This window comes from Podarcis muralis, chromosome 5, assembly GCF_964188315.1.
Source record: "Podarcis muralis chromosome 5, rPodMur119.hap1.1, whole genome shotgun sequence".
Classification (NCBI taxonomy): Eukaryota; Metazoa; Chordata; class Lepidosauria; order Squamata; family Lacertidae; genus Podarcis; species Podarcis muralis.
Window position 1 is genome coordinate 86,938,578 of NC_135659.1, and position 144,179 is coordinate 87,082,756.

Consider the following 144,179-nt stretch of genomic DNA (forward strand, 5'->3'; position numbering starts at 1 on the left):
TGGTGGTCAACATTTGACAATATTAAATGTTTTATCAGTAAGTATTTGACAATACAACAATGCCCTACTACCTTTACAGCAAGAAGAGTACATCTCCATGCATGCTAGTTTCATTATATAAAACCAACAGCATAATAATAGAGCCAAGATCTAAACTCCATCTGCATGTATACTCAATGCCCAAACAAACACAGAGGCAGAATCAATTGTAAGTCATATTATAGCAATGATTTGCTTACTTTTGGTTGGATGTACAACAGCAGGGATCATTTGGTTAGTAACCTAAGGGTTAATAATTCTGTTGACAGACCGCCAATGAAGGGGTGAAGTATTAGCAACCTGTCAGAATTGCAAGAGCCTTGCTGAGGTAGCATGTGCTCTGGTCGTCTTCGTTGTCTGAAGGAGTTTTCCTCTGAATGTGTCTTCTTGCCATGTACGAGGCCTGACTACTAAGAAAGTGAAAACTTCTCTTGTTTATTTCTCCTCATATTATATGCTGCTTTTGCTCCATTTGTCAAGTGAAGTGTCATCAGGATTTCTTTCCTTTTACACTCCATTTGTTATTTAAGTGACTTTGCTAACAACTTTCACTGCATTTTTCAGTGGATGTTCAGGTTCAGTTACAAAGTACGTTTGGGAATCCTTCCTGGAATAAAGAATCAGAGTTTGAGAGACAAACTAGGTATGACGTTGGAGTTTCATGATTTGTTGTCCAAAAGTGAGCCAAAGACAACCATGATTACGACCAAACTCTTTACCCACACATCACTCCCTTGCTGCACCTCACACACTTACACTGAACCTACTGGGGGGAGCAAGAGGGCAAGGAAGAGTAGTCCACGTATTGGGCCTGTATACTCTCTCCTCCACAGCTAATAGCAATTTTCATGGGGTGGTTTTCATTGGAGAATCATTGTGATGGACAGGCCTGATTGTCAGCATACAGGAAACTTAGGCTCCCCCTGGGCTCCCCCTGTAAACAGTGCCCAAGTCCAGGAGCTGCCATTTTAATTTCCTGCAATGCTCCCAACATTGCACTACTCCAGGGCATTGTGGGAAATGTTTAAATGCCAGCTTCCTAACCCAGCTAACTTGCCAATGTTATCCACTGAATGCCACCACCATTAAACAACTAGAAGGGGCCCACTGACGTAGGAAGGAGCCCACAAGAGGACACTATGCCAAGGACTTCACTCGATCCTAGAGCCTGTCCTGGCAAAGCAAAAGAGTTAAGCTCCATTCACATCCTATAGCTCCAAACCAAATAGTGCCTCCAGCAGACATCACATGTTTCAGTCATGGAGCTCTTACGTCATATTAAATGTTCCCCAAAATTTGCTTGTTTCCATCTTCCTGATTCATATTGTGTCAGATTATATGCCATTGTTTTAAATTGTCACTACCTTGGTAAAAAGATAAGGTAAAAGGTAAAAGGACCCCTGGATGGTAAAGTCCAGTCAAAGGCGACTATGGGGTTGCGGCATTCATCTCACTTTCAGGCCGAGGGAGCCAGCGTTTGTCCACAGACAGCTTTCCAGGTCATGTGGCCAGCATGACTAAACCAATTCTGGCACAACGGGACACTGTGACGGAAACCGGAGCACACGGAAATGCCATTTACCTTCCCGCCACAGCAGTACCTATTTATCTACTTGCACTGGTGTGTTTTCAAACTTCTGGGTTGCCAGAAGCTGGGACAGAACAGCAGGAGCTCACCCCATCATGGGGATTCGAACCGCCAACCTTCTGATCGGCAAGCCCAAGAGGCTCAGTGGTTTAGACCTTGGTAAAAAGGTAAGGTAAAGGACCCCTGGGTAGCTAAGTCCAATGGAATTTGACTATGGGGTGTGGCACTCATCTCCACTATCAGGCCAAGGGAGCTGGCATTTGTCTGGAGACAGCTTTCTGGTGGCCAGCATAACTTCTGGCGCATGAGATACCATGACGAGTGCCGGAGCGCAGGAAAATGCCATTTACCTTCCCGCCACAGCGGTACCTATTTATTTACTCACGGTACCTATTTATCTACTATTTATCTACTCAACACCTTGACTGCCCTGGCAAAAATGCAACATATAAATGTACCAAAATAAAGAGTAAACCTGTATCAAGAAAGCTCCCGGGCACATCCCGGGATATGAAAGTAAAGCTAAAGTGTATTTTATTTTTATTTTTTTATTTTTATTTTTTGTATCTTGTCTGGAAACTTTAATAAATATGATTTTAAAAAAAAGAAAGAAAGAAAGCTCCCGGGCACTTCTTCCATAGGCTCAGCCTTAATGTGGCTGGAAAAAAACAACATTTCAGAATATATATATTGTTTCGAAGCAGAACATTTTCTCCTCCACATTTCTTTTAAGCCCAAGAAGTATTCCGAATATTTCCACAATACCTCGTGTCAGAGTAAACACATGGCATTTGTTTTTGAAAAGTGAGGTTAGCAACATTCCCGAGCACTTTTAATTACACTCCCGAGCCAAAAGGTCTCCGCTCACAGTGACCCAAGAGGTGTTTGTGCTTCTCTCAGAACTTTTCAGTTGATCAGCCAAGAATATAACGCCAACAAAGTTAATGTGTTACTGTTTCTATGGAGGAGCTATTCACTGGCAGGGACGGGACAACAGCGTGAAAATAAGGAGAAGGAACTGATCTAAGAGGTTGATTTGGCAGGCAGCTGTAAATAAATAAATCAAAGATGTTTCCACCTCTGCAGAACTCACTTAATTTTTCAAAATCTGAAGGCATGGCTTACAACCTCATAAACTAATTTAGATCCAAATTTGGTAAATGAATGCCAGTCTAGTAGTCACAGAGAACATCAGCTTACATGCATACTGACTTGGGCACCAAATATCTGAGAGTCTGCCTCCTTCTCTAGAGACCCTCTCGGATGTTCATATCAGTAGAGAGGGCCCTCTCGGTAGATCCACTGCCCTCAAACTTTGGGGAGGTTGGCCTGGAAGAGGGCATTCTCTGTAGCAGCCCCTAAGTTGTGGAGTTCCTTCCCAACAAATGCTGAAGACCCGCAACTGGCTTTTCAGGACCCAGCCTACTTCTGTGATTGCAATCTGCTTTAATTGTTTTTAATACTGAATTTTAAACTGTTGTAACTCAGCCTGCAACCTGCTGATGAAGGGCAGGTAATAAATTTAACAGCAACAACAAACCATGGGCTCAGCAAACCATGGTGGTGGGATAGTGATACACGCATGTTTTTTCCACATCCGAAGATTATGGGCCTCTCTCCTTTTTTGTGCATTCTGCTAGCAGTGCACTAAGATGGAGCACAATTTGTTAAGTTGTGGGCGAACATATCAGACGACACAGCGATTCTTCCAAAGCAGCTCTTTATTTGTAAGCTGGAACAGAACTGAACTGAGGAACTCAGTCAGCCTGCTTATATAGAGCTCCAGAACAACGTAACTGTTGCAACTTTCTAAAACTATCCAATCACTGAACGTCACTTTCAATCCTTCATTTGCATACAAACTATCCAATCACTGAACGTCACTTTTGATCCTTCATTTGCATAACTATCTACAGTATCCGCCTGCTGGCCCAGGGTGAGAACTTCAGTACATAACACAATTCATCTGCACTTCTTCACTTCCCCAAACCAGTGTAATGTACAAAACCACCCAGCGACATTGGGAGAATCTGGTTGTGAGCCAATGGGCTTGTTTGCCAACCTCGAAGGGGTGATGAATAAAGAACGGCATAAAAAATTATAGAACGCTTCACACACACATAAAGAATAACATCATCACAATCATTAACCAACAAAATCTGCTCTTGAAAGAGACCTGCCCAAGCTTGACTTGCAAATGCTTCAATATATGTATGTTTTAAAAGACTTAGTGGTTTGATATTGTATTTTATGTGACATTTATATTTTAAATGCACTTCATTAGGAGTTGTAATGGAACTGTACTAGTGCTAGGTTCATCACTTGGGGAATTCTAGGAAGGAAGGAAGGAAGGAAGGAAGGAAGGAAGGAAGGAAGGAAGGATTATGAAAACTTGATTTCTACAAACTCCAACTTCTTCCAAAAGTTCAGGCTAGAGAGTCTGTCTGCCTGCCTCTCCATCTTACACAGAAACACTCTCACACACACTGCAAGTTGAATCTGGTCAAGAAACAAATGGAAAAGTGCGACCTGACCACAAAAGTTTTTCCTCATAAGCAAGACCCTTTCATAGAATGTAATTAGATACACATTTTTATTCAGTTTGTGGAATGTTAAAAACTAGCAGATCCAAATTGACTGACCAGCTTTCTGTTGCTTGGGGGCTATTCAATGCATCTGTATCTGTGCGTGTGTGTGTGTCCCTCCCTCTGCCCTGAATTTGATTTAATGTATGTTTAATAGTTCCATGTCACTCACATGCACATTCCGTCAAGAACAACAACAAAAAGTATATGGTTTCTCCTACTTCAGAATCAGCCTGTACTGAGGAACAAGCACAGGCTCAGAAGTGCAAAACGACTTGAACCAGTTTGCAACTACTCTTGTGGCCAACTTGGTGGGCCTCCTCAGGGCTGGGCAAAGTCATTTTGCTGCCAAGAAGCAAAGGACAAGATGGCACGTCCTTCCATTCTTACTCCACTCCCAATAGCATCTGCTGCCTGAGGCAGCTGCCTCACTGTGCCTAACAATAGGGCTGGCCCTGGCAAGCTTGTTGCTCCCCAAGCCATGCTGAGGAGTTTGCCTGAATATGAAATGGGGCAAGGGCAGGGGCAACATACACAACCCCACCTCCACCCCAATGTCCCTGTTCTCATCCATCCCTGAGCACACTGGCCCTAGCCTTCCCATGGTGAATGGGAAAGGTCTGCAGGGGACTTTCATGCACATTCACTTGAATAACAATGTCTATAATGACTGGTGGAAGCTCTCCAGAACTTCTGGCATGGTTTCCTCCTCGCCCTACCCAGAGATGCCAGGAATTGAACCTGAGACCTTCTTTCTGCATTCAAAGCAGATGCTCTATCACTGAACTGTAGTCTTTCGCTAGAATCAGGGACCCGCTAGCTGCTATTTGCACTGGGAGAGTCTGACTCACCTCCTTTCCCAGAGGATTGCCTAGTGAAAGCATGGGACCTTGCACAGTCAGAACTCTTGACACACAGAGTGTCCTTAACGGTTCATCAAACGCACTCCACTTTCATTCGACTTGGTATCAGTTTTTCTCCTATGTTAGCTTGTACGCTGTTATGTACTGAGCTTGGATCCTAGAACAATAGGCAGGTAGGATGCTAGAAGGCAGCAACTTGATTGGTCTGCAGGAGCTGCCCAATCCGGCTCCAAGAGGAAATGAATCAGCAACCTGATTGGCCTGCAGGAGCAGCCCAATCAGGCTCCAGGAGGGGAGTTGAATCAGCCAAACATGCAGGACCCATTGTGTAAATAATGTATATATAGCCAGAGGTTTGGGGGGGAAACTCATTCACTGTTGACCATGAGCTGAAATAAAGAGCATGAAATCAACAGTCAACTCCAAGTATATTTCATACGCACAGCCCACTAAACCCCCTGCTCCACAGATAAATATACAGAAAGATTTTACTGAGAACTAAATTGTCTCACCCTTTTCTTCTTATATGTGATAATTTTATGGGACATAGCACTCTTAGTTGTCTCCTGGCTTTCCTCTCCCCTTCCATTTTTATTTGTTACACTCATCGTTCTTTCTGCATTTTGTATGTTCTCATGTCAATAACCATTCTGTGTGGGAAATGGCAATTAAAAAATAGAGTCTTAAAAAAGAAATACAGTGGTACCTTGATTGTCGAACAGCTTGGCTCCCGAACAAATCAGTTCCCGAATGCTGCAAACCTAGAATTGAGTGTCCGGGTGGCGAACGTTTTTTGGAAGCTGAATGTCCAATGCAGCTTCTGTAGCTTCTGAGTGAGTGCAGAAAGCTCCTACAGCCAATCGGAAGCCGCGCCTTGGTTTTTGAATGGTTCTGGGAGTCGAAAGGACTCCCGGAATGGATTAAGTTGGACAACCAAGGTACCACTGTAGAAGTATTTGGGGTCTCCGCTTGTGGTGGGGAACCTTGGCTCTCCAAATACTGGCAGGCTTCAATTTCCTACAACCCCCAAGTAGCATAGCCAATGGGTGGGGAGGGGGGGAGGGGTGAAGGGTTGCAGGGACTCAACATTGGCCTGAACTGTTTGAGGCTTTGTGTGTAACAAGCAGCTTCTTGGATCGTACCCAGAAGGGAACAGGCAGCCAGTGCTGAAGCTGGCTCACACACACACACACACACACACACACACACACACACACACACTGTATGTTCCTTTTAGGCAAACACTCAACAGCTTGGTAATACATAATTCCTCTATGAAGGGCTGCGACTCAGTGCTCAGGAAAGAAATAATAATTTTATTTGTTGAATAGCGTCCATTCTTGTGATGATGCATGGCCTGCAAACAGTCTCCTATCAAATGAGGTAGGTCATTTTTCATTACCCCGCAGAGGACGTGGCTCAAAGCAGTAGATTATAGGAACTCATTTCCTTTGTTTAGGGGAGGGGGGAAGAATATAACTTAACGTTCAATAAAGCCAATAGCTATGACGCAGTGTGACCCTCCAAATGTTCCAGGCGTAGCTGTTAATAGCTTCCTCTCCCAGGACGCAGCTTTACCCCCCATTCGCCTATCGACTTTGATACATTAGCGAACGAAAACCTCGGACCCTCATAATTCTCCAAAATGATACAATACATCATCGGGAAAGCAACCCCGGATCAACACATTGTTAGCCGTTTGATCTCTCAAGTCAAAACTCATGAAAGGTGTTTTGTGTGCCCGTGCGCAAGTGCACATGCACACACACACACACAACACAACACATGCATGCACACACACACACTCACACAAATGTTAAAAGCCTGAGTTAACTAAAGACATCCATACAACATCAGGGTTGAATTGCGGGTGATTTCCTGCAATGCAGCTGTTATAAGTTTATCAAGCTGCGGGTGGCTGTAAGCCGTAATCATAACCAGATTGCACAAGAGATGTAGAGAGTGGGGAGGGGGGAGCAGGGGGAGAACAGATCTTTAAATAGAAGGGGGGGAAATAACTGACTAGCTGAAAGCAAGAAAGGCAGGTCACATGTTAAGAGTTTGCAGCGGGATCAGCTATTACTCAGAAAGGGTGGAAGATGCCAGATTTTGGCATGTGTTTACAGGCATGGGATGGATCTGTAGATTTGACTGCTGATCCGTGGTGGAACTTGGTTTCACAAAGCAGTTCCGCTTCACAGCAGTTGTGTTTTCAAAAGAGCTCGGCTCCCATCAAGGTGAAAAAAGATAAGGCACAAGGCCTACTTGAGAAGCATCCAGATCCTCCTACTGTGGCCAGATTTTTCAAGGGCAGGAGGTGAGGTTGCTTGGGTTTGGGTTGTTGCTGTTGTTTTCCAGGCCCTTCCATCCTTTGGATTCTACTACAGTCAAGAAGATCAAACCTCTCCATTCTGAAGGAAATCAGCCCTGAGTGCTCACTGGAAGGAAGGATCCTGAAGCTGAGACTTTGGCCACCTCATGAGAAGAGAAGACTCCCTGGAAAAGACCCTGATGTTGGGAAAGATGGAGGGCAGAATGAGAAGGGGACGACAGAGGGCGAGATGGTTGGACAGTGTTCTCAAAGATACCAGCATGAGTTTGACTAAACTGCGGGAGGCAGTGGAAGACAGGAGTGCCTGGCACGCTCTGGTCCATGGGGTCATGAAGAGTCAGACACAACTAAACGACTAAACAACAACAACAACAACAGTCATATCTCAGGTTACAGCCACTTCAGGTTGCGTTTTTTCGGGTTGCGGACCACCGAAACCCGGAAGTACCGGAACAGGTTACTTCCGGGTTTCGGCGGCCGCGCATGCGCAGAAGTGATAAATCTTGCTTTGCGCATGTGCAGAAGCACCAGATCACAACCCGCATGTGCACAGATGCACAGACGCAGGCTCCAAATGCTGCGGGTTGCGAATGTGCATCCCGCACGGATCACGTTCGCAACCCGAGCATCCACTGTATTGTGGGACATGCAACAAAATGTTGCATTGTGGAGTGCTGCTGTTCCGGGTTCCAGTCCCTCTGTCCCTCCTCCCACTGCTTGTTTTTCTTCCTTACCCCCACAGCATTTCACACTCAGAGAGCATGAAAAGCCATCCAAGCAGTTAGCCATCACTACCTCTTGTGGGAAGAAATTCCAGAGTTTATGCACTGTGTGAAGAAGTAAAGATTCACCTGTTGACATTCTGGCCATCAAACTTCTTATTCCTTGTGTGTGAGACCCCTGATTCAGACCCTCCAGGTGTCCCTATTTTTCAGAGACAGTCCCAGAAGCTGTCCCGGTTTCTGATTTGATCTTGGAACATCCCAATTTTCCTCAGGGTGTCCCTATTTTCATTGGAGAAATGCTGGAGCGTATGCTGATTTACTTTTGGACCCTTTACAGTGCCTTGTAACAAGGACAATTGTTCCCATCACCCCTTGCTGCTGGCCATGTTGGCAGGGGCTGATGGAAGTCCAACAGCTTCTCAGGGGCCACAGCTTCTGCACCCACCTGACCTAAAGAGTCCATTCAGTTCTCCTCTGAGGGATATGGTAGAAATTCAATTCAGTTTGCATGATCCATGCTTTCCAAAACAATAATGGAACCAAAACACAACTATCCTTTGAAATTTGCTCCCCAACAAATTTTGCAATGTGGTTCTCCTGTCAAGTAAATGTGTACAAAAATGCATATACTGAGGTAAAGTGTGGATTAAATGCACATATAAGTGAAAATAACCCACAAAAATGCATTATATGATGGGAAATGGCATTACCTGCATAACTTCCAACATTTCTTTGATGAAAATAGGGACGTCCCATTCCATAATGATAATTTTACTATTTATACCCCACACATCTTACTGGGTTGCCACGGCCACTCTGAGCAGTTTCCAACATATATAGAAACATAATAAAACATTAAACATTTAAAAAAACTTCCCTATACAGGATTGCCTTCAGACGGCTCAGGGGTTGATAACTCCATACCCTCCAACATTTCTCTGATGAAAATAGGGACATCCTAAGGCAGGCATCCCCAACCTTTGGCCCTCCAGATGTTTTGGACTACAATTCCCATCATCCCTGACCACTGGTCCTGTTAGCTAGGGATCATGGGAGTTGTAGGCCAAAACATCTGGAGGGCCGCAGGTTGGAGATGCCTGTCCTAAGGGAAAGCTGGACATTCTGGAATCAAATCAGAAACCGAGATGGCTTCTCTAAATCAAGGACGTCCCTGGAAAATAGGGACACTTGGAGGCTCTGTACCTGCCCAACACCTGACATCACACCTAATGTTAGGTGCAAGGCAGGTGGGCATGGCTTGAGGGAAACAACCTCACCTGGCCAATTAGGACCCCAAATGGACTTAATTTAGCCTGGAGGCCAGCAGTTCCCCACCAATGAATTAGAACGAAAAGAACTAATCTACAGAGGTGCATTAGCATATGCAAATACATGTCCTCTTTTGCTCTCTCTTTTGGGTGATGCGGAAGAGGCCACCTGAAGTGCCAAGACATAGACACATAGGAAGATGGGTCAAACCACTGGTTCCTTTAGCTTGGTACTGCCTGGAACTACTAGCAGAAGCTCTCCAGGATTCAAAGAAGGTTATCTCCCAGTCCTACTTTCAATCCCTATCCTGTCAGGGATTGAATCTGAGACCTTCTGGGTGGAAAACAGATGTTCTACCACTGAGCTACGGTCCTTTTCAGTCATGCCTCTTCAGTCATGTAGTGGAATCGTGTCTTTAGGGAGGAGAAATGATTGAAATAGCCATCAACAAATTCTTCCAAACATCTAAACAGAAAGACTTCAGAGCAGCCCAATTGCCCCCATCACAGTCAGTCCACTAGATTTTAATGCAAGCTGAATTGCTTCCGTCCACAGTTAATCCAACCACTGGAAACATTTATTTGCTTTGCTATAACCTCTAATTTCCGCTCTCCCCCCTCCCCGAACTCTGTGTGGGCAGCAACAGCAAGCAGTAATAATCTTCCCCATCCCCAAAATGGAATTAGAAAAAACAAGTTGAGTTTTCTAGGCATTATTTTGCTTTCAGGGCCAGGTGGTGTCTGCTGTTAAACTATACTGTAGGATGACAGAGTGAGCTGCAATAATGAACTGGGGGTGGCAGTGACATGGAGTACTGTAGGTTGGAAAACCCTCAGATGTGATCCCAGGCATGGGAGACGAATGAATATTTGAAGCTGCCTTAGCAGTTAGAATATAAAAAGGTAAAGGGACCCCTGACCATTAGGTCCAGTCGTGACCGACTCTGGGGTTGCGGCGCTCATCTCACTTTATTGGCCGAGGGAGCTGGCGTACAGCTTCCGGGTCATGTAGCCAGCATGACTAAGCCACTTCTGATAAACCAGAGCAGCGCATGGAAATGCTGTTTACCTTCCCACCAGAGCGGGACCTATTTATCTACTTGCACTTTGACGTGCTTTCAAACTGCTAGGTTGGCAGAAGCAGGGACCGAGCAACGGGAGCTCACCCCGCCGTGGGGATTCGAACCGCTGACCTTCTGATTGGCAAGTCCTAGGCTCTGTGGTTTAACCCACAGCGCCACCTGTGTCCCTAGTTAGAATATAGGCCCACCTAATTTAGTGCTGTGTAGTTTGATTTGAAATAACTCTCCAAGTTCTGCCACACTTAGCCCCACCACCTTAGTTCCACTAACTGGAGATGCCAGGGATTGACTATGGGGCAAAAACTAAGAATACCTTTTTAGAGAGAGTCTCTCTGGCTAATTGCTCCCGAGAAAGTGTTTTCAGGATCAGTGCTGGAACTGCAAATATCCAGAAGCAACACTAGTTTGGCCACACAGGTGCATCTATAGGACCTATAGATCTATAGGATCTATAGAACATGCTCTATAGGAAAATATGGTGGTTGAGAGTCAAGCTACATGTTACACTCACCACATGAAAATTTGCCTGGCTTTGGCTGTTCAAAATCACATAGGGAAGGGAAGGAGATGCCATGAATTTTCCATATGTGTTATCTCTCTAGTTATCTTGCTCAACTAACCCCTGCTGCTGTACTCTTTCCGGGGGATATTCACTGAGAAAGATAGCTGAAGGAGAAAGCCCTGCCAGCTTAGAATAGATTCTTGTTTTGCAATATAGGACTTCAGGGTGAGATTCTACAAAACTTCCCTGAGAGTTAAAAGGATTCTAAATGGCCAGTTTGCATTGGGGTGATGTGAAACATCTATCTGTGATGGCCTCATTCACCCATGCAAGTCCTCACTTGATGGTTTAGTCAATGAAAGATAAACATGGCAGTATGGGTAGGCCCCTAGTCTTTTTTTGTACTTGGAACAAGAAGTGCAAATGGAATCCTTCGTCTCTGAACTGAAGCCCATTTTTCAACAAAAGCATGCATAGCGATATAGGCTGTGAGGAAAGCAGCGCTCTTATGCAACTCCTTCCTGCTATGTCGCATGCACAAATTCCATCCTAACAATGTTGTTGCACGCCACCTCAATCTCTGAGCGTGCAAGATTCCAGGAGTTCTAGGCACTTACCCAGGGTTCGTGTTTTCTTTTGAGAATGAGGCACAATGGAGACTGTGGTGTCATTGTGATATAGGGTTTATTTACACATATATACAACCTGAGCCTACAAAGGCCAACAGCATAATCACCCCAAGTGGGTCTTGTTTCTCCCATAGCCACAGCCTTCGATTCAAACAGAAATCAAGCCTTGTTCTCAAACATTGCTTTGACTCTCTCTACAGCTTGTTGCTTTACTTGTAAGCCACATCACTGAAAATCTCCACTTCAAACTCTGGCTCTGTCTGTTGAGGGAGGGGCCCCCATGCATTTGTCCTCTCGCCCAACCACCTTAATCCTTTATCACCTCACCAGGAAGCTAATTTAACTTGATTAGCTTTTAACACTTGCTGGATCCAGGGATTAGAAGGGTCTGGCATACAGCTTCACCCCCAAAACTCACAACAATATATTATTATTTGCACATTGTTATTGAAATTTCTGACCCATACCCAACCTCTAGAGCAGGGAAACTATGGGTCTCCAGATCCTCGTTGAATTCCAACTCTCATCAGCCAGCCAACATTGTGAGTAGGATGATGAGAGTTGTAGTCTAGAGAGTCATTCATCTAAATCTTCCTTCCACTTGGGGCAGAGTCCAGTGGGCGTTTCTCCAGCACAAGTGCCATTGAAATGGCAGGAGCTGAGCAATTGGATTGCTCTGTGCTCTTTGCAGGGCTCTCACACACTTGCACTGGAGAAGGTCACAAGAGATTGCGTTCTTGGATACCATGCTCTGCAACCCACAACTGGAAATGATGCTAATTATTATTACTATTGCAGTTTTGACATCTGGAAAATATTGTAGCCATCAGCAAACGAAAGAGAAATCCATTCTGCAACAAGATACAGACACAGCGGGATATCTAGTGAACAACTCATTAAGTAGCTCGGCTCCAGGATACCACTAGCATCAGGCCGCTCTTCCAGATCATCATCAAGTGCAGAACTCCAAAATGTGGAACCCAGATGTGAAAATAACAAGGACCACATCAAAGTTCCCCTAAGGGTACAAGCTGCAGATTTAGGAAAGCAGGAGGAAGTGCGTGGTAGAGAAATAGGTGAAGGCTAAAGTTGCCATCTTTTGCGGAAAGATTTGAAAGAAAGGGCTTGAGGGATAGCTGCTGTAGGCAAGTGTCCAAGTATGCTTAACTTAATGTATACATCATCCTCTCTACCCAAGTGAAGCTGAAATGAACTTACAAGTATTAGGGAATAGGGATGTAAAGAAACATCATTTTCTGTCCTGTGTTTGTCCCACACAGCGCTGTTCCTGTTTCACTGCAGTTTGCTTTCTGCAAAAAAGAAAAAGAAAGAAAAAGCAAAGCTATTTGTCTTGCTGTCTGCTGTGGTGAAATTATGTGTCTTACGTCATTAATTATGTAAATTACATCGTCATTACATTATTCCACCCCATTCATTTCAAGGCAGAGGAAACACAATACAAATTGGGGCAGGGGGTGTAGTGTCATGTGTAGCCAGTGTGGTGTAATGGTTAGAGTGTTGGACTATGACCTCGGAGAGCAGGGTTCAAATCCTCACTGGGTCACGAACCTCCCTAGCTGACCCTGGGCCAGTCACTGTCTCTCAGCCTAACCTACCTCACACAGTGGTTGTGAGGATACGCTACTTGGAGAAAAAGGTGCTATATACAGGTAATACATAAATAAATAAGGCAATCAACTTTAATAACCCCCCCATTGTAGAATTATTGTGTCTTTCTAGCATGTATTTAACCAAACATGACCTTTTAGATGTTTAAATCAGTGGAAGGCAGACAGAGTCAATGAATACCGCATATGGACTAGAATCTTCAGCGATGTCTAATGGATGGAGAGGGGAGAGTACGGACAGGTGACCCATTTGCCATGAGGTGGGATGATATTTCCATCTGTGAAGTGATGGATGGGTGCAGCACCACCTGGCACACAGCTCACAGGATGATGACACTTTGCTGCTAACATCCAAAATGAGGGCCGACGAAGGGATGGTGAAAAAGAGGTTATGTGAATCTGACCACTCTGGGGGACCAGAGTGCTGTGATCGCCCGGCTAAACCAGGGATCTGTAGGTGTTTCAGCAGGCAACTGACGTGCTCAGCTGGGCTTGCATCTGGAGCCAGGAGGGGCAAACGGTGAAAATGTAAAGCGCTGGGGAGCTCAGCAGATACTCAGCACTTCTCTAGAGCAGCTCTTCTGAGAGCTGAAGTAGATGGGAGATAAGCTCCCTTGCCGGAGGCCACCATCGTAACACACAATAGGAAGAGTTTACAATGAATAAAACATGGCCAGGACAGCTGTTCTGCCGACATTTTTATACGGGGAAAAGCAAAGAATCTTGGGTGACCTTAGAAAGACAGGTTCTTACTTGCGGCAGAATGACCTAGGTCAGGACTTCTGAAGCAGAGCCCCCCCCCCCAAGGTGCAGTTGTTACATAGCTGTGCATCCAAGGAGACCCTGGCTGAGAAGAAAACTGACCTAGGGGGTCCCCTAAGTTCACCCTGAACAGGCCAGGTGTTCACCTGGTTAGTGATACTAATAGTTTCCCACACAAAATCTTGGAAAACAGTGTCCTCGGTCTGAAACTCTGGAGACCTGCTGCCCTTCAAGTGTAGGCAATACTGAGCTTAATGGACTAAAGGTCGGTTTCAGTATAAGGCAGCTTCCTGTGCTTTAAAACAGTGTTTCCCGAACTTGGGTCTCCAGCTGTGATTGGACTACAACTCCCACCATCCCTGACCACTGGTCCTGCTAGCTAGGGATGATGGTAGTTGTGGTCCAAAAGCAGCTGAAGACCCAAGTTTGGGAAACACATGAAGCCTTTTAGAAAAGGCCTTTCGAGAAATAATATAATGTTGGGGCCAAGCAAGCTTCCATGAGGAGAACGTTCCACAGGCAGGGAGCTGCCATCGACAAGGCCTGTTCTTTCTCTGACACCCTCTGGACTTCTGCTGCATGGGGCGTGCAAAGAAGGGCCTCAGGCGGTGAGTTGAACAGTTTAGGTGGGGGTCATATGGGGGGAAAGGCACTTAAGCGACACTTAACAGGATGGAGAAGCTTGTTTATGTCCCTCTTGTGCCTTCCACCCATTAGATATCCTTTAATCCAGTTCCTTTTGCCCTGTCTTTAGATGTTGTCTTGGTGTTTACTTTGTTGGCATTCTCCTTATTCATTACTCACCAGGAGGCAGTGATTTTATTTTTTTGATTTTATTTTATTTTTAATCCTAGTGACTTCCAACCTCTCTGTTGTGGGCACTATAAAATTTACTGGAAGAATCTTCCTCTCGTCCTTTCATCTCATAGGAAGAAACCCGCAGCAGCTGCAGATGTCATGTCTGTGAGAGATAAGGCAGTGCTCGGAGGCCATCGCTAGTTGGAACATTGTGCAAGGGGGTGCATTGTAAATGCATTACAAAACGAAGCAGTGTAGAAACGCAGGGTTGGATTAAGGGGCGAGAGAGCCTTATACTTATCCTCTGGCCATGCACATTTCTGACGCATGAGACATATGCCTCTGTTAACAAACACACCCCGAAAGACACAGAGAGAAGCAACAAAGTTGGGGTTTTTTGTGGGGGTAGTTATGATGGCACTGCTCTCAGCCAACGAGGCATGCCTTGCATTCTCCTGCTCAGCTGTGCTTCATAGTTGTTGTGGAGGTTTTCTGTCCACCACCACTGGTGAAAGACAGGGATAGAAGGAAGCCTGACTGAGGAGAGACAACTGCAGAGGTTTGGTGGCTCAGGAATGGGGAGAAGAAGGGAAATTCACCACCAGGACTCTTCTTTCCAAAGCAGCAGTAACGATGTAATTTGCCAGAGCACCGAGGTAATGGATTGGCCCTCCTTGCTCCGCCAAACGAATAAGGTGATAACAAGGCTTTCGAGTTTTACCACTGCCTATGACAGAATAGCCTAGAAAGAGTCTGAGAATGGGGGAAATGAGCCAGCAGGGGCTGGGTATTTTGACAGGGTTTTGGTTTTATGCCAGCAGTTTAAGTGGTAACACTTCTTTGCAAGATTCTCTGCTGTTCTAATTTATAGCTAAGGGCGCTTTCCTCCTCTCCGCAAACAGGGAGATTTAAAATGAAGACCATTCCCAGCAACCTGACGGTCGACATCCCAGAAAAAGTTGAGGTTCGTTTGAAGGGACGGACAGTTATTGTCAAGGGCCCCTGCGAAGGGATTTCAATCATATCAGTGTAGAACTCTCTCTCTTGGGAAAGAAACGCAAGAAGCTGCATGTTGACAAATGGTGGGGTAACAGAAAGGAGCTGGCAAAAGTCCGCACAATTTGCAGTCACATGCAAAATATGATCAAGGGTGTCACATTGGGCTTTCATTACAAGATGAGGTCAGTGTACGCTCACTTCCCCATCAAGGTGGTTATCCATGAGAATGGCTCACTTGTGGAAATCCATAACTTTCTTGGGGAGAAGTATATCCGTCGGGTGCGCATGAGGCCAGGGGTCAACTGTGTAGTGTCGCAAGTCCAGAAGGATGAGCTGATCCTTGAAGGAAATGACATTGAATTGGTATCTAACTCTGCTGACTTGATTCAGCAGGCCACCATAGTCAAGAATAAAGATATCAGGAAATTTTTGGATGGTATCTACATCTCTGAGAAAGGAACAGTACAACTGGCAGATGAATAAAACTCTTTAAATAGATCCTAAATTGACAACCTGGGCACAAAGCAGCACAGCGTGCAGCAAGCCTTCAATTCTCATCAGGAGTTGGCTGTATGAACCAAACAGTTTGACATTGTTTGGATAAAAATTAAAGCAATATATTTCAATAATAATAATAATCATTTATAGCTAAGGGCTGCTTTTCAGCTGACAGGAGACCTTTTGAAAAGCTTGGATGTGTTTAACAACAATCAGAAGTTACTCCACTAACTTTAGTGGAGCTTACTCCCAGGTAGCCGTGCACAGGTTTGCAACTACACAACTCAGCAGATCAGGGGTGTGAACTCAGGTCTCCCTAGCCAGAGGAGAGCATTAAGGCCAGAGAGCTGCCCCTTTAAGGGTCTGAAACTTTCTCAGTCAGGTGGTGCCTGGAGGAGGTAGTCTGGAGACAGAGGCATAAAGGCCTCAGTCTGGTACCAATCTTTGTTGGAGCAAGAGGCTCACCTGTCCAGGAGTCCATGGTCCAGGAGTCTTGCCATTTTCCCTGTGGGTTCTGGCATCAGCTCAGAACACAACAGGGCTTCTCCCAAGGCTGTCCTCATGCGCTGTCCTCTGCGCCTTCTCCAAGTGTTGTTTTTTTTTGTGAGATTGGAATGTGTCCTTGAAATATGGTAATGTAAACCATGAAGGTCTACCAGGCTTGCATGTCGAGCACACTGCTTTATGGAAGTGAGTCATGGGCAACTTACACCTGCCTCAATGCCTCCCGCATGTGCTGCACCAGGAAGATTTTGGACATCACATGGCAGGGCAGAGACGTGCTCTCCACATTCCCAGCATGTGCACATTCCTGTCTCAGCAACGTCTTCTCTGGCTTGGTCATGTCCACAGAAGGAAAGATGGCAGGATCCCCAAAGACATGCTCCACGGGGAGCTGGCTTCAGGCACCAGGCCCATTGGCAGACCAACTCTGTGCTACAAAGATGTCTGCAAATGAGACATGAATATCAACGCTGCTGTATGAGAATCCTTTGCAGGCAACCACAGTGCCTGGAGACAGTCAGGTTGTGCATCCACAGCAGTGACCAGAGCAAAGAAATATCATGGTGCATCTGCAGCAACACAACCGGACTGGGCCTTCATCTGCCCCAGCTGCAGCAAAACATGTCTCTCCCATAATGTTTTCTACAGCCACAGCAGGCGCTGTAACTCCCCAGCAGTGTGACTTCAGCCCCAAAGGTGCACTCCTCCATTGTCTCCCGAGGCAGATGGATGCCAACAATGTAGCCTATTGTACAAAGGTAAGAGCCACATTAGGATACAACATTAGGATACAACAATGTATCCACATGTAACCACATTACAATGTACCCACATTAGGATACAACAATGTATCCTATTGTACAAAGGTAAGAGCCACATAAGGGACGCGGGTGGCGCTGTGGGTTAAACCACAGAGCCTAGTACTTGCCGATCGAATCCCCGCAACGGCGTGAGCTCCCGTTGCTCAGTCCCTGCTCCTGCCAACCTAGCAGTTCGAAAGCATGTCAAAGTGCAAGTAGATAAATAGGTACCGCTCCGGTGGGAAGGTAAACGGCGTTTCCGTACGCTGCTCTGGTTCGCCAGAAGCGGCTTAGTCATGCTGGCCACATGACCTGGAAGCTGTACGCCAGCTCCCTCGGCCAATAGAGCGGGATGAGCGCCGCAACCCCAGACTCGGGCCCCGACTGGACCTAACGGTCAGGGATCCCTTTACCTTTACCTTTAAGAGCCACATCTCTAGCCTTGCCCAGTTTTGGCTCAGTCTCCACCCATGCAACCCCTGGACCATATCAGAGTGTCGTAAGTCTCCAGATTCAGTGACTGACACTCCATTTCCAGAGTTGGTCCTTACCAGCACCATTTAAAATGTTTTTGCATGATTACAGTGCATTTGTCAGTCCCACTGCTAGAGCACACGACAGAGTGTCTTGGATGTTTCTTCTGCAGCTAGCAATTTTGGAAATGACAGTAATTCATACCATCTATCTCAGTGGCATTGTGGTTGACAGAAGTAAAGTAGTTCATTTGGTTGTTCAGCAATGCCTATATATAGCTCTGCGGCTCTTGAAATTACACTCTCATCACCATATTCTGATGCCATCCCCCCCCCCCTTTTTAACATGAAGATGCTCAAGTAACTGGATTAAGAAGATTGAAAGATAAGTTTCAGAGGAAATTGCAGGAATGTAACCTGGTATTTATTCATGGACGGGAGAGAAGCCCTGCTATTTCAGAGGCTAACAAGACAAGGCATTGGGAAATGGCTCTCTGAACTCTTTTAATCTCTTTTAAAGGCAGCCACAAGTATGTTTGCTTTAACAGAGTAAACGACAGTAGGAGGGAGCAATTTGGATCAGGAAAATGGCAGATGGATGGATTTAACCACTTCCTCCAGCACTGGGGTTCTGGTCCAGTTCAGGGCTTTCCAAATAAATTCCCACCATTGCTTTCCAAATAAATGAAAGGAGGGGAGAGATCTGATCAGAGTTGAAAGGTTTGCAGATTCTTATACTTAGTGTGTATGTGGGGGTTTTATGTCAGCATCATTTGGGTAGGTTCTCTTTCTGTTTGTTTATTATATTTCCTTGGTAGTGAGGGAGGTTGGTTGTGGGGCTCTGGGCATGGTTGGTTGTGTTTAGTTGGCTGCAGTGAGATTTGTTTGGGGGGGGGGGAATTGTTGGGTCAAGTAAGCCATATTGACTCATATGCTGTCAGTGGGTTCTTGTTGTCTTGTTGGACTGTGTATGTGATAAAGGGGAGCCATACTGGGGTGAAGGTGTCCTCTTCTCTTTGTCGCCATGTCTGTTTCAGTCTCTTGGTTAGCTTTTCTAGTAAGGCTGTTTCCTATACTATTTGATACCATTGGTCCATGCTTACTCCTGACAGCAGCTTCTGGCTGCTGAGAGTAGGTGGGTTATAAGCTCTTTATAAGGCGAGTGGGCATTATGATCTTGGAAAATGTTCAATAGGGCCAGTTCTGGGGTGAGTTCTAATACCGGTTTAATTATTTTGCATATCTCTTGTAGGACTGCTGTCCAGAAGGGTTGGATTTTGGAGCATTCCAACCACATGTGGAGGTATGTGCCTGTGGAGGTATCGCCTCTCCAACGTCTACCACTTCCCTCCCTCCCCCCTTTTTTCTTCTCCCCCAACCTTATTCTGTATACAACACTAATGTCTCACATCAGATGTAACTGATATATGGAAAAGACTTTACAACCTGAGAAAAGAGACAATGCACGTACTTTTGTAAACAAAGAGAATCTTTAATAAAAAATATTATTTAAAAAATTGTTTGCTGATTCCATCACAGTGTTTATGGTAGATCCATTACAAGAGACTAACTCGTTGCCTAGAACAGTGGTTCTCAGTCTTCACACAAACACTTAAATATTGCGGAGGGTCTTGGCAGACCATTTAATGATTTTGTCTGACAGCTGTAGCAATTACAATGTGCTGTGTTAGACGTTATATGATTTTATTTTTATTTTTACAAACATGGCATGGACCATCTGAATGAAGCTTGCAGATCACTAAGGTCTGTAGACCATGGTCTGGATGGAGTCAACTAACAAGTCCTGCTAATGGAAGCCTGTGCAAGGACTTTGAGCACAATGGGTCTTTCCTCCCCCCTCCCCCATGCTTACCCTCAAATTGGCACAGAGGGGGGTCAGGAGAACTCCCAGAACAGCATGCAGCAGGCGGAAAGAAGAGATGGTTCTACCAGGCCAGGAGAAACATCTGCACTGATGGAGTGATCTGCTTAAGTACTAAGCTTTGAATTCCTCCCTACAGTTTTGTTAAGCCTGGCTAGGACAACCTCAGATGCCAGATGTTCATCCATTCCAGATCTTGTCTTGGATTAGGAAGACCCCTGGGAACTGGCTAAAGGAGCTCATCTTCACCAGTGAAATAAGACTTCTACAAGATTCTACAGTCCATTAGAGGCCAGCTAGCTGGCTATAGGACTACAGCCATAATTTGCTAAAGCCTTTACCATTATGTTTTCCCCTCACAGCTTCGCCACTAGGTTCAATACAATTTCTCCTGCTTCCCAGAAATTGTGATTGAGAGGGCAGGAGGACATTTGTCAAGAGCATGAGTCACTGGAAAGATGTGGAGCTTCATCCAAGGTGACAGACCTTCTCCATGACACATTAGCTTCCCACAGGTAGGGAGTCTAACTTGGTGGAACCTTCCACAAGCCAGTGTGTTGTAGTGGATCACAAAGAACCAGATTCAAGGCAGAGTATGAATGTGGTCACTGAAAGATCCAAATAATTGCTCACCAAATCTTCATTCTCAAGTGGCATAGTCTACTGTTCCAAATCCCCTCATCTGAACATTCAACTTATCTCCTCTTTTCCGAAGTTTCGTGTTAGAAATGTTCTGTGTAAACATGTAATAAGATGAGACATGTTTCTGTCCCTTTTTCTTTACAAAATTGGAAGATACATATGTGTGAGTACACAAATGTGTTTTCCTAGAAAGTTGGTAGGGCTTGAAGTTTCCTAACCAGCACTTGTATCCATGTTCCTTCAGATTTTCATCCAACCTGTGCTTTGAGTCATAATTGCATTTATGTGTAGTTCCATGCTTTTGCACATCTACCTTTGAAAGTTGTAACTCCATGTGTTACAGTCCCCAGCTAAATTTGACATGCTTTGAATTTGTGGTCTAGTGGTGTTAACAGGAAATTCCATACATTTTGGCAGACTCCATTCACTCTGACTCCTAGCTTCCCAAGAGGCTACTCTTGGTGGTTTAGTGGGTTTCCCGCCCCCTAAAGAAAGCTGAAGGTTTCATTTTCCAACTTTTTGGCTAAGTGGTCAAACCACTACATTTTCAGAAAACAGCATGACATATTATAACCACACCAGTGCTTCAGGGTTGCCGCAGTGTCCGAAATGGTGGATTATTATTTATTTAATTGTGGTGGGAGAAGATGTACCAAAGCAATGAATAAGTTGATATGAACAGACTATGATTGGAAGTTGACTTTAATTTGGAAACGCACCATAAAAGCTGGGTTCATGCACAAATTCTCTGTCATCTTCCATGTTATTTCTTCCGATGAGTCAATGTCAGGGGTAACAAATGTGGTTGTTGGCGCACTCAAGAGACAATGGAGTGCACCTTCAGGGATGAAGTCAAATTGCATTGTTTTTGCTGAGTTAGCAGCACTGAAGTGACGTCTCCGGGATGCAAGTCTGGGCAGTGAATCCTGGGCTACCCAGACAACAAGACCCCTCTCAGCCTCACTGATGTAGTCCAAAGGAAAGCAGAGCAATACATTTGGCACCAGCTTGACTACAGAAGGAGATGTACAAGGACTTAGGGACTCCAATCCAAATTTGTGTAGGGTTTACTCATTATCCTTTTCCTCTCCCAAATGTGTCCCACAAGCAGGGCTTTTTTTCAGCCGGAACTCTCCGGAAAGCAGTTCCAGCACCTCTCAGACAGGCACCATTGCCATTATAAGAGAACAAGGGAGGAGTTCATGGTGAGTTCCAGCACCTCTTTTTCTAGAAAAACAGCACTGCCCACAAGGCAGCAGAAGTTTGTGATCAGAGTTTTCCTTCTCCTAGATGGGCTACCTTCCCAGGTTGACAAGTCCCATCTGCCCCTCACTTTCCTGAAGACGCTGAATAAATGATTTTTCGGCATTCGCCAAAAGCAGTAATAATAATAATAATAATAATAATAATAATAATAATAATAATAATAAAATTTATTTATATCCCGCCCTCCTCAGCCGAAGCCGGGCTCAGAGCAGCTAACAACAGTAAAATGATAAAACATTCTAAAATCATTTCATTATAAAATTAATTCCAATCAATTTAATGGCAACCATTGGGCTAGGTGGGACGCGGGTGGCGCTGTGGGTAAAACCACAGTGCCTAGGACTTGCCGATCGTATGGTCGGCGGTTCGAATCCCTGCGGCGGGGTGAGCTCCCGTCTTTCGGTCCCAGCTCCTGCCCACCTAGCAGTTCGAAAGCACCCTTAAAAGTGCAAGTAGATAAATAGGTACCGCTTTATAGCAGGGAGGTAAACGGCGTTCCGTGTGCTGCGCTGGTGCAGGCTCGCCAGAGCAGCGATGTCACACTGGCCATGTGACCCGGAAGTGTCTGCGGACGGCGCCAGCTCCCGGCCTCTAGAGTGAGATGAGCACACAACCCTAGAGTCTGTCAAGACTGGCCCGTACGGGCAGGGGTACCTTTACCTTTACCTTTTTATTGGGCTAGAGTTCTGTGAGGATTGCCAAAGGAGGGAGTCAGGCTGTGCCCTGGCCAAAGGCCTGGTGGAACAGCTCTGTCTTGCAGGCCCTGCGGAAAGATGTCAAGTCCCACAGGGCCCTAGTCTCTTGTGACAGAGCATTCCACCAGATCGGAGCCACAGCCAAAAAAGCCCTGGCTCTGGTATAGCAAAAAAGCCAGACACACTTCCGAGGTGAGGGTGTTCCGCAACTTTGAAGTTGCCACAGTGAATGGCCTCTCCTGGGTCATGACCCCCTGAACTTCTGAGGCAGGTGGGACTACCAAGAGCAAATGTTCAGGGCACACCACATTGCAAACCAGTGGTGGGAGTATACTGGGTGCAGGATGAATAGGAGTGTGTATGCAGCCTGTGTGAGGGAGCGGTGGGCACCATTTGTTGTTCTACCCCAGGAAGCAGATCCATTTGGGCTAGCCCTCATGGCTCCCTCAAGAACCAACACCTGCTTCCTCAAGCCTTCAGCTCTGACACTATCCACGTCTTCCCTAACCATATTTCTGGAGTGTTCTTCAGATTCTTGGCAGTGCTGCCTCTAACACATTCTGTTATTTTGTGACTTCTTGGCCAGGGATGCTCATTCTTTAATTCCTGCTGTTTGGATTCATGCTATTGGTTTGAGGCAACCCTTGGCCGAGTCCAAGATGTGCAGGACAAGATGGCTGCCACCGTATGCCTACCCTTGGCTTGTATTTGTGAGCCTTTTAAAGAAGAAAAGAAAAATGCCTCTGTTGCCCTACAGTTGTAGAGCTCTGAACAAGAACCATTGTCTGCAGGGGACCTTGGTTTCCTGCTAAGCACAAAATATGTCAATAATCATTCTTAAAATAAAAATAAAAAATGGAGGTAAACAGTGCTACAGTTACATGATCCACTGAAATTCATAACAGACAAATTGAATCCATCCCGCCCAGCATGCAGCACAAACTACAAAAATAAACGCTTGATAGCTAAAACTCATGCGTTGAGGTCCAAGGGAATCCAATCTCTCTTCCACCACCCTCTTCTCCGCTCCCTTCCCAAAATAAAGATATAAATCTCAGAAAATAAGAGTTTCCAATGGCAGCGCTGACAGAAAGTTAACTACAGCTTCTTAAACCCAGATGCCCTTAACAGTATTTATCGTTGCACATTCTGCCTATGGTACGTGCTTGTTTTTACCTTGCCCTTGTTACAGCCGACTTCTCAGTAGTAATGTGAAACCAAAATAATGGATGGGTTAACCAAAGAAAGGAGGGGGGAACCTGGAACATTCTGTCATCTGCAATGTTACATTTTGCCTTCACTTTTCTTTGTCATGAAAAACTTACTCTGCAAAAACTAACCGGGAGGGGTGGGGGAAAGTGACTCATATAAATATGAGTCCCAAATCTTTCAGGAGTGTGGGGAATAGGTGTTATTTGTTTATTAAAAAATACCTTGGGCCAGTCAGCATCTCTCAACCTAACCTGCCTCACAAGGATGTTGTGAGGATGAAATGGGGAGGGGGAGGAGGTCCAGGTGCAACACCTTGAGGGAATGTGAGATAGAAACATAATATATAAATGGAAAAAACCCACACAACTTTCTCTGGAGCAATGTAGTTCAAGTCGGTGGGGCAACTTCAGAGAAAGGAGAAATGAACTACAGTGTCAGCCACTCATATAAAAAATTTCTGTTAAGCTGTGTGTGTGTGTTGTACTGGTTTTATTGTTGGTGTTGATACTGCACACATCTAATAACTGGAGCTGCCTTAACATAATTGCAATAAATTTACTAGCAATTTAATTCCCCCTCCAATGAATGCATTTATTATTTACTTGGAACAAGCACACGCCATTGACAGCCATGGAACCTGCCCCCCACCCCCAACCCCAGCGAATGTGTTTAGGATTAGGGGTAACAGTTAAATAAGATTCCCAAATAGCGGCGGGGGAAAGTGGTTTCGCTTGCAAGAGAACTGGGAGACAACATAGCTGAACTTTGACCCTTTGTAACTCATTCCAGACTCGGCATCTTTCCACTTTCACATAGTTTATGTGAAGTCATCCAAGGAACTTGACACATCAGTAGCACATTGCATAGGGATAAATCCACCAACTTTGAATAGTTTCCCTCCATTAGCCGGGCCAAAGTTCATATCAGAGCCAGATACATTAACGGCTGGGTTAAGGATGTTGCAGTAAAGAAATCTGACCAAAATACCCCTTCCCCGTCAGCACTGGGCTGAGAATACATTTGCTCCCTACCCTGGCTGGGCTCCTTTCAAATACTTTGCTCACGCTTCATCGCTCATCCAATTACTCCCCCTTAACAGGACTCCTTGTCTGTGAGATCTTTATGGCAGGTAGAAGTTCAATAGGAGCAGCTTTCCCTATCTTTGGTGGGTGAAACTGCACCTGTTGAATTTCTTCCTCTCTTGTGCACCTATTCTATCCCCAAAGTGACCTCTGCTGTGCAAAAGTGCTTGGGGAGAGAAGTAAATGTTTAGCACGATTATGAAGGTTCATCACCACTTAAGTTATCCAATCGCTTTCTTCTCAAAATTGAATCCACGCATTTGGGGGAGTCCCATATTTTAACACACAGAGCTGTCTCAGCCTCTAATTCCAACCACCCTGGCAGCATGAATGCTGAAAGAGACTGAGAAATAAGATGGTAAGGAGCTTCAAGAAAAGTCACCAAAGGCGACTGTCTTTCTCCCACCTGATCATCTGAAATGTGCAGTAGCACAGGAGCATAATATGATCCCTGTTGAGACCACAGCATTGGAGACACAAGCAGGATCTGCAACAAAGTGTTGCAGTGTGAAGTGCTGCTGTTCAGGACCCCAGTCACTCTTTTCCATGGCTCCTCAGCTCAATCAATTCTCCATTCCCTCCCCTTCATCACTCAGCCAGAGCTCTATGACCACTCAATGCGTTCAGATTTCACTGGACTGTTTTGAGGGTTTCCATTCCTTTTGGATGTCACATATTATATGTGAGTGCACGTGTGTGAAAGAGATAAGAGAGAACCTTGCGGTTCCCCTGAGTCTGCTGGTATATTGTCTCTTGAGGGGGAGGGGGTGCAGTGCTGCTTTCGCTACAGAAGAAACGGCACTCACATCCTGGATATTGGAAACAGAAGGAAATGTACCTTTTTGGAGTTTGTGGGGTACCTCAGTATGTTCTCTGCAAGGTTCCAGTTCAGGTTCTGGAATAACGGGCAAACATTTGTTTAACAATTAGGGGAACATACAGAGAGCATGTCCCTAGTGAATATTTCTGCTGCAAACAAGTGTTTTCGAACTTTATGGCTTGTAGCTAACATAGTGCTGCATAACCGTATCATCAGTGCAAGAAGTTCCACTTGCACAACAGCCTTTGCTTCCTCTCCTCCTCCCTGCTCTTCCCAGATCTGCTCCAGAGGGTTGGAGGAACCCCCAAAGCAGATTTAGAGGGTACACAGTGAGGAGTCCCATTGTGCAAGCAAAAATCCTTGCACCGAGACTAGCACTACATTGGGCACAAGCCTATTTATTTATTTTTACTTATTGTTCCGTTTCTATCCCACCCTTCCTCCAAGGATCTCAGGGTGGTGCATGTAGAATCATAGAATAGTAGATCTAGTTCAACCCCCTGCAATGCAGGGATCTCAACACAGTCTCCCATCCAATTTGAAACCAGACTAGACCCTGCTTAGCTTTGCAAATGTGCTAGCAGTTTTATTGCGGCACCACATGGTTCTCATTTTGTCCTCCCCACACCCCTGTAAGGTAGGTTAGGCTAAGAGGTGGTTACTGGTCCAAAGTGAGGCTTATGACTGCAGGAGGTTTTGAACCCTGGTTTCTCAGTACCTGGCCTGACACTCTAACCACTACTCTATATGTTGCCTCAGGAGGAAGAACATACTCTCCATGAAGTGGTGTCAAGGCATCAGGAGAGAATCTTAATGCTGGCAGCATCTTTGGAAATATAGCCACTTAAATTGGGCAGTGGGGGAAAGGAGAGAGATTCAACTTCTTGGCTGATGTTTCCGTAGCATTTCTCTCCCCCTGCCTTTCTTGTGCCTCTGCAATTTTACTGGAATGACTAAATCTCTCAACTATGTCAGCAGTAAACAGAATTAATTTACCTCCTAATTCTTTGAAACAGCTGCCGACAGCTGTGCTAGAATCAACTGGGCATCTTTGCAAGGCTGCCAGCAATGGATTTACGTTTTTTCCTTGGGGCTCTTACCCCCCACCCCACCCCCACATTTCTGCATTAAGAGCTATGTGGTTGCTGTGACTGTTGACAAGTAACCATGGCACATAATCTAAGCAGTTAGGAATACAAGGAAATAGGAGGTGGGAATGAATCAAAGCAAGGGGGGCAGGCAGTGATCGAGTTCCCCATGATTAGGTGATCTTGAGATCTAGTAGACTGACAGGCCTTGTGACTAAGGGGGAAAGAAGGAATGTAACTGCATAGGATAAAAAGGTAAAGGGACCCCTGACCATTAGGTCCAGTCATGACCGACTCTGGGGTTGCGGTGCTCATCTCGCTCCGTTGGCTGAGGGAGCCGGCGTACAGCTTCCAGGTCATGTGGCCAGCATGACTAAGCCACTTCTGGCGAACCAGAGCAGCGCACGGAAGCGCCATTTACCTTCCCACTGGAGCGGTACCTATTTATCTACTTGCACTTTGACGTGCTTTCGAACTGCTAGGTTGGCAGGAGCAGAGACTGAGCAATGGGAGCTCACCCTGTCAAGGGGATTCGAACCGCCGACCTTCTGATCGGCAAGTCCTAGGCTCTGTGGTTTAACCCACAGCGCCACCCGCGTCCGCTAGGTACCACTGTGTTATATTTCGAGTTGACGATTGACATGCCCAGCAACTAGAGTGAAGTGGAGGCAGTGGAGGCTCATAGTGATGGAGTTTGGGGAACTTTAAAGCACATGATTCCCCCCACACACACACACACACAGAATCCTGGGTACTGCAGTTCAGCCTTCACATAGCTAGAATTCCCAGCACCCATTAAAAAACTACAGTTCCCAGGATTCTTATGGTGTGTAACCAGGGACAGTAAGCGGAGACCATGGGTTGGCAAGCCTGAATAAATAAAGGCTTACTTCTAGCAGTATTAGCAAGGATGCCTTGACATATTTTTAAGTTCATCATTTCTGCACTGCTAACACGGCCAACAAAATTACCATGGCAGACACGTTAAATCAATTGCCTATCTCTCGAAAGGATAGATCTTGTCACTCATCTTCATGTGCGCAAGATGGACTATAAGTACACAGATGAAATCCTGAGTCTACCTTAGTGGTACTTTACTCAAGTTCTGAATAATAGTGCACAGGTCTGGGGTGCAACCACAGGTAGGGCGGAGAGCAGAGGAAAAAAGAGAAATGATCACATCAACACACAACACTAGGCATTCTTCTTTAAAACATGTAAAACAGCAATGATTTATTTGATTAAATTGTACAAACAACCTTCTAAAAACAACTGCTCTAAGGGGGGGGGGAAGGACCCAAAATGTATAGTTTTCTTTTTGCGCCAACAGTTGTTAATAAATATCTTTAAATAAGGAAACAAAATGTGCTCAAAGGAGAGATGAAGATATATATATTTTTCCTGAACGTGATTGGAGGGGAGAGAAAAATCCAGAAGCTGAAATAAATAATTTTTGCTCTTGCTTTCGTGAAAACTATTTACACAAACATGTACAAACAATGCGGAGTTTACACAGAGATGGGCAGAAAGCCTGCCATTTATTACCCCAGAAAAAACAATATCCCCATAAAACATATCTTAAAAAGAAGAGACTGGAGGGTATACAGTGAAACGGTTTATGCCACCTATAGAACAGCAATCAACAGGGCAACAAGGCACTGGAGCTCACCCATATAATATACGCGTACACACTCAGAAGGTGTTTCTTATGTATCGTTAGCCTTAAAAGAAGCATCTGAGTTCCCTGAACAAGGCTTATCAAACCCCTAGAAGTAGATAATTAGGTGGCTGAACTTTTCTATAATAACGCACCAGAGGTCTAGGCACTTCCCCATCCTGGCTTCTCTGGCATGGGCTGCCTGGGCAGGGACTGTTGCAAAGCTAAGTGGGGGAGAAGATAACAAGGCAGGAACAGTTCCAGGTCTTGCGGAGGCCCCTGATGGTCCACAACAAACAGGTAAGCCAGACATCGCTGCAGGGCCTTGGGTGAAATATTTGTTGGCCCAGACCAATTTTATGTGGTTCTACACCAGTATCTGATTATGTACCTTCTGATCAGAGATAAAACAGGGCGAGAAAAAGTTTTAATATACTTTGATCCCAATGCTGTCCATCAAGATAAAGGAGCTATATATGTATATTCCAGGATTGCCTAATTTGGAAAATTTATCGCTTGGGGAATATAGTTCTGGATTTGGAATACCAAATCCTCCTTGTTTAACTTGTAATTGCATTTTTAATAATGGCAGCCTTGGGAGTCGAAGAACCCCATAGGCATTTTCTTAATAAAGAAATTTGGTTTTTGAAAATATTTTTTGGGGGAATGTGAACTGAAATTCCTGATCAGAAGGTGAAGGTAAAGACATGCCGAGGTGATTGTATAACCACTGCATATGATGGTATGATCATTTAAAGGGTTTCTGGGTGTGGGTGGGCGCCCCTCATGCAATACATGCACCCTATCTGGGGTCCACTCCTCCCCACAGAGACCAACCCCCCACCCCCATGGTGCCAGAGGGAGAAGTAGGTAGGCAAGCAGATATGTCAATTCCTACTCTTCCTCCTGTGGCTGCGCTCCAGCAACAAGTATGATACCTTTCCTCTGACTCTGTGAAGGAGGACGAGGAAGTGTCCTCTCTCAGAGGAGGTCCTGACCAACATCAGCACCAGCGAGCCCAGGGACAAGCTGAGGTTTCAGACGCTGCCAGAAAGCGCCTGTTGCTAGCCCAAGTAGTAGGCTCTGTCTGGAGAACATGCGGCCTTTCACCCAGGCCCCAAATTTGCCAGCTTGCTGGGGCAGCCATAAGAAAAAGGCTGCCTCATCGCAGCACGAACCCCACTGTGATAGCAGGACCCTTCTCCCCTCATTGGAGGTTTGCAAAACCCCACGCGCTGAATGACAACAACAGATGTGCTGTGGATCTCAAACCTTCTCAGTCGTTCTCTCACATGAATGCTGCACTTTTGGGTGTTTAAAAGTCATTTTCTCCCCCCTCCCTTTTCCCACCAAGGCCTCGTTGAAATGTACAATGAGACAGAGGACTGCTGGTTATTTATGATGCCTGATATTTCTTGCACCAAATCATGTCTGAATTTTGAGGCTGCGACTGGTGGATGTAAGGAACTTTTTAGAGAAGCCGTTCTTGCTACTTCTGGCAGCAAATACCGTGGTCTGGAAGAGCACAGTTCAGATCCTGGCTTGGACATGAATCCCTCTGGCTATTTATTGGGCAAGTCACTGTGTTCTTAGGCCTAGGGTTGAAGGTTAGCACCCTTGTCTCAGGCCAGTCTTCCCCCCCAACTTGGTGCCCTCCAGATATTTTGGACGATGACTCCTATTAGCCCATCCAACATGATGGAGGCTAATAAGAATCATGGTCCAAAACATTCGGTGGGCAAAACGGGGGTTTTATCTATGAACTGTAAAACTTCTTTTGTTCTGCATAATTTAGTCTACATTCTAAAAGGATTTAGCATCGTAAGGCACAATAAGCTATGCAGGATAATAAAACTCCATGCCCAATTAGTATAAAAGGTATTCAGTCACATCTTTGATAATGTGGGGTTTTGGGGAGACTTGGTAACACCTTGAGGTCCCACCAGCAACTGACAAAATTTGCTGTGGACACTTTGTTCAGTCCCACAAATTTCCAAGCATGACTTCGCCAGCAAAACAGGCTTTTGGCCAACCAAGATGCACAAATCCCACCTGCTCCCCACAAAATTAACCAGTCTGATTTGTTCCTAAGATCTCTGTGTTCATTCATTATATTTTTAGAAGGGACTTTGTATGTGTATGTATGGAAAATTGGGATTTAGCTGTAGCACTTAATAGTCCTTGATAGAGCTATCCTCTGTGCTCCAAATGCTTTTTGAAAAGCCATCTTCATCTTGCGGAAAATAATCCTGCAAGTTAAGTTATCCCTTCCCAGTGTTCAGAGGCCTGCTTCCTTTAGTCTTCCTTCCTATTTACTAATCTTGGTATCTTTCCCCTCAAAACTTTTCCAGAGTCCCAAACCTCTTTTTGAAAGTAGTACAAATAATGAAACACAGTGCTTCAGATACAGACATCTTAAGCTCAGGAGCAAAAAAACACCTCAAGTTTTGGAACAGTTCTATCTGTCGGTGCAACCTAAAATGATAATTGTCTTAACATCATACTGTTGATTTGTGTACAAGTTGGTCATCAACTGTAGTTCCTAAATCTTTCTAAAAATCCCTGACGCCTATCCAGTTTCTCAGCAAATGGGTTCTTCTGAATTTAATTCTGTCCCCCAAGTCATACTTCTGAATGTATGACCTGTCCTTTACAGTGTTGCAGACCTTCCCAATTTGATAAGGATCCTGTCCATTTCCTCATCCACATCGGTAAGATACAGAACTCTGCCCAGTGTTTATTTATTCATTTAACACAATTCATATGCCACTGGATGGTAATAAAACCTCCAAGCGGTTTACAAGAAATATTAAAAATTTATCAATAATATTTTTCCGTGGAATGCTGCTGGATACATGCTATAGTACCCTCCTGCCATGCCAGATTTGGGGAAGGATTAAAACCAGCACTACAGAATATTAGAATCTGAGAGAGGATGCTGCTCAGGAAAATAAAATCCTTGTGACAAGCACATCCCTTCCAGACACCAAAAGAGGTCCACTGTTTTGGAGGCCTAAGTATTCCTATCGCCTATGGAGTTGGAAGTAAATCAAATGAAAGAAAGTTTAAGGATGCGGAGAATGACAATGATTTTCTGTTCCTAGAGTAAAAACTGCTCATTTGTTGTTGTGGCTAAATGTTATGAAAAGGAACCAGTTTTGCAAATTTTATTGTTGGTTTACAGCAAATTTTTAAAATATAAAAATAGGAGTTCTGTAGTGGCTTAATTGTGCAAGGTGTCACACAATTAAGTCAACTGTACTGGAGATACATGACAGTGAATCAGATACGTGTGCAGTTTATATGGCTGTCGGTGTGTTAGGATGGGAACATGATGTACAAATAAGCCACAACTATTCTAGATTTCTATTGCTGGTTGTGCTTTTGATTGGGGAACATGATGCACAGCTGTAAATCTCTCAATCGTGTGCTCTCTCTCTCTCTCTCTCTCACACACACACACACACACACCAACAATCGAGATCTGCTTTCCAAGAATTGCAGTACCACTTTGGTGGTGAAATGTGCCAAACATGTAAAATGTTATGGGAAGATAGAAACATCCATGAAAACAAAAAGTCAGGATTTACACATCCACAGTAATTTTTAACAGAATCACTGCTTCATTCAGGCAGCTTAATTCACTCATTTCAGTTCAAACAATTCATTCCTCTAAAAGTAACTTTTACAAACCCCTCCCCGACACAACAGACACGCAATCACACACACAAGCATGTTTCCCACTACAGATGGCTTTTAGTTGTTAAAAAGGTTCATTTCCCCCTTGACAAAGCACTTTTGGACAGGTTTTGCTTGCCTTACGGAAGTACGGACCTGTTTACAAAACCGATCCTCAGTCCTTGTTTTCCTTGTGCATCAGTTTGCAGAATGATGCTTATTTGGAAGCCAAAATTGTTCAAGGTGCCGCTTGTGTCTGCGTTTCTTTTCTTTGGCCACTTCAGAAACGGTGTTCCTAAGAACTGCGGCATGTTTTCAAAGAAGGGTTTCTTTTCTTTCTAACGACACATGTTATAAGACAACGGCACACACAACCTGCACATTCTGCAAGCGGCTTTCCCGATTTGAATGTTCAATGGCAGCCACAGGCTCGTACCACCATGTTCCGGTATTTCTTCAGAATGACGTTGGAGCTGTCGTCAAAATAGAGGACGGAGATGGCGTTGAGCTGCGTTGGGGCACAGCAAGGCTTCGGTACTGTATCTGGGTTTATAAAGTGTACCTGTCGGGACAAAAAGGTTGCAAGACATCAAGGTAGTCACATCTTCTCTTCTACGGCCACCATCACAAAATGTTTTGATAGGTGTTAACACAAATCTTTCCTATTGACCCAAACTTGAGAACCTGGGTGTTTTAACGCAGAGATGGGGAAGATGTAGATCACCAGATATTGTCGAACTTTAATGCAACAAGGCCAATGGTCAAGGTGGGGAATGCAGTCCAACAATATCTGCTTCCCATTCCTGTTGTAACAAACAGCATCACTACCATTTTCTTCCATTTTCATATCTTTCAACAAGGAGAAAGACAGAAAAAGTCTGCACCACAGCCGTTCCCATTCAAGTTTCAAGTGAGAGACACAGTATCATCACCTAACAAGATATTTGAATTTTGCATGAGGTTTCCCTCCTGAACACCAGTGAGGAGCAGCTGAGAGGGAAAATGTCCTTTGATGTTGTGCAAAGCATGCAATTATAGTTTCTTCCTCTGCAAGAAGATCTACTGCAAGAAGATCAAAGCACGGGCAGAAAAGGCTCAGCAGAGAGGTAGATGTGGTCCTTGCAAATATGCAAAAAGTCCTCATGCATTTTGCAATTACATGCATGCAATTTGAAGGATTTTGCATATAGGGACGTGGGTGGCGCTGTGGGTAAAAGCCTCAGTGCCTAGGACTTGCCGATCGAAAGGTCGGCGGTTCGAATCCCCGCGGCGGGGTGCACTCCCGTTGCTCGGTCCCAGCGCCTGCCAACCTAGCAGTTCGAAAGCACCCCTGGGTGCAAGTAGATAAATAGGTACCGCTTACCAGCGGGAAGGTAAACGGCGTTTCCGTGTGCTGCGCTGGCTCGCCAGATGCAGCTTTGTCACGCTGGCCACGTGACCCGGAAGTGTCTGCGGACAGCGCTGGCCCCCGGCCTCTTGAGTGAGATGGGCGCACAACCCTAGAGTCTGTCAAGACTGGCCCGTACGGGCAGGGGTACCTTTACCTTTACCTTTAATTTGAAGGATGCAACTGCATTTTGAGCTTGAGGTTTTCAACAGTTATAGGTACGGCTTTGCAGTTCAGATATGCACTGCATTCTTCCACTGGGATTACGGAATTCTTTTTGCCTTTTCTCACAATCAGAACATGGTGTTGGAGAGCTCTTATTAAAACAAGCAAACGAACAAACAACTTATTCACGGGGGGAAAGGAAAGTGAAACTTGGGTGGAGTTAAATATATGTCTGTGTGTCCATGAGAAACAACTATTTATTTTAATAGTTATTTTAATAAGCTATTTCTTCTATGTGACCGCTTTATATGATTAATCTTTTAATGAGATTACACACACACAAATACTATTATGTTCTCTCTGGCTGATTTTTATAGAGGCTTTTAAGTAATTCATATCCTCTGAAAGCTAATAAACCTAGTTTGGGCACCTGCTACTACTAATTCTTTTTGTGTAATGGGTGCACAATGGGTGCAATCCACTGAAAATGGCCTCAGCCACTTGCTGAGTAAAAGGTAAAGACAAAGTTAAAGGATCCCTGGATGGTTAAATCCTGTCAGAGTTGACTAAAGGGTGCAGCACTCATCTGGCTTTTCAGACCGAGGGAGCCAGCATTTGTCCACAGACATCTTTCCTGGTCATGTGGCCAGCATGACGAAACCACTTCTGGTGCAACAGAACATCGTGATGGAAGCCAGAGCGCACGGAAACACCATTTACCTTCCCGCCGCAGCGGAACCTATTTATCTACTTTTTGGCATGCTTTTGAACTGCTAGGTTGGCATGAGCCGGGACAGAGCAACGGGAGCTCACTCCATTGTGGGGATTCGATCCGCTGACTTTCTGATCGGCAAGCCCAAGAGGTGTGATGAAGTACCACCACTGAGAATGGCCAGTCCAGGCTTCTCCACTTGCAACATCAAGGAGCCCAGCACACTCCTTGAGGCTCTGCCCAATCTGTAACCCTGCAGGAGTAACAGCAACACCCTGCCTTCTACATGAAGCTCTATCTCCTGACAGTTATTGGCCCTTGCCCAGGAGAAGGAAGGCAGCCGCAATGTGAACACTCTCTGCTGCTGCAGCTGCCGCGAAAGTTAAATGTTTGAACAAGGAAAGGAAAGTGCGGTGAGGTGAAGCCCTCCTTCTGCCTTTGTAAGCCCACTCCCCACCCATTCTCAAAACAGCACAAAGTTATTTGCACCACCTTCTTCTCCCCATTTCAGGTTTTTCTCAAAGTGCCCCTACCTGAGCAAATCTCAAAACGGGTGCAAAGAATACCCTGCATAATATCTAGAGGTTATTTCACCTTGTTAAAATCCACAATGACTAACACCTCGCGTGATAGAAAGAAAGAAAGAAAGAAAGAAAGAAAGAAAGAAAGAAAGAAAGAAAGAAAGAAAGACATTGATCGGATTAAGTCAAGCTGTTCGAAAAGGGCATTAGGATGAGCTTACCAGTGTTTGTACAATAGCATGGTTTGTTGCATTCATGTAAGAGTTCAATGGAAAGGCACACTCTCCCTCGCAATAATACGCAGCATAACCTTCTGGAGCAATGATCCAGTCCTGGGTTACATCAGAGAAAGAGAAGATTTAGTAAAACACTCCTCATTACGTTTGACATTTGCTCAAGTGTAGATGTTCACAGCACTGGCTTCAGCTGATCCATCCCGGCCTCTGGCTACACCATGGAGGCATTTGCACATAATGATAAGCCATAAAAGGTAAAGGGTAAAGGAACCCCTGACCATTAGGTCCAGTCGTGACCGACTCTGGGGTTGCGGTGCTCATCTCGCTTTATTGGCCCAGGGAGCCGGCATACAGCTTCTGGGTCATGTGGCCAGCATGACTAAGCCGCTTCTGGCAAACCAGAGCAGCACACAGAAACGCCAGAGCGGTACCTATTTATCTACTTGCACTTTGATGTGCTTTCGAACTGCTAGGTTGGCAGGAGCAGGGACCGAGCAACGGGAGCTCACCCCGTCACGGGGATTCGAACCACCGACCTTCTGATTGGCAAGTCCTAGGCTCTGTGGTTTAACCCACAGTGCCACCCTATGATAAGCCATAAAGGTAAAGGTAAAGGCACCCCTGCCCGTACGGGCCAGTCTTGACAGACTCTGGGGTTGTGCGCCCATCTCACTTAAGAGGCCGGGGGCCAGTGCTGTCCGAAGACACTTCCGGGTCACGTGGCCAGCGTGACAAAGCTGCATCTGGCGAGCTAGCGCAGCACACGAAAACGCCGTTTACCTTCCCGCCAGTAAGCGGTCCCTATTTATCTACTTGCACCTGGGGGTGCTTTCGAACTGCTAGGTTGGCAGGCGCTGGGACCGAGCAACGGGAGCGCACCCCGCCGCAGGGATTCGACCTTTCAATCGGCAAGCCCTAGGCGCTGAGGCTTTTACCCACAGCGCCACCCGCGTCCCTCTTATGATAAGCCATACTTTCTGGTTAATCATGATTTATCAGGAACAAGCAGTGTGCTAGCCATGGTTTATCAAGAAAGAGCAATGCATCCTGCCTGATGGCTCCTCCCTTGGCATGAGTGGGATGATCAACAAACCAGGAAGCCTCAGCTTTGTGTTACATCTGAACCAGGCTGCATGGTTTGTTGCTCCCTAACAAGCCATAACAACCAACAATCTAAACCCATGGTTTGTGGTCGACAGGATGATTGTGTCTTGTTAGTGAGCAGGAAAACACAATCCTTGATTTGGACGAAACACAAAATCAAGTCTTCTTGATTCCGCTCACAGCAGGGGAGAAGCAGAGCAAGAGGAACTGGGTATCATGCGCCAACAAGCAGCTTGTACTTTACTACAATTCCCTATAAGAAAGTCTGGCTGACTGCTACATGCAAGTGCAGCTATTGAAGGATTTTGTGACTATTCTGCTGCACATCAGGGGTGCGGAGCCTCAGATCTAGAGGTCAAATACAGCCCTATAAGCCTTTGCATCTGACCCTTGGGAGTTCCCCTCGCACCATACCCTTGTCCCAGGCCACACCCCTCATTTGGCCCTGCTTCACATCTTAATGCCTGGCTGGTTTTTGCCTTGCTGGAATGTCTCCTTATATCCTGATAATGGTTCTGGCCTGTCTGGATGGAAGACAGAGAGGAGGGTGCAAAAGCTACCCTACTGTACAAAGGCAAAATTTACATGGATTTTACACTTTCTGCATCTGGCCCTGGCCCTGGCATGTGAGCAGCCCTAGGAAGGTTGCCCAGGAGGAAATGTGGCCCTCCAGCTTATCAAGAACCATTTTTCACTGTATCTCTTGCTTTGCAGCTTGGCATTTTTGGTGGTGCAAGGGAATCAAGTTCCAGCTACTTGGTGAAGGAACCAAATGGCCACATTCTGGAAGGATGGTTCTGCCAATGGTTGTTGGAGCCAATAACTAGGTGGAGCTTCCATCTTTAGGATTAGTGAATACCCATTGCTGATGGCCAATAGGGGAGGCAGACTTGGCTTTTGGGCTCTCTGGCAGGCTTCTGGTGACTGCTGTTTCAATGCTACATCTGCCATCACTCTCAGTAAATCACTAGCAATGCCCTGAAGTCTTTAGGGATGGCTTTGAAGAGGAGCGGGGGGGGGGGAGTGTTTAGGGCATGCCACTAAGAGCACAAATTTGTTAACCTGCTTCTGAACACACAGGTAATCTTTTGTGAAACTGGAAAACAACTGCATTAGGGGCATGTGCCCCACTGGCATTAAGCAACCTCTTCACATTTTGCAAGATTCAGTATGCAGGGCTGATCAAATTGTGGCTGATTTTGGTGAGGGCATTCGCTCATCATTAAACCAACAGACTTTTAGATGGAGGCAGCCAAATTAGAGTTCAACAAACTAAGCTGAGAGTATGGTCCTGAGGAGTTGCAAATCTGCAGGACTGATGACCAATCAATAATATCCACCCCCTCCATCCCTCTGATTGTTATGACTTTGCAGACATACATCCTTGTTTTGCGACCAGGATCCATTCCGGAGCCCCGCTCACTAGCCGAAAAGGACGCAGGGCAAAGCACGAGCGGAAAAACCCGGAAGTAACCCATTCCGGTACTTCTGGGTTTGCCACAGACATTTGCCGGAATGGACACTAGACGAGGCGGACGATCGCAGAGGTATTACTGTACATTAGAAGTTTGCGGCAACTGCCAGGATGGGCTTAGCCACTGCTCTTCTCTAAGGGTCAGAACTTGGAAAACTGGGTCATGGGGTTTGCATTACCAGCACAATAGCAACAGAGGACTAAAAATGCACCACAAATCTCTGATTCCAAGCACATTACCTGCCAGCCAAGATCCCTGAAGCTGACATAGAGCTCATGTTTCTTGCAAGCTTGTCTCTGGTCAGTGCTGCTGTTTTCTGAGTTTGAAAAGTGTTGAATAGGAAAAGGAGAGGAAAAAATTACCATGTTAGCTGAGATTGACCAGCAGCACACTACTCGGCAATTTTAGTGAATGCACAGCCCAGTTAAGGGCACTTTCTGTCACCCTCACCAGTGACTTACATGAACATTTTAACATCAGACTTTTTTTTGAGTGGGCACATATCAAAATTTGAGTTGGGGGCACATATCAAAATTCTGCCTCAAACTCTGTGCGAGGAAAAGCTGTTGGCAGTATTGTGAGAGGTGAATGTCATTCCACTTGATGACTTATTGTATTATAAGCTTCAACAATAGAAAACTTTGTTAATCAACATTTTAAGCAGCCTATTGTTCCCCATGAAAAATCAAGGAATCCCCCAGTAATAAATTATTGTTACCTCTGATCCACATATGCATTTGCAAAGTCAGCTTTGCCATCTCACTCAAACCAGGGCAAAACCTCAGAAAAGTAAGCGATGCTTCTGTGTTTACACAACCCTAGCTTGTATTTATTCAAGTGCTTTTGCCTATGGCTACTTGTTCATTAACTGGGCAAAGGCAAAACACACTCACACTTTAGCCTCAGTCAGGCTTCTCCTCTCTGGGAGGCGCTTGTAAAATCGCACACAAGATGCGGTGCCTATTTCTCCATATAGTTTGGTGCCCGGGCTCAGAGTTGGGAACCACAGTTATGTTATGGCTTGTTGGTTCTGCGGCACACAATGCGGCAAACTTGTGGATGGCCAGAAGTGTCATCGGTGGGGTCCCACCCAGCCAGTGGAACTCCTGCTCCACCCATCTTCTACCCTGACGGCTGGCCTGTAAGGCCCCACCCAGCATTCACTCCCTGAAACAGAAATTGCCCCAGCTTTTAAACAGCATTCCCCACCAGGGTTAGCTTTATGGAAAGCACACACCTAATGCCGGCATACCTCCGAGGTTTGACACCCGAAAGGCTTCTTGGTTCTTTGGCGTCTTCGACCGGTTCTGGTTCCGCTGTTTGCCTCCTGCGGAACGGATACTGCGGAGATGCACCTCTGTGGCTTTGAAGAAAGCCACGGTGAAGGGCTGCTTGTTTTGCGGGCCGTGTCTTCCAATAAGACCAGCTAACTTGGGATTGATGCTTTGCCCTAAGGAGATGGGGGATGGACAGACCATTAGCTCTGAAGCGGAGTGTGACCTGCTTCCCATTTGCACCAGGAAGAGCAGGAAGACAAATAGCTGGACCTGCAAACCCACAAGCTAAACTCCCATGGCTTTCCAGACGCACGCTGAGGCTAACTTAAAAACTTGTCGTCGGCATCCATTTGTCTCAAGAGACAACGGAGTGAGCCTCCAGGGGTGAAGTCAAGTTGCTGGAGAATCCCAGCGCCTGCTGTGGCTGCAGAGACTGGTAACTCCTAACTGCTGCCCCCTGCACTCTTTTTGCTGCATCTGCAGCACCAAATAACCACCCCAGGGTGCAAGCCTGTGTGTATGGAGGTCCTGGGTTGACCAGATGACAGGACCCCTCTCTCCGTCTCGCTGATGTGGTCCAAAGGAAAGCAGAGTAATAAGTTTGGCACCATCCTGGCCAGAAGTTGCCAGAAGGTGGGATGCAAGGCACTTGCCAGAGTGGTGCATGCTCTAGTTATCTCCCGCTTGGACTACTGCAATGCGCTCTACGTGGGGCTACCTTTGAAGATGACCTGGAAACTACAAATAATCCAGAATGTGGCAGCTAGACTGGTGACGGCCGCCGAGACCACTTAACACCGGTCTTGAAAGATCTACATTGGCTCCCAGTACATTTCTGAGCACAATTCAAAGTGTTGGTGCTGACCTTTAAAGTCCTAAATGGCCTTTGCCCAGTATACCTGAAGGAGCATCTCCACCCCCATCGTTCTGCCCGGACACTGAGGTCCAGCGCCGAGGGCCTTCTGGTGGTTCCCTCACTGTGAGAAGCAAAGCTACAGGGAACCAGGCAGAGGGCCTTCTCGGTAGTGGCGCCCGCCCTGTGGAACAACCTCCCATCAGATGTCAAGGAGATAAACAACTACCTGACATTTAGAAAACATCTGAAGGCAGCCCTGTTCAGGGTAGTTTATAATGTGTGACATTTTGATGTATTTTTAATCTTTGTTGGAAGCCGCCCAGAGTGGCTGAGGAAACCCAGCCAGATGGGCGGGGTAAAAATAATAAATTGTTGTTGTTGTTGTTGTTGTTGTTGTTGTTGTTGTTGTTATCTTAGGGGCTCTACTCTGGATTTGTGTAGGGTTTACTCCTTTGCCCTTTCTTCTCTGAAAGATGTCCCCACAGGGCAGTGGTTACAGATTTTTTTTTCTTGGGAGTTTGCTCCCAAAGCCATTCTCACTAGGTTTAGGATCAAAAACTGGGCCCTGAAATTAAGGCAGCTTTTCTCGCAAGCAATGCTTCAACACAACAAATTTTGTGTTATATGCCACGGTGCCCAAACTGAAGCAAATGTTATGTTATGCTAGGTCAACGTCAATATTAGACTTCCCTGGGTTTTTATTATTATTATTTATTTACAGTATTTATTTTGCTTTTTTGCTTTTAAGAGAGGTTTCTTTGAGTTCAGCAGCTTAGAATTTGATGTGATCCTGTAAAAAAGAACAATAAAAACTAGCCTCAGTGGAACACTAAATTCTCACTGGAAGGTTATTAGCTTAAAATAAAAACGTCTCATCTGAAATGAAGTCCAGTGCCATTCCGGATAGATTGCGCTTGAGGGCAAGAAATGGCTTTAGTCTTTCCAATATATTTTGCTTACTGACGCCAACTTTTGAACTTCAATGTGCAAGCTGGACTATGCCTGGCTATTCAGATCTGTGTATTCCCACAAGCCAGGGTTGACTGCTCTCGATGCTGCAGCCTAAAGGCAGTGTGGTATAGTGGTTAGTGTGTTGAACCAGGACACACAAGACCAGGACATATCACCACACTGTGAGCCAATCATTCACCCTCTCAGGGTAGCCTACCTCGAAGAGTTGTTGTGATGATGAAATGGGGAGGGAGAGAACCATGTGTGCCATTGGAGTTCATTGAGGAAAGGTGGGACAATTAAACAAATATATGGTGGTAGTCCACTAAGTTTTACTCAGAGCAGATCCATTGAAATTAATGGACCTAACTTGGCCATGTTCATTGATTTCAATGGGTCGACTTTTAAGTAAGATGCCACAAGAAAGGGGATCACTGCTCTTTTGACCTGCTCTCGCCTAGGCAAATTCAAAGTATTTACAGCAGGCTGGGTCAACTTAGAATCTTATTATTGGCTGCCTATTATAGGAGAACAGGATAGTGAACTAAATGTGCTTTGGGGCTGATCTTGCATGGTTATTTGTATGCTCAAATGGTTGCATTATTTAAACAACAACAACCAAACTCCAGTTCTTTGGGACTTAAAAACTGATACTGATGTCCCACAATTAAATGTAAAGAGACAACCATATTCTCAAATGACTCTCCTTAGGCGTCAGCACCTTGAAGGCAATATAATTGGATGCACAGTCCCATTAAACTCAACGAGACTTAGTGCCAAGCAAATGCACAGTGGTTCAGGCTGAAGGATAGCTCTGCTTTCCTTTCCTCCACAATGAGACAAACAGGATGTGAACCCGTAATAAGTAAGAAACCCAAGTAAGCTCCGAGAAGTCAGCTGCTGCTCCAACATATTGTCAGGGAGGAAAGAATTAAGAGTGCTTAGAAGATGACAGAATGCCCCAGGCTAAAAAATTACTTCAGCCTCTCTCGCATTGCTTCACTTTATCCAAACTTTCTAAGAGTAAACAAAGAGCCTTTAAAATTCCCTTTCCTTTCCTATCGTTGCTGGATCTCGCTGGCGCTGATACAAAGGAATCGGGATTGCTATTAAATATGAACTAATGTCTTTCATTATCGTTTCAAACAACACTTCAAAACAACTCGGCTTGGGCTGACCAAGGTCTCCATGGGACAACTGGGATGGACACCAAGGGCCGTGTCAATGCCATGCATTCCATCTGTTCCTCGGCTAAGCTACTACCCATATAATGGATCTCCTTGTTCCTCCTGGTTTTCATTCGTGCTTGGTTTGGAAAAAGGGAAGTCTGTTTCTGGTGAGGGCAGGGACAGGGTGTTCTGAATGTTGCCAAAAAAAACCCAGAAATGGGTCCAGGGTCTGGGGCCAAGATGTCACCAATCACATTGTTCTGTTTCACATTTAAATCTTTAAATGCTAGAGAGGCAATGGGAGCAATGAACCTGTGTCTGGGGGACCACTTTGGAGCTGGTTAGGGTGAATAAACAGAAGCCATCCCTGATAAAATGGATTACGTTTGTTGCTTGGCAGTGCTGTTGCACCTGGAAGAAACATTCAGCCTGGCGGTGCATTCCCTCTGAGGATTCAAGGATGTTACCACCTGAATCTGGTGCTGGCCTTGAATATACTGTGTTGGGATTTTTAAATACCTAAGTGGCCAAAGACCCAGCTCGGTACCCCCACATACATTTGTGTACACACACACACACACACACACACACACACACAACCAACCCCTGGGTAGCACCCCTGTAGCTACAGCTCAGAATTGGCTTATATTTTAAAGACCTAAAATATTATGGAAATGTCAATTGGTCCAGACCATTGCCCCCAGCTTGTCCATGGGAGGCTCAGTCCAAGGGTAAGGTAAAGGTAAAGGGACCCCTGACCATTAGGTCCAGTCATGACCGACTCTGGGGTTGCGGCGCTCATCTCGCTTTATTGGCCGAGGGAGCCGGCATACAGCTTCCGGGTCATGTGGCCAGCATGACTAAGCCGCTTCTGGCAAACCAGAGCAGTGAGCGTAAACGCCATTTACCTTCCCGCCGGAGCGGAACCTATTTATCTACTTGCACTTTGATGTGCTTTTGAACTGCTAGGTTGGCAGGAGCAGGGACTGAGCAATGGGAGCTCACCCCATCGCGGGGATTCGAACCGCTGACCTTCTGATCGGCAAGTCCTAGGCTCTGTGGTTTAACCCACAGCGCCAACCCGTGTCCAAGGTTACCTGTCACTAAACCAACATTCCCATAGAGCTACCCAGTCTTAAATCCCACCAGGATGTGGAACTGCTCAACCTGGTCTCGCTTGACCCTGATTGTGCCCACTGACTCTGCTTGCAGCTGGTCCCTTGCCAATCAGAACCCTCATTCTGCTGGGATTATTACCTGCTGCAGGACAGTGGGTAGGAGTCGCCTAACCAGCTCCATCAGCAGACGCCCTGTGCCAGGGCAACACTTGAGCAATGGGGTTTCCTCCCCTCTCTTCCACCTGCACCCACCTCCCCTGCAAAAAAATGGCCCTGGGTGGGTCAGGAGAACCCTAGAACAGTGTGCAGGGAGAAGGTATTGTTCCGTCTAACTAGCCGGAATGTTTGCACAGACGATTGGCAAGAGTGTGATGCTGAATTTCACCCAATGCCTCTGGAAGTATTCCAAGAAGCTGCTGAAGGAGGCATCAAAAGGGAAGGACCATAATGCTGGATGGAAGGGGAAACAGATATAAGGATGGGTGATGTCAAGTGGACACTAGAAGGACAAGAAGTAATAGTCATAGGAAAGCAGCAGATACCTATATAAAGCATGGAAAACTACTTCTAAGACTTCAGTAGGCTAGGTCCATCCAAACTCTTATCAGCAATCATGAGGAACAGCATCATCCTTTTTCAAAAGCAAGTGAATGCCAAAGTGACAGTCTTTGAAACTATCTGGTTCCTGTGGAGCTGCTCCAGTTATTAATCTGGCCCATGTATGGGAGGCAGGAAAGATGAACAAATCAGTGGGCAGGAAGAATGGAGGGTTGGGATATGAAAATGTCGCCATTTCGAAAAACAACTAGCCATAAACTGCAGGATAGGAAGCCGAAATAGAGATTTGTCAGCGATGACCTTTCAGAAACATACCATCTATGCTTTCCACTGATAGCTGCAAGCCGAGGTTGTGTTGTGGGTTGACCACCCAGTGATTACTGGTTGCTGTAATATCAAACACTAGCCAGCCTTCTTCTGCGGCCCAAATTGTCCGAGTGTCGAGCAAGTACAAATCTGAATCCCTAGAGAGGGATAAAGAAAAAGGAGAGAAAATTAAGGATAATTAAGACATATTACTACATTTTATTACATTTAAGCAACACTAAAAGCAACCATGGATAAACCATATACAGCAGGAATAGCAGACAGGATGCCCTCTAGATGTTGTTGGGGCTATAAGTCCCTGACCACTTGCCATGCTTACTGGGGTTAAGGGGAAATTGAGTCCAACTTAAACGGTAGCACCAAAGAGATGGAATGGGAAAATGAAATAAAAAACCAAAAAGCATTTATGACATTTAGCCCTCCAAAAAAATTGCAAGTTTATAATTTACGAGAAGAAACCACATGCTTTGGTGTTGACCCCACTGCTTACAGCCATGTCTGTCTTTATACTGAGGTAGACTCTGGACCACAACACCTCAGGGAGCAGCCAAACAATACCACACATTGCAATCAGCCAAAAAACCCAGGCAGGCAGCAATCACACCAACTCTCTAATGGATGCAGACAAAACACACACATTACACACACTGGCCGAGAGATAATGCATAACATGAACATTTTAAAAGAATACTAAGGCTGCAATTCTTGCTTGGGGTAAAAGGTAAAGGTAAAGGACCCCTGGACCGTTAAGTCCAGTCAAAGGCGACTATGGGGTTGTGGCGCTCACCTTGCTTCAGGCCGACGGAGCCGGCGTTTGTCCAAAGACAGCTTTCCAGCTCATGTGCCCAGCATGACCAAACCGCTACTGGCACACGGAGGACCGTGACAAGTGCCAGAGCGCACAGAAACACCATTTACCTTCCTGCTGCAGTGGCACCTATATATCTACTTGCACTGGCATGCTTTTGGACTGCTAGGTTGGCAGGAGCTGGATAGAGATATAGAAGACTGTACTGCAGGTAAACAAATTATATAGAACTGATAGAACTATTGTTTCATTTGAATGCGACGTTTAAACCATACATCTGCATTATTCAAGCAAACGCAGAGCTTTAATTGAAAATTATTCTTACTGGGATGCTTGTAAATATTTTAAGACAGGATAGCCTAAAGCATACACTTTCCTCACGCAGTTTAGATTTTAAGTGAGTGGGGTGGAGAGAGAAGGTACTGAGAACTGTTCACATGTGCTCCCAAATAAAGAATGGCTTCCAAGCAGTCTTCAAGCCAAGCCCTGCTTCAGGGCACTTTGTAATTTTAAGGTTTCAGTGACATCCTGTTGCATGTTCAGTGGTACCTCGCAAGACGAATGCCTCGCAAGACAGAAAACTCGCAAGACGAAAGGGTTTTTGGTTTTTTGAGTTGCTTCGCAAGACGATTTTCCCTATGGGCTTGCTTCGCAAGACGGAAACGTCTTGCAAGTTTGTTTCCTTTTTCTTAAAACAGTTAATACAGTTGCGACTTGGCTTCGAGGAGCAACTCATAGCACGCGGTGTGGTAGCCTTTTTTGAGGTTTTTGAAGACTTTGGTGATTTTTGAAGCTTTTCCAAAACTTTTCCGAAACCGTGCTTCGCAAGACGAAAAAAATCGCAAGACGAAAAAACTTGCGGAACGAATTGATTTCGTCTTGCGAGGCACCACTGTTGTTCTGTTGCATTCCACAGAACAAATACTGCAAACAGAGGTTTCATATCAACCAACATTTGCCTTCAGAAGACAATAATTCACAACTAAGGAAGGAGGGAGCTCATCTGAAAGTTATCAATTGATGTCCGCGCACGTGTGAATCCTTGCTCGATTTATGCATCAGCATAAAGGACCATCTCACCCCTTGTATGCTGAGCCAATCGCTACAGTCTGCAAGAAAGGGCATCTGGAAGGTGCCATCTTACCAGGAGGTCCATTCCACATGATGTCGGAATCGGGCCATCAGTGTGGCAGCACCTCCCCTTTGAAACTCCCTCATGTGACATCTCAGAAAGGCAATATCTCTCATCTGTTGAAGACCTTCCTTTTTCAACAGTTAGAGAAGGACCGTATTTACTTGAGTCTAATGCACCATTGAGTCTAACGTGCACCTCAATTTTCAGAACCTTGAAACCCAAAAAAGTATTTACTGGTGAATGTAAATGTGCCATTGAATCTAATGCGCATCTTAATTTTCGCAACGAAATTTGACCAAAAAAGGGGAGCGTTAGATTCAAGTAAATGCAGTATATTCTAGTTAGAATCTGTAGGAGATTTGAAATTATATCTATCTATATCTATGTGCACAGGCAACCCCCAATTTGGGGGGGGGGTGCATTCTGGGTCATTGTACATGATGGCAGAGTGCACATGAGCCTGCTCTGCCCCTCCTATTCCAGCTTTTCTGGCCACTTCCAGGTTGCCGCGATGCGCACATGCATGGGCATAAATCAGTTGTTGCCTCTAATTGTTTTAACTGTTTTTAAATATGTGCAATTATTTTTAATTTTTTTTATATACAGTGGTACCTCGGGTTACATATGCTTCAGGTTACATACACTTCAGGTTACAGACTCCGCTAACCCAGAAATATTACCTCGGGTTAAGAACTTTGCTTCAGGATGAGAACAGAAATTGTGCTCCGGCGGTGCGGTGGCAGTGGGAGGCCCCATTAGCTAAAGTGGTGCTTCAGGTTAAGAACAGTTTCAGGTTAAGAACGGACCTCCAGAACGAATTAAGTTCTTAACCCGCGGTACCACTGTACACAATTTTTATATATGTTTTATTGTGTTGGGAAACTGCTTTGAGATGCTTCATAAGACACAATGCATAAATGAAAACAACATAATATGTAATCATAATATACAATCCTTTTTTTATGGGGAAATGTTACTAGAAGGTGGTATTTCTTCATTCTTTTATCTATGGTTCCTAGAAGAGTTTTTCCTGTCTTGCAAACACGCACACTGTGATATTGCAATATGGTCATGAGAAATAAAACACGTTCGGCGTTGAATTGCAACTTTTACCATTTATAGGAGTGCATTTGCAAAGACAAGTAGTCATAGGATGATATAGAGGAGAAACGTCACCCCTGCTAATAATCTGAGCATCTCAGGGGCTGAACAGGAGAGGCAGAGCAACAATGCAACCTGTGAACACACAACCACATGCACTTGCTTTCAGACGCCTGGTCCAACTATAAAAGGTTTCATATAAATATACTGCTCTTAGAGGTAATATGTGCCAATCTTGCACAAACAACCACAACATCTATGTTTATACTACTAGCCTAGATATTGTGGCTGTTTGTGCAAGCTTGGTAATTGGATATGCAAACACGGCACCTTCAATTTCGGTCTGTTTTGCTGACTCTCCTGTATCATCTTGCCAAACATCTTGCGCACACTTTGCATAGATATTTGTGTAACTAATTACTTTGCGATCATTCCAACAGAGGCAGAGATGAGACCAGCTGTGTGTTCATGAGACAGCCTTAGGAACCCAGGAAGCTGTTGGACCACTGACTGGCAGCAGCTCCCCAGGTATTCAGACACAGGACACTCCCAGCCCTACCTGGAGCTGCTGGGGTTTGAGCCTGGGACCTTCTACATGCAAAGCAGATGCTCTACCAATAGGCCATTGGAGGGTGGCACTCCCTGTCTTTCTGGGATAACATTGTGGCAAGGGGGTGCCCCCCCATCTTGTTCCCATGGCTTGCTTTCATGCCCCCTGCCAGAAATAACTCTGCTCCAAATGCCAGTTGCTAGGGGACTGAAGAAGCAACGAGAAAGGACACTCTGGCCCCATGCACCAGACAAAGAAACAAGACCTCACTAATAATAATATTTATCCTGCCCATCTGGCCAGGCCTCCTCAGCCTCTCTGGGCGGCTCCCAACAGAATATTAAAAACACGATAAAACATCAAACATTAAAAACTTCCCTAAACAGGACTGCCTTCAGACGTTTTCTAAAAGTCAGGTAGTTGTTTATTATTTCCTTGACATCTGATGGGAGGACATTCCACAGGGCGGGCGCCACCACCGAGAAGGCCCTCTGCCTGGTCCCCTGTAACCTCACTTCTCACAGTGAGGGAACCGCCAGAAGGCCCTCGGAGCTGGACCTCAGTGTCCGGGCTGAACAATGGGGGTGGAGACGCTCCTTCAGGTATACTGGGCCGATCTTACCCTTTCCTGAATCATAGGAACAACTGCTACTCAGGCAAGAACAACCCACAAGGGGAGATCAGCCCGACTGAATATAAATGTTTGTAGCTCATCACTTTGTTCCAGCTTCAAAGAGCTGAATCTCCCTCCTCTACCTTTTTCCTGACTTTCCTCTTCCACTATGGGTTTTGCCTGTTTAGTTTGTAAACCTGATAGCAGGACTCTTTCTCATTATTAATGATACAGTTTCTGGCATATGCTGAAGACGCACCCCTTTGCCCTGGCTTTTGACAAGAGGTGTCCATTTCAAGGACCCATCTTTTTTGTGTGGCTGTTAAGTTGTTTTGAACTGTTTTTACTATTGTGTTTTAATATTATGTTACCCAACTTGGGACCTTTGGGTGAAGGGCTGGTAAAATAATAATAATAATAATAATAATAATAATAATAATAATAATAATAATAATAATAATAATAATAATTAATAATAATAATATTATAATAATAGTGGTAGTAGTAGTAGTAATAGTAGTAAATGTGGTAGTAAATTTAGTAAAATAGTAGTAAATTTAGCCACTTTAGGAGACAATAACTATCTGAAAAGAGTTATAAACGTATACCTCTTATTTAATAGTTTAATTATTTAACTATTTAAATGTGTGCCTCTTATTTGTGAAATGCCTAAAAACTGAATAAAAAATTATGCGCTGAACAAAAACAGAACCTGCCCAACAGACCAAGATTTCAACTTAGTAAAAACTGTGCATCTGATCTACGGTACTTGAGATACATATTTTAGGACCAATAGCAGACTGCATGGCAGGTCAGCATTGCTTCAGGAAGGAGCACCAGGAAGGAGAGGGGTAAGGTTAGCACGGTGCAAACACACTGGTAGGAGCTCTGGCTTTACTCTGCTGACAGTGTTTGCACTGTGCCAGTCTCCTTACCCTCCTCGCCTTCACTTTCTCAGTAATCAGCAGGAGCAACATGGCTGTGAGGAGGTCAAGTGAGCACTGCTGTCCCACCATTGCCGTCCGCTACTCTTGAGGACGCATCGTATGCTTTTAACTTTTTAAATATTATATTACGATACTGTTGCTCACCCCAACACCCTGGAACCTTATGGTAAAGGCCAGGCAGGCAACAAATAAATGAACAAAATCATTAAATAAATAATCACATAAAAGGAGGATGTGATTGTGTTAGCTCCACACACATTTGCATGATCCTGTCCATCATTCTCCATGAGTTGCAGGATGGTTTCATGGAGCAGGGATATCCCCCTGCACTTGTGGAGGTTCCCTGCACACCAGAAAAATCACATTGACGTGGCATCAGAACACCTGCAGAGGGCTTTACAAATTAAACTGAAAGAGGTGGAGGTGAAGCAGAATTAGAAATCAGCAAGCCGAAATGCACAAAATGAAATAAATGAGTTTCGAAGCATTTAAGAGAAAGAAGTGGAATAACATGAACAAAAAATAATTGGCAGAGTCCCATAAAGTGACAGAAGATTTAAAAAAGCATGAAAACACAAGAGAGAAAGAGATACGGTGCCGAACTAGCAAGGAACAAACAGAAGAATATAAATACCTGCAGAAGAAAACAGAGAAGGAGAGCATTCCTAGAATCTTAGAATTGTAAAGGACCCTAAGGATCATCTAGTCCAACCCCTTGCGATTTGGGAATATGCAACTGTCCCATATAGGGATCAAACCTGCTACCTTGATGTTATCAGTACCATGATCTAACCAACTGAGCTATGCAGAGCAGAGGAATAGTTAGTTGGTGGTCTCTGACTACAATTTTTATGTGTTTTTGTTATATAGAGAGATACTGCTGCAAACAGCTTTGAATTTTTTATGATATAAAGGTCCAGTCATGACCGACTCTGGGGTTGTGGCGCTCATCTCGCTTTATTGGCCAAGGGAGCCGGCGTACAGCTTCCGGGTCATGTGGCCAGCATGACTAGGCCGCTTATGGCGAACCAGAGCAACACACGGAAACGCCGTTTACCTTCCCGCTGGAGCAGTACCTATTTATCTACTTGCACTTGACGTGTTTTCAAACTGCTAGGTTGGCAGTATAAATATCTTTATAAATAAAATATAATTGTTGATGGGAAAGACTTGCAATCAAGAAAGATCCTGGGGGTTAATAAGGCTCAAGAGCAGATAGCATTGGGCTGGTTGGAAAAACAGCTTGACCCGCTGCTATAAGGCACCTTTTGAGGTTGCTTGAGACACTCTTTGTAAGTCCAGGCCCCAGACTTCCCTTTTCCCCTTATAAAAGGCCAGCCTGGGAAACAGACAATGCTTTTGAGGCCTCCCTCTACTGGTTTGCATCAAGGAGACCACACAACTCGTTAGCCAGCTTTCTGCCACTGAAACGCATCCTGGGGCTTTCAAGTCATAACCAACATCTGACCGAAGGACTCCCACAGGAAGCAGGGATGGGAAAGCATTGCTCTTGGACTCCAACACCAGCATCTGATGTGGAATTTCCAGAGGTGAAAGGCTCTCATGCTTCCTTTACTGCTTGACTCATCTCCTTCACCCACAAACCACGATTCACGAAAGTTTAAAAGGGGGGGGGGAGAGAGAAACGGGGAGAAAAGCAGCCACTTCTTGAAAGCTACTGCTATTATTATTAAACCTACACAGGAAAAAGAATTCCAGCCTTTAAGAAAGAAAAGCTCCCATGCCGACATGACGCATGTCACTGCACGCCGTGAGTCAGCCTGGGAAATTGTATAATGCGTTTGTTTTCCTGTAGTTAGTTATAGTCCTGGGCAAACAGCAGGCCTGGAGGGGGAAACCCTCAGCAAGAGAGATCAAAGGGAGTCCTCCTTACCATATGCACACACTTTTGGAACTTTCCTACCCTGGTGACCAATAATTTTACTCTACAGCAATAATGGATTAGCGCTCCCTGCTCTAGCCTCCAAAGAGTGGGACCGAGTGCTGGAAGACGACTATCCGCAATCACGAAACTTCTTCCAAGCTAAACAACTCACTTCTTCCATCATTCCTTTTTGTCAAGAAAAACACCAACCAAACTCAATTTGTTATTCATCCGGTTTCCTAAATGCAGAAGGCGCAACGCAAAATAAAATCAAAGGGCATGCCAATCAATCAGTTACGCCATACGAAAGTCACATTAAGTCACGGGGAAGGAAGGTTCCACATCCCGTTTTGCAACAAACGCTGAGCAGCGTCGGGCAACTGGCAAGATTGGAGTCAGGATCCAGCCCGTGCTTTCCGAGCCTCCAACCAAGCCTGGTGCAAATGTGTGCATGGAAAGGCTTTGGGTGAACCAGGTCTCAAGGCAGGTCCTTCTAGTATCTGGCCTAATGAGCCTTCTTGAAATGCTCAGCTATAAGATATAAGAGCAGTGTCTGTGCAGTTGGGTCAAGCCAGACACCTGTGAAAACAGAGCCACTCATCAGTCTTATTGTTCACTCAAGTCCAAGGCATCTCTCCCAGCCTGCCTTCAGCCAGCCTGCCCAAGATGGATCTCTCTTTCTCTTTTTTTCTCCCTTCTTCTTCCCAGCGCACCTAGTTAAAAACACTCTTTTCCTGTCAGCTCACATCAAGTTATCCTAGAAACCTTCCAAATCCCCCGTCTCTGTTCGCACCTCAGGGCAGCGGGGAAGGACAGTTCTCTTGGATTGCCAGTGGCCCTCAGTTGTTTATTAATATCCTGGTCGTTTTTTGCATAGGCTAGCCCAGGAATTCCTCTGCATGTTATATTTCTCTCTTCACATTTCAAATAATCAAAATCTTTCTATTCTAATCTTTCTGCCTGGTCCACAAACTGGCGCAACGAACATCGAAATATATCAATCCTTGATTCACCCTGAGTTCACCCTGTGTATGCTTCTCAGCTGCCACCTTAAGGGATAGTTTGCATGTGTGAAACAGCCTTTGTGGCTAAACAACCATCACAGACAGAGCTTTCATATTGCTTTGCATCTTCTCAACTCCTGAGAGTCTGAAAAGGATGAGTTTGCACATTCAGATATGAGCACTATGGGACGAGATGCCACGCAATTGTTCCAGCCACTCGCGCAATTATTGGCTCTTGCCTTTTCACACCCCAGCTCAGGCTGGGGTCTTTCCTCAGTCACTCACCTTCCTGGGTGTTCCTGGAGGACCTGGTAGACACTGATCTGGAATGTTTCATTATCAAAGCGTTCTCGGATATAGTCCTTGTAAATACGAAACTCAGCAGCGGTCACTGTTTCACCCTCGGGGATTCTGGAGAGGTCAAACCGGAACTCGCGGCGATGGCTGCGCTGGTGATAGAACTCCTTGTCATGCTCCACTGCGAAAACAAAATACACACTTAATGGCACTCTTGCTTTTTGGGAAGAACCATAAAGCATCCTATATGAGCGGAGTGGTATATGTCGGAATGTGGACACAGACAATGGGGGAGAGGGGAGGGCACAGTAGGGTATGGTTGGGTAGGGAATCTACCAACAGTATAGAGACCCGCTACTCTTGCAGAAAAATATTTAAGAGGGTACACGTCTGGTGTACAGATATGCTGGCTGTACAAGGAGTGTGCACTCCAGCTCTCCAGAAGTGTTAAGAAACTAAGATATGAAAACTAGGAGCTAAATGGCACCTTAAACCTAGGTTATAGGCACCACAAGGGAATTTCTAGGTGCGCTTTTAAATAAATAAATAAATAAATAAATAAATAAATAAATAAATAAATAAATAAATAAATAAATAAATTTATACCCTGCCCTCCCTGGCCAGAACCAGGCTCAGGGCAGCTAACACCAATAAAATTTCAGTAAAAACGTAATAAGAAAAAGAAAAAGAAAAAGAAAAAAACCCATTTAAAATACAAGTTAAAATGCAATTTAAAATGCAGCCTCATTCCATATGAGCAGAGTTGTATATGTCTGAACGTGGACACAGACAATGGAGGAGAATGCAAAGCTGAAAATAATGAACTGCCGTTAAAACCTTATACAGTGGAACCTCGGGTTACATACGCTTCAGGTTACAGACTCCGCTAACCCAGAAATAGTGCTTCAGGTTAAGAACTTTGCTTCAGGATGAGAACAGAAATCGTGCTCCGGCGGTGCGGCAGCAGCGGGAGGCCCCATTAGCTAAAGTGGTGCTTCAGGTTAAGAACAGTTTCAGGTTAAGAACGGACCTCCGGAACGAATTGAGTACTTAACCCGAGGTACCACTGTATTCATTTATCACATGGTCTAGTCCTCATCTAAGACTGCAAAAAAAACCACAAAGCCATACTTCCCCTGCCTGCCCCCATAATATGAGGGTCGAGTGGCTGGAAGTGGGGAGGCAGTGGCAGTTTTAATCTGAAACCTTAGGTGCAATACTGCTCCCAGAGCTCAGAAACTGCTTGCATAAATGAAATCCCCTGTCACAAAAAAGTGCCTAGAACAATGGAAACGCTGCTCTCCACCATGTATAGAAGTCAGCACAACTCTTTAAGCACCAGTGAGATACATTCAGTACATGGGAATATAGTTAACAACCGGTCTACCACCCATAGGCAGCCTTATGCTCCTACGTGAAGACTACACATAGAATCATAGAGTTGGAATTGACCACAAGGGCCATCGAGTCCAACCCCCTGCCCAGCAGGAAACACCATCAGAGCACTCCTGACATATGGCTGTCAAGCCTCTGCTTAAAGACCTCCAAAGAAGGAGACTCCACCACACTCCTTGGCAGCAAATTCCACTGTCAAACAGCTCTTACTGTCAGGAAGTTCTTCCTAATGTTTAGGTGGAATCTTCTTTCTTGTAGTTTGGATCCATTGCTCCGTGTCCGCTTCTCTGGAGCAGCAGAAAACAACCTTTCTCCCTCCTCTATATGACATCCTTTTATATATTTGAACATAGGAATAGAGAGCAGGGATGAACAGGTCGAGCTGTATCGTGCCCCATGCCGCTGTGCCCATCACCCTCCACAAGTTGGAGGGTGACACCTGGAGCGGGGAGCCTCCTCTACTTGTGGAGGCTCCCCACATGATTTAGAACCCTGGAGGGTGATTAGAGGAAGTTGCCCACTTCAAATTTCTCCACCAACTTAGATGGCTTTGAAAGAGGACTGGACCAATTCATGGAGGAGAGGCCTATCAAAGGCTACTTGATGGCTCTCCTCTGCCCCCACAGTAGGAGGCAGTAATGCTTCTGAATACCAGTTTCAGGAAACCACAGGAGGGTGGAGGGCTCCTGAGCTTGTGTCCAGCTTGTGGGTTTTCCACTGGCATCTGGTGCTGGGCTAAGTGGGCTATTGGCTTAATCCAACAGGCTCTCACTGAGAGCAACAGGCATAGTGGAACAGAGGGCAGAGCTCCCCACCTTTTCACGTGAGCAGACACCCAAACAAAGGAATCCAATTTAGATGGTATGTCCCATGGAGGACCTTACGGTCTTCAAACAAAAACACCTTCGAGGTCCCGGGTCACAGAGAGGTTAGGCTGGCCTCAACCAGAGCCATGGCTTTTTTGGCTGTGGCTCCGATTTGGTGGAACGCTCTGTCACAAGAGACTAGGGCCCTGCAGGACTTGACATCTTTCCGCAGGGCCTGCAAGACAGAGTTGTTCCACCAGGGCTTTGGCCAAGACACAGCCTGACCCCCTCTCCTTTGGTAATTCTTCACAGAACTGCAGCCCAATGGTTGCCATTAATTTGATTTGAACTGATTTTATAATGAATTGATTTTAGAATGCCGTATTATTTTACTGTTAGCCGCTCTAAGCCCAGCTTTGGCTGGGGAAGGCGGGATATAAATTTATTATTATTATTATTATTATTATTATTATTATTATTATTATGTTGCAAAGGCACAGGTATCAATGTATGAGCAGGTTGCTTTTAACCTAGGAGTGGGCAAAGCTGGAGCACCAACCAGAGTTGATAAAAAGCACATCTGGGCACCTAAACAGCTCTCCCGGGCTGCGAAATTGAATGCAATCTCTTCAAGAGCAGGCCAAGCACAGCCTCCAAAGTCCAATGACTCAAGGACCATCAGCACTTCCAGCCTGTCTGGACTGAGTTTGCTCATTAGCTTCACCCACATGCACATTAATGGCTCCAGGTGCATCTGAGTAAGAATTACTTACTGACATTGACATCCGCCTGCTGTCCAAACACCTTTACAAAGACCGTGGAGTTACAGAAGAGGCAAGGAAGAAAGCGTTAGACAGCAGACTGAGGTAAGGAAGCAAGTACTAAGAACAAACAGAAATATATGCCTAATGAGCCTGTCTTTTAGCAGGGCTCCCATGGGCAGCTGCATGACCTCTGTGACTCATGTACCAGGGTCCTTTGCTCCCAATGGCCCTATAATATTTGAGTCACCCATCAGGGGTGGTAAACTTGAAGGGCACATTACAGATCTTAGTAATACCTTTGAATCATCTGATGTTGGCTCTGTGGCTGTCTAGTTCCCATCCTCTGCAAAGGATACTTGCACAGAATAAAAGCTTATCGCGAGCATCAGACTCTCTAATGAAGAGTTAGATGGACTCATTTATTCAAGGCTAAATTAACCATTATGTAAACACGCTGTAGGATGGCACCAACATCTCTCAGTTACAACCCTTACAGTTTGCTTCTTATCGTTTCATGGATCTTGTTGTTTCTGCCTCTTGGTTGGGCAGTCTGCTCCTGAGAACCTTCATAGGAACATAGGAAGCTGCCTTATACACACAGTCAGCCCATGGGTCCATCTAGTTTAGTATTGTCTACACTGACTGGCAGCAGCTCTCCGGGGTTTCACACAGGGGTCTCTCCCAGCCCCAGTTGGAAATGCGAGCAATTGACCCTGGGACCTTCTGTACCCAAAGGTGATGCTCTGCTACTGAGCTACAGCCCTTCCCTCCATGTTGCACCCCTACATACATTAAATATCACTTTCTCCCTCCCATAGTAACTGGTTTGCATTTTCACTGTCCCCCACCCCGCAAATCACCACCACCTTTCGTTTGCTCTGCATTTTCCAAAAAGAAAAAGAAAAGCAAAAAAAATATGTTCTTTATTCAAATATTTCTAATCAGCCTTTCCACTGCAAAAATGGACTGCCCTCCCCACCCGTCCCACCAAGGCAGCTAACAGTTAAATCATAAAACCCAACAAAATATCATGCCATTAAACTGAATTAAAAACAGCAGCAAATGCAGAACAGCCTAAAAGGCCGCAATGGCTCGCATGACAAAAACAAAGGGAAAGAAAATGGCCAACATGTGCTTCCTTCATCCATGGATGTGCAAAATTAGACTTAAAAAGCAAAAGGTCAGAGGTCTATGGCTGCGCCATTCCATGCAGTCTTTTCCTGTTAACTGGGTGTACTTGTTACTTGTTTGCCACGAAGAATGCAACTGTTCTTCCTCCAAGCTGTGCTTGATGAAGTTTACACATTCTAACCACAGAGCTTTGTTGCTGGGCTGATATACCTCTCTTCCCATCCACCCCGACACAATCTCGGCCACAGCTGTGTCTGAAATGGGGCTGCGAGTCTCTGGCACCACCAGGTCATTGCCTGGGCATTGTCAATGAGATCTCCGACCTTCCCTCATCCCAGTGCCACTTTCAACAGTACTTTCAAAGGTGTGATTATAAATTACTGTTCTTGTTTGAAGTCTATCAGACGGGTTGCCCTCAAACCAAGCCACTAATGGCTACGTTCTAGCTCCACTGTCGGAGACGGTTTGCTTCTGAATCGTAGTTGCTAGAAACGCTTCCAAAGCCTTACTCCTGTTTTTAGGAATGGTGGCATAAAAAAAAACCCAACCTAATAAGGGAATGAGCTAGTCTCACCATAGAGGCAGAAGTGTATATGGACAAGCCGGTCTCTCCACCTCAACTTGGAACATGAGTTACCTGCATTGTGCAGAGATGGAAGACCAACTGAAGATGAACGGCTTTTCTGTTTCCTGTAAATGCCCACCGTGCTCCTTAACGCTGAAGGGGAGGAGGGGAAGAGCCCTATATCAAACTGCAGCCAAACGGGAACTAGATCAAATTGCTAATAATTTTTTGTTGGCTTCAAAACTGATCACCCTGCTGCCCCAGATAACGGGGAAAACAACAACAACAGAAAAGTAAACCTATTCCCATCTTTTAATTGCACATTTCTAGAAGTAGGGCAGGTTTCATTTGTGACAGTGACTCTGGAATAAGCAACATGAAGTAACAAGAGGTGGTCACCAACTTTGAAACCATCTTAAAAAGCAGAGACATCACCTTGCCAACAAAGGCCCGTATAGTTAAAGCTATGGTTTTCCCAGTAGTGATGTATGGAAGTGAGAGCTGGACCATAAAGAAGGCTGATCGCTGAAGAATTGATGCTTTTGAATTATGGTACTGGAGGAGACTCTTGAGAGTCCCATGGACTGCAAGAAGATCAAACCTCTCCACTCTTAAGGAAATCAGCCCTGAGTGCTCACTGGAAGGACAGATCGTGAAGCTGAGGCTCCAATACTTTGGCCACCTCATGAGAAGAGAAGACTCCCTGGAAAAGACCCTGATGTTGGGAAAGATGGAGGGCAGAAGAAGGAGGGGACGACAGAGGACGAGATGGTTGGATAGTGTTCTTGAAGCTACCAGCATGAGTTTGACCAAACTGCAGGAGGCAGTGGAAGACAGGAGTGCCTGGTGTGCCCTGGTCCATGGGTCACGAAGAGTCGGACATGACTAAACGACTAAACAACAACAACAACAACAAGTAGGGCAGGTTTCATTTGTGATAGTGACTCTGGAATAAGCAACATGAAGTAACAAGATGTGGTCACCAACTTTTAAACCATCTAAGGGGCTAAGACAAGTCCATGGGGGTTAATGCAATCCATGACTACCAGCTGCAAGGCCTACCTACATGCTGCCTCCAAGTTCAAAGGCAGCAAGCAAACCAGTGCTACTGTGCAGTCATGCTCCTGCCTCTGGGCGACCTATAGGTTTCTGGTTGGCTAATACTGCACCAGATAGGCCTTTGGGTATGATCCAACAGGGCTCTTCTCAAGGGCAAGGATGCAACCTTATCCATGCGGCATCATCATTAAACAAGGTAATCATTTTTTAAAAAATGATGCAACCATTTGCATGAACATGCAGATGGCATGAAGAGGAAAAACACGTTAGGCTTCAGAATAGCTGCCTCCCTTCCCCTCTGCTTCCCTCACCCCATTCTTTAATTTGACTCAGGACGTATTGCTCAAGGAACTTTCAGGATGCAACTCTCAATTGTACCACTCGCATGTACCCACGGGAAAACTTCTTATCGTACTCTCCTGCCAGCTTTCTCGTCTGCTAAAGCAGCAACACCAATTTACAGGCAGGGCTGGGAAGATTCATTATTAAAGCCTTTGAAGATTAAATGAGCTATGCACAATGCAAGCACATTTTTATTCAAAGTGAAATGGCCTCACCAGTTTCCTCCCAGCTATTCCCAGAAAACAAATATCCCACAGCTAAATTGACATAGGAAGCTGACTTTTAGAAGGTCGTAACATTCGTCTGCCTGGCCTGGTACTGTCAACTCTGTCTGGTAGCAGCTCAGACTAGGGCAGCCATGTGCCTTCCTTCACAGAGGACTATCCTCTGTTTGAAGGCATCCTCTATCTGCTCAGTCCATGATGCATTTTAAAGAAACCCCCCCCCCAAAAAAAAAACCAGAAGGGAGCACAAAGGGCTTTGAACTTGCCCATAAATAGTTAGTACCTGGGAATCTGGGCAACTAACTTAGCAGGCAACCGGTGACCTGCCCCCCGCTGTGGTAAGAACATACAAGAGACCCACGCTGAATCAGGCCAGTGGCCCATCTACACAGTATCCTGTTCTCACAGTAGCCAGCTAGACGCCTGTAGGAAGCCAACAAACAAGACCCAAGTTCAGCAGCATTCTTCCCACTAAGAAACTAGTGCTCAGAGCTTTCGCCTCTGTGAGTTTTGTCCAATCCTCTTTTTAACCCATCCAATTCATGGTAAGATGTATTGTAATTCTACTTAAATGTGCACACGCACACACAAGTTAATGCAAGTTTATGCTGGCTGGTGATCAGAGACAGGGTCTTGTCAGTCACGGCACCCTTCCCAAAGAAATTCACTTCCAGCTTTCTTTCTTTCAAGTGCCAGGGGAAATACAGTGGTACCTCGGGTTACAGACACTTCAGGTTACAGACTCCGCTAACCCAGAAATAGTACCTCAGGTTAAGAACTTTGCTTCAGGATGAGAACAGAAATTGCATGGCGGCGGCACAGCAGCAGCGGGAGGCCCCATGAGCTAAAGTGGCACCTCAAGTTAAGAACAGTTTCAGGTTAAGAATGGACCTCCAGAACGAATTAAGTTCTTAACCTGAGGTACCACTGAACCTTCATTTGCCGAGGGATTTTTATCTGCATGAATTTAGAGAGGTGGTTTTGGACTTATTGCTGCAGACTTCCAGGACACTTGACCTGGGGGCCATCAACATCCATGGGCCTGTCTCGTTTATGTCATGAGGACGACAACTGCATTGGGATGAATGGTGAGGTACTCTGTTCTCAGCTGTGCAAAGTAATTTTATACATATGGCAAATATTGTTAATTACTTGGCACACGAATTGTAAACAGTTATCCTGGCCTGTCTACTTATGACACCTTCTTGACATTTAAACAGAACGTTTTAATGTGCAAAGCCCTTTTTGGCCCTGGGTCATGGTCCAATGAGATGATTAATGTGCTGCTATTCATGTGTAACAGCCCAGCTTCCCAGCAGCCCTCCCTCATACTGCACAATGCTGTTTCAATTCAGTGGCATTTGAAATACAGATTATGGCAGAGCGAGGGGGAATCCTCCATGCGAAATTATGCTATAAATTCCGTGTACGCCTCGGGATGACAGATCGTCTCTTGCTCATACTTACAACCAACCTGTGAGACAGATCGCTATTATTCCTAGCTCTTGACTTCTGCGTAGGCCTGGCTGAACGTCAAAAATCCATTTTCATAACATATTTTGGTAGTTGCTGGTATGATCCGTCATGAGCAATTATATGTAGGCACGGAAAGTCTAGGCTGCTAATGACTAGACAGCTTCCTAATTGCAAAACATTTGGAACTGGCTCGTAAATAAGCCCACAATAACCGTTGGCCTGTAAACAATTGCAGTGCTTCACCTGTTCTTACATACCTAGTTCAGGCATTAGAATCTTTAATTCAATTTTATTTTTTAAAGCCATTTTGCTGGCTACCTGGAGGTGACCCGTTTAAGCTACACGCAACGTTTGCAAACCGGGCTCAGGGCTACCGGGTCACAAAAAAACCCCACACGTTGCTATTCTTGCCAAGCATGTTCCAACCGGCGCTGCAGTTGTTTACTACAGGTTTGTAAGGTGCCTGGGGCCAGGGGAGAGCTGAACCCAGCGGTCAGACTCTGGCGCCTTGGTTTCTGCACCATGAGCTTTTGTTGTTTAGTTGTTTAGTCGTGTCTGACTCTTCGTCACCCCATGGACCAGAGCACACCAGGCACTTCTGTCCTCCACTGCCTCCCGCAGTTTGGTCAAACTCATGCTGGTGGCTTCCAGAACACCATCCAACCATCTCGTCCTCTGTCATCCCCTTCTCCTTGTGCCCTCCATCTTTCCCAACATCAGGGTCTTTTCCAGGGAGTCTTCTCTTCTCATGAGGTGGCCAAAGTACTGGAGCCTCAGCTTCAGGATCTGCCCTTCCAGTGAGCACTCAGGGCTGATTTCCTTCAGAATGGAGAGGTTTGATCTTATTGCAGTTCATGGGACTCTCAAGAGTCTCCCTCCAGCACCATAATTCAAAAGCATCAATTCTTCGGCGATCAGCCTTCTTTATGGTCCAGCTCTCGCTTCCATATGTCACTACGGGGAGAACCATAGCTTTTACTATATGGACCTTTGTTGGCAAGGTGATGTCTCTGCTTTTTAAGATGCTGTCTAGGTTTGCACCATGAGCACCCTGCTCCAAATGCAAACCCATCAGATCTTCGCTTCATGGGTGCCATCTAGGCTGTGGTGCCAGCAGGAGAGGCTGGGGTGGTGAGGTGGAGATGAAGAGCTGCACACACACACAAACCAGCAACAACAGCACTACAGGTTACCTGGATGGGTCGGGGCCAGGATGGCAATGTGGCTGTGCCAGCATGGTGGTGAGGTTGGCACTGGCAGAGCCAAACTAGCACTCTCGTGGGTACAGCCTCAACCTCGCTGCTGCCCACCCCATCCTTTTCTGTTGTTTGAACACAAAGCTCCTGCTGTCTCTGATTGCTGAATATGACTCTGGGACACAACCGCTGTTGCGTTTCCACCTGCACTAGGGATGGAGGCGAATCCTGTTCAGGACACGGTTTTCAGCAAGCCAGCTGCACTTGTTTCTCCATAATTATTCAGATCTCACTCCTGCAAATTTTGCGATACAGTTCTTGGCTCAAAAGATGTACCCAATGCCTTTTCATTTTGAATAAAGTATTACTGGAAATAACTGGTTGGCTGAGGATTAGTTTACCTGTGTGGTTGGTGAGAATGCAGAAGAGAGTCTCTTGGATGTGGGGACCAATCTCAGAGAGCCTACTGTGTTGAGCAAGGGGAAGTGGGGGTGTAGCTTCTAGTTATTTTGTTTAGTTATTAATGATGCCTTTTTGTGGAAATCATTGTATTTTTGAATTTGATTTTCTTTTTTTATCCATTTCATATTTAAGAGGAAATTTTGTTCTCTGGTTAATTATGCCGCTGTAAATGTGAGCTTTATATTTGACCTTCATCTGTAAATTTTTAATTTGATTTTTTGTAATGCTTTGTTTGATGCTTAAATTCAGTGATTTTCTTCCTGGGGAAGCAGGGATACACATACCCCTAAACATTTTGTGAATCATTGTACTTTTGTCCATTTACAGTATTTATTTGTCCTGATTTGAACTATAAAATGGTGATTTTCTTGAGTCAAAATGAGAGTACCCCTAAACATTTTTTTGGGGGGAGCACTGCTTAAATTTAAGGTTGGAAACAGAGAGACATAGAGGTATATACAAGATTTTTTTGGAAATAATACATACATTAAAACGTGCAAAATATTTAAACACAGACTTTTGTGGACATCTTTATTTAAAGAAAAACAAATTCAGAGATTAATATGGAACCAAGTCAGAAAAAAATTGCAAATGAAAACAAGCAAAACTGACATGGACTGGATCCGTCCATTCTTAAACTGCATCCTTTGGATTCATGGTCAGTTCAGCCTTAGGACATGACTACCTGTAGCCAGAGACTGGCTGAAGCCTGTGACAGAAATTTATATGAAATCACAGGATTAAAAATTATTAAATCCAATGTGGTATAAATTATGATAGCCAATCCAGGAATAGATCACTTTTCGTATTTTGTTTTCCAGCAAGAATCTCCCATGAATCCTTACTTTCCTGGGACATAATAAAAAGGCACATTGGAGCATCACAGAGGTCAGCAACTACTAATCCACCAATTAATGAGGATGTAAGTGGATATGTAAAACTCAAAGAGAAGAAGGGAAAGGAACAGACAATTGCAGATAGGTTCAAAATAATTACTTCTGGGAGTAATTATGCAAGTTTTAGGACGGATGGGGAAAAGGAGTCAAAATATGTTTGAATGCAGAGATTAACTTTCCAACATCTTTTGCTACATATCAGAATAGTGGTTTGGGTATGTAATTGAATAAAAAAGACCCTTCCAGCTAGGGTTTATTAGTTCTCCCGCCCCATATTTCTCCTTGCTCCCTGGATATATTTGCTGACCCAGAAGTAACAAATCCTTTCAGGACTAATTTATGGGAAACATGGACCCTCAATCAGCATCTGCTAGGTGACTGCAGTGCCTCTTATAGCCTAGTTAAGTGTTTAAAGAAAAATATGCTACACCATCAAGAAAGAGCCCAATGGGACCTACAAAAGTATTATGGAGGCTTAAACTGCCCGGAATTCATAGTGCTTTAGTTCTAGCATTTGGGGAGTGGGGGAGAAAAAATGGGGGAAAGGCAGCAGTGCCCTGGTTCGCACATCATGTTAAAACATAGTTTAACCAGTGCTTTTTTTCTAGAAAAATAGGTGCTGGTACTCACCATGAAGTTGTTACAGTAAGTGCCACACTTTTTAACAACTGGGAAAAAGAGGTGCCGGTATGGTATACTCTTGAGTATGAAAAAAAGGACTATGGCAGGCACAAGCAGTTTATTGGTGCCTGCAGCTCAGAAGTCTCCACTTTCCTCCTCATTGTGTCATCAGAACCAGGGGTTGTGGTTTGGTTCTCTCCAAATAAACCAGGAACAGTAACCAAGGTTTGTTTTTGGCTTACTGGTCCATGGTTTACTTGATGGGAGGTGCAAGGCAGGGACTTTTGAACAATGTGCACCAGCCTCCTGCTAATTCACATTAAACCATATTAAGTTCAATTATGTGCAAACGCAGCCAGTTATACGTACGATCACACACTCTTGTGAGTTCTGCAAACCCGTAATAAATCAGTTTAGTGCCCTGCACAGTCCCTATCTTTAGTAGTTCTGGAATCATGTTAAATTTGTTTATGTAAACTAAAGCAAGGAAACCCTTCATAACAGGTCATATGGTTTAGAACATATTCAGATGAAATAAGTACGTTTGTCACCCAATTAAATAAATCTTAATTCCTTTTTTTATTTTAAAAATTGGCCACACTTATTTTAACTTTTGTACATCTTAAATTATAGTTGCTTTTCTTAGTGATCATTTTATTATCTTACCCTTTTCTTGCAAACCTCTTTAGAGGTTTCTGACAATCAAGCAGTGTATTAATGTAACATTTTGAACGTCGTAAGCCACCTTGAGCATGGTTTTAACTCTGGAAAGGAGGCATACTAATAAAGTGAATGATTGATTACACCTGAGAGGCCTTTTGTAAGTAACCCAATAATCACCCATTCATGGCTGAAACGGGTACCTTTCTCTTCCCCCCCCCCCAAAGTGTTTGCTTGGCTTTGTCTTGTATCCTCCTTGATCCCACTTGCACTTCCTGTGCTACCCGATTAACAATTAACCCTAGGAAGCAACACATGCATTATTTACAAATCCCTACTTGACCTTCTTGTTTGATTAGTTAAACCTTAAACAACCACAATGATGCTTTCTGTTTCAGAGAGTCTGTTCAACTCAGGGGGGTGTTTTTACCTGAATTTTCTCCATTCTAACCCACCCTAAAGGGACACGGGTGGCGCTGTGGGTTAAACCACAGAGCCTAGGACTTGCCGATCAGAAGGTCAGCGGTTCGAATCCCCACGACGGGGTGAGCTCCCATTGCTTGGTCCCTGCTCCTGCCAACCTAGCAGTTCAAAAGCACGTCAAAGTGCAAGTAGATAAATAGGTACCACTCTAGCGGAAAGGTAAATGGCGTTTCCGTGCGCTGCTCTGGTTTGCCAGAAGCAGCTTAGTCATGCTGGCCACATGACCTGGAAGCTGTACGCCGGCTCCCTCAGCCAATAAAGCGAGATGAGCGCCGCAACCCCAGAGTTGGCCACAACTGGACCTAATGGTCAGGGGTCCCTTTACCTTTACTCCATCCTGGTGTGAGCTGCCGGCATATTGTCAAGAAATGAAGAGAGGCACTTGCTAGCAATCGCAGTTATCACGACAGAACTAAAAAAAACTATTCTTTGCAACTATGTTGGAAATTGCTGCTTAAGTGTGACAAACGTACTGTACGCTCTCCACAAAGCCACACACCACCCAGATAACCAGATAATTGTGGACAGTAAGCAATAAAGAAACACATGTAGACAGCCTCCAGATTCTGAGACATTTTACATAGTGACTGCCTGTCTGCATCCTCCACTTTTTCAGTAAAAGCACAGTAACTGGACACTACATTTTAGGGCGTTTCTGCAGTCTAATGGTTAGAGTGTCAGGCTCGGACTGAGGATAACAAGGTCTACCATAAATCCCCACTCAGCTATGAGGTTCACTGGGGGACCATGGACCAGTCACTCCTTCCAAACTCTGATTCAGCCTAACCTACTCACAGGGTGGTTTTGAGGATAACATGGGAGAGGGAGGGCGAGGTATACCACCTTAAGCTCGCTGGATATGAAGGTAGGCTATAATAGAATGATGCTCTTTAATGGGACACTAGCACCGGCCAAGGCATGCTAGAGAACAGCAACAGTTGACAAAAGACAGACATAATATATTACAAGGAGAGGAAGAAACCTTATGGACACACAGGAAGGAGAGAGTTTGAATGCTTCATCTGTAGGTGCAGGAATCATTCAATGTGTCAATACGAATGGAAGTCGTTAAAACTGCAGCTGCGAAATAAGGGACTGGTATCTGGACTGGAGCGTAATTGAAATTTATAAGACTTTGGAATGCAGAAACAAAGAAAATCATCAAACCATTAATTCTAGCACGTGGGGGGCCACCTAAGTTGTATAATTTGGCATCTCAATTATTGATTTTATTAATTGTATTATAATTTGACATTGTTATAATGAGGCTATTATTGGATTGTTGTAACTGAAAACTAATAAATTATTATCAAACAAACAAAATAATGATATTTTAAAAACACACACACACAACTCTTTAAAATTAGCTTCTGCAAGATCTTGCCCACCATCCTGTTTTGCAGGAAATGCCGACGCAATACTTTTTGAATCACTATTTCTATTTTCCCCCCTAATGCATTGGGTTGTATCAAAACCATTAGTTGCTTTTTAGTCCCACTGAAATCAGTGGAACAAGTTTGTCAGTTAAGTCAATGGGAATAATGCACAACTTTTATTCTATTATGTGAGCTGCATTGGACACAGCTTTTGTGGGAAAGTGGAATATAAAATATTATCGCTGTCCGTCTTTGGCTCCACAGAGTAATTCAAAGCACTGGAAAGACTACATGGGATGGGTTTCCAACAACCGAGTGGTCAAGATCTCTCCACAGAACTGTGCCTGCCACCAACTGCACTAGGCCTCCTGTTAAATCTTTTAATAACAGTGTGCTGTTCTGAGCAGCAGTTCATCAAGACCATCAAGGCCTAACCAGTCTGACTGCACCCCAGTAATTGAAATTTTCTCTCACTTCTCATGCCAGCAATGCAACTGCAGTAGGAATTGCAAACAAAAACCTTCCCTCTTTATGCATGAGCACCACATGACATGTGGGAACCATGGACCAGTTTCATTCCCAGGACTGCTGCTTGCTGAGCCAAAACCAAAGTCATTCTACCAGCAGTAAAACTGGGGGTATGACCACTGCCGGCCAGCGTGAGACAGACTGCAGCAGCTAGTTGCTCATTAAAAAGGGGAAAGGACCCCTGACAGTTAAGTCCAGTCATGAACGATGCTGAGGTTGCGGCGCTCATCTCGCTTTACTGGCTGAGGGAGCTGGAGTTTGTCTGCAGACAGTTTTTCCAGGCCATGTGGCCAGCATGACTAAGCCGCTTCTGGCGAACCAGAGCAGCGCACGGAAACACTATTTACCATCCCGCCGAAGCAGTACCTATTTCTTTACTTGCACTGGCGTGCTTTCGAACTGCTAGGTTGGCAGAGGCTGGGAGAGAGCAACGGGAGCTCACCCCATCATGGGGATTTGAACCACTGACCTTCTGATCGGCAAGCCCAAGAGGAATGGGAGCTCACCCCTCATTAGATCACTGTTAATGCATACTGAACCCCAAGTAAGAGAGCCAGCATTAAGGGGTGCACAATTTTTAAAAACCCTGAAAACTAGCCTTAGTAGATCATTTATTCTTCCTTTTCTGCTAGAGGTCAGTGTGTGTTTTAAAATGATCTTACTGTAATAGTTCCACAGTGTAAATATTCTAAGCATTCAAAATGTAAGGCAAGAGGATGAAAATATCTATTCCTTTTGAAAAAATGTATTGTCTTGGATTTGAAGGACAGATTGCCCCACAGCAAGCCTGTCTCAAGGCAGTAAGGTCTACAAGCGAGGCTCTTCTCTGTGACCCACTGATGTAAGAAGTGCCTCTGGTGGGAAGCCAAAAAAGAGGAGATTTTTAATGGCTGGACACCTGGATTTTGGTATCTCCTCCCTAGGGAGGTTTGCCTTCCCAAACTCTTTTGATGGCATTCCACTGGTGGCGATAACCAAACTCTTTGCCCACTGGCCTGTCACCTGGCATATTTTATTGGAGTGTTTCCTATGCCACTTGGAGATAAGGTTAGTGCTATCTTTGTATTCCCAGCAGCTCATTTCTTTGGGGCATCCTTTTTTATGGCGTGCTAGAGTTTTGCATTCTGACGAATTCTCTTTCTCATGGTTATTGCCGTATTGTTAAGCCGCCTCCAGCAATTCTCTTTATGTTGAAAAGACGGGGTAGGCATATTTGTAGCAAATAAATATAACGAAATGTGGGCTTCTCCTCCCAACACCAGTAAGAAGACCCAAAGAGAAAGAGGGCAAAGCATTTCTTTCCTTCCACTTAAAATGGTAGTGCGCTGGAGAGAGAGAAAAGGAAACAGGCCAACAGGAATGTGCATACAATTTTGAGTGTGCACACGCATTTCAATGCCTCTCAGCTTCTTTCCTTCCCCCCAAAACGCCATAAGGGATTTGCGAAGGACTTTTAATCTCTCTGTTCCCACCCCAACTCCTAAACCTTGAGTTCTGCAATTCCCGAAACTAAAAGATAAGCAAAGGGAAAGTAGAGTCTAAAGGACAAAATGAGGTATTACACGCACAAACACCATGCATTGTCATCTCCAGCATAAATGTACCGTATTTTTCGCTCTATAAGATGCACCAGACCACAAGACGCACCTAGTTTTTGGAGGAGGAAAACAAGAAAAAAAATATTCTCAATCTCAGAAGCCAGAACAGCAAGAGGGATCGCTACGCAGTGAAAGCAGCAATCCCTCTTGCTGTTCTGGCTTCTGGGATAGCTGCGCAGCCTGCATTCGCTCCATAAGACGCACACACATCCCCCCTTACTTTTTAGGAGGGAAAAGGTGAGTCTTATAGAGCAAAAAATATGGTAATTCAATGTTCACCACATCAATTCATGAAGGGACTCAGACCACATGGAGATGTGCGCCTTCTATTCCTGGCACCAAAGTCAAGTGTCCGCTTTTGACCACACATCTGATGTCTGTGTGTTCAGTTGATCTCATAAAAGGGCTCCTACACAGGTACAGATATCCACATCGGGAGTGGGCGTGGCATCCATGCAACTGGAAACCTTGAGCAATCGGGGTTTTCAACGGTGTGGAAGACCCTGCACAGAAACAGCCAAACTGGTGAAGATCAGGGCCGTGGTCAGAGCGTCACATAATGGGACGTCGCTAGTCAGTATGGTTCTGCTCTTCACACACAAACCCATTTCTTCAGGGTGAAAGGGGCTGGTGTTGCATCTTTCCTGGTATGATGATACCTCCCTGTGTCATAGAATAACAGAATCATAGAATTGTAGAGTTGGAAGGGACCACAAGGGTCATCTAGTCCAACCCACTGCAATGCTGGAATCTTTTGCCCAGCATAGGGCTTTCACCCATGACCCTGAGATTAAGATTCTCATCTAATGGAAGATGGCACCTCAAATGAAGGAGAGGGAGGCAAACGGTGATGTGCTGAAGGATAAAATTTATTTGCACAGATACAGCTAGGAGTGGTTAATACGTAGGCCAACGTTTTCCCAAATTTTCCTCCCCGAATTAAAAGCGGAGAAGCATGTGACATCCTAAAAGGACTGTTTTCAGAATGCATGGGAGTAAGAATTACCCTCTTTTTCTCTGAATCAAGGCAACAAAACATCAAAAATTTAAAAACAAAATATCCTATACAAGCAACAAGCCAACCAATAAATCAGTAACAACAATAGCGAACAGTTTACAGTTATACCCAAATTAAAATAACCACCAACCCCAAACTAAACATTTAACCAACCCCATCCCAACAAAAACAAAACAGAGGAACCAAAATTAGAAACATTTTAAAACATTTTAGCCAGTTGCCACAAACCCAGAGTTGTTGGTTGCTTACTCCAAGGTCACCTCAGCTCCTGGCAACCAGCACCCACTGACCAGCGCCAGAGTAGCCAGGGCGGCTGCAACGAACAGCTGTGCAAGCCTTTGGGAGGCAGAGACGCAAGAGGGCATCAGATCAGGAAAGAAAGAGGGACAGGGGCTAGTGTTGCCCTCGGGACCCCTGACCATCATTCAAGGCAACCCAGGGTGCCATAGCACACTGGCTGAAAACCACTGGAATATACAGATGAGAAACGTCCTCAGAATGAAAGAGCCATGAAGATCATGCCACTCTGCCAAGTTGCTGAGCAACACCTCAATCCACCCTTCCTCCTTGGCTAGTTGACTTTAACACTAACAGAATTAACCCTCAAGTTACAAACAGAATGACCTCTACTGCTGCGCTTCTAATAATAATAATAATAATAATAATAATAATAATAATAATAATAATAAAATTTATTTATATCCCGCCCTCCCCAACCGAAGCCGGGCTCAGGGCGGCTAACAACACTAAAATAGTGCAACATTCAAAAAACACAAAAATTAATTAAAATCAAAATTGATGGCAACCATACTAAAGTTCTGTAAAGATTGCCAGAGGAGGGAGTCAGGCTGCGCCCTGACCAAAGGCCTGGTGGAACAGCTCTGTCTTGCAGGCCCTGCAGAAAGATGTCAAGTCCTGCGTGGGACTTGACATCTTTCCGCATTCCAACAGTGCGGTGTGGGCCTAGTGGAAGAGGGCAAGGGAATTAGCAGTGATGACAGCGGCGATGAGGAAGTCGTCCCACTCAAAGAGCCACTTTAAACCTGGAACTGGCATTGGCACCCCTTCTCTCTGAAATTCTGGTGTGCCACTCCAAATGATGGCATTCAAAATAGTACATGTATGGGCCCGTAAGCTCTCCAAAGATGATAACCTCCATCAGCCCCAACCCAATGGCCAGGAATCGTGCAAGTTGTAGCCCAAAACATCTGGACAGCACCAAGATGGAGCAGGCTGGTGTGCCACAATAATTTCCAGAAGGGTAGCTCTGTTACTCTGTTGTAGCAAAAAGAGAAGTCTGGCAGCATCTTCAAGACTCATATTAGCAATGTTATGGGCCGAAATGTCTTTCTATCTCCACTCGGCGCTTGACGTAAGTTATGAGGGTTGTTGCAAATAAAACAAAAAGTAGACAATGATTAAGGCAAAGTTACTCAAGTTCATCTTCATTTACCCCAGCCCCCTTGACAAAGAGATTTACATGCTTGGACCACAGAGCTGAATCAGCATTTTAAAAAATAAGAATCCACAAATAAGGGTTCTGGAAGCAGAGTGCAGAAAATGCTTCACACTGCGTAACCAACATGAAAATGTTTCTTTAATACTGTTAAAACAGTATTAGTGTGACACTGTCAAAAATTATGGGCACCAGCGCAAGAGGCTTTGTGCTAGGAAATCAACACACTGCGTTCATAGTCTCCAGTAGATTAATCTGATAATTGGTTCACTGCTGCAGCCCACATGCCTGCTTTGAAAACACAGCCTTCCTCAAGTATTATCACTAGCATCCCACTAGCACCATGGTGTGCAAAACACAATACACTACCTTGCGAAGCAGGCCTTATTTCTGCCGTCCCTAGCCCAAATGTGACTTGTACTGTCAAGCAAAACCAAGCAACGTTCCTCAAGGGCCAATTGCTAGTCGCCAGCCATCATGGCTTTGTGCTGGTGGAAATTATTTTTGCTTATACACGGCAGGACACTGAATTTCTGCCAATCCCCTGAATTGCTGCAGCTCCCTTCCCCTCCCCCACCCCCGGAAAAACTGTTGCTGTAGGATGGCGGACCTTCCAGAACAGTATGTGCAGAGGACTGCAGTAAATATAGGGGGTATGAGTGAAAATCAAGTGCAAAATTCAAGCAAAAGCACTTTTCACAAGTGTAAAGCTAGCTCCGGACCCACTCCCTACGGCGTAAGTTTTCATCACAATAATGCTGTTGAAAACCAAATCATCTGTCCTGAAACAGAGCCGAGGCTTTCCTTTTCCTTCCATCACAAATGGACTTCTCTTAAAAAAATCTCTAATAGCAATGTGGCATATCACATCTGCAGCCAGACTGGAAGTAAAGGAACGTCCCTCCTGCTGAATGGAATGGGGGGGGGGGAGACATTTTCCATCTACACATGTATAAGCATTAGCTATTACTTTGTCAACAAATCCTCTTAATACAAACCATTTCTTATCATATACAGATGTTGAGGGGGGAGGGAGAACCTGAATACTGTAGTACAAGATTAAACACTTTAATGTCAACATGTGTGCCATGAAGCCATGAACAATGGTACCATTGTGGAGACACCAAGAAGTCGGAGCTCAGGGAAGATGGATTTAATTATCTCTCAAGCTGTCGCGTGCTCGTCTCAGACGGAATCCAACTCCAGAAAATTAGTCTGTGCGAGCTTGAGGTAGCCATTGAAGACATGCCTTTCCAAGCTTACACCCAGAAGGACCTTGTTCCATCACCCAGGAACTAAGAACCTTCCTGAAGCTACAGGAAGTGATGAGATTGCATAAGGTTGGAAAGGACCACATCCTGCTATTCCATCTGTTACTCAGGAAGTCAGAACCTCTATTAAAAGTTTGAGTTGGATGACATTCGCATGAATAAGAGGAAGGCATGAGATGCTAGATGTTAGGGCAGATAAAGCAAACTGAAAAGAACTGCAAGCACAACTGAAGATGGAACCACGCATACCCAGCTCCAGGTTGTTGGTTTGGCCAAGCTGCACTGAGTGGCATCCTGCAGCAAAGGGCATCTCTTCTCCAGGTTTAAGCACTTCATTTTAAGACAGAAACAAAACAACAATCAGACAAGCGAAGAGGGAAAAGATGATAAAGGAATATCATGAGTTCTAGAAATGCTTTGTTTAACTGGAGGTTAGGAAAGGCCTTTTAATTGTAGACAGAGTCAAGACTGCCTGAAAGGGTTTTACTGCAAGGCGGTTCAGGGGAACAAATGAGGCTTTTCAATAATAGAGGGGAGGATTGTTGGCAGTTGCTGCCCACACTGGAGAAGTTTAAGCATTATATTAATCTGGAAGAGGTAACCACAATCTTGTTTCCGTGTGTATGCATGCAGTGTGTGTGTGTGTGTGTGTGTGTGTGTGTGTGTGTGTGACTTAAGTGCCTTGGGGTGTAGAATTTGGCGTGCGGAACAATTTTTGCTCATTTTCCGCTTGTCGTCGTTGGTGCTGTGTTTGAGGGAATTTGCTATTTCCCTTAAGCCATATTTAGCCATGTCTGTAAGGGTTCAGTTTTAGGTGGGGGGTGAGAAGTTTCCAAAGTTAGTTTGTTGTCTTTGTGGTTATGTGGTGTCATTTAATGGTTTTGTTCCTCCCGGGGTTGTCATGTGGACTTAAATTTCTTTAAATTTGTTGTTGCTGCATTGTGCTACTGTCCTTCAGAAGCAGCAACGCAATTGAATCTAAAGCAGTGTCCTTTAACCTTGGGCTCCCAGATGTTGTTGGACACCAGTTTCCCATTAGCCCCAGCCAGCTTAGCCAATGGTCAGGGATGATGGGAGTTGTAGTTCAATAATATCCGGGAATGCAAGGTTGAAGAACACTAGAAAACACCACTGCCTAACAGAACCAATGTGATACAGATGGGGAAGAACAAATTTGTCTTGAGGTTGCCAGCTCTCACAAGAGATGGGGCTCCTTTGCCGTGCCAATGCAACAGGTGGAAAATGAAGACTGTCAGGAGATGCAGCTGTGTACATACCTGTTCAGTGCTTCGTTTTATGCAACTTTGCTATACAAAACTATATCTAATGTGTCATTTTGGTCAGAAAGAGAAGATGGGGATATATAAAGTACAGCTGGGGCCATCAAGCATTTTAACAGGATATGTTCAACTGAATCCTATGCATCCCTACTCAGAAGAAATCCAATGGAACTTACTCCCTGTTTAACCATGTTGGGTGGCCTTGACTCCTACATTACAGAGGAAAGTCCCCTCTTTGAAGGGCTGTGTCCTGCCCAAGTCTGGTTTAAAGATATTTATAAAACCTAACGTTGAAGACTAGGGGCCATGAAAATGCCCATCAACATCTTGACAATAGACCTGGTCACAGTACTCCCCACTAAATAATAATAATAATAATAATAATAATAATAATAATAATAATAATAAAGAATAATAATAAAGTGAGACCTATGATATTTTCATTTAAATTATACAAATTATTCCTAAATTTGCACCAATTAGCATATGCCTGTTTTCTGTAAATCTGTGTCCCCCTTTGACCTTCCTTTCTTTTAAACAACAGCAGCAGCAACACTAGTCACATCCACACCAAACATTTAAAGCACATTTAAATAACATGGCTTTTCCCAAAGAATCTGGGAACTGCATTTTATTGAAGGTTCCAGGCACTGTGAGGGTCAGATACAATTATCAGGGTTCTCTGGGGAAGGCCATGACAGTCAATGTGTCATAAGTGTGCTTTAAATGTATAGTATGGATGTGACCATACTACAGCCTTAAAAGGAGAGCTGTGTTGTTGGTGGTTTTTGAGTGTAGGCTTGCCATACATCAGGAAAAATCCCGAAATGTCCTGGTTTTGGGGTGTAAAAATGGCGTTAAAAAATCACTATGGGGGGGGAGAGAAGTTTCCCCCCAAAAGCTCAACAAATTGCGGGTGTCATTAATTTTACTTTTGGAAATATGGTAACCCTATTTGAGTGAGTTTGCTTCAACTGGTTTGCAGTACAAAATTAAAACATAGAATGGTCAGGAAACTGATCAACACTCAAGAAAAGTCCCTCTTCCACATTAAGAACCGCTAGAAATTCATGTACATGAACCATGTGAGAGAAGCTCAAAGGCAATTCAAACGTCACCCATAAAAATTCACTTCCTCTAATTTTTCAAAGGCTTGGAACAAGTCTGACGGTGTGTTCCTTTATTTTTTTGTCAAATGCTTCCTTTCATGCTCAATATGATGGGGGAGGGCGGGCAGACGTTTGCTCTTAAGGTGATTGCTTTCAAATTCATGCAAGTTGAAATTTATCTTTCCAGTAGATTCCCCCCCCCCTTCTCAAACCTGCCTCCTGTTCTTTATTACTGTGTGCGCATTAGAAAGTTAAAGTTACAAATGCAACAGGCTCACAGGCCTTTGCAAAAAAAGAAGAAGAAAAAGTCTTGAAGAGCCAACTGGATTGCAGGCTGGTACAGCTGGTTTAAGGTATTTCAGAAGTAAATGAAATCAAATGAGAATTTATAATCCTTCCTGAGGTCTGGATTCCATCAAACTAAACTCATTAGGCATTAAGGTGCAGGTGCAGCTAAATAAAGGATTGTTCTGTTTCCCTTAATACCATAAGATCCACATCTTGAGTTCAGAATAAAAGTCCTTCAAAAGCACAAGCATATAGAACCCATACATCCATCAACTGGCAACACTTAAAGGAAAGAGATTAGGTGATGGAATCTTCTAATGGCTTATTGCTATCGCTGGAATGTTGACTAGATTGCTGTTGACTAGATGGTTGTCTTGGGAAAACAAAGCTCTTTATCCCGCAAAAGTTTCTTAATATAATTCCCATGCCTTTTCCCTGTCAACCTCTGAAACACCTGCTCTGTTGTTATTTTTCAAGTTCATAGTATTTTTCTGTCTTTGCAGCTTCAAACTATATGTGATGTGAGAAACTCATGATTAATCTCCCAGTTATTTACTTGGAACAGCTTTCATCCACACTTCAGCCAATAAAATGCCTAATGCTAATGCACAACCAACTGAAACAAAAGAATCCCTGTGCCTGAAGGCTTACAATCTAAAAGACATGGCATAAAAGGAAGAAGAGCTGAGGAGGGAAGAGGATTAAAAAAAACACCCAACACCCCTCAACTGCGCCAACAGAGGTCTGTGAATCTACTGAAGCCCAAGGGAATTAGAACTGTTTTTCTAATCAGAATAAATTATTGTCCAGCTGCTTTCTCCCCCCCTCCAAGGGGGGGGGGGATGTGGAGCCTGTGTCTTTTCCCTTTTGCAGGTAGGAGAGTGGTTTTGACTGGTAAAAAGGAACAGAGAATAACTTGCACACATGCTCTTCCAATGAATTCAGAACCCTCTATGAATGTATTTGAGTGCAACAAACACACCCAAGGAGGCTAATCACAGGTCTCTTGCGTCATGCGCAATTTGACTCTCTCATCCGAATCCAAAAGCGTCTGGGAGGCGTGCAATTAGAATCCATGCTCAGGATGAAAATGGCAAGACTCAGGTAGGGAGAGATGAAACACAAAGGCTGGTATAGAAATTATGCTAAACAGTGGTTCCCTACAAACCAAATTTTTGGTATGCAAAAATTGAGATGTTGCACTCTTTATCCCTCCAGAACAAACTCCATACAGTCATACTTCGGGTTACAGACGCTTCAGGTTGTGTTTTTTCGGGTTGCGGACCTCCGAAACCCAGAAGTACCGGAACGGGTTACTTCCAGGTTTCGGCAGTCGTGCATGCGCCGAATTGCAACCTGCGCATGCACAGACGTGGGTTGCAAACACTGCAGGTTGCGAACGTGCATCCCGCACGGATTACGTTCGCAACCCAAGCGCCCACTGCATTCCCTACTATCTGCATTTTTAATTATCATTTACACACACCTTCCACAATTTGGTGGCCTTCAAATATTTTGGACCGCAGCTCCCAGCCACTCCAACCAGCCCAACAAAGGGTCAAGAATGATCATACAATTGCAGAGTTGGAACAGATCCCAGGGGTTATCTAGTCCAACCCCCTCCAATGCAGGAATCTCAACGAAATCATACGTGACAGATGGCCATCCAACCTCTGAAGGAGGAGAGTCCACCACCTCTTGTGGGAGTCTGTTCCACTGTCGAACATCTCTTAGTGTCAGAAAGCTCTTCCTGGTGTTTAGTCAGAATCTCCTGTCTAGTAACTAGATGGGAGTTTTTGCCCAACATCTTCTGGCAGCTGTATAGATAAATGGAGCCCCAGAACCACCAGCCTCCCATATGAAAGATGAAAAGACCTGAATTCAATGCTAGGGATCATTAGGAAAGGGATAGCAGAAATAACTACAAGACCCCTCCACAACTCTACATTGTACCACATTTGGAATATTGGCTTGTATCCAACAGAGTGCTTAGTAAGGTAAGGTAAAGGACCCCGAGATGGTTAAGTCCAGGCAAAGGTGACTAGTGGGTTGTGTTGCTCATCTCGCTTTCAGGCCGAGGGAGCCGACGTTTGTCCGCAGACAGCTTTCTGTGTCATGTGGCCAGCATGACTAAACTGCTTCTGGCACAACGGAACACCGGGATGGAAGCCATAGCGCATGGAAATGCCGTTTTCCTTCCCGCCACAGCAGTACCTATTTATCTACTCGTGCTGGTATGCTTTCGTACTGCTAGGTTGGCAGGAGCTGGGACAGAGTGACGGGAGATTCGAACTTTTGTAGTGCTAAGTAACTGTCCCATCACCACAAAGATTTCCACTGGTGCAATGGGAGTTTCCCCTCTCTCCTCTCCCCAAGTGCCGCCTAAATCTCTTCTGGGGGTTCTCCCAACTTTGCACAGCAAATGCGGGGAGGATACAAGCTGCACGGGAGGAGTCATGTTCTGCAAGAGGAAATCCTTACACCGACGGGGAAATTACTTAACGCTACATGGAATAAAAGCCACTTTCTCCTGTTCCACACCTCAGAAAGTGCCCCCCTAAAGCTGGGGGGGTAGGGGGGGAAAGCAACCAAAATGAAGGGGCTTCAGCAACTCCCCCATGAAGGAAAGCTCTGGATAAAATGAAGAAAAGGGGGTATCTGATAGAGGTGAGTAAAATTATGCATGCGTGTGAAGCGAGCGGACAGACAGCCATTTTTCTCCTTCTCTCGTAATATTAGAACCCAGGGTCATTCAGTGGAACTGAATGGTGGAAGATTCAGGAGAGAGAAAAGGAAATGATTGTTTTAAAAGGGCGTTAGGGTAAATTCATAGAAGACAAAGCTGCCAAAGGCTACCAGGCATGACACTCCCAGAACACCCTGAATACTAGTTTCTGAGGAGGAAGCTGTTGTCCTCATTTCCTGCTTGTAGGCTACCCAAAGGAATCTGTTTGACCATTGCTGGGACAAAATGTTAGATGAGATGGGCCCTTGATCTGATTCAGCAGTTTTTTCTTCCGTTCTTAAGGTCAAAAGGCGAGGGTTTTGGTGGTCCATATACTAGCAAACCACCACAGTGGCCTGCAATAACCAAGACATTTAAGAATTACTGGTGAAATAAAATTCTCGTCTAGTGCTGTAGGTTAGTTACAGAATGATGCTAAAAAAAATTTTTATAAAAAAAAATCAAGTTCCCCTCCAATGCAGCTTATTATATGCATGAGGGTAATTAGGGGCCCCAGTGGTAATGTAGTTAAAACACAAGTGGGTGAATTTATAGTTTCCTCCAAAAGGAAACAGCCAACCACTACTAGCTTAGGTTCTCCCAGCCTCAAATAAACATTTATTACTCCATGTACTTAACAGATCATGGAACTAAAGTTACATTTTTCCACTTTAAAATAACCCCAATCACCCTTCTGAAACAACCCCGCCTGCCCCCCCCAACTCATAATCAAAAAGAGGAACTTAAACTCCCATGCAAATATTTATAGGGCCACACTGGGGTCAGGAAAAGTGATGGGCAAAATATATATTTTAACCCTCAAAGGTTCCCTCTGGGCTTATAACTTTATAGTTTAAAAGTGCTCCATACTTTAAAATAAAATGAAAATGTGCAAGAATAAAACTCTCTGAGGTCCATTTTTTGTGAATATGGTGCTTTTTTGGATATATAAAAAAAGCAATAACCAGAGTTAATTTTAAACATATTGAGAGGAAGGGGCTTCTCTCTTCACCCCCATACAAACACACACAGTTTTTAAGGAATTATTATTATTATTATTATTATTATTATTATTATTATTATTATTATTTAATCACCTTCCACACAAATGTCTCAAGGCATAACGCCATCCCAGACTACCAAGTTCTATTATCCAGTATAAAATTGTGACTTTTGACTTCTTGTAAAAATTCAGCAATAACCATTCAAAGAGAAAAAAAAAAACCTAACATATTATTGTTCATCCAAAATATGTATGGGCACTTTTGTTCCCACCCTGCACTCAGCTCTCAGCTGTGGCTCCTAGAAGCTGCCAGCGTGCAACAGCAGCCACACCCAGGAAAATGGCTTTGACTGGCAGACTAAGCCGGGTGAGGGTTTGTGAGTTAGCGGCTTTCCCTGCATGCAAAGACAGGCTACAGTGGATTGAATGGACAATAGTGGGTCCAAGAGTCAAGAAGGCGTTTTCTGCACATGCTGTAGACTCAGACTGGTGAGGGGAAGGTGGGGCTTATCAACCTGGGAAAGTAGCCCATCCTTTTAATTGGAAAACAGGTGAGATATGCATCCTGTTGTTTTCATTGCTATAGTTCAGCTGTCTGTGGCCAAGGGCATTTTCTACCTATGTTCCCTATCACAAGAAAATGATCAAAGTAAACCAGAAGGTATAGAGATATGTGGAATTAACATGGGAGATCTGCATGGCAATTGACAAATCTGCAAGTATAAAGGCCACTGTTGGGTACAATGGTTTGAGCCGCCTGGGTGCAGCCAAAACATCTGCCCACATCTGCCCTGAACCCTTAGTATTTTATCTCAGCCAGCTCTTCCTTCTGACCTTGTCATCAATTCACCTCTCCGTTTGCATTGTGCCACACCTTGAGTCCGGCTTGTTACAGCAGGCAAATTGGGATATGAGCAAGGGAAGAAATGTCTGGACTGGGCAAGGAACAGACAGGAGAGGGTACACCCAGTCCAACTCTTGGTACATCAGGAAATGTTAAAAGACACTGAGCTGCACCAGACGGATCTCTGGTTTGCGACCTGGAAGCCCTAGAATTTGGAGGCATTACAAACTGAGCCTAAATTCCCAGAGATGTTATTTTCTACCTTGAAATGCACTAATAATAACAATCTGTAAATGCACATTTAGTAACTTACCAGAGGTTTATGTACAGAACCTCGTTTTACATTCCAAGCTGGAGGAGAATTTCTGTGGGAATCCAGGCCTGAGTTCGTAATACATCCATACAATTTACATTCCGAATCACATAATTACGAACTCGCCGGACATGAAAGGCCATCCTATCTCTGCCAGTGGAGACACAATGTTCCTTTTTTTCTGACTCATACGACACACAGATAGAAGTATTGCCTACTCAGACTGCAAGGTGAAAATAAGAGGCAAAGGAAAAAGCGGGAGGGGGGGGAGAGAAGGATCATTCAGGGACTTCTCCTTATTGCTTTTCATCATCTTCAACCTCAGCTCTACAAGTGTTGCTACTGTATACATGATTGGATAAAAGTCTCCACTGGGACAAAGAGAAAGGAAACCAGCTGGGCAGAGGGAGAAACAAGACATTTTTTAATGAGCACCTGCATAATTATATAAAACTATCTATTTGAGGGTTGTTCTCTCATTAAAGCTTTCCAAGTAAAGGCGTGCCAACTTGGGGGGAGGAGCGGACAGTGCTTTAAAGGTTTTTAAGAGTTTCCTGTCATAATAAAACTAAGAGGATTTTCCATTCCAGAAAGCCAGCTTAGCTTCCCAAGTCAAACAGACTTGATACTACAAGGTTGTGCACTAAAGGAGAAATATCCATTCCCACCCCTCAGGCCCTTTAGCTGTTAAGAGTGTTCCAGACACATTGACTCAACCCTGCCAGGTCGGACACAATGAAGGGTGGTGGTGGTTTCTCTAACCGCAGACTCAGCATGATCTTTGTCTGTTAGAGTTGCAAAATTACCTTTTCCTTTTTCCTTTTTTTTTTTAAACTGCTCTGAAGAATCTTGTTTTGGTCTTTCTCCTATTCTTATCAGCAGAATTCCCATCACCGAAACATGGCAACAGTTTTATATTCTTATCAAAGTATTAAAAGTATCTCCTCCTACACACACACACAGCTGACGGACGCAGCATAAGGTTGAAATCAACCAGCCAACAAACTCACTTGGAAGCTACTGCAAGAAGATAAAGAAGATTTCACAGAGCAACAGAAACTTAAAACTCTGCAGGCATTTTTCTCTCTTTTCTTCCCTTCCACATCTCCAGCCCCCAACTCTGCCACCCCCCACCTCCACCCCAAAAATAGTTTGGAAATATTTGAAGGCAATTTACTAGAAGCCTTGAGTGACAAAGCTCATTACTTAAAGTGCTTTTCCTTTGCCAGACGCTTTCTGCATTCTTTCGCTGCTTTGCTCTCAGGAGACTTTTAAATCCATTGAACCAAAACAGTGCTCTGCTTGCAGGCCAAGGAAGGCATTGGCGCAGATGGCAGGCGCTACACCTGTTCCAATAAAACAGGAGATTCAAAACCATTTGGTGTCATTAGCCGCATGAAACCGAAGGCAGCTTGTGCTCTGAAAAGCCTCCTCGAGAGAAGGGCTGGAGTGGGTGAAGTGGCCCTGCTTATGTCAAGCTGCATTTCAAGCATTTAAGGAGATGCATCAAATCAAAATGCTCTGGATCTTTAAAAGAGAGATGGCGCACACAACGAAAACTAACCATGAGCTTCTACAATTTCCTTACTTTCTTTTACATTATGTCATGGCAAAGCTTGGCCATCTGCACCTTACAGCATCCTTCAAGTGTTGCTTAGCACAGTCATCATAAACACAGTTACTAGGGCAAGAGCAGCCAACCTCTGGTGCTCTGCAGATGTTGCTGAAATGCAACGCCTATCAGCCCCACCTGATCAGAGATGATGGGTGCCGGGGCACAGTGGGATTTGCCTATAAGTAAACATGTATATGGGATGCGGGTAGCATTGTGGTCTAAACCACTGAGCCTCTTGGGCTTCCCGATCAGAAGGTCGCCGGTTCGAATCCCTGCGACGGGGTGAGCTCCCATTGCTCAGTCCCAGCTCCTGCCAACCTAGCAGTTCAAAAGCACGTCCAAGTGCAAGTAGATAAATAGATACTGCTCCGGCGGGAAGGTAAACGGCATTTCCGTGCGCTGCTCTGGTTCGCCAGAAGCGGCTTAGTCATGCTGGCCACATGACCCGGAAAAACTGTCTGTGGACAAACGCCAGCTCCCTTGGCCTGTAAAGCGAGATGAGCGCCACAACCCCGGAGTCGTCTGTGATTGGACTTAACTGTCAGGGGTCCTTTACCTTTTTAAAAACATGTATATCTGCACTACAAAACTCCAATCAGTTTCATCCAACTTTTAATAGTGGCTTCCCCCCGACAATTGGAATAATTGTAGTTTGGTGGAGATGCGGAGAATTCTCTGTAGGGGTCAATGTCAATGTTGCATTTTGAAAGGTTTCCTGTTTGTCAGTTATATATACATGAGAACTCCCTCAGAGGATCACAGCAGCAACACATCTATGAAACATCTCAAGGTGTAGTTCTTACGCATTGGTTAGGAAAACTCCCAAGATGCACAGAAATAGCATCTCACTTCAGATGCTACAAACAGGTGTGCCTGGACATAACCATGGTTTAGAATTTTGTGTTATGAGAATGAATCTAGCCTCTACCAAGGCTAGGCACTCCCACTCCTGCCCTCCTCTTTGGACATGGCTATGAGGAGATCGGACGTTCCTGCTTCCATTTGATCAACTGTTGTTTGAACCCTTAACTTTGGCTAATCAAAACAAGATAGTTTCATAAACTATGGCCTACAGTTAGCTTGTTTCCAACCATCACTGGTCAACCTTAACACAGTCTGTCCCAGCCTGGGCGCCATTGTGCAAGATATGGTTTACAAAAGTGGAAGCTTCCAGACTCCTCCTTGCAGCTCTGTCAGAGGAGAAGGAGGGAGTCTGAGATGTTCTTGTAATGCCCGATCTTTACATGAGTAAACCACTGAAACGATAGTAATAATAAAGTTATTTGTACCCCGCCCATCTGACTGGGTTGCCCTAGCAACTATAAATAAGCAATTATTTAGAGTTGTGAACCTTCCTGAGATTCACAACTGGTGAAGGGTGAAGAAGAAGAAGAAGAAGAGGAGGAGGAGGAGGAGGTGGAGGAGGAAGAGGAGGAGGAGGAGAAGCTGGCTGCAGCAATGTCTACACTGACTCTCAGAGATCTCTAGCTTCTGTTCCAGGGAAAGGTAATGACCGTTAAACCAGTCCATAGAGTGGACATGCCCTCTTTGTGAGATAACTTTTGAAAAGTTAACTCTCATTTATTTTCTTACATTTATATCCCACTTTTCTTCCATCATGGAACACAAGGTGCAATACATGCGAGCTTCCCAGGTGGTCTTTCATTCAGGTATAGATAAGACCAAGACATGCTTGGCTTCAGCAAGTTGGTGGTCTAATGTGGCTTCAGGCTGCACCCTGGGGCCCCTTGTGGTTCAAAGGGCCATAAAGGGGGGAAAGCAATAATAGTTAAAAGTCACAACAAAAAGTAAAAGGGTCACAGGAGGCAGAAAAAAGTCTAGCAGGAAAATGACTCTAAGAAGGAACAGACACTATTCCCTACATAATTAGCATGGTCCTAATAGCAGGTTTAGGGACGCGGGTGGCGCTGTGGGTTAAACCACTGAGCCTAGGGCTTGCCGATCGGAAGGTCGGCGGTTCGAATCCCCGCGTCGGGGTGAGCTCCCGTTTCTCGGTCCCTGCTCCTGCCAACCTAGCAGTTCGAAAGCACGTCAAAGTGCAAGTAGATAAATAGGTACTGCTCCGGCACGAAGGTAAACGGCGTTTCCGTGCACTGCTCTGGTTCGCCAGAAGCGGCTTAGTCATGCTGGCCACATGACCCGGAAGCTGTACGCTGGCTCCCTCAGCCAATAAAGCGAGATGAGTGCCGCAACCCCAGAATCGGCCATGACTGGACCTAATGGTCAGGGGTCCCTTTACCTTTTAATAGCAGCTTTACATATAAACTTCAGGGGAGGGGGTCTGCACATTAATGACTTCATCTGACATCTGAGTAAATGTACAGGGTCACCTGCCTGATAACTGTGGGGAGAGGGAGGGAAGAAGGATCTGCATGCATGCCTGAGGGTGACTTCAGAGAGAACCTGTTAGCATACCACAGCAAGTAAAATCAAGTACCTCAAAGCTCTTGGAAGTGTATAGATGTAAAACATGAATTAAAATAATAATGACTTGATTTTTGTGGGTAGTCATTTCCTTTTAAGGTGGAAGCCCCAAACACCCTTCCTTTGCAGACAGTGCCACTGAAATCAGGTTGCAAGTAACTGTGGGGAGGGATCCGTCCATTGGTTTCACTGCCTTTGGATGCAGCCTGGAATGTGTGCAAACAGTAAATCTTTTGCATTTGTCCTTCGTTAAATGAGCTAATCCGACCCTTTTCATTATTATGATTATTCATTAAAATTGAAAGCATGCTGTACTAAATCTTTCAAAGCAAAGACTTGTAACCAATATTGTAAACACCCTATCCTTGCTTTGCACTCCCAGCACCGGGTACAAAATCTGGCAAGCTCGGCCAAGGAATCTCCCCCAAGTATCATTTAGCATTGGCAGCCCCGCGCTGCAAAACCATTTACTTAAAGCGATGGTTGGCAGCGCTCGCTCTTCCATGGGAACAAATTAACATTGGCATTCCAAACACAGGAAAGTAAGGAAATTAGAAACACAGCTCAGATTTGGCCGGCACTTTGAAATACTGTACCATGTGCTACTGATGTCAATTAATGAAAAGCAGAGATTTTGCTGAGGGGGTCTGGTTTTGAAACACATTAACACACATTCAGCATGTTTGCACAGGAACCAGATTATAAACATCTTGGTTCCAAAACAATAAGGCAATTACAGTGGAAGTTGGAGCTTAGAGCACGCAGACCTGATCTACATGTTCAGAGACCTTGCGGGGCAGCAAACTATAGTTGTGGGGAATCTCCATATTAAAACAACAACAACACTGCCTCTGGAAAGCTAGAGCGTTATGGGAAACATGTCTAGCTTTCTGCCTGACATGCTAACATTTCTAGGCATGGGGAGGTTTTCATAGAGAAGACTATGGATCAGTGGTAGAGCGCATTCTTTTATAAGTCCTGAACTCAATCCTGGGTATCTCCAGTAAGAGCTATTTCAGACAGTAAGGTTCTGCCTGAGAGTTTGGACAGCAGCTGCTAGCCTAGTGGGTGGGAGAGAGATTTCAGGATTACAGAATCTACTTTGGTTTCTGCTAGAACCTCAAAAGCCAACAACCAGACCCAAGTGAAAAACAGTGGCTCAGGAGCCAGATACAGAACTGGTGTGGGCTACTTTGGAGCACATGGCTCTGTCATATAATTTGTTTCTGGCCCTAGAACTGAGGTCCTGCTCTGGAAGGTAGGACTTGAACCAATGGCTTCAAGTTGCAAGGAAGGAGATTCCGACTAAACAGGAATAACTTTATGATGATAAGAGCTGTTCAACAGTGGAATGGACTCCCATGAGAGGTGGTCGGCTCTCCTTCCTTGGAGGTTTTGAAGCAGAGGTTGGGCAGCCATCTGTCATGGATGCTTTAGTCGGGATTCCTGCTTTTCAGGAGATTGGACTAGATGACTCTCGGGGTTCCTTCAAACTCTATGATCCCATGACTCCTAGTCTTTGAACAGAAAAGTCCACACTTCCCACTCCTGCCCCAGCTTTCTTTGTTTCAGAAGTCTACTTTGTTGTTCTATTGTCCAACAACTGGAAACCAAAAGTCCAGCCGACCTACAGCAAATCACCCAAAGATCTACTCTAAATTCCCAATCTACCTTCTACCCACCCCAATGCTAGGCAGTACTAGAATAAGATGGACCTGGTATAAGCAACCTTCCCATGTTCCCTAGGCATTTGAAGCAACATTCTGAAATGTCCCAGTCCTAAGGAGGACTGCAGACCATAATTGTTCTGAGCGACTAGATAAGGCATTGTTTGGTGGTTTTGCTCCACTTAGCAAGAAGGTACCAAAGGCCAAAAGGAGAATGTGGGGCTCTAATTTGTGTTGGACTCCATAATAGGGATTTGTGGTTATAAGAAGAGAACTACAAGAGCTCAGAACTACCTACAACCAGACCCTGAAGCCCCCTAACCCAAAGCATTTAAGGACTTCTGGTCTGTTCCCCAGATGGAGTGGAAAGCTTCAGTGATGAAGAAGTTCTAACTGGAAGATCATATTAGAGTTACTTCTTCCTGGCTCTCATCCAGGCCAGGCCCTTCTATGCTGATGGAAGCTCACCCTCCTTTCCCCAGGTAGCCGTGGCACTTCAGCACAGACCAAAGGCCAGTGGAGACTGCAGAGTGAAGGGCCATAGCTCAGGGGTAGAGCATCTGCTCTGCATACAGAAGACCCCAGGTTCAATCCCCAGTACCTCTAGGTAGAGCCAGAGAAGACCTTTGCCTAAACCCCCAGAGAGCTGCTGCCAGTCAGTTCGGACAATAATGAACAAGACAGAGAAACAGTCTGAATCAGTGGAAGTCCGCTTCCTTTGTTCCTATGCCATTATGAAAGAGGGATTGCACTGATATATGTTCTGGGGATTCGGCAACAGGACTGATTTCATGCTGCGTTTATAGCTGACTTCCCTGGGGCAGCTGCAAAGACAATTATTCCACTCTGCCCCAGGGGAAAGGGCTATGCCAGCTGGAAAAGCCCTCCTCTTTAAGAACTAACAATTAAGAGTTCTGAGTGATAGCTGAGCTTCATTTTAGCAAGCATCGTGAACTACTTAGGCTGCACGTGCCTCGCGCACATTGGTAAATATATATAACATGCATTTTTATTTAAAAATAAACAAGAAAGTCAAGAAAATACTGCACATACAGTGGTACCTCGGGTTACAGACGCTTCAGGTTACAGACTCCACTAACCCAGAAATAGTACCTCGGGTTAAGAACTTTGCTTCAGGATGAGAACAGAAATCGCAGGACGGCGGCGCGGCAGAAGCAGGAGGCCCCATTAGCTAAAGTGGCACCTCAAGTTAAGAACAGTTTCAGGTTAAGAATGGACCTCCAGAACGAATTAAGTTCTTAACCCGAGGTACCACTGTAATTCTTTTAAAAACTACAGGCACATCGGCATGTTAAAATACCTAAGAACTATTTTGTCAGACCAACGTAGAGAGAATCATCCCTACATCATCCCTAAATCTACCATTCCGAAACTAATCACCGTCAACCATTCCTTAACACACTGATTTTCGTACTTACAATTTGCAAAGGCACATAATGTATCTCAATGCAACAAATAGCTACTACGGCTTGGATCAGGACTTTACTCCTGCCGGCGGAATGGCAGGCGACTTTTGCCCATTTCCCCATTTAGATCCCTGCACACGCCAAAAAACTGCTCCAGAAGGTTGGGGCCAAACTGGGACAGTACAGGAGGTGGCACAGGGGATGCAGCAGACCAAATATGAATCAATAAACAAAAGAGGTCTCAGAAGTGAACAGGAAAACTACTACCGTAACACCAAATTACCGTATTTTTCGCCCTATAGGACACACTTTTTCCCCTCCAAAAATGAAGGGGAAATGTGTGTGCGTCCTATGGGGCGAATGCAGGCTTTCGCTGAAGCCTGGAGAGCCGCAGTGCCAGCCCCAGCCCCACAAGGTCGGGGGACAGCGGGGAGGCGGAATGCCGCCATCCCACTGTCTCCCGATGTGGTTTGGAGGCTGACAGCGGGGAGACGCGTGCTTCTCCCCGCTGCCAGCCCCGCAAGCTCCGGGGACAGCTGGGAGGCGCAGCGCGTCTTCCCGCTGTCCCCGGACCTGGTCTGCAGGCGGGCGGCAGGGAGAAGAGCGCTTCTCCCCGCTGCCTGCCCCGCAAGCTCCGGGGACAGCTGGGAGGCGCAGCGCGTCTTCCCGCTGTCCCCGGACCTGGTCTGCAGGCGGGCGGCGGGGAGAAGAGCGCTTCTCCCTGCTGCCGGCCCCACAAGCGCCTGGGGGGAAAATAATTTTTTTTTCTTTATTTACCCCAAAAAAACTTGGTGCGTCCTATGGGCTGGTGCATCCTATGGGGTGGAAAATACGGTATGCACAAACATAAAACATCTTTCCTTTCCTCTAGACACCTAAGAGCATGATTAAGTGAAATGGTCCACTCTCATTGCCATCTCACTCGGCCTGAATTTCAAAATAATGCCCAAGGTTGCACTCTTTCGCTGGGTATTTAATCCGAGGCTAACCCTAACAACAAGCTACCACATGCTAGCCTTTTCCTTGTGAGGATCTTGGCTGTAGCCTACTCCAGTTGTATTGGGTGGAAATATGGTTCAATTAGAATACTGCAGGATTTATGCTTGTGTAACGAAAGTCAAGGTCAGTTTTCGTTCTGCTGCTAATGAGCAATGGTGCTTGCTCTTCCAGTCAGGTGCTTACCTAACTTTTAATGAGTTTGCAGACTATAAAGCAACACCGAAGCCAGGAGGGGGAACATGTGGCCCTTCAGATGTTGATGGGCTGCAACTCATCCTCAACTACTGGCCCTCCTTGCTGGGAACCAAAAACATCTGCAGCACCCCACCCTTGAGTTAAAGAATCAGTTCCCGCATCCTGATCCTGGGTTTAGGAACACTCAGCGAAAACCCATTGAAAGGAATGGATGTGACTAAATCAGTCCATTCACTTCAATGGGTCTACTCTGAGTAAAACTTAGAGGGATGCAGTCTCTTGTGCATGTATGTGTTACTCATTAGAAGTCCCGTAGAATGGATTTTTAAAAAATTTATTTCTAAAGCGGTCCCTTCGTTTGTTTCTTGAAAGACTAAAACGGACACAATTAAGTCAATCCCGGATGAACATTATTGAAATAAGTCAAGTGTGTGACAGGAAGGGTTTAGGAAAAAAGAAAGGTGGCGCGGGGGGAGATATACCATTATTGCCAAATGTGGTGCATTACTGGCTAAAATATTCCACCTGGCCACTGTTAAACACTCTGCCTTATTCCTTCACTCAGCTGATTCCAATCTGTCATCTCAGCCACTCTTGGGCATCGTGTGCATTAAGACGCACTGAGCTGTGTAAAAACTAAACATGTTATTGTTTTAGCCACAAATTAACAGTTTCAGTATAAATATTAGCATTTCCTCACTGCGGTTCAAGGAGAGAAGCCATAACAGCTATAACAGCATACTTTATTTTGACTAATTAAAAACAAAGGCCCTTGCAATTTAATATATTGATTCTAGCGGTGGGACTTAACCCCCTTTTTTGTAATAAGTGTACACAGCTGCGCGGCTCACCCCACCCACCCCCTTTTAAATGTAATCCCCACATTCCTCCTGACAGGATCCGCACAACTCTGTATTAGCCTTAACCTCGCTGACACTGCCAGAATATATTAAACTAAAGCATAACAGTGTCCCGTTTAAAAAGGCATCTGTCAACAGCCCCTGACTAGGCTTTAATAGTTAGAAGTGTTTTAAAAAATTAATCTTTCCAGTTGAATTCATTCTCCACCTCTCCACCCTATTCCATTCCCCCCACAAGATGTCCCAAATGGGATGCAATTTTATTAAGAAAAGGCAGAATGTTATCTCTCTCTCTCTCTCTCTCTGTGTGTGTGTGTGTGTGTGTGTGTGTGTGCACGCGTGTGCTTTAAAAGCAGCTGAACAAGCAACAATGGAGAGAAGAACAAAACGGCCAAATTAGACCTCTGTGCATCTTGGAATAAAACTGCTCCCCAAACTGGTGTAAAACAGTCACTTCACCACTGCAGTGACTAAGAGCAACCTGCTCCGGCTACCCACACTCTCCAAAGACAGCCGCTGCGCTTATGCACACACAGTGATGTCAAAATGTATGCTGTTCGTCAACAGCAATGGCCGCACCGTAAGAACACATGTTGTGGGTTTCAAGAGGGGCCTTCCTTTTGGGCTGTACATTGCAAGACTTGCTTTGGGGCTTCTTAAACTACAGGCCTTGATGAGGGTCTCTGTAGCAGCTCCTGCTCCCAGAGCTCTGGTTTCTGGTGATCTAGCGAAGTTGACAGGTTCACACTTTTTGGAATTCCCTTAGAAAGTACCTTTGGCCAGATCTGATTGCCCAACTGCCTCACAAAATCAAGTATTCAGTGCATTTGGATGCTCAACAATGAGTTGGTAATGCCTCTCTGTGCCCCAAAGGCATGTGCAATGGATCTCCTCCTTGCCATCTTCCATGTAAACAGCAGTGGCACATGCCCTCCTGTTAAAGAATCATAGAACTGTAAACTTGGAAGGGACCCCGAGGGTTATCTAGCCCAACCCCCTGAAGTTCATGAAACTCTTTTTCAACATTTTTTTTTTTAGCTTTTCAAATTCTTTTAAACAACCGTCATAACATGTATCTCATATGCATCGACTTCCCATCCAGCCTTCCATGGTGTTCGTTTCTTACCTTACTAAGCTGCTATATTACTTATAGTTTACCCATTATATTTGTAACTTCCACTTCCTATCAGCTGCTATACTTCAAATCTGCAGTGCAGGAATCTCAACTAAAGCACCCATGACAGATGGCCATCCAACCTCTACTTAAGCACCTCCAAGGAAGCAGAGTCCGCCACCTTCTGAGGGAGTCTGTTCCACTGTCAAACAGCTCTTACCATCAGAAAGTTATTCCTGATGTTAAGTTGGAATCTCCTTTCTTGTAACCTGAAGCCATTGGTTTGGGTCCTACCCTCCAGAATAGGAGAAAACAAACTTACTCAATCTTCCATGTGACAGCCCTTGAGATATTTGAAGATGGCAATCACATCTCCTCTCAGTCTCCTCTTTAGCAGGCTAAGCACACCCAGCTCCCTTAACTATTCCCCATGGGTTTCCAGACCATTGATCATCTTGGTTGCCCTCCTCTTTATGACACAGCTTGTCAATATCCTTCTTAAATTGTGGCACCCAGAACTGGGCAAGGTATTCCAGGTGTGGCCTGACCAAGGCAGAACAGAGTGGTATTTTTACTTCCCTTGTTCAGGACACTGTACTTCTGTAGCTGCGGCTTAGAAACCCATGTTGGTTCTTAGTAATCAAGGCATCCTTTTTTAAGTGCTCACAGACAGACTGTTTAGTTATATGCTCAAAGACCTTTCCTGGTCTCAACACCACCTTGTCTGGTTGATAGTTACCTGGGTCTTCTTTTCACCTTTTTTGAAGATGGACCTCACCTGTATTCCAAGAACTCTCAAAGATGATAGACAGAGTCTCTGAGATTACCCAGTAATTCCTTAAGCTTTTTGAAGTCTCCTTAAAGTCCAGAGTGCATGTTCAACTACATTCAGCTTTCCCTTGCCTTTATAGAATGAAACCCAAAGGAACATTATCACTTCCTCACAAGGTTCCCAGTACTTCGCCAATCAGTTCCTCCCTGTTAGAGAAGACCAGGTCCAAGAAAGATGCTCCCCTTGTTGCTTCTTCCATCTTCTGGGAAATGAAAGACCTTTTGGTCTTTTTTCTTCTTCTTCCCCACCTACAGTATAAGGTCCAAGCAGCTGCCATTAAGACTATTTCAGCAACTATTCGCACCTCACTTGGAGCTATTAACACCTCATTAACATGTCACAAGCAGTCACTTTTCCTCCAAGGCCTTGAGCTGGGAGAGGCTACAAAAGGGGAATGTGGAGGGAGAGAGATCTCCAAACAGACCATATAGCTTGATTCAAAATGCACTAGAGTCAACTGGCTAGTGGAGCATCAGCCAGGTGCTACATTGCTGGTTACAAACCCAGAACATTAGATAAATACATCAGTGTAAATACTGGTCTCTTTGCATGCGCAAACAGAAATCTGGACAGGATTTTGCTATTGTTTCTAGCAAATAAGGCTTTTTTTGTCTTACTTTTCAGCTACCTTCCTACAGATTTCTGCTTACCATGCCCAGCAGCTAAAAAGATAGCAATGATATGTATGACTCACCAAGGCAAAAAGGGTATCTCTTTGAATAGGGCCCTACTCTGCAGAGCACTTAGCATAACAGTTGACCCAGCCATATACTGAGATTGTGCAAAATGAGTAACAGCCCAGGGTCAAGCATTAATCATTGGCTATGGAAAGAAGAATCATTGGCTATTGTGCAAGAAGATACCTCATCTTCTCCTTTAGCATCTAGGAAGAGGGGTCCGTAGCTCATAAGAAAAGACTGAGTTTTACATGCAAAAGAGCCAAGGTTCAAAGTCCTGCATCTCCGGATAGGGCTGGAAAAGAGCAGTGTCTGAAACCCTGGACAGCAACTGCCAATTAATGTAGCAATCAATATATGTGAATAAACAAGAGACAGAGCAGACAGTTGCAAACATTCAGTCTTTATTTGCAAACCACAATAGGGAACAGGGTAGTGCGTCCTCCTCTCAGACTGACCTGGTTTTCTGTCTCCATGGCTGCTCCTCCCTGTGAGTGGTTGCTGGAGGTGCTGAATTGCCAGGGTGCAGCAGTTACTTCTGCTGCCATTTCTGCTGGGAAGAGAAGCTTGGGAGAGAGCTGTTAGCACGAAGGCCTTGTCCATTCCCCATTTCTGAGTGTGGTCTCCGACAAGTGCTCCAAGTGCCCTGTGCCTGTGCAGTGTGCTCCAGGAGCAAAGTGCCTTTGACCAGAGCTCCTCTCTCGAGTGCAACATCCCTGCACAAGGCGCTCTTGAGGCAGCATGCTGCACTGCGGGAAGCACAAACTGAAGTGAGCTGCAGCTGGAGCATGCTCAGTTTATATCCTGCTGCCTTTGCCACTGTGCAATTTGCCGTGAATTACAGCGGATCCTGAGTGCTCTTTTGAAGCATTGAAGGCAGGGCCGTCTTTAGCATATGCGCTACAGGGTGCAAAGATCCACCCAGCGCACGCCCCCGTCACCAGTGGCCCCGAGGTCGCTGCGCTCCGCCGCCAGGCCTGAGAGAAGTGCCTTCCTGCTCCAGTGCCACCAGCGAAATGCAGCAACCTCCCAAGTTTCCCCTTCGAGGGGGAGGCCAAACTTCTAAGGGGGTTGGGAACCCGGCAGGGTTTGTCTTGTCGAGACTCTGCAGAAGCGAGTGTGCTGGTCCCGTGGCTAGATCGAGAGGCAAGGTTCGAGTCCAGTCCGAGGTCGAAGGAGATATATGAAGGCAGTCCGTAAAAGCTGAGGCAGGGTTCAGGCAGGAACTGGTGACCAACAACGTTGCTTCCGCAACTAGGGACTGGGGCTGGCTGGCTTTTGTCTGCTCCGAGGCATAGGGTGGCCCTGATCCTCTGGTGACTCGCCTCTCCTGGCCTGGAGGCAAGCACTCCTCCTGAGGGAACTTAGTTCCCTCCGCCTCTCTGCCCTAAGCCTCTGCAGCCCAGGAGACGCTGGGGGGTTATCGGACCCAGAGGCAACCTCAACTTCCTCTGACAGGGCTGAGAGTGGAGCACCTGCAGGCAATGGGTCCTCCATCACCTCAGGAGCCAGAGAAGCCTCAGCTGGTGCCTGCACCTGAGGATCCAGCATAGGTGAGGACCCTTCAGGCTCATGCCCCAGCCCCGGCTCAGCTGGTTCTGAAGGCGGGGAATCCTGTGCAGGTTGGGATTCCTCAGGTTCAGCATCAGACTCCGAATCCCAGGCCATCACAGTGTCATTGCATTGTCTTGTGCTGCCGCCCAAGGGTTGCCTTTGCAGTTTTCGCATTTGCTCCACCCAGCAGTGAGTGCCTAGCGCCCCCCAGAATTCAGTCCCCAGGTGCCCCACAACCTTGCACTGAAATTTCTACAGATTTCTGCAGAGCCTCCCCATGGACTTCCATTGCTGACAGAACTCATGCTAGGTTGTCAAGTCACGTGACCAAGATGAACAGGCTTAGGATCCAACATAAGGTGCCCCCCCACTTCACTCCTATCCTCCCCACTCCCCTATAATTCTTACAATCTGCTGGTCTTGGCTCAGCAGGAGCTTACTCTAGCATTGCCCAGCTGAACCAGGATCCAGCCATGAGATCTGGAGTTGCTCATCCCAGCAGATCTGAGCTTAGGATTGCTCCCTAACTTAGGTCCATTGGTTTCAATGGGTTTACTCCGAGTAAAACTTAGTTGGCGACCACTCTTAACTTTTTTTAATTGTTTGTGTCGGGGAAGAACACATAATATGTCACAAATAAATTACATGTCCTCTGCCCCCACCCCTTGTAACATACCAAAATATTATAGCATCATCTAAAGATCAGATATAAGCATTAATGGCTCAGAAAGGTGGGGTGTCTTTCAGTGGTAGAGGTTCCTAAATACAACTGTTAACCAAACACTTTGCTATTCAGAATGAAGGAGATCCTAAGACGAATCCAACTGAATTGCTTTGGATTTTGTCCCCGATTAGGAAACTGGTTTTTAAAAAATAACTAAATAAAACATCCCCTGTCAATCATATTTACACAACATAACATACACGTGCTAGAGGACCTGTTCCGAATCTCTCGTGCATAGCGATGATATACTAAAGCAGGCTTGCAAGCCTGAAAACAACTCCCTCTGCAATATTCCTCCTGAGGCCTATTGCACTTAACCACTTGTCCTGGTACTTTAATTACAAGCCTATGCACATATGCAGCTCCCTTTAAAAAAAAGTCAAGTAGTTTGAATGCTTCCCAACCCAAAGAGGTTTCAAAGCCTCCTGATGCGAAATGCTAGAGAGAAAGGAGATATTTCAGGAACGTAACTAAAAGCACGCAGACCCCCACCTGCAACACACACATACACAGACCACTCTAGATCTGGATTTCGGAACATACGTTTTCCATTTCCCCTTTATCCTTCGTATCGCTATAAATAATCACCCTTCCACCTTGCTGAAAAACATCACACCACCTGATATTTTTATTTGACACACATGCTATAGAACCCATCGGCCCAGGCCGTGTCCCACGTCAATTTCTATGGTCCATTCAATGCTTGACGGTGCTGCCTATACAGTACATCAGATTAAAATGCTGGGGGGACGGAGCAGGGGAAGAGGGAGTCTCTCAATGGTTGCTTCCCACTTCTAGAACATCTAGAGATTGTAAAGCACAAGCATCTTCAAAGAAAACTTTGCAGCTTTTTTTTTTTAGCAAACTTTTAACAAGAGACGATTTGACAGGCAATTTTGAACACTTTTATACATTCACATACAGAAGTACCTTTTTGCACATCCTTATTAAGATTGCTGTTGTGGGAGCTATTCTTAAAGGTCCCTAAGGAACACTAGTGTTGCTTTGCTCTGAGCCTTTGGGCGGGTTTCTAAATCTCAGCATAAAATGACCCAATGCACACGCTTCTCAAAACAGCCAGAGACGTTTAAAAAAGGAGGGAGAAAGAGAGGGGGGGGAAAGTGTATTTACCCTGATGTATGGACCACATCATGTGATCCTCGACAGGCCTTCTCAGGGCCAAGATTTAATCTGTTTTGTTTCAAGTGGGAAATACGTGAAGATCAAATAAGTTCAAACGCAGGTCAAATATCCCTTCAGAAATTCTTTTCATTTATACAAGCCGGGAAATGCAAGTTTAAGAAGTGTGATTATGAAAGGGTTACTACAAACACAGCTGTACACATACTCTTATATCTGAAGCTCTCCGAAGTGGGGGGTTGGGGCGGGGAGGGAGAAACTTTGCGACATCTATATTAACCTTTGGCTGTACACCAAGGAAGGCCTGTAGCGAGATGGAATGCAAAGCAGCCTTTCCAATTTTTAACACAAGCCAGGTTACAGCTGCAAAGGCCTGCCCCCTGCATTCACTTCACAAAGCCAGTCCCAACGGAGGATTCTCTACAAGTCCGTCCCCCCCCCCCCCTTAAACTGCTTCAGAATGAAACCGCTAATGCCCTACAGTGCTAAAAGCCTGCTATTCTAGGGGGGCAACGGGATGCATATTCTGGTGCCAAATACTTGTCAGGGGGGAAATTGGGGGGGGGGGGGGAGAACACCACCAGATGGTATGAAGTAAACTGAAACTCGAGGTCTCCTCAGCATCTTCGCTTACATGAACCAAAAGTCACTTTTGTGCACTCTTTCCAAGAATGAGTAATTTTCCAAATTGTCCCCCTCCTCCCTCTCTCTCTCCTTCAGTTTTGTCAAGCATTTAACCACAATTTTATACTTGTCAGTGAGGTGACTGGAGCTGACAGCATTTCACACTCATACTGAGCCCAAGAGGGAAGAGGGAAGAACACAAAAACGGCCACCCTGACCAGCAAATATTTTCAGCAACCTGTTCCTAGCAGGTGGGACAACTCTGCTGTTTGCGACGATCTTGCTAAGACCGCTCAGATCAGGGGTGAGCCCAAGATAAGAGTAGGATCTACTGGCAGATTACTCAGTGACTTGCAGTATATCTGCAAGGGTTTCTGACTTCCAGTAGTTGAACAATGGAAAATGTTATTTAAAAGAAAAATCTCTGAGATGGCTAACCGTTTATTAATCACTTATCTCTCGGCTTCAGTGTGCCTCACCTGTAAAATAGGTGTATTTTTCAGTTGCTTTTGACCTCATCTTAGTGCAGCCCTGCTGGCCAATTTTAGTTTTGTGATAGGAATTATGATCTGCAGCAACTCAGATGTAGATCTGTACTTGCCTATGCAAGTTAACTCAGTGGGTGGCCTCTTGGGGTGCAGGAGATAACTGGAGCCACACAAGGTACCATTTAAGAAGGTAAGAGCAGCCCTGTTGGATTAGACCAAAGACCTATCTAGTCCAGCATTCTGTTCTCGTGGTAACCAACCAAAAGGAGATGGGAAGCCTGCATCCCAAGATCTAAGAGAGACACTGGCACTCCCCAGGAACTTGTATTCAGAGGCAAACTTGTACCTGGCCCCAACCCTCTGGCCACTGTTTTAAACCTGGCTTTGACTGGTGGATCTCAATGCTCTAGTATAGCGCTTCTCAACCTGTGGGTCCCCAGATGTTGTTGGACTACAACTCCCATCATCCCTGAGCTCTGGCCTTGCTAGCTAGGGGTGATGGGAGTTGTAGTTGAACAACATCTGGGGACCCACAGGTTGAGAAAGGCTGCTCTAGTAAATCATAGAATTGTAGAGCTGGAAGGGACCCCCGGGGGTCATCTAGCCCAACCCCCTGCAACGCAGGAATCTTTTGTGCAACTTGGGGCTCGAACCCACGACCCTGAGATGAAGAGTCCCATGCTCTACCAACTGAGCTATCCCAGTGTACATTGTGTATAACGAACTACATTCTGTTAGCCTGAAGACAGCACACCCCAATGTCGATTACAGGGCTACCTGAGCGCTGGAAGGAAGAAACTGCTTCCATGCTGATGCACTTTTGATTCACATGAAAATGAATTTGCAGAAAATAAAAAATATTACTGCAAAGCCTGCTAAAATCATGTTCAGAATGAAATGCATTGCAAATGTGCCCAGGCTATGATTTTATTCCTGCTTCATCACCAAAACCACAACTGGAAGAGAGTTCATGCCCTTGTAGTTTTTTTTATTTATAAAATTTATGAGTCACAGTTTCCAGCTCCATTGCCTGAGCACAAAAAGCAATGCATAGAAGATAAAATCACTTGGCCACCTTTGAGTTAAATCTGCACTTCTCACTACTGAAAGGTCCAGCTGCGTCTCCAAGCATCACACAGAACCCCACTGAGAAGCAGCATGGTCTCCTTTGTAGCCTAGAGAGGTGCTTTTCAAACCTTGTTCCAAGGAATCCCGAAGGGATTTACCAATGAGATAAATAATCATGGACAAACATCTCAGAAATACAGCTGGATTCCTGATCTCCTGTGATCAGGGTGGAAGGGGTGCCTCTGAGTTCACATGAGGTAACAGTCCCCAATAGTCTGGACCAGTGTTTCCTATGAGCTCAGCACGTACCTTAAAATACTCTGAAACCTATAAAGCACTTGTAGCAGGTCCACAGAGAAATCAATACGGAAACAGTTCTCTGAAACAGAAATATATCCAATTTGGGTATCACCGTTCTGGAATCATGGAGCATTCTAAAAACAAATGCAGTTAAAAATACCAGAAACAGTTATCACTGAGACATTCTAAAAACAATTAAAAGCATTCTCTCATCTCGTGGTCTCAGGGTTGTCAGGAACAGTATCCTTCAGCCATCAAATGCCTATAAACAGGAAAGCTTTCAAACTGCTTCTGAAAGCAAGATACACCTCACCGGAGAGGGAGGGCATTCCACAAAAAGGGAGCCACCACCAGAAAGGGCCTGTCACAGGTCAACACCAGCCAAGCAGCCCCTGGTGGCATCACCACCAACAAGGCCTCGTCTGCCAATCATAGTGTCCAAGATGGCCGATACTGGGGCATGTGCTCTTTCAATTACCGGTACCTGGTTCCCAAGCCATTCATGGCTTTATATGCCCAAATAACAAGTGCAAACAAAGTATCTTCCCTAACCACACCACTATAAACAGACAAGGGGCTAGGGCATGTGCAAAGCCTCACACAAGTCTGGGAAAATGTGCAGAGGAAACCAAGTCAGACCATTGGTCTAACTAGATCAGTACTGTCAACACGTACTACCAGTGGCTAGCTACAATTTCGGACCAGGAGTCCCTCCCAGCTCTTGCTGGACATGCCAGGGAGCCGCTGCATGCAAAGGAGGTGCACTGAACCAACTACAGCACTTCCCTTGCTACTTGGCTATGCCCCGTCCTTCCTGCACCAAGCACAAAACAGTCTCCATCGGTTAGTGTGGGGCAGGCATAAGGATTGCAAAAGTGTCGCTCCCGGTTGCTGGGTGCCACAAGTGGGGAGAGTGTTGCTGCGTTCAGGTCCTGTTTGCAGGTTTCCCACAGCACTGTGACAACCAGATGCTGAACTAGACCAGGCCAGAGCCTTATCCAGTCCAGCAACCCAGACTCCCACAGCAGCCAACCAGGCACCCTGCTAAGTAGGACTCAAGAGCAACAGCACTCTGAAGGCGTTGTTCCCCAGTGAGTGGAATTCAAAGGATCCTGGAGATAGCATGCATCATGACTGGTGACCAGGAGACGTTCACAGCCTAATCCTCCTCTAAAGCCATCTTAAACTGACGTCCAAAAACCTTAACAAAATATATTAAAAAACAAACAAACAACCACCTGCCTTTTGAGTCTCATTAGCAGCAGCAAAGATTTACTCTTCATTTTAAAGCAGGGGTAGGGAAACTAAGATCCGGGGGCCGGATGTGGCCCAATCATCTTCTCAATCCGGTCCGTGGACGGTCCAAGAATCAGCGTGTTTTTACATGAGTAGAATGTGTGCTTTTATTTAAAATGCATCTCAGGGTTATTTGTGGGGCACAGAAATTTGTTCATTCGTTCATTTTCTCTCTCCAAAATATAGTCCGGCCCACCACATGGTCTGAGGGACACACGGCTGAAAAAGGTTGCTGACCCCTGTTTTAAAGGGCGAGGTCCTTCCTCAATTTGCAACAGAAAGACAATGAGTTTCACCCTGGGATGGCTATGTTTCAAATGCAATCCTCCAAAGCAGAAGGCAAGTATCTCCACACACCCCTCAGGTTATTTTGCATGTCTGAGGGAGGTGGGGTGGTATTGTTCTCTCCTTGAATACTGGGGTTTCACTTACCTATTGATCTAGGGAAACCATCAATCTTAAAAGTTGGCCTGGGGGCCCTATTCTGAGGGAGGGAGTCCTTTGGTGGCGGCTGGGCAACTGCCAAGCCCTTGCCTGCTGCTTTTAACTAAGCCGAAAGGAACAGGTGGTTGTAATGGTGTTCACTTCCCTACTTCCCATTAGACTTACCACAGCTCCCAAGCGGCACACCTGAGGAAAAGCAGCAGAAGTGTGGTGCAATGGTTAGAGTCCGGGGAGAGCCAGGTTCCAATCCCTCATAGAATCATAGAGTTGGAAGAGACCACAAGGGCCATCGAGTCCAACCCCCTGCCAAGCAGGAAACACCATCAGAGCACTCCTGACATATGGTTGTCAAGCCTCTGCTTAAAGACCTCCAAAGACGGAGACTCCACCACACTCCTTGGCAGCAAATTCCACTGTCGAACAGCTCTTACTGTCAGGAAGTTCTTCCTAATGTTTAGGTGGAATCTTCTTTCTTGTAGTTTGGATCCACTGCTCCATGTCCGCTTCTCTGGAGCAGCAGAAAACAACCTTTCTCCCTCCTCTATGTGACATCCTTTTATATATTTGAACATGGCTATCATATCACCCCTTAACCTCCTCTTCTCCAGGCTAAACATGCCCAGCTCCCTTAGCCGTTCCTCATAAGGCATCGTTTCCAGGCCTTTGACCATTTTGGTTGCCCTCCTCTGGACACGTTCCAGTTTGTCAGTGTCCTTCATGGCTAAGCTACTGTGATGAGAGTTCAGGGAGGAGTAGTCTCCAGAGTGTGGCGGTGTTGGAGGTCTGGCTGGAAGGTGAGCCAGTTGAAAAGGGAAGGATGGAGCAGGAAGACCTCCCTGAGGATGCAGCGCTGCTCAGCCCAGAACAGGACAACAATGGGGTGTGCGTCTCAGCCACCAAGAAGGGAGCCAGAGGAAAGGAAGGGAGCCGGAATGAATGAGGACAGTTCCACGCTACACATTTAAAGCATATTCCATTCATGTTTAAAGAGCATGGCTTCCCCCAAAGGCTGCTGGGAACTGTAGTTTTTTTAAGAGTTCTGGAAATGGTAGCTCTGTCGGTGGGGAACTATAGGATTCTTTTGGGGAAGTAATGTGCTTCAAATGCGTGTCGGAATATGCTTTATCTGGAATATGCGAGTGTGAAAAAGAGGAGGGACAACAACAAGCAGAGAGCCAGATAGGAAAAACCAAGGAAAAGGAACAAGAGAAGAGAGGAAGCAGTAATAAGGGCCAAAATTGTAACGCTAAGAGAATATTACACCACAAACTTAAAACTGATTTAACCATCCACCAGCTTTGGGTAAGGAGCACCGTTCAGGGGTAAAGCATCTGCATTGCACACAGAAGTTCCCAAGTTCAATCCCTGCCCTCTTCAGGTAAGGGTGGGAAGAGCTGCTGCCAATCCATGTAAACAATAGATAGATGATAGATAGATAGATAGATAGATAGATAGATAGATAGATAGATAGATGATAGATAGATAGATAGATGATAGATATAGATAGATAGATAGATAGATGATAGATAGATAGATAGATAGATAGATAGATAGATAGATATAGATAGACTGACTTCTGATCGACTCAGTATAAGGCGGCTTCCTCTGCTCTATGTCCCAGCTGCCCTCAGGAACCCAGAGCAATTGGTGCCTCTAACAGCCAACATTTCCATCATGAACAGGGAAGGGCTGTTGACTTCATACCTGCTTGTAAGCTTCTCAAAGGCATTTGATGGGCTTACGAATATTCAGCAAGGTGGAAACTTACCCAGGGCTACAAACAGTGTAACAGATGGGATCTCAACTTCAAACATCAACAACTCCCCTGCCTCCTTTCAGTTAATGTACCCTCCCTCCTAAAGAATCAGTGTCTTGTCAGTGGTGGTTCCACACCTTTGGAAAGCCTTCCTCTGCGTGGTTTGTCAAATCACTGCTGTTTTTCAATTCCACATCTGTTTAAGGGGCTGGAAAAAGAGCTGTTAGCTGCTGCAGCCATGCGGTGCTCTGGTGTTACTGGCAGAGCAGGCAGGGTCAATACTCCCATAAACCCAACTTGCACTGTTTTGCTGGCACGCTAGTGCTAGAGACTTGCATCCGGAACTGCCATATTAGGGGAAAGAATAGCAAAGATCAATGCACACCGGTATTTCCCGTTTCCTTTGCCCTTATGATGGCAGTTCGGAGAATTGTGCACACTAAACAATGATCTGCAGATTATGGGAACTGTCACTCAGTAGGACAGGATTTCTTTAACAGTGAAGTTTCAATACCTACATCAAGCTAAAAGCCCAGGTTCTCCAGTGTGAGTCACGACAAGTAAACTGTTGTGGTTTCCATAATAACTAAAGTTTGTTTTCAAGGTGGCTTTGCACATTGCAAGGAAGCATATGACCATTGCACTTTCTCTCTCTGCAATTCCAGTGTAACCAATAGAGGGGAAAGTCATGCTTCACCTCTGTGGCTGTCTATGCATCGGAGGATACACAGCTCATCACACACATTCCCCAACTACACTTTACTGTATTGAGCACAAAAAGAAAAGAATAAGTGTCATTTGCTGGTTCTCCATCTTTCGGTGCTTCCTTGCAAGTTACAAAGCCACTCTGTCTTCTCATAAAGGATCATTTGTTCCAAATGCAAAATCTTTTAGATCTTCCGCCATCCTTGCAAAGCTTGCCCACCTAGCACCTCCTTGAAAAACTCCTTCTCCCGATGACCAGACACGCAAAGGGGTAGGTAGAAAACTGCTAGGAAGTCAGTATGTTGCAATTATTGAGGGCTGCATTTATTTTATTTATGTTCTGTACTTAACTTACTTTAAAAAAGGAAAAGGAGCTGCAAAGGCTTCCATAGTGCTATGACACTTCTCTGCTGCAATGCACATTCTGGCATTATGGCACTTGCTGCGCTAGTTTGACGTATGTAACAAAACCCTACCTGGGAAATACAATGCCCACAAGAGTATCTCTTACAAAACCAAGGCACACAGTTTAATACAGGCTGCAATTTTAAAAGATCGCTATAGAAACCCTTCAGTTTAAAGGGGGGGACACCACCTCACAAAAGATCTTCTAATTTCCACTGTCAATAGAAATCTGTATGTCTGAAAGCAGGTGCTGTGCTTCGCTATATAGGCTGGCTAGCAACTAGTCTAATTCATTAAGAAGTCTATAAACAAGCTGGCCTTTGTCCCATGGAGATGAAAGAACTGAGACTACAATGGGATGAAAGGTGTGCACAAGGATGAAGAAAGCTATTATGGATCTATGTCCTTTCTTAAACTCGTCCTGGCATGCACTGTTGACAGGGGAACAAAACCATACAGACAAAACTCTCAGAAGTGCCTTGTTGCTAATAGTTCCACCTGTCTATGTTAAAACGATTGGATCTTGCCTATCATCTTACTAATGACAGACCATGCTAACAGAAGGCAAACACAATAGAACTATAACAGCACCATGATTTCTTGAAGAGCATCTCCTGCAGTATAGCATTAGACTGGTCTCTACAATCAGCAGGCAGCATGGGAGCAACTGGGTGCTCTGCCATAAAGCAAACTGCCTTCTCCCTGATATGGTATTTTTCTATGTGCAGGGATTTTTTTTCAACACAAAGGTGCTCAGCCCCTTCATCGAACCTTAAGCAGCTCAAGGAGGGGCACAGAAACCCAGTTGATTGCATATGCTGGCCCAAGAAGGGGTTGGGTTTGGACCCAATATAATACAGTGGTACCTCGGGTTACATACGCTTCAGGCTACAGACGCTTCAGGTTATAATAATATTTAACTACAGTGGTACCTCGGGTTACATACGCTTCAGGTTACAGACTCCGCTAACCCAGAAATAGTACCTCGGGTTAAGAACTTTGCTTCAGGATGAGAACAGAAATCGTGCTCCGGCGGCACGGCAGCAGCAGGAGGCCCCATTAGCTAAAGTGGTACGTCAGGTTAAGAATAGTTTTAGGTTAAGAACTGACCTCCGGAATGAATTAAGTTCTTAACTCAAGGTACACTGTACATGCAATTATCTTAACTTCAACCCATCAACCTGCACAGTGTAGAAGCATGTTGTCTGCTTTTATGTAAGCTGTGATTTCTTTGTCAGGACCTGACAAAGAAGAGCTTTCTGTTCAGCATTTCAAATGAAGCTTTACACTTTTTTCTGGGCTACAATTTTTGTGATATTGCTTAAAACTCTCAAATGAAATGGTTTGTTAAACTATTTCAAACTGTAACACAAGACTCCTGTAGCTTTTGCTTACATAGAGATCATGGATGAGGATTCTAAGACATTTGTGGAAAGTCAGCTAGCTTTTTAGGAAACAAATAATGCATGCTGTTTCTCTGGAACTGCCACCTGTGTTTATCTACTTCTACTGCTGGAGAGATTTGGAAAGTGAACTCTCTCACACACATACACACATCCCAGGACTGGTATTATGACCTGTGCTTTTTACCTTGTTCATAAATGATCTAGAGTTAAAGGGGTGAGCAGAGAGGTAGCAAAGTTTGCTGTTGATACCAATTTATTCAGAGTAGTTTAAAAGAAAAGGGGATTGCAATGAGCTCCAAAATGATATTTCCAAACTGTGTGAATGGGCAGTACAGTGATACCTCAGGTTAAGTACTTAATTCGTTCCGGAGGTCCGTTCTTAACCTGAAACTGTTCTTAACCTGAAGCACCACTTTAGCTAATGGGGCCTCCGGAGCACGATTTCTGTTCTCATCCTGAAGCAAAATTCTTAACCTGAAGCACTATTTCTGGGTTAGTGGAGTCTGCAACCTGAAGCGTATGTAACCCGAGGTACCACTGTAAAAGGACAAATTTCACGTTAAGAGTTACAGTATTGGGAAAGGGATTGATCCAGCAAGGCTCTCCTTATGTTCTTACTATTATATAACCTTTATCTAAGCTACATCCCCTCTCCTCAAGCTGCACACTTAACTGCTGGGATAGCTCAGTCAGTAGAACATGAGACTCTTAAATCTCAGGGTCGTGGGTTTGAGCCCAGTGTTGGGCAAAAGATTCCTGCATTGAAGAGAGCTGGACTAGATGATGCTCATGGGCCATTCCAACTCTACAATTCTATGGTTCACACCACACTGTTCCTGCCCTGAAACCTCAAGTGATCCTCCTAAGATGGGATGTACGGTATACTTGAACTGCATTAATGCCTCTGCTTGCCTAGGTGTAAGACCGAGAATTGAGGGGGGGTGTATGTGCATGCAGAAATCTCTGGCTTTCGCATGCTGGAAAATAGCCTACAAAGGTAAGAGTCACACCTGTTGTTATGCCCACTTTGCCTCTGGCCACGCCCACCACTTGTATGTGGCCCCTGAAAGGCTGCCCAGGATGGAATGTGCCTCTTGGGCTGAAAGAGGTTCCCCACCCCTGAGATAAACAATGGAAAATGTGAGCTATTTCATTCATTCATTTGCATCTCTTGGTTGCTAACCATCTGATACAGCTGAGCAGTTCCATGGAAAGGCAAGGCATTGATTGAATGGAATACTACAGTTCTATCTGTGGTCTTCAACAATGACACAAACAAGTCCTTGCTTGACGCTGCTGCAGCCACCAAGGGACGGATGTGTATATGCAAAGCAGCTCTTAAGTCTTGCAATCCTTTGCTCACTTATGTGGGACCACATTACTCTGAACACAGCAGTGTTTAGTTCAGAGTAGGCCTGCACAGGATTGGGTTGAGATTAAAGTCTCATGCTCTGCAGACTGAGCTATCCTATGAGTCTATGAATTGCGTTTCACTGTTTATAAGTTCGTCCTGGTTTCCTGGATTTAGAAAGTGTGCCTGAACATTTTGGCTCTCTCTGTGCTTATGAGCATGTATCTACACCCACACACACCATGTTTATAAACAACTGTGTGCAGGTTCACATGGTTGCCTGTGTGCATGCACCCAGTTGCCATGATCCTTCTGCATCAAAGATTACAAGGATCAGATGTATATCACCCAGTGTACAAACGATGACATACATAAAATGACAAGCTCCTGGCAATTCTCTTTTACTAGCATACTTGATCTCTGTACAGAGAAGAATAATCTTGGTTCAGACGCTCAGCTCAGTATGGGGTTTTTCCTTACCAAACCCAAGTTTTACAAAGGATTCCCAACAATGGAGTTCCATACGGGTTCAACGGCAATGTCTAAAGCAGAGGCGCAGAACGCTTGTCAGCCCAAGAGCCACATACTATCATAGGCAACCTTCTGGGGGCCACATTCAAGTGACACGCAGGACCAGAGGCAAAAGTGGGCATGCCTCTAACTTTTTGTATAGTGCATACACCCACACCGATCTTGCTGCCATTGATCCAAGCCAGCATCATCGCAGTTAAAGGAAACATTCTACCTAGGCAATACAGAGCAGGGTTACTGAAGGATCTGGCCTGGAGATAAGAGGTGTGACCTCAGAAAAGTCCTGAAGAGGCCTGGGGGTGGCGATTTGACATCCCCAACCCAGGTCTACTTAGAAGTGGCACCCCTTTAGCCTTTTATCTCCCAGCAGCTGCACCTTGCAGACTATTCACAAGACTCTTCCAAAACCATCATTTTATCATCAGCAGTCTTACTTTGTGGTCATTTAGACAATCATGAAATCTTAAGCAAAAGAGCCCATTAACACAACAACAAAGATGAGTCAGATTATCATTTCATATTCAAAGGGTGTGTCCCTTCCAATTCCCAGGGAGTCCCTTCTTATTTTACATGTGAGCTGCAGAGTAGAGGGCAGTGGGGGGAGCCTGGGGCTGTGTTTAAAGCTCTTGGCTGTTCTGAACTTCTGTTTGGATTTGGTCTGGATTCACAGAGTTGCAATCTGTACATGCGGTGGTTTCACAGATGCATGTGACGCAGGCTAAAAACAGATACAGCAAAACTGGTGCCTATAATTATATATTTTAAATAGACAGCTTGCCCCTGAGAGTGTTCTACTCAAACCCAGCCAGTTTATTCTGACCCATAGCACACAAAGAGAAATCCCCATTGGAGGACCACATCCCATTAAAAAGGCTCAGCCAACCGCAATCCGAAAAGTGACAACTTCCATTTAATTTGCATAAACCCATCCACATGTGCTCACCAAAAGAGCACGGGCTGGCAACCCAGGCTAGCTCATTAGAAAGAACAGCAAATGAGGATTTACTAGAGAACCTTTCTTGGGGTCATTAAGATCACAACCCACTTACTGCAGACTTCTCCCACTGGTCTAAATAGGATCCCTCTAAAGTAAAGGGTTTGGGGACTGCAGCCTGAAAAAGAAATGAAATCCCACAAGCAATCCTACAAAAACTGGCTCTTTGGAGAAGCTTAAATACTGCCTGTGTGTGTCTCCTTTCCCACCAGGACTTCTCCATTTACAGCAGCACCAGCAATGTTGCAGTTATTCAAAGGTGGTTTAAGCCCCTTCATCTGTTATACGTTGCAGTCTGTGGCCTGCTGCAGTTCAGGTTCCCAAGTCTGAACTAGCCTCATGGCAAAATGCAGGCAAACACTGCTAAAGCAAAGAAATAAAGATGGACATCATGGCATTCCTATTCAGGCAGCAGCAAAGACAACAAAACAAGATTGGGAGGCGAAGCAAGGAGTTCTAAGTCGCCACAGCAGATATCTCTGAGCCAGCTCCCAAGTGCATTTACAAGATGACACTAATTGAGATTAATTAATCCACAATTAACAACACCACATAATCAATCATCACAGTGGCAACTACAACTGAGAACCACCTTTTTATAGCTAGTTCTCAAGACTTCTTGATACAGAGCTGTTTTCCATAAGAACACTTTGTCCATACAGTACTTCCATAGTAAAAGAAAAGAAATTATTACTCTTTCAGCACATGCATATGGAATTATTCTCACAATCCTAAATTAGTCACAAAGGTCTTTATTCTAGGTTAAATTACCCCATAGCAGCACCATACCCCTCCCTGTTTTACTTGATTTTTAAAGAGCTAGACAAGTACCCCACCCCTACTGTGAACTGGGTACCAAAACATGTACATTAAAGTATAATTAGGGGCCCATACACAAGATTCTGTAACCTCCAGGCTCTAAGCACTTGTACACAGTAAAATGATGCAATTTCCTCATCTTTTAAAAATCCATACTCATTGCTGAAGGTTTCAGTTGATGCTTGCAATCCATGTTGGCTGTTGCAAGCATGGAACCCAAAGGCCTCTATTTGCTACTCAGTGGTTAATCTGCCTTTGCCATTCAGTCCTATGCATTCAAGCACCACTCACTCCCAAGTTAGTGTGCAGCCTTAAAGTGAATCTATGAGTGCTCTCTTTGCAGGGAAAGGGCTGAAGACGGCCGATGGCCCAAACCTTTGGCCTTGGAAAAGTATTTCAGGGGGCTATCCTAGAAACACTCAGTAATAAGCAAAAGCACATATCTGAAGATCACTCAGCACTGACAGGTTATATGTTAAATTAATGGCTCTCACGATGTGGGACACCACAGCCCTTGTTGAGTATGGATCACCTAGCCCTAGGGGGGATAGAAAGTTATAAGGAGGGACAGGATCCTGAGGAGGGACCCATCCTTCTCTCAGCATTCAAGACACACTGGTAGGGTGAATGTCCCTTAGAAGAGGATCACAACTGATTCACATTGGATTTGTGAGGATAGCAGTTCCTCCACTTGATCCATCCATCCAACCCAATTAGCAAAGACCCACTAATTTGTTCCGATGTTTCCCTGCTTGCAGATCTGAGAGGCATCATAAATCTGCTTTTCAAACACCATCACCTTTTCAAATGCCAGAACCCCAATCAACAGGTCTTTAACAGCAGCTGGCTGCAGGCACACAAGAATGGCACACAAAGGATTGCTGTCCTGATGGTTGGTGCAAGGATGGGGGATCCCAGAAATTAAAATAAACTTTATGGGGGGTGGAGATCAAAACACTTCAGAAGTGCTGCACTAAACCCTTCCTTTAACAGCTGTCTCATAGGTGTAACTAGAGGGTTCCTCAAAAGGTGCTTAAGTGGAGATTTAATATTTTTAAAGCCCAGTCTAATACTTCTGGGTGAAGGGGCAGCATCTTAAGCCAGGACAAGCACTGAAGAGATAGTAATAAATACTTCCAGGTGAGTTCAAGCGGGGTTGTTGTTTTTTAAAAAAAGATTAGCTCCATGTCTGAAGAGATGTCTGGCAAAATGTCCTCTCATGGGGGGCCAACCCACTGGGTCACTGCAATTTCCCACAATGCCCTGGAGTACCACTATTGGGGGGGGCATTGGGGGAAATGGCTCCTGCCTGCTGCAGGTGTCTGCCCAAACAGACCCTACAGGGTGGCACATGGATGCCACAGGAACTGCCCAGGATGCCAGGCCTGGGCTGCTATGCCCTTGTATTGCCAGGGCCAGCCACATGGCCTCACCATCCCGCAGGTTCCTCCTGGCTTCCCGGAGGCCACGAGGAAGTGTCCTTCCGTCTCCCAAGTGTTCCCCAAGCCCCTTCTCCCTCTCCCTGCCAGCCAAGCGACTCACCCATGTTGACGAAGCTCATGACCATGTCGGCCTCGGTGAGGAAGTTGCTGTCCTGCAGGCTGGCCAGGGGCGGCCCCTGGGTGCTGAAGATGGGCTTGTAAGGGTAGGAGTAGCCCTCTCCGCCGTCGCTGCCTCCGGCGCCCTCCTCCTCCACCGACATGGCATTGTAGAGGTCCAGCATGAACATGGGCGCCGAGTTGTGCTTGCCGTGCAGATGGGGCCTCGGCCGGTGGGGCAAGCCCAGGATGGAGAGGATCTCCCGCTGCATCTCCCGGCGCTCCTGGCTGCGGAGCCTCCGGTGGATGAAGCTCGAGTGCACCTCGTTCTCCAGCGTGAAGTCGGCCAGGGCGCAGCGCAGCTCCACAGCCCAGGCGCCCAAGAGGAGCCACACTAGCAGCCGGGCGGCAGCCGCCTCCGCCGCCCGCCGCTTGAACCACCCCGCCGCGCGCATCTCCGTCACGGGGGGCAGAGCCAGGGAGCCGGCGGGCTGGGCAGCGGCGGGAGAGGCGGCCGGCCGAAAGAGCCGCGCATTAAAAAGGAAGGGGCAGCCGAGCGCGCCGCGGAGGGACCGATCACTTGGCCGGCGAGCTGCCCTGGAGAGCCCACCGAGAGGCGCGCATGATAGCCCGGGCGATCCCGGGAAGGAGGGAGGAGCGAGCGCGCTTACTTGCCGAGAGCCATACGCGGAGAGAGGGCAGGACCCCGGGCTCCGACCTGGCCGCTTCCCTCGGGGATGTGCTCGCTCGCTCGCTCGCCCGCCCGCCTCGCCACCAAGCGCAAGGCTTCTGAGCGGCGGCTTAGCCGAGCAGGCGGCAGCGGGAGTTCGCGCAAAGGGGCGGAGCTCGGCGCGTTGCACTCCCTCGCCCAACTGGGAGAAGTGTCCCAAGTCAAGCCACAGGAAAAGCCAGCCTCGCCGGCTGCGCGGGTCCGCCGCTTACTTCCCCCGCCGATCCAGGCTCTGTGCCCCCCCCCCAACAACGCTCGGACCCTGGGGGTGGGGTTAGGTTAGGAAATAAAGGTTTTTACGCACGCGGCGTGCGCATCGGCCTTCCACATCTGGCACCGGGAAAGCGAGGCACTTGTTTTACGCAGGCACGCGGCGCGTTTCCGCGGGAGCGAGCCCCCCCCCCCTTTTGCTCGACGGGGCTCGCTCCCCCAGGTAGGATCTCACGTGGGCCGACGAGCCCCAAAGCGAGCGGCTGCGGCTCGGAGTGAAGTTGTTGCAGTTCCGGCAACAGCAACGCCCCGCCAAAGTTCTGGGACGGGGGAATCAAACCGCAGCGTTTATTTCTAAAGTGTAGCTTCTAACCACCTTTTTGGGGGGAGGGATTGTGAAGTGGGGACTGTACTTCTGGTATACTGTTCTCCATGTATAGGGCTTAGCAAGGAGCTGCGCAATTCAAAGCAGGGACAGCAAGCAGGTAAAAACAAAATAAAGCTCGATACTGCTTCCTTTCAATCGCCGCAGCTTTATGCTACAGTACTACGTAAGTAAGGGCGTTGCTAGGTCTTTAAAAGGACTCTCGGAACAGGCTCATGATGCAGATTTGCATAGACTTTGCAAATGCTAATGTGTATGAATGGATGCAAATTTAGATCTCTGAGCAAATTAAGACGGTGAGTGGCTCGCACTTTGCAGCTTGATCACTGCCTTGAATGCAAAGTTGTTGTTTTCAAAAACTTTTTTCATGTTTAAGAAAGTGGAAATCTAGGGCCCAGTGCAAAGGACTTGTCTTAAAATATTTGAACCTATCATTATTAAACACACACACACACACACCGTACTTTGCAGGGCACCTCCACGTTTCCTCTTTGGGGGGGGGTCATTTTTCCTTCACAATACAGTACACATCAATTTGAAAGATTCACAGCAATTCATACAAAATGTTAAAAACCAGTTACCTAATAAAGCAGAAAGTCAAACAAAGTTCAGATTATAGATAAGAAAAAATAAAAACCCAGCCCATCAGTAGCAGATAACAGGAAGTCCATGTAACTGGACTTCCATTAGACTGCAGCTGCGTGGGGAATTACATGACTGAATGCTCCTCCACTTTTAAAATAATACCCCAAAACAGAAATTTAGAAGTCAAGAAGATGGCTTCTAGTGTGTGTTTGTTTTTAACCTTTGATTATTTCTTCCCCATTCCCATGGAGGAATAGTCAAGCACACAATATCCCATCTTGTGGGTGACTGGTGACTGGGAATGGCTGCCTGGACCACATAACACCGGTTCTGAGAGATCTGCATTGGCTCCCAGTATGTTTCTGAGCACGATTCAAAGTGTTGGTGCTGACCTTTAAAGCCCTAAACGGCCTCAGTCCTGTATACCTGAAGAAGCGTCTCCACCCCCATCGTTCAGATCACTGAACGTCACTGAGATCCAGCGCCGAGGGCCTTCTGGCAGTTCCCTCATTGCGAGAAGTGAGGCTACAGGGAACCAGACAGAGGGCCTTCTCGGTAGTGGTGCCCGCCCTGTGGAACGCCCTCCCATCAGATGTCAAAGAGATAAATAATTACCTGACATTCAGAAGACATCTTAAGGCAGCCCTGTTCAGGGAAGTTTTTAATATGTAACGCTGTACTGTTTTTAACACTGATTGGGAGCCGCCCAGAGTGGCTGGGGAAACTCAGCCAGATGGGCGGGGTATAAATAATAAAAAATTATTATTATTATTATTATTATTATTATTATTATTATTATTATTATTATCTGCAGTCCAGAAATAATTTTGCTATATTATTTCTTTATTTGTCCAGCCAATATCAATTTGATAGTAATCACTGAGATTTTCAGAAAATCTTTGACTACAGCCTTTGTTGGAGCTAGGAAAAAAAAAGGATGATTCACACACTTGTTTTTACATTCTTCTTCTTTCTTTGGCAATCACTCATGGCCGAGTAAGATTGTCTTTCATAAACACAGTTTTAACAGTGAGTCCATAAGTGACTGTGGAGGCCAATTATGGATCCACACGTCCTTCCACAATGGGGACATTGGTTTCCGGGCAGGAGTTGATCACAGTGTGGATTTGCCAAGCGTGCCTTTCTCCTAGCACGTTTCTCCCTTGTGACCTGCGTTTGAGTGTCTTCAAAGCCCATGACTCCTTTGGTAAAGGCTGTTCTCCAACTGGAGCGCTCGCAGGCCAGTGTTTCCCAGTTGTCAGTGTTTATACTACATTTTTTCGATTTGCCTTGAGACAGTCTTTAAACCTCTTTTGTTGACCACCAGCATTACGCTTTCCATTTTTAAGTTCAAAATAGAGTAGTTGCTTTGGAAGACAATAATCAGGCATCCACACAACATGACCAGTCCAATGAAGTTGATGTTGAAGAATCATTGCTTCAACAATGGTGACCTTTGCTTCTTCCAGTACACTGGTATTAGTTCACCTGTCTTCCCAAGTGATGTGTAAAAATGTTCAGAGACACCGTTGATGGAATCTTTCGAGGAGTTGGAGATGGTGTTTATAAGTGGTCCATGTTTCACAAGCATATAGTAAGGTTGGTAGTACAATAGCTTTGTAAACAAGCATTTTGCTTTCTCTGCAAATGTCCTGGTCCTCAAACACTCTGCACTTCAATCAGGAAAAAGCCACACTCACAGAGCTCAGGCGATGCTGGATTTCGGCATCAGTGTTGGCCCTTGTGGAAAGATAACTGCCTAGGCAGGAGAAGTGATCTACATTTTCCAGCGTTACACCATTGAGTTGGATTTGTGGCGCTGCGGAGGGGTTATTTTGTACTTGTTGGTACAACACTTTGGTTTTTTGGATGTTGAGTGATAGGTCAAGATTTTCGTAAACTTCTGCAAAGATATTTTGGATGGTTTGGAGGTCATCCTCTGAGCATGCGCACACTACGTTGTCCTCAGCATACTGAAGCTCTATGACGGAAGTTACGGTAACCTTCCTCTTTGCTTTCAGCCTGCTCAGATTGAAGAGCATAGTGATGACTGCATGATGGAGCAGTTGTGAGCTATTCTTTTTCTCATAGCAACTGGTCTTCTCAATGCCCACTAAGTCATTGTGGTTCACCACGTCCTGGAGAATGTTCAGCATACAAGTCAGGGTGAACACATGAAACTGCCTTATACCAAGTCAGACAATTGATCCACTGCCTACTCTGCCAGAGACTCTTCAAGGACTCGGTCTGCACTATACATTTGAAACAGTGTCATAGCACTTTAAACACACATGGCTTCCCCAAAATAATCCTGGAAACTGTAGTTTGTTAAGGGTACTGACAGCTGTTGGGGGACCTCTATTCCCCACAGAGCAACAATTATCAGAGAAGTTTAACAATGATTCCCTCTTGCCAGGGCACTCTTGAAAATTGTGGCTTTGTGAGGAGACCGCTTCTCTGACGGTTCACTAGAGAATGGGAGGCGGGCGTATTCACACCTGCTCAGTGATCTTGTGGGTGGGTGTGTCACCACTTTCTCCTTCATTCACCTGAAACATGTGCAGGGAGGAAAAGGTGTGAGTAACCTTTTCAAGTTGTATCAAGTAACTACACTCACCCTTGTGGATGGCAGGATCTAGAATCACTCTAGATCCCTGGTTCCCAATGTGGGGCACACGTCCCAGAGGGGGGCAATTTTATTTTTAATGGGGGAAATTCTAGAATGAGTTATTAACCGTGAATGGCCTTTTAGGCTGCCTCCGCGTGAATAGGAATTCACTTTTTGAATAATAAGAATTATATGTCATGGGGAGAGGGGGCAGGCATCAGGATTTTAGAGATGCTTAGGTGGGGGCATTGGGACGCAGGTGGCGCTGTGGGCTAAACCACAGAGCCTAGGACATGCTGATCAGAAGGTCGGCGGTTCGAATCCCTGTGACGGGGTGAGCTCCCGTTGCTGGGTCCCTGCTCCTGCCAACCTAGCAGTTCGAAAGCACATAAAAGTGCAAGTAGATAAATAGGTACCACTCCGGTGGGAAGGTAAACGGCGTTTCTGTGTGCTGCTCTGGTTCACCAGAAGCAGCTTAGTCATGCTGGCCACATGACCCGGAAGCTGTACGCCAGCTCCCTCGGCCAATAAAGCGAGATGAGGGCCGCAACCCCAGAGTCGGTCACGACTGGACCTAATGGTCATGGGTCCCTTTACCTTTACCTTTACCTTAGGTGGGGGCATGGCCAAAAAAAGGTTGGGAACCACTGCTCTAGATTGAAAGGCGCATGTTGAGGATAAGCATGAACGATTGCATATTGAGAAACACTTTTTAATGCTACAAACAGGTTAGCATGTATGTGGGCTAAGACAGCCAAAGATCACTTTTCCCCAGTGGAAAAGGGGAAAGGAAAGTTGTCATGAAAATGTTTAAGCAGAGCCAGCTTGTGGTTTGATAAGATAGTGAAATAAGCTTGATACCATCATTGTTAGCTTATGTTGCAGCATGATCTTAACAGTTCTTGATCCAGGCCTCCCCACCCACGTGTACGTGTTGTATCTTGTCTTCAATTTTAGCATAGACAAACCTGATGATCCAACTGCCTTATCATATATAATCTTTGCCTCACAGGAAAAAAGCAACAACACCTGATTCTGACTTGGGCTTTGATGGGATGCCACAGTGCATTAAAAAAAACACTATTCGCTGCTTACAGGGGTGAGAGGTTGTGTCACCGGGTCAAGCAACTGCTGTGCCATGATTACATAAAACAGGGGCTACTGGTCCTCTGGATGTGATATTAGGTGCTTGAGTTCCTCCTCTTTGGTGCAGAGATAGACTCTGAGAGCACTGGAGCAGGAGCACAATCTGGAAAAGCCAACTTTTCCTTATGGGAAACAGCCCTACTAGAAAAATTAACCAATAAACTGAAACTGACATGGGGACAAACAGAAGAAGATGCCTTTACCCCAGTACGGCTCCCCTTTATCACATACACAGCCCAACAAGACAATGACAATAATCCACCAACAGCATACAAATCAATATGGCTAACCTGATCCAAAACACCCACCCAAACCACTCACACATGAAAACAAAGATCACCACAGCCAATCACAAACCAACAACCACACCCTAGGCCAACCCCAACCTCTCTCACCACCAAAGGAACACAAGTGAACAGCAGAGAACCTACACAAGCAATGCTGACACCAAACCCTACATACATTAAGCAAAATAGAAAGGATCATGGATAACTGCTCCAACACAGTCAATGAGCACAAATAATTAGTAATGCACAATACAAAAGACATCTGGAGAGGCCATGAGCATCACTGTTTGTATGGATGCAGTTCTTGAAATGCTTATCTGCAGACTTTGTTTTAGTTCACCATGCAGGAAGGTGGGGCTACAATTACATTCCAACTGCCTACTTCCTATATAAAGAGCATTTTTAATCCTCTGCCTACCTCTTTTTCCATACAGTCATACACATTTGAGAGTGTCTCTTTTTCCACTTTCCCTCTCAACCCCTATATGGAAGTCTCTCTTTGGTCATAATTATTGGATGCAAGTGTGGCTCCCTTACGCCTCCTTTTCTGCAACAGGATTTCTGAGACAGGGCCATTTCCTTTACTGTTTCCCTTCTCTGTACTCAGGTGAAGCTGACCAAACTGGAGAAAAGCCTTGTCAGGTTGTTGCTTTTTTTAAAAAGAGCAAGTATTTCATTGCACGCCAGTGCTGGTCTTTGGAAGGGGAAACTAGTTGCATAGAGTCTCTCCACCATCTTGTCAGCTCTACCACAAACTGGAGCCTGACTTCAGTGAATTTGACAAAGGTTTCACTGCATATGATGTATGTAGCCTGAATGGGAAAGCAATTTGGGGCAGCATTTTGATGTTGTTGTGCGGACACTGCTTAGAATATGCATGCATTAGTAGCACCGACTTCACAAGAAACTGCTAGCTAGAAGCTAGCTAAAACTGCACTGAATACTGAATAAAACTGCCCCAACAACATCACACATACCATCTCGGGACTATTTAATTGCTCATCGTCTAACATTGTGTATGCCATCAAATGCCAACAGTGTCCTTCAGCTCTCTATATTGGACAAACAGGCCAAACCTTACGCCAAAGAATAAACGGACATAAATCTGACATCAAGAATCACAAGACAGAGAAACCAGTAGGAGAACACTTCAATCTCCCAGGACATTCTATACAAGATCTCAAAGTAGCTGTTTTACTACAAAGGAATTCCAGAAATAGATTGGAAAGAGAAGCTGCTGAATTGCAACTCATTACCAAACTTAAAACCATGGAGAGACCTGGTCTGAACAAAGACATTGGATTCTTATCTCATTATACATGACAAAGCCATTTTTCACCTTCTCACCCCTTGCTTTTCCCTGTAAGACCTATTGCAGTCGTTAAGAGTCGTCAACAGGCTCATCACAGCTATCTGCCAATCACCCATTCCCACCACCCTTCTGAGTAATACCCCTCCCCACCTTCTCACTATATAGAAGGATCTGGCAACTTCTGTTTCAGTGTATCTGAAGAAGTGTGCATGCACACGAAAGCTCATACCAAGAACTAACTTAGTTGGTCTTTAAGGTGCTACTGGAAGGAATTTTTTTTGTTTTGCACTGAATACAGTGAGACTTCCATGTAAACATGCTTAAACTGTTCACTGATTAGGTTGAGGTTGTCATTTAACAGCCTGGTCCTGATTGTGTTTATGCAGAACTGCTCTTTATATAATGGGATTCCGTGGCCCGTCGCCACCGCCCCAACATAGTTTTGAATCTTCTCATTCCCTAATGTTTCCCATTAGTGGGATATCTTGCTTATTTTCCCAGAAAGCTTGTGTGCAGGACTTTGCTCATTGGCTAAAACATGGTTTGTCTCACCGCAACCTTCCAAGATTCTTCTTAAGCTGCAATTCGAAAGCTCAGAATCAGGTCACAGGTGGTGGAAGCTGAAACGTTTATCTGGCATAACAAGCTCCCTTATGAAAGTGGATTAATAGAATCATGGGTGTACCTAATTCTTTTGTCCTCAAAAAGTTGCGTTACTTTATTAAGCAACGTTTGTCCCCAAAGGTCTGCACTACTGGTGCACTGACTAAGCATCTAATTCTAAGACCTAGAGCAGGGATGGCCAACAAGTAGATCACGATATATTGGTAGATTGTGGGGTGCCTGTGGTAGATCACAGTAGATCTTGGGACCTCTCCCCCGCGAAAACAACTTTGACCTCCCCAAAGAAAGCTCAACAACTTTTACTTCCTAAAAAAACAACAACTGGTCAATCCAGCAGATAGATCACTGCCAGTTTTTTTATAGTAGGAGTAGATCACAGTCTCTTGGAAGTTGGACAAGCCTGGCCTAGAGTCTAGAGGCCTCTACAGACAGCTTTCTTACGTGTATTCATGATTATTTGTGCTCATTATGCTACTGGAGCAGTCATACACAATCCAATTTTCAATATTGTTCATGTCTGCAAAAGTTTGGGGAAGGTTGTATAGCTTTGTTTCCCACCAGTGCATATCCTATAATTTCCTGTTGAAATCCCATAACTTTTAATACCGCAAAAGTACAGTCATACCTTGGATCCCCAACACCTTGCAAGTCAAACGTTTTGGCTCCAGAACGCCACAAACCCAGAAGTGAGTGTTCCAGTTTGCGAACATTCTTTGGAACTTGAACATCGGATGGGGCTTCCGCGGCTTCCGATTGGCTGCAGGAGCTTCCTACAGCCAATCGGAAGCTACACCTTGCTTTCCAAACATTTTGGAAGTTGAACGGACTTCCGGAACGGATTCCATTTAGCTTCCGAGGTACCACTGTAGTGGGATTTTACAATTATTTTCCCCATTATTATTGGTAGCATGGGGAAAGCTGAGAAGAACAATGAATAATGCAGAATGATGGATGGGTGGTCTAGTATAAGTCCTCCACTAATGTATTACTTTTCTGCCATGGACATGTTTCAGAATACCCAGCAAAAAAAGATAAAAACAGTTTGGAGTGGCCCTCCAGAGCAAAAAGCTGGCAAATAGACCTCCATCACAGTATAAAAGTTGCTGCTGACTTTATTCCCAGCTAACCTGGCTATAGTATCTTTGCTCAGCATGGGAAAAGAAGACAAAACATGATGAGGCAAGAATGTAAAAGCCACACAATTCCCCAAAGCAACTGAACATTTTTACTACGGTTGCCTTGACCTTTTTAATGATCTTGATGAATATTGATTTGCTTGCTAACAGCTCCCTAGCCAAAATAGCTTCCAAGAGATAATTGTGTAAAGATAGCCATAGTCAGTACCCATATTTAGCAGTTCTCATACTGTTTTCCCTAAGCCAAAGATACACCCATTGACAGTTTGTCTTTATTCAGGGTTCATCTCTTGGCTCATGTCCCAGGCTTTGAAGCAAATCCACTTTGTGTTCCATATTGCCCTATACAGCCATTATTGGTGATGGTGACCCAGCCAAAACACTCCTGTGATTCGCTGGCAGGTCATGACTAGGCTGCAAGCGGTTTGCTGACAGGGCTCACCTGTGCTTAAACAAGGTTAAAGGCAGGTGTTTCCCGACCCTTTGGGTATGTTTCTTCCCTTTGTCTTCAGGATTCATTTCTCAAAAGTCTCCAATTCCTGCCTTCCTATGTACAACCAGTCCTGCAGGTGGCACTGGCTGTCAGCTTCCCCTACCTCAGTCTGTGTTCCCCTTGTATAACTCAGAAGGGAAGAAGAAGGAGACAAAACTTGAGTTAGTTGGATCTGCCTGTCATTTGCTATAGCTGCACCTGTCCTTGGCTCTGTCTCCACCTACTGTTGGCCTCCTGCCTTACACCCAACCAGCCGCAGTGGACACCAGCCACCACTGAGAGGAGACATTAAATGAGCCAGTGGTATGATCATAGCTGTCAACGCTTCCCTTTTTTTAAGGGAAATTCCCTTATTCCGAATAGGATTCCTCACAAGAAAAGGGAAAAGTTGATAGCTATGTGCATGATCTGGTCCATGGGTAGGCAAACTAAGGCCCAGGGGCTGGATCCAACCCAATCGCCTTCTAAATCCAGTCCACGGACAGTCCGGGAATCAGCGTGTTTTTACATGAGTGGAATGTGTGCTTTTATTTAAAATGTATTTCTGGGTTATTTGTGGGGCATAGGAATTTGTTCATTTCCCCCTCAAAATATAGTACGCCCCCCCCCCAAGGTCTGAGGGACAGTGGACCAGCCCCCTGCTGAAAAAGTTTGCTGACCACTGCTGGTCTAGGGCACTTTCTGCGTTCCTGTTTCCAGAGTTTATGGCAATGACAAAATGCACTGGAATGATTGATAACCGGTTGTCAATGTGGTTTAAGTTTTATAATCACATTGGGCTACTTGCCTTCAGTCTTGTTGGTTTCCATTGACTTGCAACGTTCAACATACCATTTGCCCCACTCCCAAATTTCTGGTTAACAACTGCGGGCTGGAGAGTGTGGAATCCACAATAATTCTTTTCTTTTCTGCACAGAGATGCAGATGTGAAGAGTTTAACCTATTCATTTTTGTTGCCCGTTTTGCAGGTATGACAAAAGCCATCCAAGGAAAAAAGAAGTCAGCAGCCGTAGTCATGACCAATCATTTGGAAATATTACTACTGAACTGCCACTCATGTAGCAGTGTATGACCATTGAAAGGGAGTGTGATAACCATAGTTTATTACCCAAAAAGTACTAATAAGGGAGGGGTTGCAGTAAATCGCATGCTTTTTTGGCAGAAGATCCTAAGTTTGCCCCCTGGCATCTCCAGAAAAGGAGCCTTGTTTGTTTGTTTGTTTGTTTGTTTGTTTGTTTGTTTGTTTGTTTGAATAATATTTTTTATTTAAAAAGGAACCCTGTTTTAAAGCTTAGGAGAGTTGCCAAAAGTAGATAATACTGAACTAGGCTGACCAATGGTCTCACTCAGTATTCCACACCACACAATACTTTTAGTTACAGACACTGTGCATTACATCTCAAGAAAGATTTTAAAAAAGATAAAAACAACTATAAAGCTATTACTTACAACAGCCCTGTTAAACTTTTCAGAATTGACACATCGTATTCTTTGAATCGTTTTTAAGTAATATAGAATGGTCACATTAATGTATAACCAAGAGAAGGTTTGTGAAAATATTACTTGTGCACCCCTCTCCTCAAGGCTTATGTTTCTACATTTGTTTATTTTTAATTTGCATCTTTCCCAGGTTGTTTGCAACCTTGCGTGAACACCTCCACGTTTGTTAATAACCCATGTGGGAAATGCACCTTGCTCCTAAGCTCCCATGTAATAAAAACAGTTTGCTGGGAATATTACAGATCCATGATCTCATCCCAGAGCAGCAGAAAGAAACCAGTTTTTCTGCTTTCCTGCCTTCCTTTTGGCCCTCTCTCCTCTCCTCCAGGATGAAGCAACCTGTGTGCTGGCAGCTGTTTCTCCAGATTCTTCCATGAGATAAACATCCAGCCCAGGGTGCCTCTTTCCCGCAGAATTCCACTTAGGTCATATGACAAGATCAGCAACTTTTGCTGTTGTGTCTTCCAGAGTCTCATCTCTTCTTGTTGTTTTTTTTCATACATTTTGTCAGGTTTGCTTCTACTTCTTTCTGTCTTTTTTAATTGTTGTTGCACTTTGAGGAAGAGAAGCCTGGGCCTTCCCCTCCCCCCCCCAAAAAAGAATCTTCCTAAAAGCAAAGTAACCAGTTGCCCATCCCCATGCGGTGAATTGTCATGCATACTATGCATGCAAATTGAGGAAGCACATGCCAGAGGCTCATTAAGGTCATCTGCATGCAAAATTAACTCCAAAGGCAGTAAATGGATCTGGGGATTAGGCAAAAGTGGGATCGGCCCACTTTATCAAAGGAGGCCACAAATGGATCAGTGTTCTGAAGCTTCTGGCAGGGGCTGTGGAGCTCAACCAACCCCACTCTGGGCCAAAGAAGTTAAATTCCAATGCCAATGGAAAGGATGGGTCTAAAGAAGAGCTCAGCGCTCAGAGATTGATGCTACACAGGCCTGCAGCCCAGGCTAAAAAAATAAAAGAGTGGGTATGAATAACTGAAGGAGTGAAACCTAAATACAAACAGTCTAATATATGTAAAGGAAATTTAATTTACCAAATAATAAAAAAATTGGAGCACAGGTTCAAGGTTCTTGCACCAGCCTCGGCGTGGCTCCTAGCATCTCTATACAGGGAGTGGCTGTTGTTAGAAGCAATTAAATAGGCCTATAAACTAGCTCTGCAAATCTTTTTTCCTTTGGTATGCATAGGGATGAGCCAGATGTGATGGCAGCAGTTCTGTGTGTTCTAAGCACAGAGCCACACCAGTTGCACAGAGATTTAAGAAGTTGCCTTGCATGTCATCTGTCTGTCAAGCATAGTATTGCCTGGCAGCAACTCTCCAGAATCTCGGGCAAGGTCTTTCCAACCTGAGCAAATGTTAAAGGTAAAGGGACCCCTGACCGTTTGGTCCAGTCATGACCGACTCTGGGGTTGTGGCACTCATCTCGCTTTATTGGCTGAGGGAGCCGGCATACATTGGTCATGTGGCCAGCATGACTAAGCCACTTCTGGCAAACCAGAGCAGCACATGGAAACGCCATTTACCTTCCGACCGGAGCGGTACCTATTTATCTACTTGCACCTTGATGTGCTTTTGAACTGCTAGGTTGGCAGGAGCAGGGACTGAGCAACGGGAGCTCACCCCGTCATGGGGATTCAAACTGCCGACCTTCTGATCAGCAAGTCCTGGGCTCTGTGGTTTAACCCACAGCGCCACCCACATCCCGACCAAATGTTACCTGACCATTTAACTGGAGATGCTGAGGATTAAACTTTGAACCTTCTGTATGCAGAACCACTAGGCCAGGGATATCCAACAGGTGCATCGTGATCTACCAGTCAATTGTGGGGTGTTCCTGGTCGTTTGTGGTTGATCCCATGATCCTAATGTATTGCTCCCCCCAAAAAGGGGGGAAGCTGAACAACTTTGGGTCTGACTCCCCCAAAAAGCTCAATATGCTTGGTGAAGGCTCCCCAAGAAAGCTCAACAACTTTGGTTAAAGGGTAGATCACTGCCAGTGTTTTTATAGTGGGAGTAGATCACAGTCTCTTGAAAGTTGGACATCCCTGCACTAGGCTGTTCCCCAAAGGAAGATGTAGGGAATCTGGTTTTAAAAAGAAAAGCAGAATAAGGGAGAGCAGTTAAAAAACAATGTCAGCCAGCATCACTTTTAAGTCCCAGATGGTGTGGAGGTGAGGAATGCTAGGCTAGAGCGAGATTATTTATGGCAAGGTAAGGGTTCCCCACTCCTCACCTGCATGACCCTTTTGCTTTCAAAATCAGACTCCTGCCCTGCCCTCCCTTTCTCCGTGACTAGAGCAGTTCTGTGACACAATATCTACTGGTAATTTGGCTCCTAAAGGGGACTTGTTGACCTGCATTCAGCACATTGATATGGTTATTTTGAAGGACAAAGGAGTAACAGCAACAAATTCCCTCAAAATGCTTTTCTACTTGGCCATTTAATCTGAAAGCACATCTGAGATCAGGCCTTGCCTCCTGGCAGCTGAAGTTGCCTTGATCCATTAGTGACATTTGCACTGGAAGATGTTTGGAATATGCCTGATGGGAACCTGGTCATCACCACCAAGGCTGCAGTCCTGATGTCAGGCTTATGGAGGCAAGTAAACTTGCACAACTTGGTCAGATAAGCCTCTTGTTGTTTTTATATTTTTGGATACGAAGCCGCCCAACTCTTCTTACTTAGTCCTTTTCCAAATGAAACTGAAACTCCACTTTTACCCCTGGGCTGGTTCCTACATTACAGTTATCAGATAGTTTGTTTTTCACTGGCAACCTCAATCGTGTAGGAAATAATCTGCATGGGTCTTGCGTCTTCTATGACAATTAAGAGATTTGTGGTAACGACATAATTATTTTAAGCAGGTTTATAACACACCCGCAACTCATTACAGAACGGTATCCCCTTGTAGCTCTCTGTACTGTGGGAAAATCTGCCATGGGTAAGGTTGCCAACTGACCTGAAAAAACCTGGCCTGGCACACTCTGGAGCCATTAGTGATCTGTAGAAATCAGTAAGTAAAGCTGTCACAGCATGAGATTACTACTTTTCTGTGCTAATGCCAGCATGCCAAGGTGCTGTTAAAGGAGCAGGGACTGGTTTTTTGAAAAATGTTGGAAACTCTAGATAGGGCTGCCATCTTTGTTTTTATTTTTACACCTTCGAGGCTCCTGTGCCTCTCTTAAGTAGCACATCTGAAATAAATACAAACAAATAATACTTGAAGCTTTTCTTGGCATGCAAGTAAAAAGAAAAAAATGGGGGAAAGGTGATAAATTTCTATGAGTCAAGCTCCTGCTGGGCACTGGAGCACAACCAGGGGAAAGGTAGAAATCATAATTGGCATTAAATGAAACTACAACTTTTCCACATTTCTGTAGCGTTTTGTATTTCTAGGCAAGACATGTCCCAAGATGAACTTCATTGCAGTGCAAAGCACAGAAAGGCAGATCACTGAAATGTGTTCCTTTAATAGCATGAATGATGTTGAGGAACATCCCACTCATATACACAAACATAGACGGATGAGCAACTGAAGCCAAGAAATAGTGACTTGCTCCAAACCGTTTAGGTAAGGGCACAGTTCAGCTACTTTGCACAGAGTGAGAGGGTTGATTCTGAATTGAATTTTTCAAATTCTTCCTAATAGAAGAACTCATTCCCAGTATGTAGAAAACTAGAACACCAGGAAGAAAGATTTAGGCTTGGGCTTCACAAGCTGCAGAATAAGGTAGTATAATGCTGAAATGGGGGCATTGACTTGTCCAATCAAACAGCATGTGGGAGGAACCATGTTTTTGAATGCTCTGTGGTTAAAAAGACAAAATTCCTGCAGGTAGAAAACTAGCACGTAGAGCTTGGAGAGAACCATTCCAATTAGTGTGGTATTTTTTCCTCTTCTTACAGTTTATTATTTGGTGGGAGCATTCAGGGCCAGCCCATCCATTAGGCAATGGGAGCCCCTTGCCCCAAGTGGTCATTTGGAAGAGGCGTCAGTGCCCCCTGCCTCTGACCTATGGGCTCTGCTCACCTGTTGAGCTGCCTTTCGCCATGGACCTAGAAGCATTCAAAAGTGTTTTTGCACATTGGCAGCAGGAAGAGGAATGCTCATTCGTTTCACCTCAGGACCCTTCTCTTTTTCTGCTGCATGTGTAGGATCAACCTGGCGCTCATTCTGATTCACTAATTTGCTACATAGAAAGTAGCATGCAATCTGTGCAGGCAGTGCGTGGGCAGGGTGCAGGAGGAATAAAGTTAATTAATTATTGTGCTTTTGACTAGCAAGGGAAATCTTCCATATCCTGTGTAATTACTTGGCAGGGATCAAGCATTGATTAATTTGTATTCCATTATTAATTACACAATTGCCCCAAACTTCCAAAACCACGGTTCAGTCTTTTTCCTGTCACCCACAACCATGTTGCTGTACTATATTTTCAGGGACTGAGAGATTACCTAGATGCGTCTGCCCATTTCCTCTGCTTAGTCAATCATAAAAACCAGCAAATCTCACTCATGTCTCTAGGGAGCAATCCTGTACATAGTTATCAAGGAGCTGAGTAACACACAGTTACTGCAGTATTTATTTAATTACTTATTTATTTCATACCACTTGAATGGTGCCCAGAATTTGCTAAGTGCTGCACACAGAATTAAAAAGAAGGTGATCCCTGCAATCTAAAAGGCACCACACAAAAGGAAGGGGAGGTGAAGAGGTAGAATATTTCTCCCTGATGTACTAGGTTTTTTTACTTGCATAGAGTTGTTGTTGTTAATATGGGCACATTAGAAAATGTCATCTTCCATTTGCAGCTTAGAAAGGAGCAGTCCATTCTTTTTTTTCTTTAAGGGACTTTAAACTCTTCCAGTACGCAATTACAGCAGCAAGAACACTGATAGCCCAAAGGTGGAAACAAGAACAAGTACCGACCCTGGACGAATGGAGAAGTAAACTAACAGACTATGCGGAACTGGACAAACTAACTGGAAAAATCAGACTTCAAAGAGATCATAAGTTTTTGGAGGACTGGGGAAAATTTAGAGAGTATTTGAAAACTGTATGTGAGGAGAATATAACGCTAGTGTGTTTTAAAGAAGCTTTGTGAAATTTAAGGAAGATTGCAAGATGGTAAATGAGGATAAATTTTTTTATTTATAAGCGATACTTGAAATAAGGAATGTGTAGATAAGAGAATAACTTTGGATGATTTTCAGGGGAGTTGAGGGAAGTTCAACAAAATAGAATATGTGATGTGTAAAATTAAATGACTAGAGTTTTTTACGGGAAAATTCAATAAAAAAGAAAATGAAAAAAAAAAAAGAAAGGAGCAGTCCACTGTACTCTTTCAGAATTCATGTTGAAACCAGACATTGGATCTGCCTAGTTTTGTGGAATTCACTGTAATTAGGTGATAAGACTGGAGTGTGCTATGCCAGACCCATACAGTGGAACCTTGGTTCTTGAACGGTTTAGTTGACAAACAAATCGGCTCCCAATACCAAAAACCCAGAAGTAAGTGTTCTGGTTTTCAAACGTTTTTCAGAAGCCAAACGTTTGATGCAGCTGTTGGCTATTGTTTCCATGGTGCCTGCGCGTTGGTTTTTGACCGTTTCAGGAGTTGAACGGACTTCCAGAACGGATTAACTTCGAGAACCAAGCTTCCACTGTATTTGAAAACTGTTGTGTGAAAACATCCCTGCAAATGTATATAACATTTTAGGCTGGGGCATATTTGGCCCCAGCAGCTTAAAAAACCTTAACACATCAGTGACAAAGATTTAGCACAACATTTACCTTAACATGCAAATTTACTTCATGCAAGGAGCTTTTTATATGAGGGATTATTAATAACGATAATAATGCACAACCGCAACGCATAATCTTGACTGCAAAGCTCAAATAGATTTTTAGCATGATATACATTAAAACTCTATTCCCTATATGGCAGAGCTCTCCAGCATAAATTACCCCGCTTTTCAGCAGTCAATGGGAAGATCCCCACCCCCACCCCCCTTTATGGTTTTCTGAACCCCGTAGGCAAATATATATTGTTGGACAATTAAGATGATTTTTTCAGTTAAGACATCAAATTGCAAGGAGGACAATGGAAACAAAAAGTCTTTTGTTCAGGCTAAACTGTTCCTAATGATCCCCTGTATCAACAGCGGCACCAGTGGAGGTATCAACAAGGCCCTGTATTGAGACCCCTTTCAAAAGGCTAAGCAGAGCAGAACGTGAAGTAGAAACTCACAGAGAGTTGCTGGCTCTTCGCACCACCTTGGTGGTCTGACTGCAGAAAAGGGGGGATAGGAGAAAACAAGAGCAAAAATAGATGGAAAAATGACGTATCATCTTAGAAATAGCAAGGCACGTTTGAATTTTGCTCTGGGGCCTCATTTCATTTTCAAATCAGAGACTGCAAGTGAGGACCTGTGAAATTTCGTGGAAATGTGTGCAAGAGAGAAGGGGTGGGGTGAATGAACCCTCCGTAACTTTAAGGGTGCCCACTTATGTGTCACAGAAAAGGAGAAAAGAAAAAATAAAGCGGACACAGATTTGCATCTGCTAATTTATATGTATAGGTGCAAGTATATAACTGATTCCTATAAATTAACTAGGAATAGAAATCATTCCTATGAGTTAAAATAGAAATACCGTATTTTTTGCTCTATAAGTCTCACTTTTTCCCTCCTAAAAAGTAAGGGGAAATGTGTGTGCGTCTTATGGAGCGAATGCAGGCTGCGCAGCTATCCCAGAAGCCAGAACAGCAAGAGGGATTGCTGCTTTCACTGCGTAGCGATCCCTCTTGCTGTTCTGGCTTCTGAGATTCAGAATATTTTTTTTCTTGTTTTCCTCCTCCAAAAACTAGGTGCGTCTTGTGGTCTGGTGCGTCTTATAGAGCGAAAAATACTGTATATTTCATGGTAGTGAAGACTGTGACCTGTGTGCCTACTCAGTCTGCTGTCCAGCTGCAAACTGCTGATGGACTGCTTCAAGGCTCCTCCTTCTCGACTTCATCCAGCCAGCCTTTCAAACAGGAAGAATCCTCCCACCTTGACTTCATGCAAACACAAGCTTGTGATACACCACTACAAATCCTTGACTGAGTACTGCGTGATCATTGTCTTACATTTTTATGTATTTAAAAAAGGAAGATAAGCATAATGAACAACATTTGCAGTGCAATATTCCCAAATTTATCCTTGCAGAAGGACTACAGTTCAGTGACTGAGCATCTGCTTTGCATGCAGAAGAAGATCCCAGGGTCAATCTCAGCATCTTCAGGTGGGGTTCAGAAAGATGCCTGCAACCCAAGGAGCTGCAGCCCAAGTTAGGACATTGACAGTGTAAATAGGCCCTGCCATCCCTCGATGCATCAACAGAAGTATAATGTCCTGATCAAGGGAAGTAATAGTACAACTCTATTGTGCCTTGGTCAGGCCACACCTGGAATACTGTGTCCAGTTCTGTGCACCACAAATTAAAAAGGTTATTGACAAGCTGGAATATTTGCAGAGGAGGGCAACCAAGAAAATCAAGAGAGTAGAAACCAAGCCTTATGAAGAATGGTTGAAGGAGCTGGGTATGTTTAGCCTTGAAAAAAGGAGACTGAGAGGAGATGTGATTGCCGTCTTCAAATATCTCAAGGGCTGTCACATGGGAGATGGAGCAAGCTTGTTTTCTCCTGCTCTGGAGCATGGGACTCGAACCAATGGCTTTATGTTACAAGAAAGGAGATGTGTACCTTATGGCTCTGACTAAGAGCTGTTGAACAGTGGAACAAATTCTCTTGGGAGGTTGTGGACTCTCCTTCCTTAGAGGTTTTTAAGCAGAGTTTCAATGCCAACTGTCATGGATGCTTTAGTTGAGAGTCCTGCATTGAATGGGGTTGGACTAGTTGACCCTCTCCGATTCTATGAACCCTGAAAAGCCACTACCACTGAATATAGAAAATACTGAGCTCCATGGAGCTATGATCTGACTCAGTATAACACAGCTTCCTATGTTCTCTACTGTCATTAATGTGCTTAGGCTTTCATTCTTACAGGCCTATAGCCAGTGTGATTTAGTGGTTAACATTATGTTCAGTGGAGGACCTTATCATTGTACATCCACTTGTCTCTTTGGGCCAATTTATTTCTTTCCTTGTGAATTAGGTACAATAGCCCAAATCCAGGTTTTATTAATGCATGCCATGTGACGATGTAGGCTGTGCAAACAGAAATATTTCTGGAAGGAAACCATTTATTACATTGTTATCCTGTGCCTATCTCAGGTCAGTCTACATGGTTTCCTCTCACCACTTTGTCCTCACAATAAGCCTGAAAAGTAGATTAGACTCAAAGAAAGCAACAGAGTCAGGTTACCTAGTAACCTGCATGGTTTCCTTGGAATTTGAACCCAGGTCCCTCTACTATATTCTCATACAGTGCCTTGTAAACCATACTAGCTCTTAAGAGTCTAGAGGAACATGATGGAAAATGAGACACACAGCTGGTGTACTTGGGGAAAACATGGCCTTAAAGGATTACACGAAGGGAAAAACTGCAGCACAACTTGTAACCTTAAGCTATTTAGCTCCTGTCAAAACCCAAAGCTTCAGAGTGGCCTGCAAGTTAAATGCCTGTCCTAAGATGTTGTGTACTTCTAAGCAGCTGTCAGAAAAGTGTCTCTTTATACAACTGGGGGTTAAGGAGGTTATGAATCATTTCCTGGTTTAGTCCCCTTCTTTTATTTTATGCCCAAAATGTTTCTGAACAATGCGAAAGGCAACCTTCCGCCAAAATCCAATCGGAAAGAAAATGCACGCATTGAACTCCTTGCCTCTTTCCCCATAATTAGGAGGTGGTGATTGGTCTGATAATAGGACCCCTTCGTGTGGATGGTTTTTGGACTGACATTGATTTAAATCTGCCAAGCCTTTTCAGAACGGGGTCAGGAGCTTTGTGAACTGTTGTGATCCAGTTCCCGACAGTTGTTTGGTGAGGGCTAAGTTTATATTAGAACACACAACCTGACTTAACTCCAATTCTTTCTACCTAGAAATGAACATTTCCTTCAACCAAGGCCTGGTCTTTGTGAAAAACAGTTTCTCCCATCAAAGCCAAACAAAGTTATGCTTCACTGACCATACATGTATACACCATACATTTCCAACAAATTATGCCACCCCCTCCGGATTCTGGGAACTGTAGTTCACTCCTCACAAAGCTGCAATTCCCAGCACCCTTCAACTCCCAGGACTCTTTGGGGAAAATAATGTGCTTTAAAGTTTAGATGTATGTTTTCTGACAGTAAGGGTTGTTCAACAGTAGAACAGACTCTCACAAGAGGGGGTAGACTGTCCTTTGGAGGTTTCTTTGGATGCATTGCACGGGGTTGGACTAGATGACCCTCAGGGTCCCTTTCATTTAACCACCCCAATACCATCGTGAGAACAAATCACTGTGAATGCAGAATAAAAAGAATGTCTCGAGGGGCCCAAGGTGTGTAATAAAGGGAAGGTGTCATTCAAGATTAGTGGTTTTTGATGGAACTGGATGGAAAGATCTTAATGATCAGGTTGTTTGTTTATTTAACAGATTTCTTACCCCAAGGCCCCAGAGCAGGTTACAATATTAAAATCCCATAAAAAGATTTGAAACAAACCAAAGAATTTACATCAGACAGTGGAGGTGGTCTCACAGAAATCAAAGGCTAGGGTAAAGAAGCAAGTCTTTAGCGAATGATGGAAACTGTATAATTATGCTTCTGTCCTGTCAGCTGTCTGTCAATAATAATAATAACAATAATACCTACAAGGATTTCTTCGTGCAAACATATTCATATATGCTTGTAATGCATTTGGGGTCTAGGTTGCAAGACAAAATGTACCAAAGAACGTATCACACTTTAGAGTTTTATACCAATAAACTATGCCACATGTTGTCTCTGTTACTTGAAAAGTTTCTACTCAAAAGGCAGCAATGTACTTATGAGTCTTTCTGATAAACGGTTGACTACAACTGACTGCAGTCTGCTGGCTGCAGCTTCAAAGGCTTCATGGTTTGGAAATTCCAGACAGATAAAAAATTGTTGAAAACACCTTACCTTATTTTCTGAAACCCACCCCAGAAGAGGTCACAGGAATTTTTAATTTATCGAGGGCAAAATGAGCAATTGGGTTTTGTGAACTTTTTTTTTTTTACTGTCATCATTTTCTTTTCTTCTCTTTTAAATTGCCTTTAATCTGTTTTTTAAAAGAGGTGTGACCTGCACACATCAGAGGAGACACACACACATTCAGTCACTTGCCTCAGTCACTTGCCTCTTGGGTATTATTATTATGGAAAACTTTACTTGATCCTATGCATGTGTGTCTGCTCTTCCAGCCTTATCACTGGAGGCCCAGGTGACCTTGGTGACTAGGAACCAGCTTGCGTTAGTATGACAGCTGCAACCATTCCTAAACCAGGATAGCTTGACCAAAGTAGTCCAAGCATGGGTAACTGTGATGCACTCTAGGTAAGTCTTCCCTTGCAGTTGGTAACAGAAACTGCAGTTAGTGCAGAATGCTGCAGCCCAATTGCTGACTGAAGTGAGATCTTACCAGCCCATTATGCCTCTGCATTGACTATATGCCTCTGATACCATCTCCAGTAAAATTTTTGTTGTTTCTGCAGACTCTTCCCCCAACTTACTCTTCATCAACTGTGGTTGCTGGCACCAAGTATGGGGCTCCCAAAGTGTGGGAGATGGAGCGCTCACCCCTATTCATCCACCTGCCATTGAGGGATGGCACAACACAGCTTATTTACACCACCACGGGTATATGGACTGCCTTGAACAGTAAAAAGGATTTGATACCCAATCCAATTTATCACACTGGTTTATGGATTTCATAGAATCATAGGATTGTTGAGTTGGAAGGGATGCCAAGGTCATCTAGTGTAAACCCCTGCAATGCAGGAATATCAACTAGATCACACATGACCAATGGCCACCCACCTCCTCTGATGGGAGTCTGTTCCTCTGTCAAATAGCACTTACTGTCAGAATCTTCCTTACAATAGGAATTCCTTACAGTCTTCCCAGACAGATAAATTGTTTAAAACACTCTGTGTTATTCTCTAAATGCCACTCAGGGCAGCTCACAGGAGTTTGTAAGAAAGGAAACTCCTTTCTTGTTTTCTTATACTTTTGCTTGGAATGAAAACCTACAAGTGTTGCCAGTTTCAGAGTTGTAATGAACTCAAAAGCTGCCTTTCTAAATCATGCTGTTTGAAAATGTGGCACTTCCCCTTTCTTTTTTACGGAGACCCCCAGCTACAGGGGGTTGGTTATTTGACCTGAAATGACCACATAGAGTACCTCTTTTTATTTTTACATATGATCAAATAAAGCTATGGCCTTCTTAACCATAATTCATTGCATTTAACTCTCCCCCCCCCCTTTCATTTTCCTATGGTGCAACCAGTGGTTCGACATTCCAGCCAAACTGCTTCAAAGAGGACTATGAAGTTTTAGTGTTTGAATTTTATTATTCCTTTCTTCCAGTATCTCTTGCACTGGAAAGATAAGACCTTATTTATGCCAAAGGCATGAAGTTGTACAAAGCATCCATGTAAACCTTGTTGGGTTAAGAAAGAGAGAGAGAGAGAGAGAGAGAGAGAGAGAGAGAGAGAGAGAGAGAGATCTGGAAAGCAGTTTTTAGATTCTATGTGCATGTTTGGCCACAAATAATTTCCTATGGTAATGCCTCTCTCACACTTTCCCAGACTTTTACTGGCACCAATGAAGTCTGCAGGACCTCATTGTGATGTTAATTAATCATCTTAATGGACTGTTTGAACAGAAACATTCATCACCTTTTGTACCACACTGATTTTTTTAATATTAAAAAAAACCTTAAATGGTTAAGTAGGCAATAAATGCCTATCAGACCAACCACTGTGGGCTAGTAATCTATAACTATAAATCATGGGTAGATCATAATTGTCCTGTTTAATTAACACCTTCAGGGATTTCATCATTAGCTAGCCTATAAGGGGTCATTCATGTTCACCCTAAGGAAAAGTGTCTTTATGTGAAAAGCATTAATTTTAGTGACTTGCATCAAGTAAGAGGGGGAGAAGGCATAGCCTTTTTTCGAAGGAAATGACATTGATTGCTGCTGTACTGTATTTTAGAATCTTTGTTCACCATTATGAGCTTCATGCATTAAGAACATTAAGTAAAGGGACTCCTGACCATTAGGTCCAGTCGTGACCGACTCTGGGGTTGCGGTGCTCATCTCGCTTTATTGGCCGAGGGAGCCGGCATACAGCTTCCAGGTCATGTGGCCAGCATGACTAAGCCGCTTCTGGCGAGCCAGAGCAGCGCACGGAAATGCTGTTTACCTTCCTGCAGAAGCGTTTCCTATTTATCTACTTGCACTTTGATGTGCTTTTGAACTGTTGGATGCCAGGAGCAGGGACCTAGCAATGGGAGCTCACCCCGTCGTGGGGATTCGAACCACCAACCTTCTGATCGGCAAGTCCTAGGCTCTGTGGTTTAACCCACAGTGCCACCCAAGTCCCAGAACATTAAGTAATGGTAAAGGTAAAGGTAAAGGGACCCCTGACCATTAGGTCCGGTCATGACCAACTCTGGGGTTGCGGCGCTCATCTCGCTTTACTGGGTGAGGGAGCCGGCGTACAGCTTCCGGGTCATGTGGCCAGCATGACTAAGCCGCTTCTGGCGAACCAGAGCAGCACACGGAAACGCCGTTTACCTTCCTGCCGGAGCGGTGCCTATTTATCTACTTGCACTTTGACGTGCTTTCGAACTGCTAGGTTGGCAGAAGCAGGGACTGACGAACGGGAGCTCACCCCGTCACAGGGATTCGAACCGCCGACCTTCTGATCGGCAAGCCCAAGGCTCAGTGGTTTAACCCACAGAGCCACCCACGTACAGCCTGCTAAAATTAGGCCAATGGGCCCATCTCATCCAGCATCCTGTTCTCACAGTGGCCAAATGATATGTGGCCAACAGAAGGGTGCCCATGAGGGAATGTACTTCTTGGGATGAAAACGTTTCTTAACCCATAGTGCGGGCAATAGTGCAGGCAATGAGCTGAAAGGATAAATGATCTCAGTTTAAGGCATTTTCCTATGTATTTTTCCCCTCAACATTTTTTGGGGATTTCCTCCCCTACATGGAGATCCCAGGGCTGAACCTGGGAACATTTGCATGCAAAATGTGTTCTGCCACTGAGCTAAGATCTTAAAAATTAGGCTATGCACTCTGCCTCTCTAGCACATATAAGCAGTGGGATAAACGAATGGGAGATGGGAGCATGCATGCATGCACTGAAGCACACACATCCTGAATAAAACCTAAAACAAGCAAACTCCATACATATTGAATATGGGACGTCCCTATTTTCATCAGACAAATGTTGGAGAGTATGAAGATGCCATTTTTCCAACTACAGTGGTACCTTAGGTTATGAACAGTCTTGCTTACAAACGCTTTGGGTTACAAACTCCACATACCTGGAAGTAGGTGTTCCACTTTGCGAACTTTGCCCCAGGATATGAACGCAATCTGCTTCCAGGGGCAGGAGGCCTATGTAGGAAATGTGCGCCTTGGGTTAAGAATACATCAGGTTAAGAACAGACTTCCGGAATGAATTAAGTTCGTAACCTGAGGTACCACTGTATTAAGTCCATATACTGAAATGAACAAGACCAAAAATGAAATAGTTATAAAATATTCTGCCTAAGAGAATATAACCTAATAAAATTACATTTATGATTCTAGATGGATAAGGTAATGTTACTGTAAATGATATTTCTCGCTTCTAAAACTTGCAAATATGATCTCTCTAATTAGGGTCATGTTCTGCCATTAATTTTTAAACAAAATGGATCCAGCAGCATAGTCTGCATAAAAGCTGGTGCAAAAGTTCATAAGTGGGGGCTCATAAAATGAAATAAAGAATTCACCACCTTCAAACTTATTATGAGCCAAGTCCAAATGTCATTGTTTGAACTCACCCCAGCACCATCATGGCACACAACTGACCTTTCCACCCCCTCACCCCACACCTTACCTGATGGTATCAGAAATATATAATTTCTAGAATGCCTCAGTGTTTTGTAGAGATATAAAGCATACCAGAAAAGTAAATATTTCAGGGTTCCTTGCTCCTGAGAATCTCTTCTGCATGCTTATCTCAGTATCCAAAATACAGAAAGCCTTAGGATGCTATGGATTGTGTCAACTAGTTCAAACACAGAGTAGGCGCCCATTGAAATTAATCAACTTTAGTATCCTGTGGGTTTGGGAATGATATTCACTGTGTGAGGAAACCTTGCAAAGGGTCTGGCGTTATACCAGGAAACAGCAGGAGTCAGGAGAACTTCAATAGTTGTATTTATGAACAACCAAACAGCAACGCAACATAGTATCTAGGACTTGCTGGCAGGCAACATTAAGGTTTCAGCTAGTTGCCAGTTTACTAAAGAGGAAACAATACCCAGAGAAGGAAGGGAACTTTCTTTGACAGACACAAAGACAGGCCACACACCACATTAAGTTAGGCATATCTATTGATTTCAGTCAGCTTACTCTGAGTATGACTTAACTGGACACAATTCATAGCGTCCATGTTGTCTGATGGCCTTATTAAGTATTCAAGTACTCTGGTAAAGTGTATGTTCCTTTTCAAGTGTTCTAGGTATGCCTCTGTCTCTAAGGGTGCTCCAAGATGCAACTTAATATTTTAACTGGGTAGTTGGAGACAGGTTGTTAAACAAAAACCAAACAAACCCAGATTTCTCCCAGAAAGGTAACTCCAATTTAAATGAAGCGGAAGGGAAATATTAGCCGGCATTTTTATGACAATATTGCTGCTTAGGAACTTGCATGCCTTGAGGGGTGCTGATGTCACAATACACACCCACCTGGAATTACCCTGGAGAGCTTCCGCCAGGCAATGTAGACAAATACTGAACTAGATACACCGATGAACTGACTCAGAATAAAGCAGCTTCTGGTGTGACTGTTGAATTAAAATGCTGGAGTAGACAGAGTGAAAATGAGAATTGCTGATTGAATTCTAACTACCTTTAAGAAAGCAGGAGTCTGGGAAAATGCCCCCCCCCCCTCAAACCAATGAAACTACTGCATGTCTGGATCTCTTTGCCACGCAAACCCTCTAGTTACTCCACCACATATTAAGCTAGAATGATACTTCCTCTTTGCTTATGCCTTATGCCAGTCTTCGCTCAATCCCTAACAAGTTGGGTGGCATCCTAGCCCTTTTATTTTCATCCTACTTACTATGCCAGTAACCCATTTATCAAAACAACGCACCTACTGCTATTGCCCACTATCCCAAATACTATTTTGACTTTTAATCTCAGACATCATCATTTTAACATGAATTGAGGACCAACCTGTAGAACACCCATTCCTTATTCAGCCAATTAGCTTCAACACTATACTTCACAATCTTTCTCCTCCTGCTGCCTATAGCCGCTATAATAGAAAACAAACTCCTTAAATGATAACCAGCCCTAGTAGCTTAAATAATCTAAAGCACTGGTCCTGTAAGCCAGAAATGAGAACACATCATCCTAGGACACCAAAAGAGAAGGCCACAACCCCTCATTGCCGGCCCTAAAACTAGCAATTTTATTAAACTGTCTTCTGTCCATTCTACCCAGCCGCCCCTAGCAGCTTTTTTGCCTCCTCCTCCACCCAGCCACCCCAAGATGTACAAAAAGGGGTGATGATCTTCATACTATTATGTATATAGAACATTAACTGATTTACCCCATGAAATAATAATATATACATTATCCTATATATCAGAAATAATACATATACTGTACGTTTAATTATGCATTAAATATTTACTCCATGAATATCCTTATATATACTAGTACCTGTAATTTTTCATAATACATAACTGTTTATTGTACATAATTCTATATACCATACGACTATTAAATATGTATTATTAACCTATTTATTTATTTATTTATCTTACATTCAGACATTACCTGAAATATTTCTCATCAAAATGGAAGTGAATTTTTTACCCGGTTATTCATTAATCTGGAATATCACGTGAGAATTATCAATCCCTGTAGATAAGGGCCCCCTCCTTAGTATCACATCCATAACTTGAGGTTGCATCACTTTCTCACTTTTTCCAAGGCCTCTGGTTGTTAGGTCAGGACCATTCTACTCTCCATCACCACTTTCTCACCTTTTCCAAGGCCTCTGGTTAATGGGTCAATTCCCCTTGCACCCTTGCTCATAGAATAGTAGGTTTTCTGGAACAAGATGGAGATAGACTAAAACTGCAGAGTTTTGAGAAACTAAAGAACAAAGTGCGAGACTGGCTTCATTATTATCAGATAATGGAGGCATATAATTTGGACAAGAAAATTGGCTTCCAGGTGGAAAAATCAAAATTAGAAACAGAACTGTTAGAACCCAAAACTAAGAATTTGTCAAGGATGTATAACTTGCTGTTGAAATGGAATACTCAGGATGAAACGGTGAAATCTGTTATGATTAAATGGGCACAAGATGTTGGACACAATATTATGTTTGCTGACTGGGAACAGTTATGGACCACAGGTATGAAGTTTACAGCATGTAATGTCTTAAGAGAGAATATTATGAAAATGATATACAGGTGGTATATGACCCCAGTCAAGCTAGCAAAAATCTACCATTTGCCCGATAATAAATGTTGGAAATGTAAAGAAACTGAAGGTACATTCTTTCACCTTTGGTGGACGTGCCCAAGGATTAAGGCTTTCTGGGAGACGATATATAATGAATTGAAAAAGGTATTTAAATATACCTTCTTGAAGAAACCAGAGGCCTTTCTCCTGGGCATAGTTGACCAGTTAAAGTTAACCATAGTTGACCATAGTTAAAGAAGGATAGAACTTTCTTTATGTACGCTACAACAGCAGCAAGAATACTTATTGCAAAATATTGGAAGACACAAGATTTACCCACTCTGGAAGAATGGCAGATGAAGGTGATGGATTACATGGAATTGGCAGAAATGACTGGCAGGATCCGAGACCAGGGAGAAGAGTCAGTGGAAGAAGACTGGAAGAAATTTAAAGACTATCTACAGAGACATTGTAAAATTAATGAATGTTAGAATGAGGTTGGATTGAAATTAAGTGGTTTCTAGCAGCAATGGTATAAGAGAATATAAAAAAAGGTTTTTTATAAGTAAAAATTCAAGGTTATAATAATTTAAGATTAAAGATCTGGGTAGAATAAAGAGGGAAAGAAACTGCTGAGCTAATAAATTGAATTGGAATACAAGAAAGGGAGGTACGAGGAGGTCCGAGAAACAAGTAAATGAAAAATAATGTGATAAAAAGATTGGTTGTTTTTAACTATTTTTATTTTGTACTTTTTTCTTTTTCTATTTTGTAATGTAAAAATCTTAATAAAAATTTTATATATATAAAAAATAGAATAATAGGTTTTCCTGGCGGCTGGTATTTTTTATTTCTCTTTCCCTTCAGATCACATCTCAAGTGCACACACCAATCTGGTTTCTAGGTAGATTAAAAGGTAAAGTGCTAGTGATACTGCCAAGAAGTAATATCTCACAGCCTTGACTACTTCACAGTATTGATCTGAGTTTGGCCTTTTCATACCCTTCCTCAAAGGGCTCCATCTTATTCCTCATCCTTTAATTTCTAGTCAGAATTTACTTTCCATTTCCTTCACTCCTTTTTTGAACATTCTGAATGGGTTTGTTTCAGTTGGGCATGGTTACATAGCTGTCAACGTTTCCCTTTTTTTAAGGGAAATTCCCTTATTCCGAATAGTATTCCTCACAAGAAAAAGAAAAAGTTGACAGCTATGCATGGTTAGGATTCAAAGAAGATAATTTCAAACTAAAGTCAAAGTTACTGAATGAACTTTTTCTTAAGCGGGTACTCAGGCCTCACGTGAACTGTGAGAAGTATGTTTTGACCTCATGATTACTTTTTTGGTACATCTGTCACAAATACAGTTTATCTAGGTCCTAAACAAACCTTGTGTAGATATTGTATTTAATAAATGTAGCTTATAACAGAAAGAAAACTTATAATACATCAGGTAACCATTTTCTCCCAACACAACCTGGCAAATTCACACACTGTGTCTATTTCGCTATTTCAAAGGTGTGTTGAGCTCACTGCAATAAGGAAGAGGTCAATACTTCAGTTAGTTGTCTTCATATCATTCTTTTTGCAATTTCACTGACAGAACAGTCAATAATTCAAGAACTGAAATGCTATTTGGAAGCAGAATTCAACTCAGGTCATTCACAGTTCCCATTGCCAACCACAAAGCAATAAGTCATGCTTTCCTGCATACCCAAATACAGCATGTGATTTACAATGATGACATCAATCCGACTCATTTGGGCTTGTTCTGAGCCTGAAGAAAAGAATGACCTACACACACATAGGAAAGAGTCCTGAAAAAATGGAAATGTAAAAACATGCATTTTCCCTAACTTTTAAGACTGTATGGGGGGGGGGAGGAAACATTTAAAATACTTATTAAGCAAAATAAGAGAAACAGAAAATATGGAGGTCCATAACAGGTTGATAGGAGTCCTTCCACTGCATTTCATGATGAGCAAAATAAAATCAAGGATCTTTGGCAATAATGTTGTAATGTTTTTGTCCATTTTCCTTTTATCCCCACATACACAGAGATTATGTTCCCAGGTACTGCACATATACAGTAAGTGAAATTGCATATAGTGGGAAACATCATCTAAAAAGCGAAACTCTGCCAAAAATCCACAAAAATCTGCCAAACTCCACCACAATCACTCCCTTCAAATCTCCTTTCTCAAACTCCAACTCTCCACAGAACTCAGATGTCAGTGCAAAGCCTTCTGAGATTGCCGTTGCAAAGGCTCCTGGACTTGCTAGTCATTTTCCCGCTCTTTTCGTGTCATTTTTGCACTTTTTGTGTCCTTTTGCAGTTTACATAAATTTATTTAATTATTTCCTGGTGTCACATGTATACATGGTGGCACACGAGTCAAACACGCAAAAGTGGGGAGACGCCTGTATTCCACCCTGAGTTCTAACTGCATAAATGTTAAAGGCACCACACCCTTCATTTCAGTGGTTTGATAGACATGCAATTGTAAGCAGACTGCATCTTAAATTCTTTTAGACTATTTTTGGGGTCCTTGGAGTAATATTATATTTTGTAAGATTATGCTAACATGGAAAACTGGAAAAGAACAAGAGATCATATTTCTAACTGGAAACAGATATAATGCAACTACTGTGCAAGCTTTCCTTGCAGGGAAAAATAAGCTAATTTCCAGTACACTAGCTGAGATTTCAATGCAATACATTGCTTTACTTAACACTGTGTTGATTAACAGTGGGTAGACCATATAATTGTTTAATTTTCTGAGTACCACATTTTAGAATAGAAAGCAGTTGAAGATAAGACAAGATTTGCTTTCCCCTCCATATGAGCCCTTCTCTGTATGTTGAGGCCCTACTTAGGTTTTATGGGCCTAATTAGACAAGAAATAAGATGAGTAGTTAGTTTCGTTACAAGTAGGTAGCTGTGTTGGTCTGATGCAGTCGAAATATATAAAAAAATTGTCCAGTAGCACCTTAGAGACCAACTAAGTTTGTTCTGGGTATAAGCTTTCATGTGCATGCACACTTCTTCAGATACATTAGTTAGTTAGTTAGTTAGTTAGTTAGTTAGTTAGTTAGTTAGTAAGTAACATGCAGTCATTTCCTCAGAAGTACCAAAGGCAGGAGACCACAAGCAGATTTGTTAGAGCCTGAAGCACATGCTCTACTCCCTTTCATATTCCAGTGCAATTCTTTAAAAGTACCACAGTAGAAGACAGCTAAAGAGAAGAAAATCCCTTCTGAGACCTTCCCTGCTGAGGGCTTGTTGGCCTAGTGAGGTTAGAAATATAGTGACATGAAGCAGGCCCCCTTTTGATGTTAGGATGCATACATGGAACTCCCTGCCCAAAGAGGCCCACCAAATACCCTCTTGTGTTTTTAAGATGATTGGCTAAAAGGCTTTTATCTCAAGAGGCATTTGAAGGACTTAACAGCATATTTGTCTGATTTTTCAATGTGCTTGTTACACTGGCTATCTTTTTTTGGAGGACAATCCAAGGCTAGATCTACACAGCTGTAAAAAAAATTGTCCTGAAAATGCTCTGGAATAACCCGTTGTAAAGTTCACAATGGAAAATATTGAGTTGCGGTTTCAGCTCTACAGCGCCATCTGGTGTCACGGGTGTTATAATGTTTAAAACGTTGTAATTTGACTAATATAGATGAGTCCCAAATCCCAGCTTGGTAACAGTAGGGTGGAGTCACCACCACATCCCTAGCCCTGTTTCTCATGCACGGTTGGTTGGATGGAAGGTGGGTGGGTGGGTGGGCAGGCAGCAGATCTGGTTCAGTCCCTCCCTCTCCACACCCCTGGAATACTCCATTTGGGGGCTTGCAAGTTCAGCTGGTAGAGTGGAAAGCTTCATGGTAGTGCAGTGACAAGTCATTCCATGGGCAGGATGTGGTAGGTAGGACTGGGTGGAGTAACACCTCCACACAAACCAACCCCCCCCCCATAGCCCAGCAAAAGGGGGGGTAGATTACAGTTTTATTTACCAATAATATAAAACACATGGAGAGTCCCTTTGGTGCTAAAAAAAGTGGGGTTTAAAATATATTTTTATATTATAAATAAATGTTAAAGGAAAACATTGAGAAAGAGTGAAAAGTTTTCGTCGTATGCTGTATGGTAAAAATACAAAAAATACAAGAAAAAATGCTGTATGGTAAAAATACAAGAAAAATACAAGAGAACAAAACACCATGGTGGCTATCACAATTAGAAGCATTGTCAGTAAAAAAAAACTAATGTGGAAAAAGAACGGGCAACATATAGAGAATTGTTAATTGAGTAGGAGGAAAATCAACTGAAAGTAAAAAAAAAATGAAGATGATGATGATGATGATGATGATGATGATAATAATAATAATAATAATAATTTATTATTTATACCCCGCCCATCTGGCTGGGTTTCCCCAGCCACTCTTATAAGACACTTGTTAACTGATTGGCTCCAATATCACCAATTAAATGATATTTTAAGGCTGGATAAAGGAGCTGGTTTTGGTAAAGAACTATCAAGATTGCAGAGAGAACTGTTGGAAAATAATGAAACAAATCTGTCAAAAATGTATAAATTGGTGCTGGAGTGGGAAACAAAAGATGAGTAAGTAAAATCTGTAATGATTCATTGGGCAAAAGATGTGGGACATAACATACAAATTACCTCATGGGAAAAGTTATGGAATAAAGATCTAAAACTTACTGCTTGTTGTTCATTAAAATAAAACATTATAAAAATGATATATAGATGGTATCTGACTCCTACAAGACTTGTAAAAATGTATAAGAACACAACCAACATATGTTGGAAGTGTAAAGTTAAGGAGGGTACATTCTACCATATGTGGTGGACATGTAAAATAAGTGTATATGTCTGTGAAAATAAGTGTATATGTCTGTGTGTATATGTATAAGTGTGTGTGTTTAAAAAAATTATGTTTTCTTTTTGAAAATTTGAATTTTTTTTAAAAAAAGATAGTGTGTGAAAAGCATGATGACAGTTTCAAACACACACAAAAACAAGTTCCTGAAGGTTCTTTGTTGTTGAGACTAGATTTTGGTAGACTGCACGCTGAAAGGCACCTCACTGATACATATTTCAAAGTTTGCTTAGACTATATAACCTTAGGGGCAAATTACATATGATCTGTGATCTCCCAAGAGGTTCTGTTCTTTTTTTATTAAAAAGCAGCCACTTGTGCTGATTTGGATTGGCACTTTGGGAGGGATTAGCCCCTTTCCAAGTGCTATTTCCCTTTCTTAAATTGCTTATCCCATTAGCTGTGGTGGAGGAAAATATAGGTATTTACATAATACAAGCCCTCTTCCTGCTCCACCCCATCATGGGTTATAGTAGCTTCAGGGTGATTTAAGTTGGGTTTCATTATGTTATGTACCCAATAGCCTAATGGGTCTCCCCCTCCCTTCAAAATAGCATTAAAAAATAAGAAATCAGTATTGCCAGTTTGCAGCACTGAGGGCGCTATGGGTGTCAAGACAAAGTCAACCTGGAACAAAATTAATCCCCTAGAATAAAAAATTTCTCCTTGGTGCAGTGAACCCCCAACAGTGTTGTGCAATGTTTCCCCCCCACATCATGGGCAGTTTGGCCCTTAATCACATGGCACAAGAGCCCAGGAAATAGGTATGTTCCCTAGCAAAGGGTAAAAGAAAACCAGCATTTGAGATTCTAACTAATTGTAGTGGTCATGTCTATGTGTGTATTTAGGTCAGTGGCAGCCACATAGTTACACATCACATTACATCATCACAGTCTTCATGGTCCCTCTATGATGCTATGATTCTATGAATGTTTCATTCATCTTCCAAATGGAGCAGCCAGTGAAGTGGTGTTGGTCTAGGGACATTGATAACATCACATATTACATTTATTCTTTTCCTATATATTATCAAAAAAAGTCCCCCCTAGTCTATGAAAATTTCTCTCCCATAATCCACTCTGTGAAGGAATGGGGGAGCTTTGAATGCAAGCCAATTATTTTAAATGGAGTCATTTCACACATTCAGTTTGGAGTCATATATTACTAGAGGAAGATAAATCATGCAATGTGCACAGCATGTGTGAGTGCGCCCACTGGTGGTTTTTAATATTTGTTTTCAGAGTTCAAAAATATGCACATGAAATAAATACTAAACATAACAAATAAAAATAGCAGTTCTTTCCTAAAACCACATCATTCACATATAACATTCACTCAGAAGAACTGAAGCAGTTTACAACAATAAAGTTAAAATAAAATACAAAAGATACAAGCTTTAAAACCCATAAAGCAATTTTGCAATTATATGTGATGAACACTTTATGATAGTTGCTTGGTGTTACAGTCTCCTATCTCACGCTAGAAAAAGTCTAAATATCTTCAATGTTAGATTCCAAAGGTATTGTGACAGAGATTAGGCATAAGCTTCCTTCTCACTAAATAAAGGATCTGTTAGATTTATATGTGGCTGAAAGAGTCAAAACAAAGAACAATGGTCAGAAAATAAAATCCCTCTATTGTACTGGCCTGGCTGCCATGATACTAAATTACCTGCAGGTGTTTCTCATTCAAACGTTATGTAAGCTAAAAACGTATTGGATTTTATTCTTTAAGCAAAGCATGTCAAATCAGAAAGGATATGCCCCCTTTATGCTCTTTGCTGTGAATGACTTTTCATCTCCTATTTCTATACTAGAGGCCCTGTTCATTAAAAAAGATCAACATCTTTCCATGTAAGCAGCAGGTGATAGGTCTGGTTCCCATACTCAGCTCTTGTTCATAGTCAAATCTGCTGGTGCATGGAATACATTTTTCTTCAACATTTTCTCACAGCCATGAGAAACTGAGAAGTGATACAATAACAGATCCAGAAAATTCTTGTTGCCAATTATATTGTCTTTCAACTACTTCACATTTCTATTAACACTCTGGTCAGTGACTGACATAAATTGATTCATTCATTCATTCTGTTAACAAAAGCAACTGGATTCCTATATGTTACCAAATTGCTATAATTTATTCTAGAGAGTTTCTTAGTAGGAAAATAACCTGTTCCTGTTAGAGGAAGGGAAATAAGTGGCATTGTCTAATATGAGACAATACGTATTATCCAATAAGATTCTTTGAAAAAACTAAACCCATAATTATGGATATAATAAAACTGAATGTTTTGTAACTATTGAACCAATATAATGTGGAGTCCAAAGTTACTTTTTTAAGGATTATGAAATCATTATGAGCATAGTTTTAATTTCTTAATGTGTGTAATTCACGGCATCACACGCTGCATGTGGAAGTAACCACTTGTCTTTAGAACATTAAATAATTAGCACAGAAGATGAAGATGATAAATTTGTTTGTACACTGAGGCATTTCATCTGATACAACATTGGTAGGCTATCCACATGTGTTTTGTTTTTGTTTTTTAATGATAATACTTATAAGCACAACCTACATTTAATTGACTAATGTTGGGAACTTGCCAAATGGTGACCATTTCACTGAGAACATTCTGATACTTGAGTTTAGCTAGAAGGGCAATTTAAATACTAAATTATCATTATTTCTTTCAATAAGAGTAATGTAGGAAATGATATTCAATTTTGGAGTCAAGCCTAATTGCAGTGGATATTTGATGCTGCATTGAAATAAAAGGAGTCTTTAAAATATCTTACTATAGTGCACAATTTCATTTTTAAATGTTATTTAAAGTCCTGACATATACTTGTCAGCCTGTGTATCAAATAAACCTTGAAACACAGATGCTTGATATGGAGTTCTTAAAAAGAGCCATGGGGGTTTGCATAAGTATTTTCCATTTGATCTCAATATACCTGAAGGCAAAAAAGGTGTGTTATTTAAAAGGATTTGTTAATTCCCTCTTCTTTTGTTGTTTCTTTGATAATTGCACCAGTTTCTTTCATGTTGGAGCCTGAGGCTTTACTAAAATGAAAAACTTAGATTTGTGTTACCACTATCATGGTGGGCTAAATCTCAAATTTCATATAATTCAGTTGAGGCTAATTGGTGAAAGCAATGTCGTGAACTTTATGTCCATGGTGTAGACCCAAAGGTAGAAATCAACAGGAAATTATTCTGCCCCTGCATGGCAAATTGTGGCAAATTGATGACAATCCTGTGGCATGGATCCAATGCTGCCCCAAATTTCTATCTATCATTGCAATTTTTGTGAAAGGAGCTCAGGAATCCACTCTAAATTGGTTCACAGCATTTACAAAAATAGCAGGTTTTGCAGGTGGCAGCAGAGGCGAATTTAGGGTAGAATGACTGGTTCGGCTGCACTGGGCA

The 144,179-nt window shown here is 44.3% G+C and overlaps 1 protein-coding gene and 1 pseudogene across 2 annotated transcripts; one reads left to right on the top strand and one right to left on the bottom strand.

Annotated features, from left to right (window-relative positions):
- Window positions 1–15,704: 15,704 nt before the first annotated feature.
- Window positions 15,705–16,283, top strand: LOC114598381 (large ribosomal subunit protein uL6 pseudogene; annotated as a pseudogene).
- Window positions 16,284–27,963: 11,680 nt separating this feature from the next.
- On the bottom strand, window positions 27,964–109,271 carry BMP7 (bone morphogenetic protein 7). 2 transcript variants are annotated; one of them, XM_028735270.2, is made up of 7 exons: window positions 108,161–109,271; window positions 52,282–52,474; window positions 43,942–44,090; window positions 38,935–39,147; window positions 37,937–38,013; window positions 35,104–35,214; window positions 27,964–32,659 (listed from the first exon to the last, which is right to left on the bottom strand). In XM_028735270.2, the coding sequence occupies exons 1-7, from the start codon at window positions 108,609–108,611 to the stop codon at window positions 32,510–32,512; spliced, it is 1,344 nt and encodes a 447-aa protein (XP_028591103.1). In that variant the 5' UTR covers window positions 108,612–109,271; the 3' UTR covers window positions 27,964–32,509. The 2 variants fall into 2 exon arrangements, with proteins under 2 accessions (XP_028591103.1, XP_028591108.1); XM_028735275.2 differs by having other exon boundaries at window positions 38,950–39,147; window positions 108,161–109,267.
- Between the last annotated feature and the right edge of the window lie 34,908 nt (window positions 109,272–144,179).

Excerpts from the sequence above, each read along its gene's own strand:
- BMP7 (XM_028735270.2), bottom strand. The coding sequence starts at position 108,611 with ATGCGCGCGGCGGGGTGGTTCAAGCGGCGGGCGGCGGAGGCGGCTGCC. Across the intron at positions 52,475-108,160 it reads CATGAGCTTCGTCAACATGG|TGGAGCATGACAAGGAGTTC; the intron begins GTGAGTCGCTTG and ends TTGTTTTCGCAG. Across the intron at positions 38,014-38,934 it reads CGGAGGTATGCCGGCATTAG|AAAACAGCAGCACTGACCAG; the intron begins GTGTGTGCTTTC and ends TTTCAAACTCAG.